At 48.1% G+C, this 136,638-nt stretch overlaps 3 protein-coding genes across 7 annotated transcripts; 2 read left to right on the plus strand and 1 right to left on the minus strand.

Annotated features, from left to right (window-relative positions):
• Positions 1-21,652: 21,652 nt before the first annotated feature.
• Positions 21,653-77,274, minus strand: MAP2K3 (mitogen-activated protein kinase kinase 3). 4 transcript variants are annotated; one of them, XM_053276586.1, is made up of 13 exons: positions 77,000-77,273; positions 38,290-38,319; positions 37,185-37,248; positions 36,162-36,210; positions 34,704-34,817; positions 34,007-34,126; positions 32,315-32,431; positions 31,606-31,657; positions 30,801-30,928; positions 29,678-29,755; positions 28,451-28,590; positions 26,124-26,169; positions 21,653-25,936 (listed from the first exon to the last, which is right to left on the minus strand). In XM_053276586.1, the coding sequence occupies exons 1-13, from the start codon at positions 77,142-77,144 to the stop codon at positions 25,853-25,855; spliced, it is 1,167 nt and encodes a 388-aa protein (XP_053132561.1). In that variant the 5' UTR covers positions 77,145-77,273; the 3' UTR covers positions 21,653-25,852. The 4 variants fall into 4 exon arrangements, with proteins under 4 accessions (XP_053132561.1, XP_053132563.1, XP_053132562.1 ...); XM_053276588.1 differs by lacking the exon at positions 77,000-77,273 and adding an exon at positions 53,368-53,809; XM_053276587.1 differs by lacking the exon at positions 38,290-38,319 and having other exon boundaries at positions 77,000-77,274.
• A 14,182-nt stretch (positions 77,275-91,456) lies between these two features.
• Positions 91,457-121,243, plus strand: NATD1 (N-acetyltransferase domain containing 1). 2 transcript variants are annotated; one of them, XM_053276359.1, is made up of 3 exons: positions 91,457-91,784; positions 108,606-108,724; positions 120,747-121,243. In XM_053276359.1, exons 1-3 carry the CDS (start codon positions 91,688-91,690, stop codon positions 120,816-120,818), a joined length of 288 nt encoding a protein of 95 aa, XP_053132334.1. In that variant the 5' UTR covers positions 91,457-91,687; the 3' UTR covers positions 120,819-121,243. The 2 variants fall into 2 exon arrangements, with proteins under 2 accessions (XP_053132334.1, XP_053132333.1); XM_053276358.1 differs by lacking the exon at positions 120,747-121,243 and adding an exon at positions 116,129-119,045 and having other exon boundaries at positions 91,473-91,784.
• A 2,522-nt stretch (positions 121,244-123,765) lies between these two features.
• Positions 123,766-136,534, plus strand: TMEM11 (transmembrane protein 11). Its single transcript, XM_053276355.1, has 2 exons — positions 123,766-124,273; positions 135,600-136,534. Exons 1-2 carry the CDS (start codon positions 124,209-124,211, stop codon positions 136,114-136,116), a joined length of 582 nt encoding a protein of 193 aa, XP_053132330.1. The 5' UTR covers positions 123,766-124,208; the 3' UTR covers positions 136,117-136,534.
• The last annotated feature ends 104 nt before the right edge of the window (positions 136,535-136,638 follow it).

Below are 136,638 nucleotides of genomic sequence, written 5' to 3' on the forward strand. Positions count from 1 at the left end.
ATTCACACAGATGCTTTTGACTGGTTTGTTTTCTCCAGACATTGAGTTCTTCCCAAGGACCTGGGATGGCTGAATTTTATTGTCAATATTGTTGTTGTAATTATAAATATCGTCACAAAATGTAAGCTGTTCCCATTAAAGTTGCTTTTTGTAATTGACTGATAGTAATTTCCGTGACCCCTATGGAATTGAGGTGTTCTTCAAGGTCTTTTGGAATTGCACCTAGGGCGCCAGTTACTACTGGGATTACTTTGGTCTTCTTCTGCCACAGCCTTTCAATTTCAGTTTGAAGATCTTTATATTTTGTTATTTTTTCTATTTCTTTTTCTTCTATTCTGCTGTCACCTGGTATTGCTATATTGATTATTTTGACTTGTTTTTCTTTCTTCTCGACTACACTTGTATCTGGTGTATTGTGTAGCAGATGCTTATTATTATTATTATTATTATTATTATTCATTGTTGTTGTTGTTGTTTATCCTTGTCCTGATCATAGGAACAGGAAGTTGCCTTCTACTGAGTCAGACCCTTGGTATTGTCAGTATTGTCTACACTGACTGGCAGCAGCTTCTTCCAGGAGGCAGGAGTCTCTCCCCACTGGGCGGCCAAAGCCGAGTAGATTTGCCCAAAAAGGAATCTCTTACAACAGGCAGGGCTCACATGTAGTCTTCCATCCAAATGCAAACCAGGAAAGACTTGCTTAGCAAAGGGGACAATTTGTACTTGCTACCACTGTGACATATGATATATGCCCTGATATATCTTACTGCATCCCATTCAAATGGTACCTTGTCCTGAGTTCTGCATGCACTCTCTCTCTTTGTTCTACGGACAGAACTGTGATTGTTCACAAAAAGACAACAGCTCCTTACTAACTTGAATCATGCAACTGGACAGCTGTAACACTTCCTGTATCACACAACCCTGAGCACTAAATCCTGCCAGCCTAGTAGGGAACAGCAATTGCATTCCTTTGGTGGATTATTAGTCTTTTCCCCCTCTCTCCTGTATATACTTAAGAAGATTATCCTACTGGAGAAAGGCACGGTTTAGGATTATCGCTTTTGTTCTTGAAATTTAATTCTGGCTACCATACACCTGGGGAGGTATACAAGAAGCATCAATCTTCCACTCTCTGGGGAACAGACCAGCCCTTCCAGGATGCAAATGGACTCTCAGGTTGGAAAGGTTTGAAAGTGATCTTTCAAACTGACCAGTACAGTATTTGGGTACTGCAAGCAGAATCAAACACAAAAGCGGATAGAGAGACAGGACTTGGATATTAATATGTGTGATGTGCCCCGCAGGGGATTCGAAACCAGGAGTTTGAAGTTTGAAGTTTCCCCCAAAAACCGATGCAAAAAGTGGAATTCTGGAGGAGAAGCCTGGTATGAAAAACTTCCAGGAGCAGCACCTTTAAAAAATATATATCCACATATCTGAGGTTCAGAGACGTTTGGTGAAGTATACAGATTTAATAACTGATTGCCGCCTAGTAAGACCGAAGTAAGGTCAAAACTGAGCCAATTTTGGAAGGGTGGTATAAAAATTGAACTAATACATAATAAATAATAATAAATAAAACGTATTTGGCACCAGGGCACCTTACATACTCCTTGGATTATCCATTTGTGAATCTGGACTGGATGTTATGAAGAAACCCTTTTGGATTTTGGGATGGTGAATCCAGAGACTTGGAATTTTTAAAGGAGAACTCCTGGATTGCAAGATTGTGGGGGCTTTCTACATAGTGTGATTATTTTTCCAAGTTCCTGTCTGGACAGACCACACAGGACACCTGATTGTCCTTCTAACTAACTCATTCTGTTTGATAGGCATATACATGCCTATTACTACCATAGATTTTACCTCATGAGTATTATTTATTTGTAATTACTTTCAGTTTAGTTATGTCATATATTAAATCTTGAGAGAAAGAGAGAGTGATTGTCTACTTTTTATACTTCATATTGTAGAAGATGACACCCTTTTCCATGTGTCAACGTTCTCTTATCGTATTATATTTCGGGTTGTTATATATCTTTTGTTCTTGTTTGCTCATATTGTACCAGCTGAGCAGCAGATGCCAGCTGGGAGAGGACCAGGAAACAAATTGACAGCCAATGTAGCTCTTTCAGAATGGGCATAATATACCACAATGGGCTACTCTGTCCTAGCTGCTGCATTTTGCACTAGCTGCAGTTTCCGAACATTCTGCAAGGGCAGCCCCACGCACAGCGCATTACAGTAATCCAGCCATGACGTGACTACGACGTAGGTAACACTGGCTATTTATGTATTTATCATATTTTTATACCTCCTGATTTGTACATCTCTAGGTGGTGTACAAAATTTAAAATATAAAAAAGTTTAAACAGATTAAAAATCCACAAAACACAATTAAAACAATCTCATAAAACAAGTTAAAAGTAATTATTAAGATTTGCTTTTTGACAAATGAATGCAAATACAAGGGGCATAGCTAGGGGAGATGGGCCCAATTTTGCCCCTCTCCCTGGTGGCCCCTCGGGAAAATTGAGAGGGGTGCAGATAGGGGCCTGGTTTCTTTGAACCTATCTGCCCAATTATACCTACGCCCCTGGCAGATATAGTATAATTTTTAAAAGACCCTCAAGACATACCTGTTTTCTCAGACTTGTAATTGATATTAATTTTAAATGGTTCAATTGTTTTTATTCTGTGGAATTGCTTTTATTCTATTTTATATCTGTCTTTGTCTTTGGATTATGTATACCACCTAGAGATACATCATGCCTCCATGGTGTGGAGAAAGTGGATAGAGAGAAATTCTTCTCCCTCTCACATCACACTAGAACCAGGGGTCATCCCAAGAAATTGATGGCCAGGAAATTTCGGACCAACAAACGGAAGTACTTTTTCACACAACGCTTAATCAACTTGTGGAATTCTCTGCCACAAGATGTGGTGACAGCCAACAACCCGGATGGCTTGAAGAGGGGTTTGGATAACTTCATGGTCTATCATTGGCTACTAGTCGGAGGGCTAAAGGCCACCTCCAGCCTCAGAGGCAAGATGCCTCTGAGTACCAGTTGCAGGGGAGTCACAGCAGGAGAGAGGACCTGCCCTCAACCAGTGGCATCTGGTGGGCCACTGTGTGAAACAGGATGCTGGACTAGATGGGCTTCCTTGGGCCTGATCCAGCAGGGCTGTTCTTCTGTCCTTATACATATATCAGGTGGTATATAAATATGATAAATCGCTGAATATATAACAACTGAATTGTCCAAATAGGGCTTTTACAAGTGTTGGACATAATGTGTGAACTGGGTTTGAGTCTGGGGTGTGTCCGTCTTTCGCCTGCAGCAAAAGAGGTTGGGTGAAATGACGACTCGATGTTGGCTCTGGGCACAGCACGTCTGGGCCATGTTTTGTGGACTGCGAAGAGGCCCGGGGAAATGAGTCAGATGTCAGCCAGCACAAAATGGAACAGGCAAGCCAGGACCCCCTTGTGACCCCCTCCAGAACAACAGAGGGACCAAAAACATCCCACAGATATCACACAGACAGCTGGGAGGGAGTTTCCCCCCAAAAGCACGTGTGCACACAAGTGCATCTAGCTCCATCTCCAGGCCAACCCACCTGCCACCCTCTGGCCCCAGTGTCTTGATTTAGGCATTTAATAAAGAGATTCAAAACAATGTGGCTCTCCTGAGGTCTCTGCATCCTCCCGGCAGAAGCCTGCCTTTCCCTGTCATACTGCTCTTATCAAAAGCACACAAGCAATTAATTCATAATTAGCCTCTATTGGCAAAAAAAAAAAAAAAAAGGCACCCGAGACCAAAGCAACATAACTGTGCTTAATGACTGCTCCGCAGCAACACTGTTGAAAATCAATCATTTTGCTCAATTAATTTCTCTCCTTTTGTCTGCAGCAGGGCAGGTGTGAAAAGTGATATTGGACGTAGATATGAGGTTGGTCTTACAGGAAGGTAAAGTGTGCCGTCGAGTCGGTGTCGACCTCTGGCAACCACGGAGCCCTGTGGTTTTCTTTTGGTAGAATACAGGAAGGGTTTACCATTGCCATCTCCCGCGCAGTGTGAGATGGTGCCTTTCAGAATCTTCCTATATCTCTGCTGCCCGATATAGGTGTTTGCCATAGTCTGGGAAAGATACCAGCGGGGATTCAAACGGCAACCAAGAGGCACCTTTTAAACTGGTGATTCTCTTCCATTTAGCAGGGGGAGAGCAATTAGCCCAATCCAGACCCAACACAGCAGTGCTTCTTGCTGGTGTCTGTGGTTATATTTCCATTTAAATTGTGAGCCCTTTGGGGAGAGAGAAACATCTTAGTTTATTTTCTTTTATTTACTAACTTACGTACCTAATTCTGTGCACTGCTTTAAGATCTATTGTTGAAAAGTGGTGTTATAAATAGTCATGTTCATAGCAGTAAAGCTAAAGGGTGCTGTCGATTCAGTGTCGATTCGGTGTCGACCACAGAGCCCTGTAGCAAGCTTGACTTGTCCCCTTAGCTAAGCAGGGTCCATCCTGGTTGCATATGAATGGGAGACTAGAAGTGTGAGCCCTGGAAGATATTCCCCTCAGGGGATGGAGCCGCTCTCGGAAGAGCATCTTGAAGGTCCCAAGTTCCCTCCCTGGCAGCATCTCCAAGGCAGGGCTGAGAGAGATTCCTGCCTGCAGCCTTGGAGAAGCCGCTGCTAGTCTGTTTAGACAGTACTGAGCTAGATAAACCAAGGGTCTGACTCAGTATATGGCAGCTTCCTATGTTCCAGCTATAGATTCAGGAACCTGGAGTTTGCAACCTGGGCTAGACAGAACCATGGGTGTGAACCAGAAATACTGCATTTATTATCTTCAAAAACTCCGCTAACCCACCTGATGGTACCCTCCTTAATCAAACAACATTTTCAAAGGAGCGACTTTGTCAGCTGTGCAGTGGATGAAAACATATCCTGAGATGAAAGGAAATTCTGGACTGATATTTCATCTTTCCTTTTATTTAGTCACTACCTTACAGACACACACACACACACACACATTTCCATTCACACCACCATCTCCCCAATCAGGAAGTTTTTGACGAGTTTTTCATTTAGCAGTGAGAACAAAGCCTCTCTCTGCGTGGCCGTTCTCTGTTTGCTGTGGCCAAAGACCTTGAGATGAATAAACAGCCAAATAAATTATGTCTCTCTGGGGTTAACTGAATAAAACATGCAGTTTGAGAAATAAAAACAAGTGGTGTGTTAAATATTTTAGTACATCTGGCCTCCTCCTTTCCCTGCGCCCCTCCGTGGGTACTAATGTACAAAATGTTTTGCATACTTCTTCAGACACGTGCGATTGACTTAAAAATAGCTATCCCCAAACACGGGAAACATCCCACTTTAACTGTGCATCAAGAGCTTTATGTGGAATCAATTACTCCCAAATTAAACCAGGCTAGATACGCCATACACCGCAAGAGGGTCCATTTATTAATCAATATTGAGGTTGAAAGTCGGGCTGCCTTTACTGGAGATATTTTTTATGACTCTGAAGGCAGCAGAATTTGCTTTTATTGTTGAAATCTAATCACAGAGAGTCACTGGGGGTTCTTTGCTTATTTGTCAGGCAGGCAAGATGCTTGACCTAAATTATTTATGCTTTATTTGTAGAGCACAAAGCAAAGGAGATCCTATTTTCATTCTTAATGAAAGGTTTTTTTCATTTAGGGCGGGGGGCGGGGAACACACTTCAAATGGTTGCGTTGACTGCATTTCATCTGGTAAGTGCTAAATATAACAAAGCACACGGCAATTTTTAGACACTTTCTACATATGACTTGCCCCTCATTTTTGCCTGACGAGCATCAAGACCGGATTAAAGTGGTGGGTGTCCATATCTAAATCTCAGGCATCTCCACTCCAGTTCAAGGTCTCTGCAGTCAGTAGCTTGAGCAGAAGGTTCAGGGATCTGAAGCCTAAAGGGCAGTAATTTAAAAGTCTTCCTCTGCTGGCCAGGCAAAGGTCAAACTTTTAATCTCTATACCAGCTCTGCAGGGCTGACTCAAACAACTACCCGTATTTTATGGACTATAAGACTCACTTTTTTCCTCGAAAAATATCCGCCAAAATTCAGGAGCATCTTATATGTTTTAACAGTTTAATATGTTAAAACTCTGAAAAAATGGATTAAAATTAAGGTGCGTCTTATAGTCCGTAGCGCCTTATAGTCCGTAAAATACGGTAGTTTGGGGGAGCAAAGAATGTCATTAGAGGAACGGTGCAGTTGCTGCTATGCATTAAATACTTGAAGGTAATTAATGTTGTTAGTTTATTTACCTAACGGACATTTTCAAACTTTTTCAAATATGGGCCAGATTCCTCTTAGAAAAGAACTGTCTTTTTGGATCAGGCCAAATGTTCCAATCTGCTTTCCAGCTAGTTTTCAGTTCCTGTTCAAGACTTTGTGGCAGGTGAAACTGGGGTGGGGAAAGAGGTCAGTAGCAGGCCAGATGAAATTTGCAGGGCAGATGACCCTGCACCCCACCAGCGCACAGGGTCTCACCCAGCTAGTTTTTTCTTCCTCTCCTTTTCCTTTTTCTGTTTTCTTTTTTGGTCTGTTATGATTTAATGGGTTATGTGTTTTAATCCTCTGTTGTGAGCCATCCAGAGAACAATTTGTTTGGGGTCAGCTAACAAAGTTTATAATTATTAATTATAAATTATAAAGTTTATAATTATTATTAATTATCATCATCATCAAAGACCATGTGGCAGAAAAGACTGGGATGGGAAGAGAGGTCACTACCAGGCCAGAAGACCCTACACACACACACACACACACACACCCCTGCCCTGCACACATGGTCCACCTTCGGACATGATGCCAAACTGGAGGCACTCATGCCAGAGTTTCAGATTTGTGGTCCTCTGAATGCAGTTCTGTCACAAAAGTGACCCGAGGTTTTCAACGCCGAAACCTCAATTGGAACTTTTGCTTCCACTTGTGTTTCGCCGCTGAAACCTCAGGTCAGAAAGCGGCACCGTATCATCTGAAAGCTGACGCTGTGTAAAACGGGAATTGAGGGTAGGAAGCACCTCCCCGCTCTTCCATTGGCTAGAAGGAAAACAGTTAGGCATGCCATGTGAACTTGTTTCAAAACAAAATCCAAGAGCAGAGGCGAAGGGCTGCTTCCCTCAATGCCGCGAGTATAATTCAAAGTGGCTTCGCTCGACATTTACCCCGAAGCATGCAGCCATGTGTGAATAACTCCGAGGAGGCTGAACCAGCATGGAGCTGTCCAGGACAGCAGGCTTTACCCACGCATTTACTGCAAGTTCAAAGTTGCCCTGCAAAATGACACAAACGATTTTTTTACCCCGGATATAAATCGGGCTGAGCTCTTAACGCACAATAAAAAAACCCCGAATTTTGGTTAAAGTGCTCCCTGAAAGATCGCAGGGACTTTGGGATTAATGAATAGCTTTATTACGATCATTGATCATTTATATATACAAACCTGTGATACTCCATTCAGATAAGAAGTAAATCATAGAGAATACACCAACACAGAAGCCTCATGTAACAGCATCTAAAAAGAAAGGCTGGAGATTAGCTGTTGACGGATCTTAGCAGCAGCTGCACAAAATTTTGCAACCTTATAACCTTCTTTCTTATCTAAAGAAAGGGCCAATATATAGCTAGCAGGTTCCTGGTTAAAGACAAGGACTTCGTGATAAATCTTGCCAATTTGCAGATGCATCCCACTCCGGAGGAGATGCGAGCTAAAGCCGGGTGTGAAAAACTCCCCGGTGATTACATAGGAACGTAGGAAGCTGCCATATACTGAGTCAGACCATTGGTCCATCTAGCTCGGTATTGTCTTCACAGACTGGCAGTGGCTTCTCCAAGGTTGCAGGTGGGAACCTCTCTCAGCTCTATCTTGGAGATGCCGCCAGGGAGGGAACTGGGAACCTTCTGCTCTTCCCAGAGCGGCTCCATCCCTTAAGGGGAATCTCTTCCAGTGCTCACACATCAAGTCTCCCTTTCATATGCAAGCAGGGTGGACCCCGCTTGGCTAAGGGGACAAGTCATGCTTGCTACCACAAGACCAGCTCTCCTCTGAGTCAAAAGGTGATTGCACCAATAACTTCCAAACACAAAAGATGGCAGCCTGTCATCGTCATGAGTGGCTCACTAACCAGGCTTTCAGTTTTCATGGACTAACACAGGGGTTTCATGGACTAACACAGGGGTTCTCAAATCTGGGTCCCCAGACGTGGTTGGACTACAACTCCCATCACCCTCAGCTGAAGGCCGTTATGGGATGAGGATAATGGGAGTTGTAGTCCAAAACATCCAGGGATTCAAATCTGAGAGTCCCCTGTACTAGGTGGCTAAAGAGGCCAAGGAACAAGTTTCTCTTCCTCTCGTGTATGTTGCTGAAAGGAAAGGGAGACAGCACCAAAACAGGATTGCTTCTTTCCATCAAGCTCACATCTCTCCCAACAGGATTCTAGAAAATCTGGCTGTCCCCTAAATGTTGCAAGCTCCCCCCCCCGACCTTCCCAATTATGAATATGGATGCAACTGCAGCTTCCTTGAATAGAAACTGCAGACCGCAAGAGTAAAAAGGTGAAACAATACATTTGCTGTCAGCCCGGTTTCATAGATTTTCATTAAAGAAGACATATTGACTCTGATAAAGTTAATGCCACGAGTCCCTCGTAATTGGGCCTGACGTTGCCCATGGCATAGAAATGATGGATCACTCCCGGAACTCAAGACTCTGCTGGCCAGAGAGTACAGAAAGTCACCTATTTCATTGATGCCTTGTGTGGGGGATGGAGAACCTTCCCGTGCAAGAGCCCAGTGCCAGGAAAATCCTTAACTTGATGAGGGAAGAACGCAATTCTCTGAGAATAAAACCATTTGTAGACTGAGAGCTGAATTCTTATCAACACTTCCCAGGCAGAAACTTAAGAAGAAGGGAATCAACTTTCCCACAGTCTCTCCATTCAATTCTCACTTCATTTTTTAAACCTCAGGTTCCAAATGATTGATTGATTGATTCAATGCTGTCAAGTCGGTGTTGACTCTTAGCAGCCACATAGAGAGATTCTCTCCAGGATTCTCTGTCTTCCACGGCCTTGAAGGTCTCTCAGTGGTGCATTCATTGCTGTCAATGAATGTGCCAAATGAATGCACATTTAAATTAGGATCCTATGGGGGTTTGAGGGAAAGGTTAAAAAAAATGTATAAAATCACTCATCTGCTCATTTCTTTTGTGGGCTGGGTGGTAGGTTGTACCCATCATGCCCTCCCACCCAACCCATTTTTGTGTCCCTAGGAGCTACCCATGGGGGACAATGGGGTGTTTTAAGTTTCCCCATTGTTCCCTATGGTCAAAACACTCAAAACGTTGAGTTGGTTTTATCGAAACAGCCAGGTTAGCAGCCCCTGCTAGCAGAGCAGACACCTTTTAAAGTGGTGATTCTCTTATATTTAGCAGGGGGAGAGCAACTGGCCCTATCCATCCCCAACACAGCATCCTTCCAGTGGCTGTTGCTGGTGTCTGCCTTATATTTCTTTTTTAGATTGTGAGCCCCTTGGGGAAAGGGGACCATTTCATTTACGTATTATTTATTTTTCTATGTAAACCGCCTTACAAAAGCAGTATATAAATATCCGTCGTTGTCGTAGTAGCCAGGCTTGACCGCTATTTCGAGGAAACGTTTCTGCCATTTCTGTTCTTAGCTCGAAACAGACTGCGAAAATGCTTTCGTGCACATCCCTCTTAGACCTGAGTATGTTTCCACAACCAGGTAATGGCTGAAATGATGTAAGTCTGTATTTCAACCCAGATATGTCTGAACCTATCAAAACACTAGTCTGTATCCAGAAGTGAAACCCATAAAAATAACCGAATAGCGCTGCAGCCAGTGGGGGGCTGCCTGACATCACCCCCCCACCCAATGCCTCCAGATAGAGCATACCTGCAGATGGCATTGACAATAGTACAAGGGATGCTATGGAAGAGAAAATATGGCCCCTTGCTAGAACAGGATCTCCCAAATGCAGGCCCCAGTTGGACTAAAACGCCCATCAACAACAGCCACACTGGCCTTCAGACAATGCCCTTTTAGCCTATACTCTGTAAAAAGGCCAACATATTCCATGGCTCTAGTCCAGAGGTTTCCAACATTATGTCCTCAGAGGCCACTGGACTACAACTCCCATCACTCCCAGCCTCGTTGGCTTTTGCCCAATGCCCTTTGGGCTCATTGATTCCTTGGCTCTAATTCAGGGGTCCCCAGACACTGTTGGACTATGACTCCCTTCATCCACATCCAAAGGCCAGTGTGGCTGGGGGTGATGGGAGTTGTAGTCCGACAACATCTAGGAAAGCAACGTTGCCGTCCGCTGAGCTAGAATAGAGTTGTTTCCACCGGCTGGCTGAGGATTTAAGGAGCCCACATCTGTTTTAAAGCTGAATGTAAGGAGCCTGCACTGGTTACTTGGTAGGCCCAGTTTCTCCCAATGCGTCAGGGCACCCTGGGTAGTGCCGACGCCAGCCCTGTTGAAAACCAGCCTTTTTCATCTTCATTCTGCTGCTCCACAGCCCCAGCTAAATTGACTTAACACGAAGCAACCACATGTTAAAGTCTAGTTAAAAATACAAGATAACTGGATTTCTATCGATGTTTTCTTTGGCACTGATGATGCAGAAAACACTGCCTGACTTCCAGGAGAGAAATGCGTTTTATACGTGAATGGGGCAGGTACATGAATAAAACACAAGCATCTGCCCTGACCTTTCTGGCTTAGCCTTGAGCAGGAGGAGGGCTGGTCTGGTGGTAGCAAGCATGACTGGACCCCTTTGCTAAGCAGGGTCCACCCTGATTTGCATTTGGATGGGAGACGATGTGTGAGCACTGTGAGGGGATGGGACCGCTCTGGGAGGAGCAGAAGGTTCCAAGTTCCCTCCCTGGCAGCATCTCCAAGATAGGGTTGTGAGAGACTCCTGCCTGCAACCTTGGAGAAGCCGCTGCCAGTCTGGGTAGACAATACTGTTTGTGCTTCTTATTTTAATACACAAAAGATCCTTCTTTTAGGAGTGCCTGTGACCAGGGAGTCAAATGGTACAACCTTAGTACTGATGCTCATGACTCGGCAAGCTGTATCCTACAAGTATGGACCCACCACACAATGTTGCCGTGTATCCCTGGTGGTGTGCATGTTTTGCCTGTGCTTGATTGTGAGCACAGAGAACGTTTTAGATGCAACCCTTTCTGGTGGGGGGGGGGGGCGCGGAAGGTGACCTTCTTTAGGGAGTATTTCTCAAGCTGAGAAATTTCCGCTCTTGTTCAAACCTTGCTTTTCCCCATTGTCACCACTGAGTTCCATTAGCTCCACCCACCTGGTTGTCTGTTACCTGCCCTGTGACCCACGAACATTCTGCTCCATTGAATTACACTGGAGAAATTGGGGGCAGGATTGTTAGCCCCCTTAGGTTTTTTCCCTTCCGTTTTTTTTAAATTCAACCAATCTGCAGGTAACCCCAATTCAGTAGCTCCCTCTCATCCACAGGTGTTCCAGTTATGCATTCCAGCTCTTTCAGAAATAGGTATAACATTAGTACCAGTGCTCACAACAGGGAAATCAGTATCTTATCCTTAGCAAAACACAGGACTCCCCTCACCGCCCCACCCCATTAGATGGTTTTTACTGTAAAGCCCTACTTCTTCTACTTCTCATGCATCAGACATCAAGAGACCCAAATTAGCTTCCCAAAATAAAAAAAAGACAACTCTCTCTCTCTCTAAAAAAAAAAAAAAAAAGGGAAATAAACTCAAAGGGAAGATCAACACTCAGTCAGGCTCCAGTCATAATTTATTTACTCATACAGTTGTCAGCAAGCAATAAAAGCAGCAACACACCCATTCTCATCTGCTATCAACAAAAATCTGTCTTTGGGGGAGGAAAAAGAGCCATTACAAAATTAGTGTTTTTATTGCTCTGTGATTCAACTGCCTAATTGGACTTGAATAGCTGCATACGAGCTTCTGAGGGAGGCCCGTGGATGTAAGAACTGAGTCAGATCATGGGTCCATCTTACAGCGCTCAGGTGTAGTCACCCATCCAAATGCAAACCAGGGAAGCCCCTGCTGAGCGAAGGGGACAATCCATGCTCGCTACCACAAGACCAGCCCTCCTCCTTAATGAAATCCATCCAGGTGATGTATGGCCTGGTTTTATTATTTAATTCTTTATTACGGTCGTAGGGGACATCTTCCCATGCCACTGGCTCCACAACAATCCATTGCTTGAGGTGACCGTCTCCCCTTGCCTCAGAAAGGGAGATGACGGGAAGAGATTTTCACTTTCTAAAACGGGGGTAAAACAGCCCTTTCGTAAGCAGGAGCCCCTCCGCTTTAGACCCGATCCAGGGAAAACAAAGGTAGTGGTCTCCTCTTACTTCACCCAGCTGACCTCTGAGCCTCTTGCTCACGTTTTCTACATTTTCATAGCCGATGACTAAAAATTGGGTCTACAGTCTGAATACTCTTTGGAACAAAGCCACACGATGGGGCCCAAACAGGCTGAAAACTCAACCTGAGGCAAAAGCATAGCCCTGCGAAACTTCAGCTGAAGATGAAGGTGGGAGGAGAGCTGGTCTTGTGGTAGTGAGTATGAATGGCCCCCCTTGCTCAGCACGGTCGGCCCTGGTTTGCATTTGGATGGGAGACCACATTTGTGAGCATAGCATGATATTCCCCTCAGGGGATGGAGCCGCTCTGGGAGGAGCAGAAGGTTCCAAGTTCCCTCCCTGGCAACACCTCCAAGACGGGGCTGAGAGAGACTCCTGCCTGCAGCCTTGAAGAAGCCGCTGCCAGCCTGTGTAGACAATACTGAGCTTGATGGACCAATGGCCTGACTCAGTATATCCCTGGATATACTGGATATATCCCTGGAGGGAGAACTTGGAACCTAGATGCTCTTCCCAGAGCGGCTCCATCCCCTAAGTGGAAGATCTTACAATGCTCCCACATCAAGTCTCCCATTCATATGCAACCAGGGCAGGCCCTGCTTAGCTCAGGGGACAAGGCATGCTTGCTGCCGCCAGACCAGCTCTCCTCTAGGAGACCTGGTCACACCTTGCTGAGTCTTCATGTGGCACAGGCAGGCACAGTCGCTCACGGAGGGCTCTTCTCAGTTCCAGCGGGGCAGCAGGTCCTGGAGAAGCGCTGCTCCAGATCTGGGTCCTGTTGCTGGGAGACCAAGAACTGGGCCAAAGAAGCCGCTCCAGCTCCTCCAGCTGCGCCTTGCCAGTGCCAGGGTTCAGCCCGGGCGGGATCAAGAGGGCTCCTGGTGAGGGGAAGCAGGCAGACCCCAAGGCCCAGGAGAGAGGGCCAGCAGGGGCTCGGGGAAGCTGGAGACAGACCAGCCAGGAGCTGGAAGAGGCCTGCTGAAAGACCTGTTGAAGCAGCAGCTGTTTTGAGAACCAGGGAGGCTTTATCAGAAGCCCTGCAGCCTCTGAACTATGGCAGCTGATCCTGGTTCTGTTGTTGCTGCTGCTGAGGAGACCCTTCTTCCTCGTGAGTAGCTCCTTCAGAGAAGAGACGGCTTGCTGTCTGTTGAGTGCTGAGGTTGGCCACACCCACACCCTGCACACTCCGCCCCCCAGGCTGCTTGGCCACACCCTCACGCATTATACTCCACGCCCCCAGGTTGCCTGACCACGCCCCCTACACATCCACAGGCATATCCCTACTTTCATGGGTGAATGCTGGAGAGTTTGGGAGCTGGAGAACCTGGGCTCCACAGAAGAAGGGCAGGATTTTCGGCGAACTCAGTCAATGCTGCCTCTCCTTTGCTCTTCCAGTGGCCAGATCCCCGGAGGGCCGTCTCGCCTGGGTGGATCGATGCCCACCCACAGCCTGTTTCCCCTGCAGCTGTCCTGCAGCCTGCCAGAGTGCTATTGATCCACCGCTGAGTGACAGTCAGTAGTCCTTCAGACTTACACAGCGGGAACTGCTCTGTGCGTGTGTGAGTGATCGTTACGTGCCCAACAAGGCGGAGGAGGAGGAGAGGCTCTGCCCGGGGAATTAGCCAGGACTCGGCATGATCCCAGGGTCAAGGTTTTGTTTCCTCCACCCAAAGATGGGGCAGCGCTCTTTAGGAAAGAGGCCAGAAACATCCCAGTTGCTCGGAATAAACAGACAGCACATTTGTACACCCCGGGAGCAAAACCCGGCCTGCTGAAAACCTGGGACTGTTAAAAGCCTTGAATGAGGTTGCGGGTCAAAGGTAGTCCGTGAGCTGAGCCCACACATTTGGGCCATCGGTACTACCACCTCAGGGGACGGAAGCGCATCGTGATTTTTGGCAACGTCCCACCCCCAGAGATGGGAAAGAGGCAATAGCATTGGTGCACTTGCAGCTTTTGGTATGCTGTCACCCCTATTCCCAAACGATGAGGGTAAAATTGCAGGCATGTTTGCACAGAGGAAAGGGTCAGGGTCAGGGCAAGGATGAAGGCAACACTGGACACTTTGCTGTGCTCTCTCCCTGGAGTGATCTCTGGAGAACGTTCCTGCCAGTTTCCACTTCCACTCCTCTGACGAGATCAATAAAACTTCATAGTAGCTTCTGTGTTTTTCAAACTTTCCTAAGCTTTTAACAACAACAACAATAACATTTATATGCCGCTTTTCAACAAAGGTTTCCAAAGTGGTTTCCATGGATGTAAATAATAAATAAATAAATAAATAAAGATGGATTAAAACACCTTTGCAAATTTGCCCGCTACGGGCCTGGTGGTCAGGACAATAAGAGTGGAAGTCGTGCAATGCGATCACCTCTTTTCTCCATTCCTAGGGTTGTAGACCTTATCACAAATCACAATGGGCATTCCTTCCCACAGATGGGACCAGCTGCCCCAGCTGGCTCGTGTCCATTCCACAGCAAAAGTGGCTTCAGACCCTTGTGGGCCCGGAATCTCCTTCCCCCTGCAAGAGAAAGGCAATGGAAGTTTTCTTTACAGGCCCTACAAAGCTTTACGGCAGGGATGCCCAACCTGTGGTACTCCAGATCTTGCCAGACTACAACTCCCATCACTGCCAGCTACAATTTGTTATGGCTGATGGGAGCTGTAGTCCATCAACATTTGGAGTACCACCTGTTGGGAACCCCTGCCTGAAGACATCCGGTGTTCCACGGCTTTGGGAAAAAGCCAGCATTCCTTGCTTATGCTTTCGCCCAGGCGCTTTCCAGATTAGACCCTGCAACGGGGTCACGACGAATCTCTGAAGTGTGCTTCCACACTTCCTGTGTTGTGACACCACAGTCCCTACACAGACAGCAGGCTGACTTTCATATTTCCAAGGCCTTGTTTCGAATTTAATCGCTGCAATATAGGTGCTATGACATTGTATATCTGGCATTTAAAAGTTGCTGGGTTTTGGGGGTTGTTAGTTTTCACAAGACTGCTCCCCCTGCTGTTTACGTTTTGAATGTGACTTGCCTGAACGGAAGCATTTTGCTGCAGTTGAGCGGCTAATCTGGAAAGCGTCCTAGTCCACGGCTGCCCTTAGGAAGGGATCAAATGACGTTCATTTCTGCTGTTTTCACTTGTTTGGTTCCTTCTTTGTATTCCCATAGAAGTTTTTCACACCTGGCTTTTAGTTCACATCTCCTTTGGAACAGAGGTGTGCACGCACATATCAGCCAAGTTTACCCCAAAGTCCCTGCGAGTTATCAGGGAGCCCTTCACACACAATTTGGCTTTTTCATTGCACGTTAGAGTGTAGCCTGATTTACTTCCAGGGTAAAAGAATCTACTTTTTGCATATTTGGGGGGGGGGGCAACTTCGAACTCACAGTAAAGCCTCGCAGAAAACCTGTGGTAAAACCTGCTATCTGAGAAAGCTCATGGAAAGGTTTATATGTTTATTGCTCTGTAGGAAACATTTGGTGTGTGCAAATGTGCGTATTCTTAGAATTCAGGTCTATTGGGCAGGAGAAATCCCGATTACATTAAGTTCTCGGCTTGGCACAGCAACTTTGCAATAATATGGCTAGCAGGGAACAGCAAATGCACAGAAGGCTCTTGCCAGGGTCTAAAATAAGAAAGGAGGAAAGGAGAGGGGGGGGGGAAACCCTTTGAGCTAATAAAGTAATTTTACAATGATGATGGATTTTTCCCCTTTCTGTTCCTCTCCTTCTTGGGGCTGATACATTTTTAATGTTCCTTGATGTAGCTATTAAGTTTGTAACTGAAGGGAAGGGAAATGAAGGCTGCTGAAAAATAACAGGCAGAGAGGTTTCAGCCTTCTCAGATTACTCAAATCTCCTTTGGTTTGTTTCAGACCGACTCTGGGTTTCTTTTCTTTTCTTTTTCCTACTCAGGAACAATAGAGCCTCTACATATTCTGGTCCCTTGGGATATGTTCTCACAAGCACTTAACCCGGGTTTATAACCCTTTATTTCCTTTGAACTGATTTTTGTTCTTTGCCCATAGAGGCATTAAGCAGAAACAAGCCATTCCCATTCAAACCATAAAGTTTTGCCAATTCATACATTACACATTTTAGGTACACTTAAGATTTTTCTCCAAGGGCTCCTCCAGACAGCAATAAAATACAGCATCTGCAAAGCTTTTGTGTGATTTTGCTCACTATACAGATGTCCCTGCAGACTTCTGCCCTCCTTCACAGCATGACCTTACCCTCTGTGCGCACACCAAGCAGGGACCTTGCACCATTTTCACAACACCGCCTGCTGGCCAGCTCATGCATTCCAAGAAGAACTGTAAGTTATGGATGTAGTTCAGTGGTAGTTATGGAATGTAGTTCAGTCACCGGTAAGGCATCTGCTTTACATACAGAAGGTCCCAGGTTCAGTCCCTGGCAGCATCTCCAGGTAGGGCTGGGAAAGGCTCCTGCCCGAAACCTTGGAGAGCTGCTGCCAGTAAGTGTAGATAATACTGATCAAGATAGACCAGTGCTCTGGGAAGGAATACGGAAACTTTCATGAACATCTTGCACGGTAAAATTGCACTCAGAACTTACACAAAAGCTTTGCAGATCCCACATTTTATTGCTGTCCAGAAGAGTTCTAAGTCACGCCTAAAAATGGAAGTATTATAAGAACAGTCCTGCTGGATCAGGCTCAAGGAGGCCCATCTAGTCCAGCATCCTGTTTCCCCACAATGGCCCACCAGATGCTTCTGAGTAGCCCACAGGCAAGAGGTGAGGTTATGCCCTCTCTCCTACTGTTGCTCCCCTGCAACTGGTATTGACAGGCATCCTGCCTCTGAGACTGGAGATGACCAATAGCCATCATGACTAGTAGCCACTGATAGACCTGTCCTATCAATGAGACATTGGGATAGAGGAAGCTGCTTTGCACTGCGTCAGACCCTTGGTCCATCTAGCTCAGTATTGTCTACCCAGGCTGGCAGTGGCTTCTCCAAGGTTGCAGGCAGGAGTCTCTCCCATCCCTATCTTGGAGATGCTGCCGGGGAGGGAACTTGAAACCTTCTGCATGCAAACATGCAGATGCTCTTCCCAGAGCCCCTTTGAGCACCCACATCTCATATATGGGTATTAGCCAGAAAGTCAGGATTGGTGCCATCTTCCTTCTAGGAGTAGGCTTGATCACAAACTTGGGCATGCTGTCCTAGAACTTGGGGGAGAAGAATAACCAGGAAGTTTTCCCCACCTGGCTACTAGTTCAGAATGGAGGTGTGCGTTCACATACCAGCCAAATTTACCCCAAGGTCCCCACGAGCTATGGGGGAGCACTTCACACACAATCGGGGTATTCATCATGTGTTAGTGTAGCCCAAGTTTCTATCCGGGTTTTTTAAAAATCCACTTTTTGCGTCGATTTTTTTTGTGGGGGGGCAACTTCAAACTCGCAGTAAGGCCTCGCAGAAAACCCGCTTCAAAGTCTGCTGTCTGGGAAAGCTCCTGGGAGATCCATCCCTACTCCTGCCCGTCCCACAAACGGAAATGCTGCTCCACACATTCCTGCATTTTAAGTGAACGCGGAAGCTGAGCAAAGCCCATCACATTCAACAAGGTGCCCTGCTTGCCTTCATCCTTTGGAAGTTCTCCCCTCTCCTTCAGTCATGCAGATGACGAGAAAGTGCTGCTGTAATTAGACAGTCCGGTGACTTTGGTTTTTCACGGGGCGGATGGCCGAGGAGGCAGGACCTCTGCTGCCAGGAGTTCCAGGGGCTCCAGTGACTGAGCACAATAGCGGATGTCTTCTTCACCCTTCCTCCCACCCACAAGACAGGACAACAGGCCACTTGTGCTCCCGCAAACAATATCTATTGTCGCTTCTCACGTGTGTCCTCCTCGGGGAGAGGAACAGTCGCTGGAAGCGAGTCAGAATGAAGGCCCTGGAACCGAGCCACTGTGGGGGTGGAGAGGCCGTGCTGGGGACCGACCAAAAGAGGCCACTCCTCCTGGCCAGGAAAAGAGGCACCTTGTGAAGTGGTGACTCTCGTACAGATTTTGCTAGAGAGAGACTGTCCCTTGCCTCCCTCCAGTGGCTTTTGATGGCGTCTCACTTGTGTCTCTTTTTAGACGGTGAACCCCACTGTGGACAGAAGAGCCATTTTGCGGTAGCGTGAACTGTTTCCTTTGCTAAGCAGTGTTTGCCTTGGTTTGCTTTTGGATGGGTGCAGGGATGTCACTTCCTGCTGCTTAACAGGGGGAGAGTAGACGTCCCTATTCAGTCCCGCAAAGGATCCTTCCCAGTGGCTGGTGCCTCCCTTGCATTTTCTTTTTAGAGCATGAGTCATTTCGGGACAGGAAGCCATCTTCAAGTCACCATCTTCAAGGCAAGCAGTTGGAGGAGAACCATCTTCAAGGCAAGCAGTTGGAGGAGAACCCCTGCTAACTGGGCCAGAGGCGTAGTGAAGGAAACGGGGACCCATCTTTGCCCCCCATCCCCAGTGGCTTTGCCAGGTGCATGCAGTGCTCCAGTGATGCCCCAGAGGGCCTGCACGAGGCCTCTGGAACTCATTCCCAGCCAGCATTTGCTGGCTGGCTGTGTGTATTTTCCTTTCTCTCCCTTGCAGAACAAAATGTACACCCAGCAACGAATGCAGCTGGCGCTCAGGGGGAGCCGAATCAGGCTTTCAGGAGCTGGGGGGGCCCAGGTTCTTTGAAGGCGTCTGCCCTGTTATAGCTCTGTCCAAGAACTGGGCAAAGAGGCCCCTACTCAAACCATCATAGCATTCCTCCCAGTGGTCTCTCCTTTAGGTGTCTCCTGAGACCCGTGGTTCCCAACCCAAGCAGATATTGCTGAACTACAACTCCCACCATCCCCAGCTCCAATGTATTGTGGCTGGGGATGATGGGAGTTGTAGTTCATCGACATCCGGAGGAACCCAGATGGGCAAGCACCACTTTAGACGGCCAGTCCCTAGAAGGCAGGGAATAATCGTCTCATACCTTTTGCTAGGCAAGCCACTTTGAGAACCGTCTGGTTGAAAAGCAGTATATGAATACTTGCAATCATAATTAATTGTCGCTTTTCTGATGCTACCTTGTGGGTTCACGGCAGAAGCAGAGGCCAGACAGATTCAACCTGGAAACTCCCCAATTTGAAGTTCTGACTCTCAGCTATTACGCTACGGATTTAAACGTATTTAGTGGTCTATCCTCTACCCCAGGAGTTTCCCAGCCTGTGGCACTCCAACAATAATAAATTGTCACGGGAGTTGTTGGGAACTGCTGGTCTACCCAGTGAGTCCTGGAAACTCTATAGTTCATTTTATGTATGTATTATTTATTTAATATGTTTGTATACTGCCCACTACCGAAGTCTCTAGGCGGTTTACAACAATAAAACAAAGCAAGAAGTTTTAAAACTAGTTCTGCTGAATTGGAGGTGAAAGGGATGAAAATGTGTGGGTGCACGCAGTTCTTCGGAAGTGAAGCCTCTCCCAAACCACTTTTGATTCTCTTTCTCAATAAATAGTTTGCCCTCCAAGCCCACGTGGTCTTGGGCCAGTCACTCTCATTCTCTGTCTAACCTGCCTTGCAGGGTTGTTGTGAGGCTCAGAGCTTCTTGGGGGAAGGGAGGCACATACTATGGCATAATAAGCCATGAAACCTGAGTGTAGCTTCAGTGTCAGATAAACTGCGTGGAAACAATACCACCTAGTGGCCATTTGAAGGCAAAGCGTTGGACGTTAAGAACAAGACAAGGGTTGCTGTGGCAGTTGCAATCGAGGAAATTTTGTTGAAATGCACGTACTGTACTCAGAGATGCTCTTATCCCTGGACTCTGGGGCCAAAGTCCAGGGCCTCCACACCCCCTGGGGCCCCTCAAATCCTCTTTAGTCTGTCCTGGATGGTGTGGTTTGTGCCCTTAAGAATCTACATGTTAAAAAATGATGCAAACGGAAAGTTGCAGCCATTTACAGATGCATGTACGTTCCATGTTTCATAGGCAGCTACCTTACACCAAGTCTTGTGTTCTTGTTCCCCCTAGCTCACTATTGCCTACACCAGGGATTCTCAGCGTTGGGTCCTCAGATGTTATTGGACTTCAGCTCCCATAATCCCCAGCCCCAGTGGCCTTTGGTTGGGGATTATGGCAGTTGAAGTCCAATTACATCTGGGGATCCAACGTTGAGAATCCCTGGCCTACACTGACTGGCAGCAACTCTCCATGGTTTCAGGCAAGTGTCTTTCCCAGGCCTACCAGGAGATGCTGTCAGGGATGGAATCTGGGACCGTCTGCAGGAAAAGCAGAGGTTTTTCCACTGAGCTATGGAACTTGCAGAGTCTATACACCAGTTGCAGAATTCAACTTTGTGGGAGGTGAATTTAGTTTTGCCTAAATGTTCTTCAATTTTTCTTAAATGAATTTAGTATACAGGCCTGCAGAGAGCTCACCAAACTCAACCCCAGCCTCAGAACTCCCAATTCTAGACCCACAAACCTTAATGTTCTTAGAAGTAGGGAAGAGTGTTGGGTTAACCACCTGTAAATTCTGTCAATAACTGGGGGTCAGAGATTCCACCTACATAAATACACCTGGCTGGATAGACTTTGGAGAAACCTGACTTCTTGTTTCCTGTAAATGACGCTTCCAGTCTTCTGTGTGTTTCACCAAAAAGTTTGAGCAGCTTTTATAAAGGCAAAACTAGCTTAAGCATTTTGGAGGCACAGGATGTAATAGAGCCCCAAACCAAAACTCACAAAGCGTTAGTCTACTATCTATTTTCAGAAACAGGTGAAGACTTTCTTGGGCTCTCTTGTTCCACCTGGCATTTGCGGACATGCAGGTCTGCGGTGTTTAATTTCTGCAGTCAAGCATGAAGATGCTCTTCCCAGAATGGCCCCATCCCACGGGAGGAGAACTGGTCTTGTGGTTGGAAGCATGACTTGTCCCCTTTGCTAAGCAGGGTCCACCCTGGTTGCATTTGAAGGGAAGACTCCATGCGTGAGCACTGTAAGCAAGTTCTCTTAGGGGATGGGGCCGCTCTGGGAAGAGCAGAAGGTTCTGAGTTCCCTCCCTGGCAGCATCTTCAAGTTTTCTCTCTGTCTGCATCCCCGAGGTTCTCTCATGTCACAGGAATTAGAACATTTCAACAACTCTTGAGGCAACAAAAAAAAATCTAAATAAGAACAAGAATCGATGAAAATTCATTTTTAATATCATATCTTCAAGAAGGATCACATTAGAAACTGGGCTTGGGGCATATGCAATTGAAGACAAATAGCCAAGTTATATAGACAGTCCACCAAATCCTTTTTAAAAAGAGAAACCATCTCCTATCTTCAGGAGGTCAGTTATAGCAGGGGTTGGTAACCTTGGGTCCCCAAGATCTTGGACTACAGCTCCCATAAACCCCAGGCTCCTGTGCTAGGGGTGACGGGAATTGCAGTCCAATCACATCTACAGGCTCAAGGATGGGAATCCCTGATTTACAAGGAAGGAAGAACAGAGCAGGTTAAGTCACACTCTGGGAATGAATATTAGCCCAGTATATCAAGGGTTCTCAAACTTGGGTTCTCAGATATTGGACTACAAATCCCATCGTCCCCAGTCATAGTGAATGAGGATTGTGATGGATGGGGCCTTTATTCAAGTTTCGATACAAGGATGATGAGCGCTGTAGTCCAAAACAGCTGTGGGCCCAAGTTTGAGGACCTCCTGAAGTATGTGAAGGCGGTCTCTGCTCTGAAAATACCTAGTTCATGCATCCCACGTCCAACACATCCATTTCTTTTGCAGTGTTCAGAATGGAGTCTTTTGCCTTGACAGGACCATGTTTTTATTGAAAGTGGGGTGAAAGAGGAGAAAACTGGGAAGAGAAGCTTAAAATCCAAAACCATGCAGCTAACAAAGAAAAACCATCGTCCACAAGCATCAAAGGAAACACATAAGAAATCCACTCCCCAAAGGCCGAGAACCACACGACTCAAAATAGATCAAGAACAAAAACGAGACAGAAAGGCACAGAGTCTGCAATTCAAAGCCTGTAGCGTCACGCCTGCAGTGCGTCTTGTGAGAAAGTGCAGTGGTCTGTCCGAGCGCAGAACAAGAGAGAGAAACATTCTGCAAGATTTTCTTTCTTGCTTCGAAGGCCTTGCGACAAGGGAGAGAAAGCCTGGGACAGATGAAAAAGTACTTCTTTAAACAATAAAGCATTCTTAATTCGTGGCAACAGGTCCCCACGTGTTGTTGGAACTCAACTCCCATCTTCCTTTAGCCATGGTGGCAGGGGATGATGGGAGTTGTAGTCTGGCACCTGGGATCCATGGCTGAGAACTCCCGATCTATGCAATTTGCTGGCACAAGGTGTGGTGATGGGATCTGTTAAGGCTGAGAACTTCTAACACTGCAGTGCAACGGAGAAAGAGAAGGAAGCTTATTTTCCTCTCCACTTACAGCAAAGGCCGTTTCTAAAGATCAGGGCACAGTTATAAGAAGACAGGGATTTTCTGCTTACCAAAGAGGTGGCTATTTACAGATATGCACCCCCCAACAGTCCTCAAAGCGTTCCTTAAAAAAAAGTTTATTGTTCTCCCAAAGACTCCTTATAAGTTGCTGAATCTATCTCCAAACATGGAAAACTGAGTTTCTAAAATATAATTTATATATACAAATATATTAAGGGGGGGAAGGGTTCCCCCCCCCCCCAGTGTTGCTTTCATGTGGGGTGGGGTGGATTTAGAGCAGGACTGAGCTTGTACAACCAGTTCTGCAGCACTCAGGTGGCAATAGTGCGAACCCTTCCAAGATCAGACCCAGGGTTCCCACGCACACACTCTAGCTATTTCTCCTGCAGGGCTCTCAGCTTTGGGCCTCCTGCAGATGTTGGCCTATAGCTCCCACAATCCCTGGCTATTGGCCACTGTGGCTGGGAATTATGGGAGCTGTAGCCCCAAAACAGCTGGGAGGGTCAACATGCAGTCCTGATCCAGAGGGAGCTTCTTCAACTGCATCAAGTCAGATTTTAATTCCTCTTTCTGTGCTTGGGGGGGGGGGATGGGAAGAGAAAGGTTTGAAAGAAGCACTTTGGTGAAAAGCCGAGCAGAAAAGGAGCAAACTCTCCGCGGCAGAACTTTATGGTCTTCACAGGATCCCCGAGAGGAACTCAAGTTCATTTCATTAGATTACAATCAAGGAGGAAGTCAAGGATTCCATCAGCAATCCGTGCAGATCTGCTGGCGTGCACCTTTGGGCAGATACAGACGAGTAACTGGAAGAGGGCTTCAGCACAGCGGCAGAGCACACAGGTTGCATGCAGAAGGTCCCAGGTTCAATCCCTGGCATCTCAAATCAGGAGCTCAACTAGGAAGAGATCTGCCCGAGACTTGCAGAAATCCACTGAGAGTCAGAGCAGATCACTCTACACCAGGGATTCTCAAACTTGGGTCCCCAGATGTTATTGGACTTCAATTCCCATAATCCCCCACCAAAGGCCACTGGGACTGGGGATTCTGGGAGCTGGAAGTCCAAAAACATCTGGGGACCCAACGTTGAGAACCCCTGCTCTACACTAGTCAGACTAGTCCAGGGGTTCTCAAAGGTTTTTTTTGGGGGGGGGGAGAGAAACCAGATGGTGGACTACAAATCCCATCACCCCCTACAACAAGCTTGTGGTAGGGGGTGATGGGTGCTGTAGTCCAACAGCACTTGGGGAGACAAGCTTGAGAATCCTGGATGAGTGGTCTGGCTCGGCATCTGCCAATCAAAGGAAGCAAAGATCACTCTGAGGGGGCCTGGAGGTGGGCTCACATTTATATATTCCACTGTGTGTCCAACCAATGAGGAATTTATCTTACTGCCAAGGCTGGCGGTAAGTTGATTGGAAAAGGGCAACGGTGTGCGATGAAGTTCCAACCGAGGGGGGACATGGCCAAGGACACGTAAGCCAAAAGGATGCTTAACCCTCTCCTACGGGCGTCTTCCTCCACAAAATGGCCCACAAGCTGCTTTTTCTGCTCACAGGGGCTCAGGTGCATGTTTAGGAGGATAGAAATGTCTGGAATCCCACAGGCAGGAGAAGCTGAGGGGAGGCAAGTTTGAGCAGGGGGGCACCCCGCTCTTTTCATGGCACTTAAACATTAAATCTCCTCATCTGCTTTTCATTTGAAAATTCATTTGGGCTAGGCTGTAATTTTTTTTTTGCATATCATTGTCATTCAAAACGATCGTTGGCTTTTTTTAAAGAGGTAAGACGAAATCCAGTGATCTGTGGTCTATAAATAGCTACATTGGCTGAATAGAGCCTCCATGGTCAGAGGCAGTAACAGCCTGGACATGAGGGACAAGAGGCGGCGGCCATTCCCTTCACAACCTGCTGGTGAAGATTGCAGAAACATTTGGCTGAGCCTCAGTCTGAGGCAGCATAGCAAACACTCTTAACTTGTGGAATTATACCTCAACTGCCTCCCAAACGCCTTTGGAAAGAGGCAAGCCACAAAGCTGCAATTTGGTGAATGGACAGAGCATTCATACAAACTGAGGCTCAGTGAAGTGGGGATGGGAAGATCACCCCATGAGGACCCTGCCAGCTCCAAGTGCAGATTCAACTATTTGAATCCATCCTCCGTGAAAGATTCGCCGTTTGCCATGAGGCGCTTCTAATGACACTTTTTCCAGACCAGATTTTGGCACCAAAAGGAGAGCTCCGAGACATGTTGAAGACTAGCGCCTCAAGGTTCTAATCCAGTCCTCTCCCTCTAGTGCTAGCTTTCTACATGCGGGGAGTTCTTTGCATGGAGAAGCTTTCAGAACAAACAAAAAAACACGCAATTCTCTGCCTGCAGCCTTGAAGTGGTACGGTCCAGGAAAGACTCAACCACAGAACTTGGCTGGATGTTTCTAACTGACCCATGACAGCTTGGAGGACATGCTTACAAGGCCACAAGCCCGCATTCTGGGAGCGTGGCCTGCTCTTGTGCATGCACAGCGCCGGCCTTTTGAAGCACTGATGACAGGTGACACGTGGAGAAAGCAGCACATGTCAGGGAAACGGCACTACAGAGTGCTTCTCAAACCCCAAACGGGAGGCGAGTTGGAATGCTCACAAGGCCAGGTCCGCTGCTGTCCCCAGCTCTCAGCAGAAGGTGCGCAGTTGCAGGCCGTAACCAACATGTCCTGGTGCAAGTGTGTAACTCACAGAGCCTCTCTTTTTTAAAACGGCAGGAGTCCAATGCGATAAGAGGAGAAAAAGCTGGTTTAGGGAGGGCGCGGCGAAGATTTTCAACTGGTTTGGGGCACACCAACGTTAATGCTAAAGTGTCCTAAGTTCCTTCTCTTCCTCAGCAGAGGCCCAGAGAGTGAAGCTGGCTCTTTGTTCAACGGTGCGGCGTGTCCTGTTTAAGAGTCTTCTCCAAGGATTTCTGTCACGAAGGAGGCCATATCAGTCACTTTGGCGTCATGCAAGGTGAAGAAAGGGTGGTCCTGCCAGGAGAACAAGGACTGATTAAACACCATCCAATTCTGCACCAAAGGTTGCAGGAGGTGGCTTTTCTTGACAGAATTCTCCCTCTCTCTTTTCGCTGCACAGAATGCAAAACCTTTGGCCCTAAGAAAGGCTCAGCAACACCACAGAACTCACACGGACCAAAAGGAGGAGAGAGAAACTCACCATGAGTTCCAGGTAGCTCATCCGTTCAGCTGGGTTCTTTCTCAAACTGGGGAAAGAAAAATATCTTCCTAAGCACATTCCATTTATTTTAACAGGGTGACCCTTGCCAAGAATCCCTTACCCATGTTCTGTAATTGTGGTTGGGATCCAGATAGTCAGCTTATTTATATATTTATTTATTAGAAACATTTAATTTACCGCCCACTCCGAACATTAAAAATTACATTCTAAATTAAAAACTAAAGTAACTAACAAACAAACAAACAAACAGATAAACTACAGGGCAAAAGCCTGGCAAAAAAGAAAAGTCTTCAACAGAGATTTAAAAATCAGTAATGAAGGGGCTAAACGAATCTGGAGGGGAAGAGAGTTCCAGAGAAGCGGGGCAGCAACCGAAAAGGCCCTTTCGCAGGGGGTAACAAAGGGGGGTGGCCTCTACTTTAAGTGGCCGCCATCTTGAAACAACACCGCGAACCGGCAAAAAATGCCCTCAGAATCCTCTAGGATTCCGGTTTGGATCAGACTGTATATGCAAAAGTTATCCGAGGACACAGGCACCACACAGTCAGACACAGTGATCCAGAAGGCATGCCGTGAGACTGACGGCCAAGAAATTTAGGACCAATGAATGAAAGCACTTTTTCACACCGCACAGTATCTGTGGAATTCTCTGCCACAGGATGGCTTTAAAAGGGGCTTCGACAAATTCATGAAGGACAAGTCTATCAATGGCTACTGGTCAGATGCCTATAGGCGACCTTCAACCTTAGAGCCAAAATGCCTCTCAATACCAGTTGCAGGAGAGCAACAGCAGGAGAGAGACATTGCTTGCCTTCGCGTTTCCCAAAGGCATCTGGTGGGCCACGATGGGAGACAGGATGCTGGACTTGATAAACCTTGGGCCTGATCCAGCAGGGCTGTTCTTAAGTTCTAAGCCTTCTCCCCTTCTAAAAGTATGCTAAGAAACCAAGAGTTCCTCATCACACTCTGGTTTAATTTGCTCTATAGCAGGGGTTGAGTCCCCAGATGTTGCTGGAATACAACTCCCATCATCCAGGTACCCACAGCTAGGGACACCACTGATCTACAGCAACCAACCATGCTTTGGTGCCACGTACCCACCCCGTTGGCTGACCCGCACCGTCTTTTCCTGGTTAGAGGCAAACCACAGGCATTGGGGCTGCGGCACAGATTCTGCCCCGAGTTTCAGAGGCCATGCAAGCTTTTGCTCCCTTGAAGCCAGGGGATAAGGAGCACCCATTTTTTGAGTAGAAAGTTCCAGACTTCCAATATTGCCCAAGTGTGTAAACTTACTGAGATGGGAAGGCTTAAAGATGACATACAGAAAGTAGACGACTTGGGGATAGGCTGATTGCAGGGGTTCTCAAACTGGGGTCCCCAGATGATGTCCAGCTACAACTCCCATCAAGTTGCCTTGCAAGCCGACTGAAAATAGTGAGGGGCTGGAACACACAGAAGGGGCTAACTCCACCCTCCCAGATGAGCTGCTGCTAAGCCCCATAGTCATCTGGGGACCCCGGTTTGAGAACAATGGCTTACAGAACTTTGGAACTGTAATATTTACAAATTACAACTAACATACTTAATAGACTTCTAGACCGGGTAGACTTTTTTTTGGTGGTTCCTTGTTGTGGAAAGGAACACACAGCACATTTCTTGTGTATTCAATGAGGCCCATCTAGTCGAGCATCCTGTTTCCCACAGTGGCCCACCAGATGCCTCTGGGAAACCCAAAGGCAAGAGAGGTGGACATGTCCTCTCTCCTGCTGTTGCTGCCCTGGCAAGAGAGCCAGTATAGCATAGTGGTTGGAGGGCTGGACTGGGAGCGGGAAGACCCGAGTTCAAATCCTCATTCAACTATGAAACTCACTGTGTGACTCTGGGCCAGTCATGTATGTCTCAGCCTAACCTACCTCACAGGGTTGTTGTGAGGATAAAACTAAGCCTGTACACCGCTCTGAGCTCCTCGGAGTAAAAGTGGGATATAAATGTAAAAAAATAATAAAAAATAAGTGAGTGAGTGGTATTCAGGGCATCTTTGCCTCTGAGGCTGGAGGTAGCCAGACTAGTAGCCACTGATAGACCTGTCCTCCATGAATTGGTCTATAAAGACAGATTGCGATTCCAAAATGGAAACAAAAATCATATCTCCTTCCAAGAACAAAGACACAAAAACCACAGCGTGCGTGTGTGTTCTACTGAAAGCTGAAGAGAACTTCCAGGGGGTTCTGAACCACGAAAGCCATGCCCTGGGTGAAGGGGGCAATTGGCACGGGAACAGGCCACGTGGAGAAAGAGGCACGTACCACTGTGCTGTGAAGTCCACGAAGTCCTTTGAGAACCGGTCGGCAGGGAGCTGAGGGGAAGGCTCTTCCACCACTTGCCGGAGCTGCTGAAAAGGGGTCCCCCAGGCCTCGTACGGGAAGCGGAGAATTGCCATCTCGATCTAAAGGGACACGCAGGCCCAGGGCATCGTCAGTGAACCAGCTGGTTGCCTGGTCTTTAGGTAACGTAACGTTTTTTTCCTCACAAGGTCCGGGAACTTAATGTATAAAGGTAGCTGTCTTATACCAAGTCAGACCCTTGGTCCATCTAGCTCAGTACTGTCTACACAGACTGGCAGCGGCCTATACAAGGTGGCAGGCAGGAATCTCTCTAAGCCTTATCTTGGAGATGCTGCCAGGGAGGGAACTTGGAACCTTCTGCTCTTCCCAGAGTGGCCCCATCCCATGGGAGGAGAGCTGGTCTTGTCCTCTTTGCTAATCAGGGTCTGCCCTGGTTGCATATGAATGGGAGACTAGACATGTGAGCATTGTAAGATATTCTCCTCAGGGGATGGGGCCGCTCTGGGAAGAGCAGATGCTTCCAAGTTCCCTCCCTTGCAGCATCTCCAAGATAAGGTTGAGAGAGATTCCTGCCTGCAGCCTTGGAGAAGCCGCTGTCAGTCTGGGTAGACAATGCTGAGCTAGATAGACCAAGGGTCTGACTCGGTATATGGCAGCTTCCTATGTCCCTAACCCCTAAGGGGAATATCTGACAGTGCTCACACAGGTAGTTTCCCATTCCAATGCTAACCAGGTCAGACCTTGCTTAGCCAAGGGGTCAATTCATGCTTTCTACCACAAGACCAGCTCTCCTCCCATATATTGGCACTCCCTTCAAAACACTTTTTTTAAAAAGGTAAATAAGTTTCCATTTTATTAATGTCAGTACAGGCTTGCTGGCTACTTCAGTAGTTATAGTAGTACCTGTTAAACAATGTCTGGCACATTTTTTCGCCCACTTCTAATTGACCTTCACTCCCGCCCCCGTCCCCCACAAATTTTGAAACAAATCCTGCATAGACTGAGCATAACATGCAATCAGGTCAGATCACGCATGCTGCAAGTTGGGTATTTTTAACTGTTCTAAATCTTTAATAACTGTTTTAATTCTGGCTCGATTGATTGTTTTTGTAAGCTGCCACGAGACGTTGGCATGAGGAATGAAATGGAAAACTAAGAGACAAAGGGAAGAAACATTTCGCTTCTTACCAAGGTGATCCCGAGACTCCAGACGTCCGACTTCACATTATACCCGTGCTGATTCTGTTCAGGGTTTATTCTCTCTGGCTGCAAAGGAAATGTCTCACACTGAAAGGACATATTAGAACTTGAGCACTGGCTGCACAGATTGGGACGGTGCAGACAGCGGCAGCCGCAATCTGAGACACACCCAACTCCAGCTCTCACTGACGGGGATGCGGTTAAAAGGAGAGGCAGTGAGGTGTAGTGGTTAGGGTTCCCAAGCGGCGGTACTCCAGATGTTGCTGAACTACAACTCCCATCATCCCCCCACCACAATAAATGGTAGCTGAGGCCGCTCAGGGAAGAGCCCCTACCTGCTTGCATGCAGAGGGTCCCAAGTTCTCTCCCTGGCAGCATCTCCAAGGTAGGGCTGAGACTCCAGCCTTGGAGAAGCCGCTGCCAGTCTGTGAAGACAATACTGAGCGAGATGGACCAATAAAATGTAGCAGGGGACGATGGGGATTCGGAGTTCAGCAACATCCTGGAGTACCACCGCTTGGGGACCTCTGGTGTGTTGGCCTAGTGGATACACTGCTGGGGAGGGGGAGGGGAGACTCCAACTGATGCCAAAGCAGCCACGGGAAATGATACGAATCAGGACTGGGGCGAGGCAAAAAAGGTTAAAAATCCATGCAACCCAATGCTTTTACATTAGAAAAATTGAGCGGGTATGCCCACCCAATATTTATGTATGTATTTATTTATTTTGATGATTATACGTATCTACAGACCACTTTTCAAGCAAAAAGTTCTCAAAGCGCTTTAACGTATATAAAGAAATAAACTGGATCACGCCCAACCTATTTAAGCTCAGCTCAATAAGGGCTACTAACCCCAATGCATTCCATTTCAGAACCGGACCCAGCGACACCACCATTCTTTTTTTTTAAAAAAAGAAAGAAATGGAGCGAGAGAAGAAAATCAAAGCCCTAGAATAGGGCTTCCCAACTTTGGGTCCCCACATCACCCATTGTGGCAGGGGGCGATGGGAGTTGTAGTCCAGTAACATCTGGGGTACCCAACAGCTGGACTAGGGCCACAAAATTCACTAGCCTTTAAGGTGCCCTTCTAGATGCCCCCCCCCACTCACTGCCATGTAAGGTTTGCAGCCTGCATCCAGGGTCTTTGCCACCGAATCCACCAAGTAACCACTGATTCCGAAGTCGCACATTTTGACATGTCCTTCTTTATTGATTAGGACATTGGACGGCTTCACATCTGTAAGGGAGAAGAGAGGCACACCAGAGACACATTAAGATCACCATCATACTTGGAGCTTTTCAAAAGTCTGCTGTCTTTTTCCCAGCCGCAAATCGGCAGTGTACCTACAAAGTCAAAGTATTTCCCCATACCATAGGAACATAGGAAGCTGCCTTATACCGATCCAGACCCTTGGTCCACCTAGCTCAGTACTGTCTACTCTGAATGGCAGCACCAATCCAAAGTTTCAGGCAGGAGTCTCTCCCGGCCCTACCTGGAGATGCTGCCAGGGACTCAACTTGGGATCTTCCACTGAGTTATGACCTCATCCCCTAAGGGGGAATATCTGACAGTGCTCACAAATGTAGTCTCCCATTCAAATGCAAACCAGGACAGACCCTGCTTAGCAAAGGGGGCAATTCAAACTCGCTACCACATGACGACCAGCTCTCCACTCCATCTCATAAGTCTCCACAACCTATAATGCTCAATCTCTCCCCTCCCAAATGTCCAGATTTTGCAAAAATCCCTTCCCAACGCAAATCAACATTATATAAAGTAGACAAAATCGTAATTATCTGGGCCCAGAGGGAACACATTGAGATGCTAGAGAAAATTATGGGTATGCTGTGACCTCTCCAACAGTTCTTAGGAGATCTGGCGATGCATAGAACTGGAATGTGTGCAATACTTACCTCTGTGAATCACCGACAGTTTGCTGTGCAGATGCTCCAGAGCTCGTACGATCTTGAGAGAGAGTGAGAAAGTATTTTTATTAATTATCAAGCTTATAATCAGAAAGCTGACAGCAAATGGGCCTAAAGGTCTAGAAAAATAAGGACAGCTAAAACATAAACACAGGTAACCTAATATATTCAAAGTTTTGAGTTGTACTAAATATTAATACAATTAAATGAAATCTGGACCAAACTTTTGGAAGTTGAGCTGACCTTCAGACACAGCGGAAGTGTGTACAATTTCCCTCTTACTTCACTTTCTCCAAGAGTCTCTGTATTCTACTGAACCTCAGCCTCCAGAGCCAGAGCAACAGCCCAAGTATGGTTTGTTGGTTCAGATGTAACCTCAAACCATGGCTTGCAACCCAGCTTCAAACCATGGTTTTAGATTCTGGTTTGGTGGCTCTGAGCAAACCATGGTTTGCGGGATGGTGTTGGTGTTAATAAATATGTACGTTTGCTCCTGTCTCTTGAGACGAAACAGCCCCTCTAACTATGGTTTTCCAACTGTGAATTCAGACAGAACACATAATCACGGTTTGCAAGCAAGCTTCAAAGTGCGATTCCAGATCCTGGTTTGGAGGCTATATGCAAACCACAGTTTACTATATATAATGTCTGAACTGTCTCGGAGATCTTATTTCACCAGAGCAAAAGGAGAACTCACCGACACAGTTATTTTTCCTAATATGTCTTCAGGGATCGTTTTCTTCTTCTCTAGAACCTTCTTATAGAATTGATCCAAAGACGTATCCATCAGTTCCATGCAGATCCAAACGTCACCCTGGGAAGGAGAGAGGAGGCAGGGAGAGAAAAGCTTATTTCATTTAAAACATTTTAGGACACTCTCCAAAGCTAAAAGATAGAACTAAGAGTAAAAAAATATCAGAACAAAATTACAGACCACAAAACTCAACAAGAATAAGCATCAACAGATTCTAGCAATCACCCAACGAAATTCCTAACCAGCTAGGCCAAAGAAAGATGCTTCACATCCCTTTCTGAAAGAGAGTAAAGTGTGCTGTTGAATCAGTGTCGACTCCTGAGGAGGCACCATTCTGCACCTCAGAGGCACTGTTTCCTCTAACAGAGATTCCCAGATGTGGTCGACTACAACTCCCAGCATCCCCAGCTGCAATGGCCTTTAGCTGGGGATTCTGGGAGTTGTAGTCAACCACATCTGGAAATCCCTGTTAAGAGGGAACACTGTTCAGAGGGGAAGATCATTCCTCAGTCTCAGGGCTAGAAATATCAAGGCCCTAATTTTGGATGGACTGCAAAGGAGAGCTTGACTGGACAGGTAGTTCGAGAGAGAGAAGCCCATTGCAGGCAGTGCGCCTTCTAATTTTCTTCACTTATGTGCAGTATCAAGGCAGTGCACACGCATGTGCATTCAGAACGGGGCCTTCCCGATTCAACCTAAGTGGGAACGAAAACTCCCCAGCAGACAGCAAAAAACGTGCGCGCACAGAGACGCCGTACTGGCGGGCCCAACATGGACGGTATGTTCATGAGCGCTCACTGGCAAGCCCCACCCCCTGCATGCGCTGTGGCTCCGCCTCCTCACTGGCTCATAGATTCTGTACCGGAACAACACCCAAACGGAGGTGGAAGCTCGCTTCAGATATAAGTGGGCGCCACCCACCGGGCTCACAGTTACAGCTTCCAAAGAAGGGAGGAAGTCCCGCCCAGAAGCTCCTCCAGCAAGGCACTCCTGGTTACGGCGGCATTTGTCTGGGGTGGGGAAGGGCCGTAACGGTGATGGCTGGTCCTTCCAGGAGCAGCAACCTGGACCGCCCGGGGCTGCTGCTCACAGACAGGCCGGCCATCACAGTAAGAGCCCTTCCCTCCCCTTCAGACTATTCAGAGAGTGGTGGTAACCACGAGGGCCCAGCTGGAGACAGGATGGTTCAGGGGTGGGACGTCCTCCCTGTTTGGGGAGCTGTAACCATGAGCGCCCAAGCGGGAGGGGGAAAAGGATGGCTCCTGGGCGGGACTTCCTGCCCAGCTAGAGGGGGAGGGGATAGTTTCAGGGCGGGACTTCCTGCCTGCTTTGGGAGCTGTAACCGTGAGCACCCAGCCAGAGCGGGGAAGGGAGGACTCCTGGGCGGGACTTCCTCCCCACTTTAGGAGCTGCAACTGCGAGCGCATCGGCACTCCCTAAAACTTCTGAAGAGGGCTAGGATCTCCGAGGCAGGCAGCGTTCACCACACCTGGGAACAACGCCCCGCCCCCGTGTGTCCCCCACCCCCCCAAGCGTGGTCCCTGAATGGCTGAGAACCCCGTTGCCCCTTTCAGCCACAGCCTGTGCAGTCAGGGAGCAGCCGCTGTGGGCCTGGGTCCCCTGGTGCTCACGTACCTCCCTGAAAAGGGCGCCGTAGAAAGTGACGGTGTAGAAGCAGTCGACCGTCCGCATGGAGATGTCCAAATCCATCAGCAGCCTCTTTTGCTCCTGAGTGTTCACAGTGGCGCGGATTCTCTGTGTCGGGGAGAGCAGACGAGGGAGCCACAAGACGCAACGTTAATGCTTTTCAGACCACCAGTGAGCGTACCAGGCACCCAAGAATCGTGTAGAGGGCCCCAGTTACTCATGCCTCTCCCTTTTCCAAATGGATATAAAGCTGCCAAACAGAGTCAGATCACGGGTCCATCTAGCTCAGTACTGTCTACTCTGACTGGCAGCAGCTCCCCAGATGGGTTTTCCCCAGCCCTACCTGGAGATGCTGCCAGGGATTGAACCTGGGACCTCCTGCATGTAAAACAGAAGCTCTTCCGTTGACCTATGGCCCCTCCACACACTTTAAATTAACATTCGGCACTGCCTTCCACCGAGTCAGACCCTTGGCCCATCTAGCTCAGTACTGTCTACTCTGACTGGCAGCAGCTCTCCAAGGTTTCAGGCAGGGGTCTTTCCCAACCCTACCTGGAGACGCTGCCAGGGATTGAAGCTGGGACCTTCTGCATGCAAAGCAGATACAGTACTTTCCCACTGGGCTGCAGCCCAAGGCTCTCTCACACTCCGTCAACAGAACTCAGTACTTTGGTGTGGCTGTTACCTTCACGGCCATGGTGGTTTTGCTTTTCTCGTGCCATACTTTCTCCACCACTCCGTAAGCACCTCTCCCCAACTCCAAAACGCTCACTAAATCGTCAGCTTCTACTTCAAAATTCTGTTGGGAGCGGGGGGAGGGGAGGAGACACACAAGAAAGCAAGAAATTAGACATCTGAAAGATTTGTGCTATGAGGCAGCAGACCAGATTGTGACCTGCATCCATACCCACCGACTCCGTGATTAAGGCCACCTCAGCATTCATTAACATCCAGCAAGAAAATGAGTTTACAATATCATCCAGAGGCAAAATAGCAAGAGATGACCATTACTTGCCAAGGGCAAGTGAGGGCCAGAGAGATGTGATGGCTTGTGCATTGGAAACTCATAGGAAGCCGCAATATACGGAGTCAGACCCTTGGTCCATCTAGCTCAGTATTGTCTACCCAGACCGGCAGCGTCTTCTCCAAGGTTACAGGCAAGAGTCTCTCTCAGCCCTATCTTGGAGATGCTGCCAGCGAGGGATCTTGGAACCTTCTCCATGCAAGCATGCAGATGCTCTTCCCAGAGCCAGAAGCCCCCTGCCCCGTTTCAGATTTAAATCCAATTATGAACCTTCTGGGGGGCCTTAATCAAGTCACTCATGCTGTCTCCCCAGTCCCAAAATGTGGGGTTTTAGGACGGCAACAAAATGGGTTCCTTATAAGAATAACTGAGACAATTACTACAAAGTTTGCTGGTAACCATTTTGGACCATTAGCAAGCATCTACAAATCCACCTGCCAGCTCGCCAGTGGTGAGCACCCCCAGCCCTCTGGCGAGCAGGACGCCCAACACCACAACGGTCTCCTTCCCAGGGGCCTCATCTCCGATGCCATTTTTGAGAATGCAAGAAGCAGCAGGAATCCTTTCTGAGCAGGAGGAGTGCAAAATGAGAAAAGATCCACTTCTCTTCTAAGCCAGAAAAGGATCCGAGAGAAGAGAGCTGACTGGTGGCAACCAGAAATCATAGCTGGCTAGTCAGCTAAGCCTAAATTTGTGGATCCCTCACCTATATCAAGATCCTATTCCAGGACCAGCCAGAGGCTCGGCCAGGGGCGTAACTACTATTAGGCAAGGGGAGGTGGCTGCCTGGGGGCCCCCACGCCTTGAGGGCCCCCCCAGAGGCAAGTCACATGTGAAGTGTGTGTGTGTATCAGCGAGGGGCCCATTTTAAAATTTTGCCTCTGGGCCCACTCCAGCCTTGTTACGCCCCTGGGCTCGGCAGCTGTTGGCAGACTACAATTCGCATCATCTCCTGCCACAACGGTCGAGTCAAAGGAAGGTCCGGAACTGAGGGGAGATGAGGAACAATCCCTAGGTAAGAATCCGTATCATGTGCATAGCCTATCCAGGTACCGATGGAGCGTGGGCGATTTTTGAAAAGCACTTGAAGCAAACTATAGAATAAGAAGTACAACCTACTTTATCTCCAACGGTTATAAACGTCCTGGAATCTAGGTTTCTGGGAGGTCTGCAAGGGAAACAGAAACGGAGCATCAACTTGCAGGCCAATCAAATATGGTTAAGAACATCCCTGCTGGATGGGGCCCACCTTTCCCAAAGTGGCCCACCAGACGGCGTTGAGAAGCCCACAGGCAAGAGGTGAGGGCCTGCCCTCCCTCCTGCTGCTGCTCCCCTACAACTGGTATTCAGAGGCATCCTGCCTCTGAGCCTGGAGATAGCCGACAGCTGTCACAATCAGTAGCCACTGATAGCCCTGTCCTCCATGAATTTGTGCAAGCCCCATTTAAAGCCATCCAAGCTCATGGCCATCAGCAGGTCTTGTGGCAGAGAGTTTCATAGGTTATAATTAAAAAGTACTTCCTTTGGTCAGTTCTAAACTCCCTGGGAATCAGTTTCATGAAGTTTCATAGAACCCCTGGTTCTAGTGCTGTGAGAGAGCTTGAAGATTTTCTCTTCACCCACCCTCTGCACACCATGCAAGATTTTACAGACTTCTGCCATGTCTTACCCCGAGTTGCCTTCTCAACTAAAAAGCCACAGATGTTGCCTCTAAAGGAAGGTACTCCAGGCCCTGGCTCGTCTCGGATCAGACGATCCGCACCGACATCGTTTGCTGGGTCGGGAACGCGAGCCAAAAGAAGAGCCAAGCCTAGTCACTCTCTCCTGCCTTTCACCTCATGCGCAAAAGAATCCTGGCTGGTTGGTTTGTGTGTGTCATCCAGATGTGGGAGCCGTGGTGTAACCCTGGCTTGCAAACCAGGATATGGAACCAGGATTTAACCACAATGACTTGAAAATCGATGTTTGCATCACTATGGTTAGTTATGTTTGCTTGCTTGCTTGGGGGGTTTCTCCGTTTATAAGTTTGTTTGGCCAAGAAAGATCTACACAACCTGTCGATTTCTTTCTTGCCTGTGTTAGATTACAGATCTGTTGTGTGTTTTTTTAAAACACACACATCAAGAAGGGAGCAGGCCTTACGTTGGGGGGGCCGGCTGTGGCCTGTGGACGAAGGGCTCTAAGCCGGGCGGCCTCCTCCTTCGCCCTGGGGTGGGGAAAAAGGAGAGAATGCATGTGTTAAAAAGGAACAAAACAAAACAACAACTGAGAGGAGAAAAGGGGGAAAGGTTTGGGGAGTGATCCCAAAAGTCCCAAGAACTTATGGTGGAATGTTCCAAGGCCCTAAAGATGGAAAGGGGTGGTGCCAGAGGAACTCCATGCCTCAGTATTATTGGGCAATAAGGCTTCATGTCTAATTTGCAGGCATGCTTACAAATCTCTCCTATTTAAGAAGAAAATGCTTTGAGACCAACCAGGGTTTCAGAGTTATTTTAATGGCCATGGTCTGAGTGGGATCAGGAGCACAAGCACGAAATCCTTGTCCATGATCTGGGTGCCACAAAACACATTCTGGACAAGGCGGGTCCGTGCTAAGGAATTCATTAGGCCACGAGACCAAATGACAAGGAACATGCATAGGGAGAGCGGGCTTTGTGGGAGCAAGCATGAATGGTCCCCTTTACTAAGCAGGGTCTGCCCTGATTGACACTTGGATGGGAGACGACACAGGAGCATCGTAAGATCGTAAGTATCCCTTACGATAAGTCGTAAGTATCCCTGAGGGGACGGAGCCATCGCTCAGTGGAAGGCTAGCTTGCTTTACATGCAGAGAGTCCCACGTTCATTCCCTGGCAGCATCTCCAGGTAGGGCTGAGAAAGGCTCCTGCCTGAAACCACAGGGAGCTGCTGCCAGTCAGTGTAGACAATACTGAGCTAGATGGCCCAAGGCTGTGACTCATCCAGATGTGGGAGCTTCCTATGGTGGTATTGAAGCACCCGAGGCAAAGCACCAAAATGGTACCCTGTCCCACACCCCTAGAAGTGACCTAAGAAGCCCAGAGGACTTCTGGAGGAAGGTTCCAAAGCCCTGAAGGTGGAAAAGGGCACTGACAGAGGAACTCCGTGCCTCTGTATTATTGAGCAAAACGGCTTCAATGCCTAACTTCAGGCGTGCTTGCAAATAATTCCCATTTCAGAAGGAAATGCTTTGAGAGGGGGGAAAAAACCAGAACAAGCAATCTCTTACTTTTGTGTTTTTCCAAGGATCCTTTTGGATCTTCAAGAGAAGAGGGAAGGGGGGGGGAGAGAGAGAAAGAAAAAGACACACACAGTTTGTATGACTGTAATAAAAAGCAGGCAGGACTTAATTTAGTTCTGGTTATGTTTTCCTCCTCCCACTGAGCAACCCAGCTATTGGCATCATTAACAGAATTCTGAAACTCAGCAACCAGGAAAGGGTCTCACATGTAACCGAGTTTAATGCCTTCAGCAGAAGAATCTCCCCTAGGACCCACATGCTAGGAAGGTGCCATTTTAAAACGGATTAAATTCAGACTTGTGAAATACCCACTCACCAGCACTACCTCCAACAGCACATGCTGAGGTGGTCTCTGGCAATGTGATTAGAGAATATTTCTCCCCCTGTGCAACTCCCACCCTGGGGTCATAGTTGTATATATCCCCAAGAGCAGAAATCTGGATGGGGTGCAGAATCCATCATTCCAAGAATATCTAATCTGCAAGAGCAAGTTTCTAGTCCTCAAGTCTTGCAGAGATGGCCTCCAGCTCCCCAAAATGCATAGGTGCAGACTGTAAGGTACTAGTGGGCAGAATCTCAAGTTGGCCCATCTCCGGAGCCACATGCCAGACACACCAAGGAAAGCCCACAGAGCATGCCCTCTAGACTTCAAGGCCGGCTGCATGTATAAAAATATGGTACATAAAATAAAAATAAAATAAAATAAATGTTAGCTGCCTCGATGCAGACAGCTGGAGCCTTCGGTTCCAAGAGAGCTCACAAAAATCTCCCCTCCAGAGAGTCGTTTTAAATCTGATTTTCATTGGGTCCCCTGGCTCTATGCTGCTGCTTTTAGGCAGTGAGCCCTTTTGGGACAGGGGACCAAAAAGAATATTTTTTTAAATCTCTCAAGTGGCTTTGAGAACTTTTTGTTGAAAAGCGGTATATAGATCGTTGTCATGGCTTTTAAATTTTTGTCCCTATTGTCCTACACAGGTGGTGTTTCCTGTCCTATTTTATTGTTGTTGCCTTTACCAAAAGCTGGTGGGGTATAAATTTTTTAAATTAGCTAACTCCGGAGTCCTCAAACTTGGGTCCCCAGAATCCGACTCTTTATTATTATGGCCGGTGATCAGATGGCAGAAGTACAGACAAACGTCGTGAATAACTTTTTAAACACACAACCACCAGCACCTTTGATGTCAATATCCCCTTAACACAATAAACCCCCAAAGATCCATTTCTAATAGTAATAACTTAAAATAAACTTATGTGAAAAGTAACCAAATGCACAGCTTTAATCCACTCTTGTCTGATGTTTGCAGCCACGGCACAAAATGTAGCTCTCTTAAAGGCAATTCCTAAATTCTGTCCGGGAAGCAAATACTATATTTAAGCAAACAGTAGAGGACTCTGAATTTAAAACAACTCCCTTTAAAATATGGGTTAGATACTGTATAGTTCATATTGTTTGCCCACAAGGAAGAGGACCCGAACCTGGGGGGGGGGGACACCTCATCTTGGATTCAGGTAAATACAGCAAGTAGCATAAAACATTTCAGAGCATCCTAGAAGAGGTGGCAATAAAATAGTAAAAATACTGCAAATATGACCATTTTTAAAAATGTCGTTTACAAGAACACGGTCTACAGTTTCCACAACAGCAGATTCTCAGGAACAAGCTCTTTCTCAGAACTTCCCAAGTACTACCACTGAAGGCATTACAACGTGCCAAGGTAAAAGCCCTTCTATATGTAGGGCGGGTCCCCAGATTTGTGGGACTACCACTCCCATCAGCCTCAACCATTGTTGGGGGCGGTGGGAGTTGTAGTCCAACCTCTTGTCGGGACCTTCCTCTGGTCCTCCATCCACAACCACAGCAACTTGTTCGTCGGGACATGAGCCAGGACAATTGCATGCCAAAATCTATGCAGGCCTAAACATTTTACAGTCATAGGAAGAGAGGAAGCAGCCATATCCTGAGTCAGACCATTGGTCCAACTAGTTCAGTATTGTCTACACAGACTGGCAGCGGTTTCTCCAAGGTTGCAGGCGGGAATCTCTCTCAGGCCTATCTTGGAGATGCTGCCAAGGAGGGAACTTGGAACCTCCTAGATGCTCTTCCCAGAGCAGCTCCATCCCCTGAGGGGGAATCTCTTCCAGTGCTCACACTTCTAGTCTCCCCTTCACACGCAACCAGGGCAGACCCTGCTTAGCTAAGGGGACAAGTCATGCTTGCTACCACAAGACCAGCTCTCCTCCCATGTCCTCTAGACACAAGAGCCAGGGACTTGCTTCCATGCTTACGGTGGGGGGGAACTGGAGCCTTTGAATATGCACCACACTGGTCACACCTGAATGTGTCCTTTTGCTTTCCATTTTCACCTGCGAGCAAGCCGCGCGGGACCGGACCACTTCTGCCCTTAACCACTAGAGGTCACTACATCCCTAGCAAGACAGAAGAGAGAGGCCAGGCAGACTCAGTCTGGGGAATAATGCCCCCGCCCCCCCGCCCCAGGTTGTGCAAATGCAGACAGCGTTGTGCCCCTTCCGTGTTTCCGGAGGCTGGTTCCAACAGGCAGCAGCTTGCATTAACAGGCAGCCAGTGCTACCAGCGGGAATCGGTGCCCAGGGTGTGAGTCGGCGATGAGAAATCCTCGTCGGGCCCAAGAGGAACTTTGGTCTCGGGCGTTCCGAGGCTGCTCTGTTGACCTAGTGCTCTGCAGGAGATTCCAGTGGAAGACTCTTCCGCATTTCCATGCAGAAGCACGAGGGATAAATGGCCCCGTTGGTTTTTATTTTGGCTGGACATTCTCGCTCTCTCTTAACACCAATACACGCACGCACGGCTGCAAAGCAGATTAGAAGAGTGCCTGTGCACGTATCAGGCATATATAAATATGATAAATAAGTTACAAATGAATGGGCAACTTTAAAGTTGGGATTCGTTATACGTTTAGCCCATCTTCTAAAGTCGTCGGTGTGCAAAGGCATTTCAGATCTGGGAAGTACCCATATTTACCCAGATACGAGAGGACTCCGAATTTAAGACGAACCTCTTAAAATACAGGCTATACCTATACTTACCCAAAAGGAAGAGGACTTTGAATTTAAGATGACCCCCAGATTTCGAACATCAAAAAAGTGGGGGGGGGATAGTATTGGATTCAGGTAAATACAGCAAGTTAGACCCTCTTCAGACTTTCTAAAACTAGCAAGGATGCCGTACTCACACACAGCATCCCAACAGCACATCCTGAAATCCCACTTCTGTGCAGATGCCCTCAGAAGCCTGTGACTGGAATGCAGAGGTGTTTAGTCACAGACCAATGGGGCAACCCAGCCCCACAACCATGGAGAGAATCTGTTCATGGCTATGGCATTTGTCTCTGCAGCGCATCCATGGGTGGGGGGCAGGGCTCTGGGGTATGCTCTTGGGGCACTACAACCTGCCTGCATCCCACAGCACATGCACAGTAGCACACTCCCTCCCAGCATTCCACAACGCATGCACAGTAGCACACTCCCTCCTTGCATCTCGTAACACATGCACAGTAGCACACTCCCTCCCTGCATCTTGCAACGCATGTGCAGTAGCACACTCCCTCCCTGCATCCCACATGAGGAGTAGCACACTCCCTCCCTGCATCCTGCAATGCATGCGCAGTAGCACACTCCCTCCCTGCACCCCACAACGCATGCGCAGTACAGTGTTGCTCTTTTTTTGTAATGTCCGGACAGGGCTATGGAGTGACTGGCCCACAGTCACCCAGGGAGCTTTAGGGCTATTCGCACGTTACACTGTATACATGTACAGCTATCTGTATGCATGCATATGCTTGTGTGTGGATGACTCTATTTGCACTCATTTTAAAATTCAACATGGGCCCCCTCGAAAAAGTAGCATGCAGACTGCATGGACCTACTGTATGCACATTGGATGTAACATGTGAATGCCGTATTTACCTGAATCCAGACTAGGCTTTTCCCAGGATATTTGATGTTATAAATCTTAAAGTAAAGTTGTGTCGTCAGGTTGGTGTCGACTCCTGGCGACCACAGAGCCCTTTGGTTGTCTTTGGTAGAATACAGGAGGGGTTGACCATTGCCTCCTCCCATGCAGAATGAGATGATGCCTTTCTGCACCTTCCTATATTGCTGCTGCCCGATATAGTACCAATGGGGATTCAAACCGGCAACCTTCTGCTTGTTCGTCAAGCATTTCCCAGCTGTGCCACTTAAATCTTGGGGTCGTCTAAAATTCAGAGTCCACTTTCATTCGGGTAAATATAGATATAATCTGCACTTTACCTGTATTCTTAAGGGGATCGTCTTAAATTCAGAATCATCTTCTATTTGCATAAATACAGAAGCTGTAAATGCATAGAAATCCACAAGCGTGGGTGGATACACATGTTGGGGATGATGTGTGAACAGGGCTTCTATGGCTAAGCAAGGACTCGAACCCAGGTCTCCCGGCTGGGAGTCCAACCACTCCACACCACTGGATGTCCAATGAAGTCTCTAAAGCTAGAAAGTTAAGATTTGCAATATGCTGGGCATGCCATGGAGTTCCTTGGCCCTCCCAGAACTACCATCCCATTGCAGAACATGCTTCCTTGGGTGAAAAAGCAGCTTATATGTTATAGTGCAGTTTTACTTTTCCAACAGGGCAAATTTATTCTGCTAAATTTGGCAAAAAGTTCCAAATCCTGAAGATCAGAGCCAACAAATAAAAGGCTAACATAGCTGTGCATTTCTCTAAAGGAAGTCGGCCTAAAGTCAGAGGACGAAACAGGACTTGCTTGCCCTTGGAATACCGGAGTGCAAAACGTACAACCTCAGCTATGAAAAGATTTACGGGGCACGATACTAGACAGACCAGCCGCGTGGTTCATCATGCAGGGTGACTCACGGGCGACTCATACGGCAAATACAGTCCCCAGCCAAGCCAAACCCATGCAGGCTTCCAGCCTCGTCAGCCGTGGGGTGGGAGGTGGCTTGGTACCCCACATCTAACCTACATTTAACCCACCTATACTTGTAAGAAGCACCTTGCTACACCGATGACCAGCACATAACAAGCTATTATTCTAGCTGCTCTCTTCTGAATGAACTGAAGCCACTGTACAGTCTTCAAGGACAGCCCTGTGCACTATGCAGCGAAGTAATCTAGCCTGCACGTCAGAAGCAAGGCTCTTTCTGTCTGGGTAGCAGCGGGTGCACTGCACAGACCAGATCCAACAGCATTCCCACGCCGCACAGCTGCACTTTAAGAGTGAATGCAACCCCGTCCAGGTAGGCAGAATATCACTGACAGGCCTTGGCAGAGAAAGACTGCAGTGTGGTGGAGGGCAAGAGGCATGAGCCTTATTCAGTAGTAGTAGTCGTCGTCACACATTTCGGTCAGCGTACATGCTGTGTCTACAGTAGGCATGCACATATGTGCATGCATATATGCAGGTGTATGCAATTATTCATACATTACATTTAACGCATGCGAAGTAACACACTTCCTCCCTGCATCGTGCAACACATGCACAGTAGCCCCCTGCATCCTGCAACACATGCACAGCAAGACACATTCTCCCTGCATCCTGCAACACATGCACAGTAGCACATTCCCTATCTGAGGGGGCTCTGTACCTAGGTTTGCTTTTGAAATGAATGCATATGATCACACACACACACACACACACACACACACACACACACACACACACACATACACACACACACCTGGACACAGTCAACTGCATGCACACCTGCCCAAGGCCTGTATGAAGAAGTGCACATGCATTCATTTAGAACGTGAATCTGGATATAGGCCCCCCTCAAAGGCAAGGTGCATACAGCATACTACCACATGCATGTTCGAGGGAATGTGTACATGTGGACAGCTCATGTGAAAGCGCTATAGTTGAAGCCAGGCAGGTGAATCTTCTGGATGCAGGTTTTTGTTTTGTTTTTTAGGGCCAAATGCATCCTCATTGCATTTATTTATCATTATATTTTTATACCGCCTTGCATTAAAACAATCCCAAATACAAAACATTTAAATCACAATATAAGACGATAAAAGCTACACAAGAAAAATATTAAATTGGAATATAAAAATACAAATCTAGTTTAAAAATGTACACACACACACAATAGGGCCACAGAACAGAGCAACAGCAACAAAAACAACACTCACATAACCCTAGGTAAAAAGCCAAGATTTCACTTGTTTTCTAAAAAGTGTTACGGAGACCAAGGAACAGATGCCCACTGGGAGAGAATTCCAAAGTTTGGGGGCAGCAACTGAGAAGGCCCTGCCCCACATGCATGACAGCTGGGCCTCCCTCATTGTCAGCACGCAGAGCAGAGCCCTGCAGCCCCCCACCCCGCGCCAGACAACCTCCTCGAGCGGGCAGCAACCCTTGGGAGCAAGCCGTCCCTCAGGTACCCAGGGCCTGAACCATTAAGCGCTTTAAAAGTCGAAATCAATTCCTTGAACTGGACCCGGAACCAAATTGGCAGCCAACATAGCGCTTTCAAAACGGGTGTAATATGATCCCATTGGGCAGCTCCGGATAAAATCCTAGCAGCCGCATTTTGCACAAGCTGCAGTTTCCGAACATTCTTCAAGGGCAGCCCCACGTAGAGCACATTACAGTAATCCAGCCGTGACGTGAATAAGGCGTGGGTAAAAGTGGCCAGATCTGCCCAACTGGCCCAAGAGGTCAACTGACAGCGTCTAGCCCTGGAGGAACCTCTTGCTCCAAGGAGCCTTTCTCTGGCTGGAAATCCTGGTTTGGGATTCATCCCCACAGCCCCTTAACACCCAAGCTACAGCAACTCTGCGTGGCGTTCCAGTGTCTGAGCCTTCCTCCGGAGCTCTTTGGCTGGGTGTGCTCCAGGCACATGCAAACTAAATATTATAATGCTGCACCCAGGCCTTCTAAGTTCTGCGCCACATTCTGGAACCTGCAAACCATGCTCATTTTCCTTGCCACTGATTCTGCAACATTTACTCCTCTGCGGAACTCATTCAACACTGCCGGCCATGGGAAGGCGTAAAGGCACAAAGAGGGTGTGGAAACACTCCCCACCCCCACCAACCCCATTGCCAAATTTTGTTCCGCCACTGCTCCGGCTTCAGCGTTTCCAGCAGGCAATTCCTACGTGCTTTCAAACACTGTCTTCAGAGCCCTGCGGGCTAAGAACTTGAGTGGTTGTTGGTTTTTTGCACCTGTATTCGGCAGCTCTGCAAAATTTCAGTGCATGGCCACATGCATAGGGAGCAAACCATTGCTGCCCAGCCCAGCAAACACTGGAGGCACCCATTCTTTCACTGCCTTCTGAATCTCTGGACACATACTCTGCAGCCTTTTAATCCGCAGTCATAAGGACTAGTGCCTTGCTTTAAGCAAAATGTGATTCCTCTGGGTTGCAGAACCTGGGCCGGAATCCGTATTCCACCGCTTGCAAAGCACAGGCCCTCACCTCAAGCAGCTTCTCGTTTGCAGCTCTGAGACAGGAACTCACCCCCCTTTTACTAAGCAGGGGCCACCCCGGTTTGCATTTGGATGGGATACTACACGTGAGCACTGTAAGATATTCCCCTTAGGGCAGGGCTGTACAATCTTTGGCCCTCCAGCTGTTTTTGGACTACAATTCCCATCACCCCCCAGTCACAGGTAGGGTGGCAGGCAGTGTTCCCTCGAACAGTGATTCCCAGATGTCGTTGACTACAAATCCCAGAATCCCCAACCAAAGGTGACGGCACTTGGGGGTGCTGGGAGTTGTAGTGAACAACATCTGGGAATCCCTGTTAGAGGGAGCAGTGGTGGCAGGTAGTCAGGAATTATGGGGGGTGTAGCCCAACATCTGGAGGAGGGCCAAACATCTGTGCAGCCCCGCCTTAGATGGGGCCGCTCTGGGAAGAGGACCTGGCTGCTTGCGTGCAGAAGGTTCCGAGTTCCCTCCCTGGCTGCATCGCCAGATCGGGCCGAGAGCGATTGCTGCCAGCCTGGGGAGACAGTTCTGCGCTAGACGGACCAAGGGTCTGACTCCGTAGAAGGCCGCTTCCTATGAGGAAGCATGCATCTCTTCTCGGCCCTTGTGACGACAGGCCCAGATGAAAGGGCAGGCTGGAATGACTGTGGAATGGCAATCTCCACCCTCTTGCCCCCAAAAGCATCCCAAGCAAAAAGCAGGCGGCATGCATGGAAAGATGCACGCTTGGTGACCTCCTCCTAACCCAACGGGTTGAGCTGGTAAGTCCACCTTCCGCCTGGCGGCTCCAAGATTCGGGTGGCTTCCCCAGCCTGCGGCTTCCCTGCTTCTGCTGTACCACCACGCTGGCTGGAGACCGGCTGGAGTGAAAGGACGCTACAAAAATAGCACCAGCAGATTTACACTCAGCTGACACGTCTCCGAATACTAGCAGAGGGTGACCCACAGAAAGGGGGAGCCGCAGTGGGGGGGGGGGAGGAGATTCCAGCCAGTCTAAAATTCCCCTTCCAGGGGGAACTGCACATTCACCAGATGCCCAGAAGAATAAAAGGAAATCAACAGATTCCGATGGGAACCAGGGAGCAGAGGCTGGGCAAATGCCGAGAAGGATTTCCAAGCCTTAGAAACACAGACCTTCTGCACTGACAAAGGACCCACTTGAGACCAGCCTTGCTGGATCAGAACCAAGGTCTATGTAGGCCAGTTTCCCACAGTGGCCCACCAGATGCCTTGAGAAGCCACACAACCAGGAGATGAAGGCATGGCCCTTCTCCTGACGCTGCTCCCCTACAACTGCAGCCTATAGCTATCAGGACTAGTAGCCATTGGCAGACCTGTCTCCAATGAATTTATCTAAGCCCCTTTTAAAGTCAACCAAGCTGGTGGCCATCGTTGCATCCAGTGGCAGGGAATCCCACAGATTAATTATGCGCTTTGTGAAAAAGTACTTGCTTTTGTCCAACCTAAAGTTCCTGGCAACCAGTCTCATGGGGTGACCCCTGGATTTAGTGTTGTGAGAGACGGAGAAGAATCTCTCTCTCTCCCTCCACACCATTCATAATTGTATAAACCTCTACAACAAGGGTGGCCAAAACCTCTACAAGGGTGGCCAAACTTAGCCCTCCAGCTGTTTTTCGACTACAACTCCCAGCATCCCTGGAGGACCAAATTTGCCCACCCCAGCTCTATAATCTCTCCCCTCCGTCACCTTTTTTCTAAACCAGAAGGCCCCAGATGTTGTGGCTTTACCTTGCAAGGAAGGTGCTCTGAGTGACCCGAATGTTATGCAGCCTTGCACAGAATTCCTGGAAAAAATTACTACCTCTTAAAGAATGTTTTCTAGCCCAAAATGTTAATCATTTGTAGCCTAACAAACAAACAAAAACAAGCTCACTCCTAAAAGTTTCCCTACTTGCTTGTCCGGAGGCAATTCCAGCCAGCCACGGACCACCAGACCATCGGCTGTTTACAAACTTTGGGATGATGCCACCTATTTATAGATTCTTTCTATAGGTTATTTAAGGGTTATTTAAGGGTTGCAGCCTTTACGTCAGAGAGGCAGGACTTCGGCCCTGCTGCAAGATGTCGGGCTACAGTTGTACTCCCAAAACAGCTGCAGGGCCAGAGTTGTTCGTTCCTCATAAACCCCGACTCAGACCTTAAGGTCTTCTTTGGAGGCCAATCGAGGTAAGGCGGGTGGCTACCAGGGAGAGGGCCTTTTCGGTGGTGGCACCCCGTTTGTGGAACAGCCTCCCCAGTGAGGTTCGCCTGGCGCTGTCACTTTGTTCTTTCAGACGCCAGCCTTTCTGTTTGCTTCGGCTTTTAAAATTTGACTTTAAAAAACAAGTTTTAAAATTGTTTTGAACTGTATATTTTGTATTCTTTTGTTGGTGTGTTGTGATTTGATGCCTTTTGTGTGTTTTTATCGGATGTTTTAAATGTGTTGCCAGCCGCCCAGAGAAAAAAATTGTTATGGGGTGGCTAACAAATAACATTTATAATAATAATAATGATTAATAAAAATATTAATTATTATTTTTATTATAAGTTGTGTAAAGGGATTAATCAGTTTTTTATAGCTTTTTTACTAAACATCAGTGTCTCCCTGGGGACCCACTAAGACACTTGGTTTTTAAGAAGTTAATTATTTTGACCGCAGCTACAAAGGTTGCAGACAAGGAATATATTAGGCATCCCTCCTCTGCTTTCACACAGGCTGGAATGCATCTTTAAAACTGCTGCCTGCTAACTGCAGTTTTTTAAAACTACTTAATTTTAGAAATAAATGTTTTTAAAAGTATGCCTGCGTGCACACAGCCCATCTAAAAAGAAGGAAAGCATGCTTTCATTAAAAGCCAGATACAAATGCTGATTAACGTTTATTTAATTACTCCAGGAGTTCTCAAACTTGGATCCCCCGATGATGTTGGACTACAAGGCTCATCGCTGCAGCCATACTGGCTTTTGGCCGCTTGGAACAGACTGTGAAAGAATACAAGCTTTGCACGCCGAAGAGAGATTCCTGCCTGCAACCTTGGAGAAGCCGCTACCAGTCTGTGTAGACAATACTGAGCTCGACAAAGCAATGGTCTGACTCAGTATATAGCAGCTTCAGGTTCAGCACCCAGAACCTCCAGGCAGGGCTGGGAAATACCCACCTGAAGCCTTGGAGAAGCCGCTGCCAGTCTGGGTAGACAATACTGAACTAGATGGACCAAGGGTCTGACTCGGTAGAAGGCAGCTGTCTACATCATCATCTCATACTGTGCGGGAGATGGCCGTGGTCAACCCCTCTTGTATTCTACCAAAGAAAACCACAGGGCTCTGTGGTTGCCAGGAGTTAACACCCGACTGATGGCAAAACTTTACTATGTAACCTGAGAACCCCGGGATTAATCAAAGGTTTCTTTGACTAGGAGAGAGTCCTAGTTTGTTTGCTTCTCGAGATAAACCTTCTGCAAGGAAGAGCACATCTGTGCTCAGTATATGCACAATGAAGCTAGGAAATCTGCAGCAACTAATGTATGTGATGTATAGTTTTGTGTGTGGTTTTGTTGTATTGAGAGGCCGTTGGCTGTAATAATAAATAAAGTAAAGTAAAGCAGCAACTAATCAAGAATAACTACCTATTTCTCTTTCTGTACCCACAATCACTCCTGGGTCTGAGAATCTCCATTTCAGCCCCAAGAAAGCACAGAGGAAGTGAGAAAGGAAAAGATGCACGCACACACACACACACGCATGCACAAACCCACCTTTTTACCAGCCCTGTTTGAAAATAATCAGTCAAGTCATAGCGATCAGGACTCGCCCTGCTCTTCTGTCTAAAGGTTCGCCAGAGCGGCAAATGACGAAACAGATTAAAACCGAGATGGACTGGAGAGTCAGGGTGCTGTAACAATAGCAATAGCAATAGCACTTACATTTATATACCGCTCTATAGCCGGAGCTCTCTAAGCGGTTTACAATGATTTAGCATATTGCCCCCCAACATTCTGGGTACTCATTTTACCGACCTCGGAAGGATGGAAGGCTGAGTCAACCTTGAGCCCCTGGTCAGGATCGAACTTGTAACCTTCTGGTTACAGGGCGGCAGTTTTACTACTGCGCCACCAGGGGCTCCTGTAGTGGTTAGGGAGTCCAGAGTTCAACTCCCCCTTCAGCCATGAGACTTGCTGGGTGACTCTGGGCCAGTCACTTCTCTCTCAGCCTAACCTACCTCACAGGGTTCTTGTGAGGTTCAACACAGCCCATGTGCACCATTTTGGGGGGCTCCTCAGAGGAAGAGCGGGATATACATGGAAAAATAAAATAAAGCAGGGGTCCCCAACCTGTGGTACTTCAGATATTGCTGAACTACAACTCTCATCATCCGCAGCCACAATTTACTGCCGCTGGGGAAGATGGGAGTTGTAGTTCAGCAACAACTGGAGTACCACAGGTTGGAGAACCCCTGAAATAAAGGAAAACAGCCCAAAGGTCCAAGACATAGAAGTTTTGGCCAGTGCTTGAAAGGATGGAGCCAGGGAGGCCTTTCTTTCTTTCTTTCTTTCTTTCTTTCCTTCCAAATCTCCAGGGCCACAGCAGAAAAGGCCCTGCCTCTTGTGTCCAGTGGCTGCACCTCCAATCTCCAGCATCCTTCTTAGGGTTCGACAAGTTCATAGCGGTTTGTAAGGTGATCTCTAGTGGAAGCGAGTCTGAACCAAGAAAGGCTGGCTGAGAGTGGAGGGTTCCAGGAACCTAGGAAACACAGGAAGCGGCCTTATACAGAGTCAGGCCCTTGGTCCACCGAGCTCTCTATCATCTACACTGACGGGCAGCAGCGCTCCACAATTTCAGGGAAAGGTCTTTCCCTGACCTACTTGGACCTACCGGCAGCAAGTGCACCTGAAACTGTCTCCATGCAGGCGTGCAGATGCTCTTTCGCTGAGCTGCGTCCATGTCCCCCTCAGGGGAATATCTCGGCACTCACATGTAGTCTCCCATCCAGATGCAAACCAAGGCGGCCTCTGCTTAGCAAAGGGGACAATTCATGCTGGAGACCGCAAGACACGCTCTCCTTGAGAGAGCCAGGAGCCCCACCCCTTCCTGGGGCTTTGCTGGATCCAGGGGGGCTTTTGTCAGGACTGGGGGTCTCTTGGCTGAGACATGCTCCTCCTGCAAGAGGATACCGGAACATAAGGAGGCTAGCATCTAGCTCAGGACTCTCTACACTGACTGGCAGCAGCTCTTCGAGGTTTCAGGCCGGAGTCTCTCCCAGCCCTACCTGGAGATGCTGCCAGGGAGTGAACCTGGGACCTTCTGCATGCAAGTATGTGGATGCTCTTCCACTAAACTACAGCCCTAACCACTATTATGCAAGACCTTTGCAATGTAAAAATGCCCCCCCCCCGCCACAGCTCTCCAGCTGTTGTGGAACTACCATCATCCATAGCAGCTGAGGATGATGGGAGTTGTATTCCCACAACAGCTGGTAAGCCTCAGGTTGACCACCCTGGCCTAGGCCTCCTGCTCCAATGGAACAAGGTTAAAGTGATCTCTACATTATTTTCTGGTGACTCAAAACACAGCAAACAAGCTTTCTAAACATTTGCCCAGATGATGGGGTCAAACTGACCAGGAGCAGGAAAATAAAACTGATAAAGCTTTGATTTCAATCTTCTACAGCTCCATATTCCAGGTATTCACCAAACTTCATGAGGTCAATTGCCCTGGGATTTTTCATCCCCCATACCAATATCCTTTTGTAAATTGCAGCGCATACTCCAGTGGTGTTGGGGTCATTTTCACCCCAGCAGCATTGAATGGGACACTGAAACTGGCCAATACCACCTGTGCAGGGTCATTTCTTTATTTATGAAAATGCCACTACTATTTTCTCCACTATATTTCCTTCTGTTCTATTCCTGTAATCTCAATTCATAGGTTGCGCTTCGGGATGCTATAATCTCTCAGCCTGTCCATCACAATATGGAGGTAAAAACACTGGCCTACCTCAAAGGGGTGTTTGTAGTAATGTGAAGTGCTCTGAAGGCCTAGAGAGTCACTAAGACAGCAGGTCAGCTGGGGACTGGGAACAACTGCAGTGCTATCACCTCAGCATGAGATGGTTTTCAACATGATGAGCATCGCATGCACATCTGGAGTACACATCTCCCCCCAACCAACCAACCAACCAAACAACCACAACGGACCCAAATCCCTCTGTTTTGGCCACCAGTTACTCTTACTGTCAGGTCAAAGATTCAACCAGACACTCCGTACACATTTGCACACCTTTCCTTTCAACTGCACAACTGTTCTCCATAATCATGAAGGCTGGAAACGCAACTTCTGCACAAATATGGCCCTCCGGCTGTTTAGGACAACTCCTCCCATCAGTCCCACCTACAGCACCCAAAAGCCAGGGATGATGGGAGTTGTAGTCCAAAATCTGCAGCAGGGCCCAAGCTTCTTCTAACAAACAGCCCTCCTAACAAATGCACACCTTAACACTCAATTACGCAGCACCACAGACATTTGGAGACCCTCAATCCCGCCGGGTCTAATCGCAAGAGTACCTTCAAACATGCACAGAGTGCATCTGCTCCACCAATGAGAAAACCATCACTGGTCCACAGAGAGGGCTTACAGCAGAAGTCCTCACCCTGCCCCCCCCGCCCGATGTGTTTGGACTACAACTCCCATCACCCCCAAACACTATGGTCTTCAGAGCCTGTGGCTGATGGGAGCCGTAGTCTGACCACATGGGTGGGGGCGGGCGAGGGTGAGGACCCCCGCTTACAGGAAAAGGTTTTGATTTCCTTGCCGAAATTAAGTTGCCCTAATTTACTGCAAGGCCTAATTGTTCGCAAGAGTTCAACCACTGGGTGAAGGGGGGGGGGAGGTTAGAAACTGCCATCTGTCCCCCAGTGCTATTCCTCAAAACAATTCTCTTTTGTTTGCAGAAGTTGGGGGGGGAGGGAGAGAAAGCAAGCAAGGAGAGAAGAAAGCAAAGAGACTGATCAAAAGCCCCCTAAAAATAAAATAAAAATGCAACAGCTGCAAACTTCGCTTCTCTTCTGCAAAGCGAAATGCAGAACTTTTAGCCCTCCTGCAAAGTAAGAAAGTAGCGGGCCGCGGGGTGGGGTGGGGGGCGAGGCTTGGTTGGGTCAAGGCAGCATGCTAATAAGGCGCTGGAAAGAGCTTATGCAACAAGGACGAGGGAGGGGAGGGGAGGGGGGGAGACAGGCCCAGGAGTGCACACACCACCCCGAATCTCCCTGCTGCAGAACTTTTGGCACGCTCGAGGGTTGCACCCCGCTAGGCTTGCAAACCCCAACGCCGGCCGCCCCCCCAGCTCCCCCCAAAAGCATGCATCCTCCCCCCCCCACACGCATTTCTTTTAACAGCCCAAACAGATCTCCTTGCAAAAAATATAAATAAATAAAGGTTCGCAATTATTGCACAGTGCATTCGAAATCTTGGGGGAAGAGAGAAAAGATCTGCGGCATTGCAACTGATCTCTGCCCGCACCATGTGGTTTTGCAGGTCTTAAAAGCAAGCGGGGGGGGGGGGCGGGGGAGAAGCGCCTTGCAACAGAGGTACCTTGCTTTCTGTCCATGGTGGTTTCCCAGAAGCGAAAGAACAGCAAGCGGCACGCCTCAGGAGCAGCAGCAGGAGGAGGAGGAGGGGAGGGGGGTGTCTTGCAAGGCACCCGCCTCTCAAAGCGGCGGCGGCGGCTACTCCACGGGAGGCGAATGCATGCTCCAAAATACGTAGGGACTAGCGCCTTTATCGCTAACTAAAAGCTCCTGCAGCTTTTTCTCGCCCGCCCCCCGCTCCACTCCTCTTGGAGAGCTGGGCGTGCAGGAACTCGCAGCAAAAGTCAGAGCATTCCGGTTTGGGGGCTTCCCCCCCTCCTCTCGGGAGGGAGGAGAAAGGAGAAGGAATATTAAAAAAAAAAAAAAATTAAGTGCACGGTGCGAAAGCGCAGCGTGTCCCTTCCAGGCGGCAGCTGAGGTTGCCCCGTCCCTGGCTGCTGCTCGGGTTACACTCGAAACGCTGCACAGTTGTAGGGAAAAGCGGGGGGGGGGGAGGAGGAGGTTGGGAGCAGCCAGCCAGCACAGCGCCGGTGACGTCCAGCAGGAAACAACTGGGCGGCCGCCAGAAGGGGAGGCTGAGCGCAAGGCGGCCACCAGAGGGCGTCGGTGGGCTGGGGGCCGCCGCAAAGCACCCGCCGCGGCAAGCTGGGGAGATGGGGGTCGCCCTGGTGGGCGGTGGGCGTTTTAGTCGCAGGGTTTCCTTTTCTGTGTGTGTGAGAGAGAGAGAGAGAGAGAGAGTCCTCTCTCTCCTTTGCTAACGGGGCAAAAGAGGCCCCTTTTAAAAGTGGTGATTCTCTTACTTTGAGCAGGGGGAGAGCAACTGGCCCTATCCGTCCCCAGCACAGCAGCTTCGCTCCAGGGGCTGTAACTGGGGTCTGCCTTATGTTTCAAAGGACTGTGAGCCCTTTAGGGAGCAGGGAGTCGTTTTATTTATTTATTTTGTAGCTATGGAAGCTGCTTTGGGACCTTGGGTGGGAAAGCGGTCCATCGGTTTTGGGTGGTGGTGTCTTCTGAGGGTCATCAGACGATTTGCTGTGCTATGGACTGGCTGTGGATCCTCTCGTGTATCGGCTATGCTCTGTGTCGTCTTGGGAGATGCATATGTTTTGAAGTGCGCATGATGCCTTTTAGAGAGACAGTCTTCTCCTTTTGGAAGAAAGAAATGTGTGTGTGTAATGGAGGGAGGTTGTCCAAAAACAAACAAACAAACCCCAAACACTGGGTTTATTTTTATGAAAATATTTTAAAAAACCATGTCTCTGTTGTTGGACTGCAACTCCCATCATCCCCAGCAGCTGGGGATGATGGGTTTTGTAGTCTAACGGCCGCTGGAGAGTCTTGGGGGCCTTCCATCCAATATACCATCCCACACAAGACATTTTTCTTTTTTTCGAAAGCAAGGGAAAAGACCTTTTTGGTGGTGACCATTGACTGACGGGTTACATTTAAACCTGGTTGCAATGGACAGCCCAGACATTTCTGCTCAGGACGGATCTACGAAGAGTTGGCCCACAGGAGGAAGAGTGAGTGAGGACAGGCCTTCAAGCACGAGGCTGGAATGACAAGGAGGTGGGTTTAACCTAGAGCAGGGGTTCTCCACCTGTGACCCCCCCCCCCCGATGGTGAACTACAACTCCCATCATCCCCGGCCCCAACAAACAGTAGCTGGGGTTGATGGGAGCGGAAGTCCAGAAACATCTGGAGGGCCACACGTAGGGAACCACCGAGCTCGACATCAGGAGGCGGCGCCGTCTGCCTCGCGAAGGAGTGGTTGTAGCAGTTCCCTCCACTGAGGCAGGGGTCAGACTAGAAGACCTCTAGGGTGCCTTCCAACCCTGACGTGCTGAGAAAAAGGAGCAGACGCCAGAAAATGAGCCAGAGCCCCTCCCGAATCCCACAGCATTTATTATTAAGCATAACGCAGCCAGCAGGAGGCTGTGTTTGTGTTCAGCGGTTGTTAGGGCCCTTCTAGAGGAGGGGGGGCGCGGGGAGGCCTCCCTCCTGGCGACAGAGGGCCACCCCAGCCTGCCTTTCCCGAACCTGCGTCAGAACGCTGGAAGAGGGACAGAGCAGCTGCCCACCAGGGAGGGGGTGGAATGGTAACTCTACGCCAGCAGGCGCACATTTGTGGGGCTGGGCGGGGGGGCGGAGAAAGGCCAGAGGCTTCTTTGAAGTGGGAAAGTTCGACACAGGAGGACCCCACCATAGGAACCGAGGAAGCTACCGAGTCCGACCCTGGGTCCCTCGAGCTCAGGATTGCCAACCAAGACTGGCAGTGGCTTCTCCGAGGCTGTCCCGGAGGCGTCGGCGCAGATCGCCACCGCTTTCGCCACAGCAAACACTCAGAAGCCGCTCTGGTTGGACGGCAGTGCAAATAAAGAGGACACCCCCCGCCCCCTCCAGGGCCCTTTCAGAATGATGACAGGCCAGGCCAGTGCCTCGCACGGCCGCCGACAAAGAGGAAAGGGTAACAGAAGTGTAGACCCACAAGAAAAATGTTGCAGTATATCCCTGGTGCGCAGATGCTACCTGAGCCTGTGCCTGAACTTGGAGAAAGGTTTAGGCACCTTCCACCACCCCACGCCCCAGAAGTAGACTCTCTTGAGGGAGTATTCTTCAAGCCGAGAAATTTCCCACTCTCTTTGTTTAAGCCTTGTCATTGAGTTCCATTAGCTCTGCCCACCTAGTTGCCTCTTAAGTGCCCTCTGAGTCTGTGAACATTCTGCTCCATTGAGTTACTTTAAGGCCATGGGGGTGGGGGTTGCTTGCTTGCTTGCTGGCCCCCTTTAGAGAGGGTGTGTGTGTGTGCGCGCGCGCATGCACGCTATGGCCCCATCCAGTGTTCTAATTTTAACATTGGCCCCATCCAGTGTTCTAATCTCTAGGCAGAATGAATTTTGTTCTGGGCAGCAGTATCAAAGCAGTGTGTGAGTACCTGCATTCAGAGTGGGGCCTGAGTGAGATCTAAATTGAACTGAGCTGACATCAAAAAGTGTGTCAGCGCACACAAGCACACGCCTTAGAGGGAACGCTGGCCCCATCCTGAGCAGGACTGTAGCTCTGCTCTGAATGCAGAAAGGTTCCCAGTTCCCTCCCTGGCAGCATCTCCCAGCTAGGGCTGAGAGAGACTCCTGCCTACAACCTTGGGATGCTGCTGCCAGTCTGTGCAGACAGAGCGAGATGGACCATATGAGGCAGCTTCCTAAGTTGCTATCAAAGCGAAATCCACATTGTAGTGTGGCTGCAGAAGCTTGCTATTTTAAAAAAACAACACCCCCCCTCCACCATGCCCAAATGAGGCCATTTAGGGAATAATAGGGCTTTTTGTTTTATCTTCACAAAAGGAGAGAAACTGAACTCACCGCCCAAATATGCCCCAACTACGTTATGTGAAGCTAAACCATGTATGTTGGGTCTCCAAGAAGGCTAAAGCAGCCGCAGAATTCTTGCATCATAAAGCCGTCCTACTGAGCCCCTCCGTAATGGGTCCCAGATGGGAGACAATTCCATACACAGTTGCACTGAGGTTTACCGAAGTGGCGATCAGAAAATCCCCCCAAGGCTCGTTCCGTCAGCGTTTCTGCTGATCTGGGTTTTTTGGGAGGGTGATCTCAGAAAACCTGGAAAAAATGTTTCCAGCTCAGCAGAAGTTTCCACCTCCTGCGAGATGCAGAAGGCTGGCTGGCAGGACGCTCACAATAAATTCCATTGCAAGCTTACTCAGATGCAGGAGGAAGGAGGAGGAGGGATACAGGAACACAGGAAGCTGCCTTGTACTGAGTCAGACCATCTAGCTCAGTCTTGTCTACACGGACTGGCAGCGGCTTCTCCAAGGTTGCAGGCAGGAGTCTCTCGCAGCCCTGTCTTGGAGATGCTGCCAGGGAGGGAACTGGGAACCTTCTGCTCTTCCCAGAGCGGCTTCATCCCCTAAGAGGAAGATCTTCCAGTGCTCACACATGTAGTCCCCCATTCAAATGCAAACCAGGGAAGACCCTGCTTAGCAAGGGGACGACTCATGCTGGCTACCACAAGACCCGCTCTCGACTCCTTGCATGTAGAAAGTTAGCACATGAGGACAAGCCGGATGTGAATTGAGACTGTGTCGGTTTCTTTCCTCCAATTTTACTGTATCCAAAAAGTGGCAGCCAAAAATAGAAAAGGAAGGTTGTGTGTGCGAGGGTTGCTTAACCCTTTCCTTTCTGCTCAAACTTCACTAAGCTGCTTTTTTTCCTCTCTGCAGAAACCATATTCTGTGCAGCCCAAATTCCGAGACTGCCTCAGTAAATGCGAAGGAAATGACCTCACTGGGCCCTGCTAAGTGGGCAAAGACTCCTGCCTGCAACCTGGGAGAAGCCGCTGCCAGTCTGGGTAAACAATACTGAGCTAGATAGACCAATGGTCTGACTCAGTATATGGCAGCTTCCTATGTTCCTTTACTCTGTGTGTGTGTGTGTGTGTGTGTTTGTGCGCGCACATACGTGTAATGTTTCAGAATGCAATTCTTCCTCCTGCTGTCCAAAGTGGTACAGTCCTGGGCGGACTATAGCGTTTGCTTCTCAGCATGCATCTGGGGAGTGTCCCACCCCTGCCCTTTCCCAGGCAGCCGGTCCCTTGGGCTCTCCTCAGCACCCCCTCCTGCAGGAAGTGGCCCGCACACTCACGATTCCTGAAAGGGAGGGGGTTCTCAGAAGTAGGAGCCCCCCACCGCCACCGGAGGGCAGGCAGGAGTGAGTCAGTGCCGTCCTACGCAGCCGGTGTGCAGCCAGAGGTCAGAGGAGTCGGGAGCTTTTCCCGGCCCTAATTCACATGTAGAGAGGAGAGAACGCTCTTCTTGGGTTGGACTGGAAAGGCTGAGGCTGGATGTGGGGAGGGAAGCCAAGGTTTCTTGGCCCGTTCAGCAAACTGCACACCCCAGTGCTGGAGAGCAGAGCAGGGGACAAGCACACAAGATGCACAGCAAGGTACAAAGAGAAAGGGCGTGAAACAGGCACAACGGAAATCTTCCACAAAAAGAGAGGAAAATAAATCCATACTTAGGAACACAGGAAAGCTGCCTCATACTGAGTCAGACCCTTGGTCCTTCTAGCTGAGGATCATCTGCACTGACTGGCAGCAGCTCTCCAAGTTTTCAGGCAGGAGTCTTTCCCAGGCCTACCTGGAGAAGCTGCCAGGGATTGAGCCTGAGGTCTCCTGCATGAAAGCAGATGCTCTTCCACTGAGCTAAATGGCCCCATCCCCTAAATTAGAAACACAGGAAGCTGCCTTATACTGAGTCAGACCATCGGTCTATCTAGCTAAGCATTGTCAACACTGGCTGGCAGCGGCTTCTCCAAGGTTGCAGGCAGGAGTCTCTCTCAGCCCTATCTTGCAGACGCTGCCAGGAAGCGAACGTGGAACCTTCCGCGTGCAAGCAGACGGGTGCTCTTCCCAGAGCGGCCCCATCCCCTCAGATTATATGGGGAATATTTTGCAGGGCTCACATGTAGTCTTCCATCCAAATGCAAAGCAGGATGGATTTTGCTAAGCCAAGGGGACCATGGATACTCCCTGCCACAAGACCAGCTCTCCTCTTGATTGCAATTTGATTGCACTCGCTTGCTTGACACAAGGCTGCCCCCAGAACACGTTCAAGAAGCGTTAGCTGGTGGCTTGTGTAAAAAAGCTTCCACTCATTCAGGCCTTGACCAATTTTCTTTGGATCTAGGAGCCATCCTGGAAATGTAAGAGCCAGACAAAGGACACTTGGGGGAACTACCAGACTCCGTGACGGACACTGTGGAGGGGGAGCAGAGAAGGGCTTCTCCTTGTCCTCTTTACAAGTAACATGCTCAGAACAGAAACAGGGCAGCCTGGGTCCAAGAAAGATGTTTCCCCAATAATTCTACCTCTGGATATCCCAGTATAGGTGCCACAGTCAAATTTCTAGGCACCATGGCTCCCTGGCATCTGGGAACGATCCAGTCTTGCACTCCACTTGAGTCGGATCCCGCGTATCGCTCTCCTATCCTAAATCCTCCACACTGGCTGTCAGCTTGCTGTAGAGCCCAATTCAAGAGACTTGCTGCTGCAGACCCCTCCCCCCAAAAAAAAGATGGGGGAGAAAAAGATGGGGGAGATCATCTAAGGAGTGACCTCTGGCTGTGCTTTGGGGTGCTGACTCCCCAACTGTATTGGAGGCAGCCACAGGATTCTACTCCCCCACTTAGGAGGAGGAGTTCTCATCGGCTCCTGAGTCCATTGTTGTTATTATTATTTTACATTTTATATCCCGCTCTTCCTCCAAGGAGCCCAGAGCGATGTACTCCATACTTAGGTTTCTCTTCACAACAACCCTGTGAAGTAGGTTAGGCTGAGAGAGAAGTGACTGGCCCAGAGTCACCCAGCAAGTCTCATGAGGCTGAATGGGGATTTGAACTCGGGTCACCCCGGTCCTAGTCCAGCACTCTAACCACTACACCACGCTGGCTCTCTTTCATGCCTTCCAGTAAGAAAAACAACAAGAAGAGGATAGAGAGAGGTGTTTTTTTGATTTTTGTTTTTAAGTTCTCTTTTCCAAAGAATGAATTCTAGCCGCTCGGGGAATTTCCCAGAGCTGTGTGGAAATCTAGCTTTGCAGGAATTCCCACTCCTCCCACTGCAACACACACACACACACACACACACACACACACACACACACACACACTCACCCCTAAGCAAAAATAATTCTATTGTATGGAAATGTGGGGAAAATTCCCCTAATTAACTGAGATCCCACCCATCAGGCTTATCCCATCCCAGCTGGGTGCTAAGGAGATGCAGGGGCCAGAAACCACCCAAGGTGTCCCTGCGACATTTGACCTCTAAGTGCGACATTTGACCTTGAGGACACAATCTCCCCCCACCCCACCCCAGTTTGGACCTCCTGGTCTCTAAAGTAGGGCTGCACAACCTCCTCGGTTGTTAGACTACAACTCCCATCACCCAGTGCTGGCACTAGAAAAAAAATCCTCCTCTGTTGCCAGATGACAATTCCCATCATGCAGTGCTGGCACCAGAAAAAATAACGGGGGGGGAGCAAAGCGGCAAACTGTGTTCCATATGAATGGGGGGCACCTGGAGGGTAATTACTTTTTTGGGGGGGGGCCTTGCCTCCCTTGTCCCCTCTGGAGCCAAAATCATGATCAAGGGTGTGGGGCCGTAAACACAGTGTTGAAGCATCTGCTTGTCAGAGAAAAGGTCCCAGGTTCAATCCCTGGCAGCATCACCCGGTAGGGCTGAGAAAGACTCCTGCCTGAAACCTTGGAGAGCTGCTGCCAGTCAGTGCAGACAATACTGAGCTAGATGGGCCAATGCTCTGACTCAACATGAAGCAGCTTCAAGCGGTGAAGTCATAGCTCTGCAGTACAGCACCTGATTTGCACACAGCAGGTCCCCGGTTCATTCCCTGGCAGCATCTCCAGGTAGGGCTGGGAGAGACTCCTACCTGAAACCTGGGAGAGCCGCTGCCAGTCTGGGTTAGTGAGTTAGACGCACCCAGGGTCTGACTCAGTTGGAAACGGTCTTCAGCTCTATGGCAGAGTCCATGATTTCCAGGCACGGGTTCCCTGGTGCAACCCCCAGCCTCTCCAGCAAGCACAGCCAGAATGTCTTAATTTTGATTGATTGATTTCCCTATTTACCCGAAGAGAATACAACTCTGAATTTAAGACAGCCACCTTAAATAACAGCGCTTAAAGTTAAAAGTTGTGCCGTCGAGTGGGTGTCGACTCCTGGCACCCACAGAGCCCTGCGGTTGTCTTTGGTAGAATGCAGGAGGGGTTGACCATGGCCACCTCCCATGCAAAGTAGGAGATGATGCCTTTCAGCACCTTCCTATATCACTGTTGCCCAATAGAGGTGTCTGGGAAACACACCAGCGGGGATTCGAAACAGCAACCTCTTGCTCCCTAGGCAAATTATTTCCCCATGGTGCCATTAGGTTATACTGGTATTTACCCAAAAAGAAGACAACTCTGAATTTAAGATGACCCCCACTGATTTCTAACATCAAAGAACTTGGAAAACCCTTAGTCTTGGATTCAGATAAATATGGTATATCCTGTTCTTCCTCCAAAATCACAAATCTTGGAGTGTTCCCGCCTATCACTGTAGATAATACTGAACGAGACGGACCAGGGGTTCCCAAGATCGCCCCCTCGCTGCCAGACTACAACTCCCATCACCCCCAGTCACAACGGCAGGGGATGATGGGGTTTGTAGTCCAAGCTCTGATGGTGGGGCGAGGTTGGGGACTCCTGTGTTCACACGCAGTCCAAGGCAGCTTTGCATGTTCGATGGTGCAGTGAGGGTAAAAGTTGTGGGCGAGTACATTCAGATAACCTTGTTGTGCAAGTAAACATACACAGATTTTACTGCCCACAAGAGCAGCTCAGCTTCAGGTCTGAGAAAGCTGGAGGAGGAGGAGGGAATCGCAATGCCAGATAAGAGAGGACCTCGGCTCAGACTTCATTCACAAGGAGCCACCCACACCAAGAGCAATTTTTATACTGCTGCTTTATTTGGTGTGCCTTGTCAGCCAATGGAAGAGGGCCGGGCGTCAACAGGAACTGACTGGGTTTGAATTAAATGAGCAATGCCTGGACAGGAAAACAGAAAGGAGGAGGGGCGTGGGTTCCCCCCACCCCCAGGAAAGAAGAAGCCGGAGCAATCACAAGTCTGCTGATGGGTTTTTGAACAGTTTTAAAAATAGATCTGGTGTGGCGTCACTAAGGGAATTGTTTTACACACTGTTAAAAGCCAGGATTGCTGCATCCATCTCCTCCCAAGAACACTGCACGGGTGTCATGCCCAAAGCTTTCCAGGAATTCCTCACTCGAGGAAGGCATTGCCTTGAGATTAAGTCAGTGTTTCCCATGCTTTTCGACCACGGTCCCCAGCCCCTTTCTAAACTTGCAATGGCCCTCTTCAGGCCTTCAGTTCCACACATGCACAGTCTGTGTAAAACATACACAGGGGATACAGTTATTCACATGTTATGCCCAACACATGCGCAGGGAGTACACTTTCTGCCTGTGCCCTACAGTCAAGGGGCCTGGTTCACTTTCAAAATGAACGCGTGTTCAGTCACATCCTAGCCACACGTTACATTCAAGGCACGTGCAACCTATGTACAATATACATAGATACAGTTATTCATACGTCATTTGGGGACAGGGAGCCATTTCATTTCATTATATATCTGGAAACTGCTCTGGAAACTTTTGTTGAAACATGGTATATAAATATTTGTCATATTCTTCATGTTCAACACATGCACACTCGTATACTTCCTAGCTGTATCTTACATTTGAAGGGGTCTGCACTTTCAAAATGAACAATCAGGTCCTATTCACATGTCACATCCAACACATATACAACCTGTGTACAATATACAAAGGTTCAGTTATTCACACGTTCTGTTCAACACATGCACAGTAATACACTTCCTACCTGTACCTTGCATTCAAAGGGGTCTGAAACTCAGGTTCACTTTCAAAACGTACACATATACAGTCAAGTCGTATTCACACATCATTTTCAATGCATGCGCAGTAGTGCACTTCCTAAATGAACCTTGCATTTGAGGGTTCCCAGGTTCACTTTCAAAATGAACGCATGTGCAGTAGAGTCCTATGCATATGTTATTTTCAGTGCACAAACAATTTGTGCACAGTATACACACGTTCAGACCTGTATACATGTGCAAATTATTCACACATTACATTCAACGCATGCACAGTACTGCCTGTACTGCCTGGTATCCTGCCTTTGAGGATCCGCTTTTAAAAGGATTCACTTATTTCTCTGTGTAAACTCCCCTGAGCCATTTTTGGAAGGGTGGTATAGAAATTGAATGAATGAATGAATGAATAAAGAAATAAAGAAATAAATAAAACGTACACACAGTCATTCACATAAAAACATGTATATGCATAGCTCCGTATGCATGTACAATGTAATGCCCAAATAGAGGCGCCAGGGAATATAGTCTCATCCCAGGAGGGAACAGAAAAAGCAGTCTATCACAGCCACTCCTGGAGCAGAGATGTCTTCTGTCTGTCCTTTTAGGATCATCACTGCTGAGGAGGAGAATTGCCAATGGTTTATGATATTTCATTATACAGTTAATATTTGTAAACTGCCTTGGGTTCCAGTATATCTATACCAGAAAGGCAGTATACATATGAAATTGAGAAATAAAGTTTGAACGCCTGCATATTGTCAATATACATAACATATGTGCACAGAGCTTTCTCCATGAAATTTCAAGCCCTGGGAAAGCAAGTTTTCCAATCACAGGGAGAGAAACCTGCACACATAAAACTGTACATGCATTGACTCCAGATGTTCAAGTAAACTTGCATAGATCTCCCTCTGTATGCATCCGTTCACCCTAGATATTCTGAGAGGCTAAGCATAACATTGTAAGCATGGCGGAAGTGGTCTGAAGGCACATTTGCTGTTGCAAAGACACATATATTGCACATTTTGGAGTGGGGAAAGACCACTTCTGATATTAAAGTGTGATGTGGTGGTATTGGCTAGCACCTGTAACATCACCAACATCTCCACTCCTTTCCCTAAATGATTTAGTATCAGTTCACAAGTTGGATATAGGATGAAGAATGAACATATTGACAAATGCATGATTTCGTGCTGCTTTGTTTTATCTTATTTATTACTTTAAGAGGCAGTCAGTCCCTTTGCAACACTTGGGGAAGGGGAAGCACTTGTCTAGAATTTGACTTGCAAGGTTGGCCCAGGGACCATCCGGCGGCTGACCTCCCAAGTCACCGACTCTGGGAGAGCTCGCTCGGCACGGAGGGAGGAGCGAGAGCAGTTCCAAATGCAGCGCGACTTCTGTATTAATTGTAAGCAAAGGGGAAGGAAGAGCCGGTGGTGAGCAGAGAGTGCGCTTTATGTGCTTTGGCACCTGATGTTTCTTCTTAGTTCCTTCCTTCCTGCCTTGCTGGAAAAACTCAAGCCACAAGGCAATCTATTTCGGCGATCTTCAGCCAGCAGCAGAAAGGATCTTGCCCCATTTCCAGTACGGCTCCTCCCAGATGTTGTGCTCTGGTTTCCTGCCCACACGCCAAGACGGTACGTTCACTTCCCCAGAGATAACGCCGCCCCCGCAGGTCCCACTTCTTACTCATCACATTCTATTAATAGCCATCGGCTCCTCCTTACTTGTCCTCCAGAACTCCAGTTACCCAGTAGAGTGCTAAATTTGGGAGTCCTGTAGCAAAGAAGTGGGTTTCCACACTGGGTACGGATTTCCAGCTTGGGGCCCTGAACATGGCTGCGGAACTCCAGTTGCTACTGGACTACAGTTCCCATCATCCCCAGCCACAGTGGCCAACAGCCAAGGATTATGGGAGTTGCAGGCCAACATCTTCAGGAGGGCCGAAGTTGAGCAGGCCTGGAGTGAAGTAGAGGCATAAGATCAAGCCAGTCAAATACAGGCCAGCCAATGCTTGGGATAAAAGGAAGGATGGGGCCCTCGCTCAGTGGCAGAGCATCTGCTTTGCATGCCAAAGGTCCCAGGTGCAATCCCTGACATCTCCAGGCAGGGCTGATAAAAGCTGCTGCCAGTCAGAGCAGGCAATCCTGTGCTCGATGGAGAAATGGTCTGATTCAGCATGCAGCAGCTTCCTTATAGGCCTTAAATCCAATTTCCTAATAAATGCTGTGCATGGAATGTGTGCTACTAGTTATGGCCTCTATAAATGTTGATCCACTGAGTAGAGGAGCATCATGGAAACTGGGATTAAAATTCATTGCAGAATTAAAATTCATCACAGGTTGCAAAATGTGACAGTTGACGGCGGAGAGGATAGAACAGAACTAATGCTGCCAGTTGCACGTTCCTGAAGAGCTGAGCAGCTTTTTGGGCGGCTGCTCCACACCCTAATCAAATTACAGTGTAAGGAGTTGGAAAACAACAGGCACAAGGAAGTCAGAGATCCCTCGGAGCCTTCCGGGGATCTCCTCTAGTGACATCATCCCCCTGAAATTCCATCCATCCCCTGGGTTGGAATAGGCAGATTGCAAAAAGACAGTTCTCAACATGCTCAAACATGGGAAAAGAGGAAGCTGCCGCCTACTGAGTCAGACCCTTGGCCCATCTAGCTTAGGATTGTCTACACTGACTGGCAGCCGCTCTCCAAGGTTATAGGCGGGCGTCTCTCCCAGCCCTACCTGAAGATGCTGCCAAGGAGTGGACCTTTTGCATGCAAAACAGATGCTCTACCCGCCAGCTAGAGGCTCTTCCCTTAACCAAGCCACTCAGCAGGAAAGGGAAACTGTCTTGGTCCAGGGATAACACTGGGACGGTCTGAATTTCTTACGTGCTTTTCCCCGGTGCAGCGGGGAAGTAACTTGCCTAGGGAGCAAGAGGTTGCTGGTTGCTGGTCCCCTCCCCACTGGTATGTTCCCCATACTATGTTTCCCATACTATGGGAAACACCTATTTCAGGCAGCAGCGATACAAGAAGATGCTGAAAGGCATCGTCTCATACTGCGTGGGAGATGGCAATGGTCAACCCCTCCTGTATTCTACCCAAGGAAACCACAGGGCTCCGTGGGCGCCAGGAGTCGAAATAGACTCGACAGCACAACTTTACCTTTACTTTCCTCCGGCTCAGCCAAGATTTTGAAACTCAGATTTAATAACCCAGAAATGTGGGGAAGAGCGATGCTTATTGTTCATGGCATGTTTTCTGGACGGCCAGTACCTTTCGCTACAGTTCTCAAGGAAAGGTCAGCCTCCTCTTGGGGCTCGGCTCTGCTTTCTAGCTTGCACATCCTCGCTTTTCTCTTGTTCTCTACCCACACTCCAGGAATGGCCCCTCGGCTTTTTGACGCCCGAGCTGAAGTCTGATTTTGGCGCCCGCAGCAGCCAAGAAGTGTGGAGCTGCAGCTTTAATCGGAGCCACAGAGGTTGCTCATTCACGAAGCCGAAAGGCCAGCCCATGAGGATGCCCAGCAAACAGTCAGCCCATGCTGGTTTGGGGATTCCATGGGAGAGAGGTCCCAGTTTTTTATGGGGGCAAAACTGTAACCTTTCAGAGATGAAAAGATGCTGCAATTCATTTGGAAATCCGGCCTGAGACAGAGGCCCATTCACACATGATGCTGAACACTCGTACAACAAGTGCAGTGTCCACAGGTACAGATCCATACCCAGGTACAGTCATTCACGTTATGCTGGACGCAGGTACAGAAGCACACGTTCCATATGTACCCCGCAGTTGGAGGGCCTGTATCCAGGTTCAATGAACACAGGTACAGCCATTCACACAAACACGTGCACATGTGTACAGGCCTCTGCATATTGGTAATATCTGAATCGGGCTCATTTCTTTTTGGACATGAATGCTGAGGCAGGGAATCCATGTCCAAGAGAGGGAATGCAGCTTCTAGCTGTTCATTGGGGCTGAGGTGCAACGAGCCAAGAAGGCTGTGTCATATGGGGGGCAGGCCCTTTGGGGGAGCAGCGGGCAGGATTACATCTTATATCCTTACACCACTGAGTACTTATTTATTTATTTACTTACATTTTATATCCCGCTCTTCCTCCAAGGAGCCCAGAGCGGTGTACTACATACTTAAGTTTCTCTTTCACAACAACCCTGTGAGGTAGGTTAGGCTGAGAGAGAAGTGACTGGCCCAGAGTCACCCAGGGAGTCTCATGACTGAATCAGGATTTGAACTCGGGTCTCCCCGGTCCCAGTCCAGCACTCTAACCACTACACCATGCTGGCTGTGTAGGGGGAGAAAGAATAATTGGCAGAGGGGGAGAAAGAATAATTGGCAGAGCTATATTCTGGCATTCTTCTTGCACCCACCCCCACCAGGGACTGGTGACCGCCTAGGTCTGCCTAGTGGACTGCCGGGGCCTACATCACCTCACTTTGGGCCGGGAAGCCTGTCTCAGCCTGCATACTTTGGCCGGTGAATCAGCCTCCCCATTCAGAAACATGAGGTTGATTCATAACAGGCTTACACACCAGCAGGAAATGCAAATCTGACTTGTGTGTGTGTGTGTGGGGGGGGGACACACAGACACAGAACAAGGTGACGGCTTAGCTGAACCCAACTCATGTGTTTATGTGTCGGGAGGTCGCTCACAAGAACCCTTCCCTGCTTCCCATGCGCCACTTTGCTGCAAGAACTTCTCAAGACTATTTCAAAAAATCTACAAAGCGTGGCCTTTTGGGTTGTGGCCCCTCAACTCTGGAACTCCCTCCCAGAAAAGCTACGCCACGCTCCCTCCCGCACGGTCTTTAAGACATTGTTGCAGATCAATCTTTTTAGAGTGGCACGTTAACTATACCTGGGTTTTTTAAAAAAACACAAAACTTTTAATGTTTTTAACGTGTAATTTTAAATGTTGGTTTTATTTGAGGCTTGTTTGTCGTTTGTTTCTGTTTTATTCATTTTGTGTGAGTTTTCTGTAGTGTATTGGTTTTACTGATTCTGTTAGCCACCCAGTTAGTATGTGTGGAGTTAATACTGCAGGTTATAAATATTTTAAAATAACACATACCTACATACATTTATATACCACTTTTCAACAAAAGCGCTCAAAGCAGTTTATACAGAAAAATAAATAAGATGGTTCCCTGTCCTAAAAGGGCTCACAATCTATAATGAAATGCAAGGAAGGCACCAGCAACAGCCACTGGAGGGATGTTGTGTTGGGGCTGGATAGAGCCAGTTGCTCTCCCCCTGCTAAATATAAACAGAATCATCACTTGAAAAGTGCCTCATTGTTCGGTTAGCAGGAAAAAGTACCCAAGCGAAGATGGATCCCAACTGGGAGGAACAACAGCTCAGCAGAAGAGCAAAGATTGTGCAGGCAGATAGTCCTGGCCCTGAGTTCAATCTCCCAGAACAGTCACTGCAGCCAAGCAGACAATATTGTGCTAGATCAGGGCTGGCCACCCAGCTGCAGTTGGACTACAACTCCCATCATCCCCCGCTGCAAAAACTGGGGCAGGGGGTGATGGGAGCTGTATTCCAGCAGCAGCTGGAGAGCCTCAGGTGGGCTACGCAGGCCAAGTCGTTTAACTCACCGTAAAGCCCTTAAAACTTATCTGTTTGGCCTGGCCTTCCGGGGATTTTAAACTGTTTTAATTGCTAACTTGTTCGGCCGGGTGCAGAGCAACTGCACCTCTAGTTCTCACCCCACCACCGCCCTCACCATTTTCACTGCCTGCCCACCCGCCCCATCCTGCCTCCACCACGGTTTTCTTTGCTCGCCCATGACCATTTTCTCCCCACCCCCACCGCTGCTTTCTTCCCCGCCTGCCCGCCCAGCAGCTGGCCGCCGCCGCCGCTTTCTTCCCCCACTCATCCGCAAGCCTGTCCACGAGTGCTACTGCTTTCCTCTCCCCCTGCTGGCAGCTCGCTCACGAACTCTCGCGAGAGCTGCCACGCATGGGATTGGCGATGGGTACGCCTTAGAGAAATATATAGAGAGAGATGGTTTTATACTGTTTTTAAATTGTTTTGTAGTGATTGTTTTTAAAGGACTGATTTGCGAGTTTTGTTTTTGCTGCTGTGCACCGCCTGGAGCCATTTGGATGGGGCGGGACATACATGTAAATAAATAGATAGATAAATAAATAATAAAGCAGCTTCCTGTGTTGACAGCACAGCTGAAACGCAGGCAACATCACTCACAGGGATTAGGTTTCGCTCTCTTACCAGACCTAAATGGCCACAGAATCCTTTCTGTGTCGGAAGAACAAGCACACACACACACCCCCGTGATACTTGCAGAGAGCCAAGGGTTCTTTGACAGGCTTCTTTCCTCAAATCTCCAATTAATTAATAAAATAATAAAACTGCATTCACTACTACTACTACACCACTTTTCAACAAAGGTTCTCAAAGCAGTTGCATGGGAAAATAAATAAACTTATAAGATGCCCCCCCTGTTCCCAAAAGGCTCACAATCTAAAAAGAAACTTAAAGGCAGTCACAAGCAACAGCCACTGCAGGGATGCTGTGCTGTGGCTGGATAGGAGCGGTTGCTCTCCCCCTGATAAAGATAAGGAGATCCCCCATTGTAAGAGGTGCCTCTTTGTTCGGCCAGCAGGCATTCCCCAAGGCCCCTCACTTAACTCAGTGAAACCACAAATTCCCCTTCCCCTCGTAAGGAAGAGAAGAGTGAGAAATCTGCCTTCACACAATAAATCCCCACCAGAGCCACCCTTTAAAGTTCAGGTTCTCGCTGGCATAGCTGAGCTGCTTCATTTAGATATGTAAGTCCCACGGGAGCAAGGTGGCCACACTCATGTGTAAAAGCACCTGACAAAATCAACACCTCCAAGCCAGCATCCCTTTCACTCATATGCACCCTTGGCAGCCTCATGTGCAAAGGGTGGTAGAGAAAAATGCGGCCAAAAGCTCAGGTGTGTTCATATTAAGAGAGCCGGCATAAGCCAGCATGTGTGCCAGAGTGTGGGAGGCATTAAAACAAGCCCATCGCTAGCCTACAAGTTGGGGGAGGGTGCCAAGAAAGAGTAGTAGTTTATCTAGTCCCCATGAGTCCCAAGTGCAAGCAACATTCAGGCCCTCAGAAATTTAGACTGGACCATCTCCTGAGGGCCATAACTGCAATTAGACACAGAAATGTGCTCCCAACAGCAACTGACATATGGCTTTTGCCAGAAATGCTCTATTAGCTGATGGAATATGATAACCTTCATTAACATGACTTAAAAAACAAAAAACCTCACAGAAGGGCAGTTGACTCCTTTGTGCCTGTCCAATAGCATAATTGCTCTGTGCCTTCCAAGATCCGGATGCTTGAAAGACAATTCCTAGGTATCAATACATCTTAACTTGCTGTACATTGTTCCCATCTATCGTGTGTTGAATCTGCCTCTTTGAAAAGACAAATGCTTTAGTCTTTTGATAGTTAATGTTCAGGTGTTAATTGCAGCCACAGGATGCAATAGTGCATAACATTCTCCCCAAACCAACTAGTATTTGAGAAATAAGCACCGCCAACGTCTGTATAGTAATATAGCCAAAGATATATTTGCGTACCTTGGTGGATGAAAATCAAACCAATGAGTGTATATCAAAATTAATTCTCCCATAGCCTATCTCTTGAGATCACATCAATTAATGATTTAAAATCAACAAAGAATGCATAAAGGGCTTCTTTAATATTTGCAGAATATTGGGCAGCAGCGATATAGGAAGATGCTGAAAGGCACCGTCTCATTCTGCGTGGGAGGAGGCAATGGTCAACCCCTCCTGTATTCTACCCAAGACAACCACGGGGCTCTGTGGTCAACACCGAATTGACACCGACTCGACGGCACACTTTACCTTTACCTGAAGATGCTGCCCAGGGATTGAACCTGAGACCTTCTGCATGCAAGCAGATGCTCTACCACTGAGCTACAGAAAGAAACTCAGTGGTCGCTGTACCTTAAGAATGACATTGTAGAACTGGAAAAGGTGCAGAAAAGGGCAACCAAGATGATCAGGAGCCTGGAGCACCTTCCTTATGAGACAAAGCAGGCTGCAGCATCTGGGGCTCTTTAGTTTGAAAAAGAGGCAATTATGGGGAGTTATGATCGAGATGTATAAAATTATGCATGGAGTAGAGAGAGTGGACAGAGAGAAATTCTTCTCCCTCTCTCACTACACTAGAACAAGAGGTCATCCCATGAAACTGAAGATTGGGAAATTTAGGACCGACAAAAGGAAGTACACAGCACATAATTAATCTATGGAATTCTCTGCCATGGGATGTGGTGATGGCCACTAGCTTGGATGGGTTTAAAAGGGTCATGGACAAATTCATGGATGACAGGTCTATCAAAGGCTACTAGTCTGGTTGCTATGGGCCACCTCCAGCCTCAGAGTCATGATGCCTCTCAATACCAGTTGGAGGGGAGCAACAGCAGGAGAGAAGGCATGCCCTCACCTCTTGCCTGTGGGCTCCCCAGAGGCATCTGGTGGGCCACTGTGCGAAATACATAGGAACATAGGGAACTGCCATATACTAAGTCAGACTATTGGTCTATCTAGCTCAGTATTGTCTTCACAGACTGGCAGCGGCTTCTCCAAGGTTGCAGGCAGGAATCTCTCTCAGCCCTATCTTGGAGATGCTGCCAGGGAGGGAACTTGGAACCTTCTGCTCTTCCCAGAGCGGCTTCATCCCCTGAGGGGAATCTCTTCTAGTGCTCACACATCAAGTCTCCCATTCAGATGCAACCAGGGCAGACTCTGCTTAGCTATGGGGACAAGTCATGCTTGCTACCACAAGACCAGCTCTCCTCTAATAGGATGCTGGACTAGATGGGCCTTGGGCTTGATCCAGTAGGGTTCTTCTTATATACAGCCCCATCACCAAATGCAGCAGCAAACCTGGAAACTGGCATTTGTATCAAGAAGTCGGCGATACCAGTGGAGTTAGATGGCAAAACTGATCCAGTCCCTCTCCTTGGCTAATTAATCTTAAAACCACAGAACCTGGTTTTTTAAAAGTGGACAAAAGTCATGATTTCTAGCAACTTGCAAAGTTGTGATCAGACACTACTGCCCGACCAGATTTCTAGAAATGTATCTGAACACAAGTGGGTGGTGACAGGCAACCAAGTGTGCATCAGAAGTGACTGTGGCCCAACTGCACAACATAACCTCTTAGGAACATAGAAAACAGCTGCCATGTTCTGAGTCAGACCATTGGTCGATCTAGCTCAGTATTGTCTTCACAGACTGGCAGCGGTTTTTCCAAGGTTGCAGGCAGGAGTCTCTCTCAGCCCTTTCTTGGAGATGCAGCCAGGGAGGGAACTTGGAACCTTCTGTTCTTCCCAGAGCAGCTCCATCCCCTAAGAGGGTTATCTTACAAGTCTCCCCATTCATATGCAACCAGGGCAGACCCAGCTTAGCTAAGGGAACAAGTCATGCTTGCTACCACAAGACCAGCTCTCCTCTTGCTCTTATCAGAGCAAGATTTTCAAATTTCAAATGCTTCTGGAACTCTCTAGCCAAATTTCATTCACCAACATCTGGTGGGACTTCTGCAGGCTCAAGGCAGCCAAAATATGTTAGGTTTTTGTTCTGATCTCGTTCACTGAAAAAAACTTCTCTGGGCTGGTTTTGGGGTCTGGGTTCAGATTTAAATGTACAAACAATGTTACCAATTTGATCAATCAAACCATGCTGTCTATTGAGTGCCCAGAAAAAAAAATTCAGGGACTTATTTTCAAGATGCAAATCTAGGAGTTTCACATGGCATAATCTATACATTAAGTGTTGCTGGCACCTATACATTAAGTGTCGCTAACCCTAACCCTAACCCTTTCAGTGGTTGATATCCAAACTCAGTTACTCACTTTTACCACCCAAGAGTTACCGGTACTCAAAGTGACTCCTTAATTTCAGTCAGAATACTAGGAACAATTTAATTTGGATGTCACCCTTTGCATCCCTTTTCAGACGGCGAGTCTGTCAGAGAAAGGGAACCACCGCCTCATTGCTTTTGCTACATAAAGTACTTCACAATCTTAATTTCATCGACCTTCTTATTAAAGACTATTTTGGAGCCAGGCATTTAGTGTTTAAAGGGAAAGGACCCACAATAAACCTGCCCATCCGTAATTGTTAGCTGTAAACCAGCCATTAAGAAGTTAAAGGTAAAGTGTGCCGTCAAGTCGGTTTCGACTCCTGGTGCCCACAGAGCCCTGTGGTTTTCTTTGGTAGTATACAGGAGGGGTGTACCATTGCCTCCTCCCGTGCAATATGAGATGATGCCTTCCAGCATCTTCCTGTACTGCTGCTGCCGGATACAGTACCAGCAGGAATTTGAACCGGCAACCTTCTGCTTGTTAGTCAAGCATTTAACTGCTGCACCACTTAAGGTGACTTATTAAAAGATTACTAGTCCATAAAAATAAAAAGATTACAAGTCTACCCACCCACACATACCCATGTTAGTCACTGTGGCATGTTGATAGCCTAAATGAAAACAAGTGCCCTCCTCCAAGTTACAACACTTTGCCAGCTTGGTCAGCTGGAGGAGATTCTCACTCACCGCAGGCGACCAGGCAAGTGACTATTTGCAAGCCTGCTGCCAAATGGGAAACCGAAACACGAGGAAGCTGTCAGTATCGAGTGTCCTATCTTTTTTTGAGTTACATAAGTAGTAATTACTCTGTTATGTCCAAGTATGCAAACCATGTGCAGTTTGTATCTCAGTAGTCATTAACCGAGCCCTTAAAAGGGTTTCCCAGTCTTTGATGTGGGGAATTAAAGAGCCCTGTAACATACTTGTTCAGACGCTAATCTCAAGCAAGAGACATTCCTTTCAAGCAAGAGAAACGTTTTACAAATGCAATCCAAACCTCTTGCTAGGTCAAGAGTTTGCAAAAGGCAGATTTGGAGGTTTCATCTCTGTGTTGATAGAGACACCTTTTGCTCCAGGACATTTGGGAAACGTGTTTCCAGAACTCACTCTGCACAGAAGCTAATGTGTTTCAAATTAAACAATTTGAAACCCTGGAAATTTTAACTCTGTGTAGAGGCCAGGGTCCGGGGTCTATAAAAAAGAATTTTCAGCATCCACACAAAACTACAATTGGGTTTTTTGGGCAGTGGAAGGGCCAGATTGTTCAAACTGTTTGACATTTGTATTGTAGATATGCCTTAAGTGGGTCCTTGTACAAGTTGCACTGCAAATCTACCTGGCACTGTAGTCCTATTGATATGTTATATTCAACACCCATTCAGTCTCTAGGCCCATTCACATGTTATGTTCAAAACTTGTACCAGTGTACAGTGTACACAGGTACAGATCTGTACACAGGTACAGTCGTTCACATGTTATGTTGAACTCTGGAACAGAAGCACACATCCTCTCTGACTCATGCATTTGCAGGGCCTCTATCCAGATTCTCTTTTAAAATGAAACCAGGTACAGTCATTCACACAAATGTGTATGCGTGTACAGACATCTGTACACTTGAACAGCAGACTGTCTGAACCAAGTTTTTGAATGCTGGTACAAATCCATATGCAGGTACAGTAATTCACATTATGTTGAACGCAAGGTAAATCGGGAACATGTTCACTCTGGCCCTATTCAGACATTATGTTACAGCTGCTTCCAGATGTTTGTAGATGTGTACATATTTTTGAGTGCATAACTGTAGTGAACCTAGGTCCAGGAGGGCTCCTTCAAGTGCAGGGCACAGATAGGAAACATACTGCTGTACCTGCGTTCAATGCAAAGTAATGTGTGAATAACTGCACCAGCATACAGATTTGTAACTGTGTCCACTTTGTGCCTGGATGGTATGGATGTTGCATAATGTGTGGATACAGATGTCTGCAGCCTGCATTTCAGGAGGCCTGTACCCAGGTTCATTTTTAAAATGAACTCAGGTACAGTCTTTCACACGAAACATGTACATGTGTACAGATGTCTGACTGGAAGAACAATATAATGTCTGAACATGGCTTGTAAAACTGCTAGGTCTGGAGTCCTGTGCGTGTGAAGGCAGGGCACCCTAGCGAAGCAAAAGTAGTATTTATGGAGCAGCAAACCTCTTGACATACTACCCAGGTCAGTTTAAATGTACATGTTGGTGGGCTTTTTTCTCTGCACAGAGGACCTTCTGCAGACAAGCTAATGCAACCGTGGGCTGCATTAACAAAAGCATTGTGCTTCGTTGAAGGCTGCACAGCGTTAAACTAACAAAAGAACCAAGTGCAAAAATGAGCACATGGGAGGGGGATGCTTTAACTTGGAGTTCTCAACCTTGGGTGCCCCGATGTGGTTGGGCTACAACTTCCATCATCCCCTGCCATTGTGGCAGGGGATAATGGGAATTGTAGTCCAACCTCATCTGGTCACCCAAGGCCGAGGAATCCTGCTTTGACTTGTTCAGCTGCCTGACACTCTCTTTGTTTACAGCCATATTCTGCAAGCCAGCGGCAACACTGACTTTGCCAACACCAAGCAAGATATAGTTTTACACAGACACACATACACACACACACACACACACCTTTCGCTCTTCCCAACTCCGGAGCATATCCAGAGCAGCACTTCCCACTTCCACCCTGTTGCACAGCAAGATCAACTGGTGGCCACATATGGGTGGGCCTTCTCGGTTGCTGCCCCGAGATTGTGGAATGTGCTCCCTACGGAGATACAATCCTCCCCATCTCTGGCAATTTTCAAAAAGCAATTGTAAACGCACCTCTTCACCCAAGCTTTTTCAGCTCTTTAAAGTTTTAAGGTTTCATCTGTGGTTGATTTTTAAATTGTTAAATTGTTTTAAGTTTGGTATATGTTTTTAACTTGTTTTATGCTGCTGTTAACCGCCCAGAGATGAAAGTTCGGGGTGGTGTACAAATTTGATAAATAAATAAATAAGAAAGAGAGATGTGAAGACAGACAAGCCAGCTGGGAGAAGATTATCCACCTCTGGCAACTCCGGGACCCTGAAGATGCACAGGGGAGAAGCAGCGAGCCCACAAGCAAGCCTCTGATGTTCTCGCCCAGCCGTGGACAAGCGTCCCAAACCCAGCACCAGGCAACATTTCCCTCCCACAGAGGGAGACATAAACATCAAGCTCAGAGCGACCAGGCAACCCAGCGTCCCGCAAGCGGCGAGAAGAAGAGTGACAGCCCAGAGCAGGCATCCCAATCATGTGTTTACATCTCCATCCCGCTCTTCCTCCGCAGAGCGCAGGGCTGTGTTTCACCCTCCCAGTCACAACCATCCTGTGAGGTGGGTTAGGCCGAGCGATACGCGACTGGCCCAGGGGGGCCCCTTGCGGGGTCTGAACCCGGTCCTAGCACAACACACTCTAACCCCAACACCCCACTGGCTCTCCTTCTTGCTCAGCAATGGGCGAGACGGTCCCTTCTGCCCAGCCCGGATTACCTGATCTGGAGTAAAAGGAGCACCCCCACCCCGCTCTGTGGATCACTTCCTCTCCCCTATGAGCCCCCCTCTCACCAAGACCCCCCCTTTCTGTTACTGACATCTAATGCGTGGGGGACAGCTCGCCCACCCACACCAACACGTCGCCCCTTCTGCGCCCACCCCCCCCTGCGCCCCCGTGCCCCATTTCTATTTTCCCGGAGGCCCCCCCCCGCCGGACTACACGGAGGACTACACACACCCTGGACTACACTACTCTTTGGGCTTCCTACAAAGAGGAAGTGAGTCGCGCTCCCTCCGGATCCCCAAACTCCTGCAAGCCGCCGCCGTCCGGGCTGCTTGGATGGTTTCAGCCCCCCCCCCCCAGTATCTCCAAAGCGCCTTTGCGCAAGGCGGCGCACAGAGCAGAGCGAGAGATGGGTCCAGACCCGGGTGGGTGGGAAGGAGGAATCCTATCCACGCAACGTCCACACGCAGGGAAGCCCCAGCAGTAGTGGGGGTCACCCCCCACCCCCTAGGCGGGTTGGCTCCGAGTCAGTCCCCCGCTGCTGCTGGCACTCACCCAGCGCCCTGCTGCTGCAGCCCGCGGCAGTGCTGCTCGCCAGAGGTCCCCTTTCCACCCTCCCGAGCCCAGGCGGGACCCAGCTTGGAGAGATCTCTCTCCCGGGCCCAACCTCTCCCTCTTACCTCTGGAAAGGGAGCCGGACATGGCTGGCTGGCTTTCCCGCCCGCTTTCGTCCCGGATCGAGCGTTTCTGGCTGCTCAGATCCGGCCAGAGGCGCAGGTGAGGAGGAGGAGGCGGCGGCAGGAGACGAGAGGGCGCGCAGCGCATCCGCAGCCGGGCATGTCCGGGCTCTTCTTGACGCACCAGCCTCCAGAGCCAACAGGTGCGCCACCGCCGGCCGGTGCCCGCCCGAGGCTGCAGAGAGAGGCCGTAGTCCCCGCCCAGGCCAACTGGCTCTCCGCCCCCATTGGCCGCTTCCTCCAAAAAGGCGGGGTCTTGGGGAGGGCTGGCCACGCCCCTTGCCCTCTCCCGCCCGCCCCGCCACCCCCTCGGATTCTTTCTCAGGTGGCGCGAAAGGAAATGCCGCCTGCCAACCTGTGCTGCGGCCCGTGGCGTGCACGCTGAGGCCGTCGTGACTCATCGACAACAATCTGCTCGCCCTCCGGGTGTCACAAGAGTCAACGGTTGTTTTCACCTGCCACTAAGGGTTTGGTGCACGTTTCGTTGCAGGGGTTGCGCTATCGCAGGGGGCAGGAGTAGTGTCAATGAGGCCCCCGATCAGAGACACTCCCGATCAGATCATAACCTCTGGATATTGTGGCTGGGCATGATGGGAGTTGTAGTCCAACAAAATGCAGGGAGGCAAGGCTGGAAACACACACACACACACCCTTAGCAGATTCCTGCTCGGAGCGGTGTCCAAGGCCTGGGGTAGAAGACTCCTAAAGTATCCCTCCATTTATGACATTCTGTGAAATATTATATTGATTCATGAAGTGCCATCAAGTGGGTGCTGACTCTTAGCCCCCACATAGATAGATTCTCTCCAGGATGGTCTCTCTTCAGCTTGGCCTTTAAGGTGAATGCAGTGGTGCATTCATTGCTGTCATCATCGAGTCCATCCACCTTGCTGCTGGTCGTCCTCTTCTCTTGCCTTCAACTTTTCCCAGCATTTTGGACTTCTCAAGGGAGCTGGGTCTTTGCATAATGTGTCCCAGGTATGATAGTTTGAGCCTGGTCATTTGTGCCTCGAGTGAAAATTCTGGATGGATTTTTTCTATGATCCGCTTGTTTGTTTTCCTGGCTGTCCATGGTCACCTCGAAAGTCTTCTCCAGCACCAAAGACTCATGTATTCGCAAGTCAGGGATGGGCGGAAATCACCTCTGAGGTCATTTCTACCCACCATTTTGAGCACAGGAGCCATTTTGTGGCTCATTTTTGTGCAGAAGAAAAACACGGTTTTTCACAGGAAAAACCCACAATTTTGGACTTGGGAGGGCATTGCTGGACAGTCAGGGGGACACACAGCACAGTAGAACACACACACCCATTTCCCCAGTTTCAGTCCATTTTTAGCTGCCTGAGGAACCCAACTTCCCAATTCCCATTGCCCTAAAAGGTAAAGGTGTGCTGTCAAGTCGGTGTCGACTCCTGGCGCCCACAGAGCCCTGTGGTTTTTCTCTGGTAGAATACAGGAGGGGTTGACCATTGCCTCCTCCCACTCACTATGAGATGATGCCTTTCAGCATCTTCCTATATATAGGTGTTTCCATAGTCTGAAAAACACATCATTGGGGATTTGAACCAGCAACCTCTTGCTCCCTAGGCAAGTTACTTCCCCGCTGCACCATTGGGTGGCTAATTCCCCACTATCCACGGTTTTTCTATCCCCCTCCCCGTGCCGTGGAATGGAACCCCTGCAGATAACAGGGTTCTCCTGAATTTGAAAAGAAGAAAAAGAACAAACCAACTCACTAGAAGCATGTGAGGGCAGACATTTGCATGTGCGCGTGTCATTTTATCTGTGAAAATGGTTGCCAGCCTTGGGTGCTCAGACGTTGATGAGGGGACTACAGTTCCCATCATCCACAGCCACAATAGCCTTGGGTGATTCCTACAGGCTCGGACTGGCTCACCGAGCAGCAAGGCGTTTTCCTGGTGCACCCTCCTGCGCTCGCTGGGCTCTCCCCGCGCCAGCTGCCCGGCTCCCCTTTCCCCCCTCCCTGTCCGGAGAGCCCCACCCCCTCTCCTTCCGATTGGTCGTGAGAAGTAGGCTCGGACTGCCCTGCAGGGCAACGGGGCATATTCCCGGGGTGCCCCACCTGCCCCACCCTACCTGCTGCACCCCACCCCACCCCACCTGGTTTGCCCCGCCCCACCCCTGCGCCCCAACTCCCACCCTTAATTACCCATTCTGCTTAAAACCTGCCCCTCCCCACATATATTCCACCACCCTCTCAGTGCCCCCAGTCCGGCCCTGGATTCCTACATGCCAGCTGGTAAATGGCTGGCCCAAGGGGTCCCAGCCTTGGGTGCTCAGAGGCTGTTGGACTACAACTCCCATCATGCCCAGTCACAATGTCCCGAGGCTCTGATCTGGGGCCTCATTGCTTAGGAGTCTGTTCCCGCCACCCCCACACTCCCACTTCCCATCCCTCCCACCCCTTCCACACTGATGCCATTTGGTTTGTTCCCAAATCTGTCAAGAATGGTACAGGTCAAATGGCACTTCCCTTTCTGTGTAAGGGGGTCTGTACGGCCTTTGGATGTTCGGGTTTTATGGTGGGGAAGCCCCCACAAGGTACGAAACCTCAATCTCTCCTTCAGGAAGGAGAGCTGGCCTTGTGGTAGCCAGCAGGAATTGTCCCCGTTGCTAAGCAGGGTCTGCCTTGGTGTGCATTTGGATGAGCGACCACATGTGTGAGCCCTGGTAGATATTAGGGGATGGGACCATGGCTCCATGGTAGAGCATCTGCTTTGCATGCAGAAGGCCCCAGGTTCAGCATCCCTCACATCTCCAGGTAGGGCTGGGAGAGACTCTTGCCTGAAATTTTGGAGAATCTGCTGCTGCCAGTCAGGGTAGACCAAGCTGAGCTAGATGGACCTATAGTCTGATGGTAGACCATAGCTTAGTGGCAGAGCTTCTGCTTTCTATACAGAAAGCCCCAGGTTCACGGCCCGGTATCTCCAGGTAGGTCTGGGAAAGATTCCAGCCTGAATCCTTGGAGAGACGCTGCCAGTCAGAGCAGACAGTGCCGAGCTAGGTGGACCAGGAGTCTGACTCGGTAGACATCTGGTCCGCTTCCTCCGTTCCTAAAATACTTGCTTCCACTGCAGTGGCTTCCATAGAACTTCACACTGATGAATGACAAGATGATTCTGTGCTAGAGGAATGTGTCTGTGTTGCCTTCAAATACATCTGTGTTGTATCACAACGTGGCAAAGCAATATCTGTGCATTTCCCAGCACATTTCTGCAAATATTTCTGCAAATATTCACTGCCCTGATTATGCCTCTCTTTCCTCATCAGAAGGGTGATGATCTGTGCTCTTTTGAAATGCTGTTTCCTTGCATCAGGCAGCTCAGCATTGCAGAAATCCCTGCTGCAACCATTCTGGGCCCAGTCACCTGAGAGTTAAGTTACTTCTGAGGCAGCACGGTGCATAGCACAGGGCTGTTTGTGTGTGTGTGTGTGTGTGTGTGTTTGTTTTGCAAGGGCTCAGGGCCCAGAGGAGTTGTCTCAGCACTGGGGTCTGCAGTAAGCCAGTTTATGGTGCCTGGAGACCTCCTCCTCAGCCAGAATGCTGATTCCACAACCAGCCAGGCAGATTCGACTCAGTGGCCAAGGGCGCCCTCTAGGATGCACTACTGGCCTGAACGCTGTCAGCTGACCCCACAGCCTGAATATGGCCATATGGGTCACACAAGTTAATTGGGTCACTCACAGACACCAGGCCTTGCAAAATGCTTGCATCCAAATCCTGGGTCTGAGCAGATGTGTCGTGCTAAGAAGCCAAACCCACAAGAAGCCACAAGATCCCCACTATATAACGAAGAATGCACAACATTGTGGATGTGGGCAGTGTGGCACTCTTACCCCTGGACTTCGGGGCCAAAGTCCAGGGCCTTCACACCCCCTGGGGGCCCCCCAAATCCTCTCTAGACCATCCTGGGTGGTGTGGTCGCTGCCGTCTTGCACTTGATCATGATCTGTGCTGGGTGCTTTAGAGATGGAGGGGGGAGAGGGGAAAGAAATTTGTGGGTTGGGAATAAGTTGCATGTTGAAATGTTTCTGTTACTGAAACAGTAGATGGAAAGTGGGGGCGGGAACAGACTTCTAAGCAATGAGGCCCCAGATTTGCATAAATATACCCCACGTGTTAAAAAAAAATACTGTGTTTGTCACGGTGTGTGTGTGTGTGTGTGTGTGTGTGTATAGGGGGATGATGCTTAACTTCATCCCAGTGGGAGGGGGGGCCTCCAAAGGTCTTTAGGACCAGGCTGCAAAATTACCTAAGTGCAGCTCTGGATGTGGGTGTCCTTTATGCTGACTTAAGAAATTATATAAATCTTAAGATCAAGATAAATCTAAAGATCAAGATTCAACCCAAGATAAAGTGTATCTTCATAAAGATACACTTGTGAGGATGATACAGCCCGTTAGATAAAAGTCAATACAGGTACAACCTATATTTTTGCTTGCTTGCTTGCTTATTTATTTATTTGTAATATTTCTATACTGCCCCAAACTTGCGTCTCTGGGCAGTATACAGTTAAAATAATTTAAAACATCAAATCAATTAACAATGGAAACCATTAAAAACATTTAAAACCCAGTATTAAAAATTTACAAAGAATAAATCTAATTAAAAGCCTGTGTGAATACATGTGTCTTCAATGCCTTTTTAAAAGTTGCCAGAGATGGGAGCACATTCCAAAGTCCAGGGGCAGCAATGGAGAAGGCCCGTTCCCAAGTAGCTGCCCAACGAATCGGCGCCAACCATAGATGATATATCGTACTACAAATCCACAACAGTGACCCAGTGACCTCCATTTCATTGTTAAACTTCATCAAGTGGTCAAAGTTTCTGCATGATATTTAAAAAACGGGGTTCTGGAATATCCCTTACACATAAACTGGCCAATTGAATATCTTTTTTTGGATCATCATCATCTTAAAAAATATATACAGGTGAAACTCGAAAAATTAGAATATCGTGCAAAAGTTCATTAATTTCAGTAATGCAAATTAAAAGGTGAAACTGATATATGAGATAGACGCATTACATGCAAAGCGAGATAAGTCAAGCCTTAATTTGTTATAATTGTGATGATCATGGCGTACAGCTCATGAGAACCCCAAATCCACAATCCCAGAAAATTAGAATATTACATGAAACCAGTAAAACAAGGATTGTAAATAGAACAATATCGGACCTCTGAAAAGTATAAGCATGCATATGTATTCAGTACTTGGTTTGGGCCCCTTTTGCAGCAATTACAGCCTCAATGCGGCGTGGCATGGATGCTATCAGCCTGTGGCACTGATGAGGTGTTATGGAAGACCAGGATGCTTCAATAGGGGCCTTCAGCTCTTCTGCATTGTTTGGTCTCATGTCTCTCATCCTTCTCTTGGCAATGCCCCATAGATTCTCTATGGGGTTCAGGTCAGGCGAGTTTGCTGGCCAATCAAGCACAGTAATCCCATGGTCATTGAACCAGGTTTTGGTACTTTTGGCAGTGTGGGCAGGTGCCAAGTCCTGTTGGAAAATGAAGTCAGCATCCCCATACAGCTCGTCTGCGGAAGGAAGCATGAAGTGCTCCAAAATCTCCTGATAGACGGCTGCGTTGACCCTGGACTTAATGAAGCACAGTGGACCAACACCAGCAGATGACATGGCTCCCCAAATCAACAGAGACTGTGGAAACTTCACACTGGACTTCAAGCATCTTGCATTGTGTGCCTCTCCATTCTTCCTCCAGACTCTGGGTCCTTGGTTTCCAAATGAGATGCAAAAGTTGCTCTCATCAGAAAAGAGGACTTTGGACCACTGAGCAACAGACCAGTTCTTTTTTTCTTGAGCCCAGGTAAGACGCTTCTGACGTTGTTTGTTGTTCAGGAGCAGCTTGACAAGAGGAATACGACATTTGAAGCCCATGTCCAGGATCCGTCTGTGTGTGGTGGCTCTTGATGCACTAACTCCAGCCTCAGTCCACTCCTTGTGAAAGTCCCCAACACTTTTGAATGGCCTTTTCCTGACAATCCTCTCCAGGCTGCGGTCATCCCTGCTGCTTGTGCACCTTTTTCTTCCACACTTTCCCCTTCCACATAACTTTCTATTGATGTGCTTTGATACAGCACTTTGGGAACATCCAACTTCTTTTGCAATGACCTTTTGAGGCTTTCCCTCCTTATGGAGGGTGTCAATGATGGTTTTCTGCACAACTGTCAAGTCAGCAGTCTTTCCCATGATTGTGATTCCTAATGAACCAGACTGAGAGACCATTTAAAGGCTCAGGAACCCTTTGCAGGTGTTATGGATTGATTAGCTGATTGGAGTGGGAGTCGGACACCTGGAGCCTAGACTGTTGAACCTTTTCACAATATTCTAATTTTCTGGGATTGTGGATTTGGGGTTCTCATGAGCTGTACGCTATGATCATCACAATTACAACAAATTAAGGCTTGACTTATCTCACTTTGCATGTAATGCGTCTATCTCATATATTAGTTTCACCTTTTAATTTGCATTACTGAAATTAATGAACTTTTGCATGATATTCTAATTGTTCGAGTTTCACCTGTATATCCAAAAAAAGATATTCAATTCATCATAAAGAATTATGGTACAGGAAGCTGTGACTTTAGGTTACAGGAAAAGAGGAGAGCTGGTCTTCTGGTAGCAGGCATGAATTGTCCCCTTTGCTAAGCAGGGGCCACTTTGGTTTGCATTTGAATGGGAGACTACATGTGAACACTGTAAGATATTCCCCTTAGAGAACAATTTCATCATTGTACAATCTGATTGTTCTATACTTTCATTTACTGATTGGATCAATTCCATTGACTCACATATATGTTTTCGTTGACACATTAATGACCATCCTATTTCATTCTTAGATGCCACCGTGTACAAGGAGGCTAATAACATTTTGGTTAAGGGATATCGTAAACCTACCGACAGGTTTTATATCCTTCATTATAAGAGTATCCACCCTAGACACATCAAAGATAATATCCTTTTTGCACAATTTTTAAGATTAAAAAGAAACTGTACCAACAGCCATATCTTTCACCAAGAAAGGGACGTATATTCCCAGGGATAAAGACAGGGGTTTCCTCCCACGTACTATCGAGAGTGCTGCAAAATGTACAGATGGAATAGCCAGACATAGGTTATTTGATCTAAATTGTTTTGATCCGTGGAATCCAGTCCCTTAGCAAGTTCCATTAAAATAATTATAGAGAGACATTGCCATATTGTTCAAGATCTTCCAGACTGTGATACACCAACAAGTATGGGTTACCAAAGGATGTTTGGATCGATTAGTACACTCAGATATTAATCACACTATGATGAGTTCAAATACCACCAGAGTCACTGGGCATTTTAGGTGTGGCCATTGCTCTTGCTGTTTTCAGTCTTTGCAGATTAAGCAATCTGTCAGTCCCAACAATGGTTATTCAATAACATTAAGATCTTTTACGAATTGTCTTATGTCTCATGTCATAGGAACATAGGAAACTGCCATATACTGAGTCAGGCCCTTGGTCCATCTAGCTCAGTATTGTCTACACACAGACTGGCAGCGGCTTCTCCAAGCTTGCAGGCAGGAATCTCTCTCAGCCCTATCTTGGAGATGCTGCCAGGGAGGGAACTTGGGACCTTCTGCTCTTCCCAGAGTGGCTTCATCCCCTGAGGGGAATATCTTGCAGTGCTCACACATCAAGTCTCCCATTCATATGCAACCAGGGCAGACCCTGCTTAGCTAAGGGGATAAGTCATGCTTGTGACCACAAGACCAGCTCTCCTCTCCTTATATTTGTTATTTACCCCATTCACTTCTTTATGTGGGTCAAACTAGTAGATAATAAAAAACTCATAATTGAGCACAAAAACAAAATTAGGATTGGTAACCTAGAGTTGATGGCACATTTTCTGGAGCGTAACCACAGTGTAGATGATTTAAAGTTCTTTGCTATTGAAAAGGTTTTTGCATCTGGCAAGGAAGGAATGGATCCGATAATGAAGTTATTCCAATGTGAAGCATTCTGGATTTTCAGTTTGAACACCTTAGTACCTCAATTAAAAATTGGATTTCTCATCCTTTTAATAACAACAACAACAACAAAGCAAAAGTTGAAAAATCCACAACAAACAGCAAGTGCTGCCTTTGTAAAGAAGCAGATGAAACAGTGGACCACCTAATCAGCTGTTGTTAAAAGATCGCACAGACTGACTACAAACAAAGGCATGACAAGGTAGCAGGGATGATACACTGGAACATCTGCAAAAAAATACAAGCTACCTGTAGCCAAGAATTGGTGGGACCATACAATTGAAAAAGTTGTAGAAAATGAAGATGCAGAAATATTATGGGACTTCCGACTACAAACAGACAAACATCTGCCACACAATACACCAGATATAACTGTAGTCGAGAAGAAAGAAAAACAAGTCAAAATAATCGACATAGCAATACCAGGAGATAGCAGAATAGAAGAAAAAGAAATAGAAAAACCAACAAAATACAAAGATCTACAAATTGAAATTGAAAGGCTGTGGCAGAAAAAGACCCAAATAATCCCAGTGGTAATTGGCGCCCTGGGTGCAGTTCCAAAAGACCTTGAAGAGCACCTCAACACCATAGGGGCCACAGAAATCACCATCACCAATGACAAAAAACAGCTTTACTGGGAACAGCCTATATTCTGCAACGATATCTATAGCAACAACAACGACGATAATAAAATTCAGCCATCCCAGGTCCTTGGGAAGGACTCGATGTCTGGATAAAACAAACCAGTCAATAACACCTGTCTGACTATGTAAACAAGAGATAATAATAATAAATAAAAATTAAACTACTTTGTTAGCTGCCGCATAACAAATACTGTAGTTCTCTGGGCAGCTTACATTAAAACATGAGATAAAAACACACAATGCATTAAATCATAACAGACCAAAAAAGGGGGGGTGGGGAGAGAAACTACAAAATACAATACAAAACAATTTAAAAGACATTTTGAAAAATCAGTTAAAATCAGATCAAAATTTAAAAGGCTTTTTTGTACAAAATTATCCGTGTTTCTGGCATATGTCTATCAAATACACATATTGTAAGTTTTCAGAATGAGTATCTATCACTGGGTAGTATACTTTTATATAATCAGTTACAGAATTACAGTTGACTTCCAGCTACTGACCCCTGCTAAAATTGACCCCTGCTTTTAGTGTTGATTCTCTTATATTTAGCATGGGGAGAGCAACCGGCCCTATCCAGCCCCAGCACAGCATCCCTCCAGTGGCTGTGGCTGGTATCTGCCTTATGTTCCTTTCTAGATGGTGAGCCCTTTTAGGACAGGCAACCATCTTACTTATGTGTGAACTATTTTTCTATGTAAACCGCTTTGAGAACTTTGGTTGAAGAGTGGTATATAAATATTCGTAGTAGTAGTTGTAGTAGTTGGTTTATAAATTGTGTCCATGCAAGATGGGTCTTGCACAGTTTTCTGCCTTGCTGGAATGGTATAGCAAGCTGGTAGTTTAGCATATCTCCTTGAAGAAATAGAGGTGATTCTATGTATTGTGAGTTTTATACAAGCCTTTTGCTGAATGTTGACTTATTTTACAATATGTTACTTGATATAAGTTTTTTAGGGGTTGATATAAGTTTATATATAAGTTTATATTATAAGTTTATAAGTTTATATTTATAAGTTTATATTTATATATTTATATTATTTTATAAGTTTATAAGTTTATATTTATAAGTTTATATTATACCCTAACCCTAACCCTTGATATAAGTTTTTTAGGGGTTTTTCATATAAAGCACTTATTAAAGGTTTGTAGAAGATGTTGCTTGAATAATTTTCTATCTTATTGGCATGTTATAGTAAGTGGGCTGTTTCAAGATATCTTTTAATTATAGATGGTTCTGTGAATTGTGTCTTCTATACAAGCTTTTTGCTTCACATTCCTGTAATGAAGCAAGGTATATATTGTGAATTTTCTGAGATATAATGCACTTATAAGCATATGATTATGAACTATAATATAATTGAGTTGTATTATTTCTTTGAAGAGTGGAGTCTGGAACATATGGACCAATATCACCAGGGTTATCAAGTTTATGGGATTTCTTCTAAGACTGTTGCTAGCTGGTTGTTTTAGTATATCATCTTGAAGCAATGGAGATGATTCTACACATCAGTGGAACATGTGGATGAATACCACCAGTGCTATCAAGCTGCACTGAAGCTTTCTAATTTCTCTATGATTATTCTCCATTTGACGAAGTTTAACAATGAAACGGAGGTCACTGGATTAGTGTTGTGGATCTGTAGAATGATGTAGATCATATGGACTTTTATACTATGGATTGTATTATCCTCATAAGTGTATCTTGATGAAGTATTATCTCAGGTTAATCTGAGGGAGATTAATTGTCTCAGAGAGAGGAGAGCTGGTCTTGTGGTAGCAAGCATGACTTGTCCCCTTAGCTAAGCAGGGTCTGCCCTGGTTGCATCTGAATACAACCCTGAGTGTCTGCACACACAGATCTATGTAATGTCTAGTTGCTCACACAGTATCTTCAGTTCACAGACAGTAGAGTACTTCTTATCGGGAGCCTCCTCTTGAGGAGACCTGTGCTCAGGTTCACTTTTAAAATGAACGTATGTGCAGTCATAGGAACATAGGAAGCTGCCATATACTGAGACAGACCATTGGTCCATCTAGCTCAGTACTGTCTACACGGACTGGCAGTGGTTTCTCCAAGGCTGCAAGCCAGAGTCTCTCTCTCAGCCCTGTCTTGGAGATGCTGCCAGGGAGGGAACTTGGAGCCTTCTGCTCTTCCCAGAGCGGCCCCATCCCCTGAGGAGAATATCTTACAGTGCCCACACATCTAGTCTCCCATGCAAATACAAACCAGGGTTGGCCCTGCTTAACAAAGGGGACAATTCATGTTTCCTAGCACAAGACCAGCTGTCCTCATTCACACAAAAACGTGTATTTGGTGTGCAGACCTCTGTATGCATGCCTGCCATGTCTGAAGAGGGCTACTCTGAGATTCAGCTGAAAGATGTTTCTCTTGTTGTTGGGTCTTAGCAGGAACTACAGAGATGGGCAAATGTCCTTGTAGGGAAAGGACTCAGGCATGAGCTCACTGCAGGAGCAAAACAGCAGCAGACACATACTGGGGAGTTTTCATCTTTCCCACCCACCTCAGTTCCATACATTCTTCTCCTTCCAGGATCCCCTACATACCATGGGCCATGGGAAGGAAGGTTCCTGCTGAGAGCACTCCTGGGGAGGGGGTGGCAATTAAACACCCAACTGGACCTTAAATCTCAGTCTGGGGACCCAAGGCTTAAGTGCAGCAGGATCGAGTCAGGAGCTTGTTTTCACTTTTAAAGAGCACCCGCATGCAGGGGTCTGACTTGAGCTTTTACTCCCTTGCAGTCCATTCCCCGCCCCAAACTTAAGTTACCCCCAAACAGCTCTCCAACCCCAGCACAGCATCCCTCTTCCTGTGGCTCTTGCTGGCGTCCACCTTATATTTCTTTTTTTGATTGGAAGCCCTTTGGGGACAGGGAACCATCTGTTTTGTATCATGACTTTTTCTGTGTCGACCACTTTGAGAACTTTTGCTGAACTTGCAGGCCCATCGCCAACCTAAAAGTTCAGGGTGGGCCACACACAAGAGGAGGAGGAGACACCTTTTGGCCTGGGACACTTATTTGAAAATGGGGGGGGGCAGAGAAAAAATTGAGGGGGCCAGGCACATCCTAGGCCCCCCTGCTATGGGTCTGTATTGAAGGGCAGTATATAAGCATGTATGCGGCTAGTAGTAGTAGCAGTAGCAGTCTTCAACCTCAAAAGGTGCATTGTGTGTTGCCAGAACCTAAGGGGTATACTCGTGAGTCAAAAGGGCTGTAAGCCAAACCTGCCCACCCACCCCCGCCCAATGCTGGGCCTGGACCATTGTGGTACACATACATACAATGTGGATTACACTTGAAGGAATACTTCCACATTCTTGGAGTGTTTTACTATATTATTATTATTATTATTACTTACTTAATTAATATTGTTATATAATGCAGTGGTTCAGTTTCATCAGTGACAGAACTAGGGTAAAGAAGAGAACTCTTAGCTCCATCAAGATCAACTGAAACGTTAGGAAAAAAACCCATTTCAGATGGGTGTGTTAATGTGGAATCTTTTTCATAAATCGAACATGTGGGACAAACATGGGGGGCGTCCCGGCCCCCCACAAGTTCACAAGAGCTACTTGCTAATCAGTTGCCAGCCACCGAATGGTGCAGCGGGAAAACGACTTGGTTAGCAAGCCAGAGGTTGCGGGTTCAAATCCCCACTGGTATGTTCCCCAGACTATGGGAAACACCTCTATTGGCTCTGTGGTCGCCAGGAGTCGACACCAACTCGATGGCACACTTTACTTTACCTAATCAGTTGCCACAACGACTCACCTTTCCAGGATTTGCATGTCATTCGGTTTGATCCTTGCAGAAAACCATACAAGAAGGCAAATTTAGGGGAAGTTTCCTGGTGTGTAAAACTGCTCACTCTGTGGACTGGTTGCTAATCAGATTAGCCCCAGTGGGAGTCAGATCCTTGGTGTCCCCCCCCCCGCCCGCCAGCCACCTAGCAGTGTTTGCCCTGGGCAAAGCGGCACCTTTTTAAAGTGGTGATTCTCTTTATTTAGCAGGGGGAGAGCAACTGGCCTTCTCCAGCCCCAGCACAGAATCCCTCCAGTGGCTGTTGCTGGTGTCTCTCTTAGGTTTCTTTTTAGATTGCCAGCCCTTTGGGGACAGGGAGCCATCCTTATTTATTTATTATTTCTTTGTGTAAACTGCTTTGGGAACTTTTGTTGAAAAGTGGTATGTAAATATTTGTAGTAGTAGTGTCTACACAGACAGGCAGCAGCTTCTCCAAGGCTTCAGGCAGGAGTCTTTCCCAGCCCTACCGGGAGATGCTGAGACAGGGATTGAACCCGGTGTTAGATATGTTTGAATTATTATTATTACTATTATTTTTACATTTATATCCCGCTCTTCCTCCAAGGAGCCCAGAGCGGTGTACTACATACTTGAGTTTCTCTTTCACAACAACCCTGTGAAGTAATAATAATAATAATAATCTCTCTATATATTTCTCCTGGGTGTGCCCAGGAAAAATGCGTCCTGGCAGCCCAGCTGATTGGCTGGGCTGCGGGGGCGCCTGATTGGTCCTGGCGCACCCAGGAGAATTGCCTGGCTGGGCGGCTGCGGAGGCAAGGCGGTGGGCCCGGCCGCGGCAGCGGACCCGGCGGTGGCGGGCCAGGCAGCGGCGGCGGGCCAGCTAGAGGCACAGATGCTCCACGGCCGGGGTCCGCCGCCTTGCCTCCGCAGCCGCCCAGCCAGGCAATTCTCCTGGGTGCGCCAGGACCAATCAGGCGCCCCCGCAGCCCAGCACACCCAGGAGAAATATAGATAGATAGATAGATAGATATAATAATAATAATAATAAGTAGGTTAGGCTGAGAGAGAAGTGACTGGCCCAGAGTCACCCAGCTAGTTTCAAGGCTGAATGGGAATTTGAACTCGGGTCTCCCCGGTCCTAGTCCAGCACTACCCCACGCTGGAATTGTGTAGTGCATCTGCAGATAGGTTGCACTCTAGTGGAATACTCCGAATCTGCTAAGCTGTTGTATCTGCTATCTATACTTAGTGTGTTTGTTGCTCAATGAATGTGCTTTGTTTAAGCTCTTCTGTGTCCACCTGGAGTTATTCTTGTGTAAATACTGGACAGGTTACACCAGGGACCTTATATGCTTGCAAAGCAGATGCTCTACTACTGAGCTATGGCGCTGTCCCTGACGATTTATTATAGGAACATAGGAAGCTGCTGTCTACTGAGTCAGACCGTTGATCCATCTAGCTCAGTATTATCTGCTCTGACTAGCAGCAGAGTTTTTGCAGGCAGGAGTGAGGACTCTTTCCCAGCCCTACTGGAAATGCCAGGCATTGAACATGGGACCTTCTGCATGCAAAACAGACGAGCCCCCGCCCCGCCAGCTGCTACAGCCCCATCCCCAAGGAACAACACCCAAATAACCCCACCCCACATGGCTACATGGATTGGAATTCAGCCACTTCAGGCAGAGAGGGTGGCTCAGGATTAGTCTGGTTTTTCTGCCCTCTTCCAGATAACCTCATTCCACACAACAGGCCAGGGAAGCTCACACCTTAAACACACCCCAGGGAGAGGGAAAGCGGCGAGGTGTGGGGCTGGGGAGGCTCAGCCCAAGAGGGCGCGTGTGCCTTTAAGAATCGAACGGAATGTATCAAAACAAAAAAGCCGGGCCGCCATTGGCTGGGCGGCTGGCACGTGAGTTCACAGCTGATTTTTCTGGCTTTTTTGTCGCGGCTGCTGCTGCTCTGTGTCAGTCCGTTTCAGCAGGAGATTAGGATGGCTCTCCGTGGCCGCTGCTGGCCCGCGCTCTTCCCCCGCGGAAGTTAATCTGGGGCGGAGGCGGGAGGAGAGGGGAACCCCCTCGGGCTTGCAGCGAGGTGGGGAGCCTCGGCGGCGGGCGCGCAAAAAGAGCCCAGGCAGGGGCGAGCCCGTGTGGCTGGCTCATCATGGCCCAGCCCGCCCAGCTGAACCTCCTGGAGCCTGGCTGCCCCATCGAGGTGGAGCACGATCGGAAGAGGAGGCAGTTCACCGTCAGGCTGAATGGTGAGCAGGGAAGGGGGCAGAATCCTGCGGCGGCGGGCGGGGGGGGGCGCATGTGTGGGGTGGCTCTCCGCCTGCCTGCCTCCCTCTCTCTCTTTTTCTCTCTCTCCCTTGCGGTCTTGCACCTCCCCTGCGTGCGATCTTTTGTTTGCAAGTAATCCCAGGGAGTGTGGGAAGCCTGGTGCCTGCTGACTTCACACACAACACACGGGCTGCTGTTCTTCCTCTGGGGGAATCCTCGGGGCGTCTTGCAAGGAAGTGGCTGTTTCGGGGTCTTATCCATGGGCCTCCGGAGGGAGGAAGCGAAGGATCCCTCCCACCCCCACCCCCGGATCGAGCCAGTCCCCTTGAACTCAGTGGGGCTTACTCCCAGGTGCAGGATAATAACTTGCAGCCTTTGTGCCCTCTCCGGGGGGTGGGGGGAAGCTCCTGTGGGTGCTCATGTGTGTTTCCTCATTTTGCTCCCTTCTCCTCCCAAATTCCGTTTCTGCTCCTGCTGCAGTGAGAGGCTGGTTATGCAACAGATTAGCTGTGGTGTCAGCCCCTTAGCAACTGGATACCAGGAGACGGTGGGGAGGGGGAGGTGGGTAGAGATGAGGCGCGAGCAGGGGATTTCATTCTGGCCTCCCCCCCACCCCCCAATAGGCGAGCTGTTCTCTGGCTTCCTTTCTGCCCCTTTTTCTTGCTGTGTTGGTTACTTCCTCTGGCTGGTAGGGGAACGAACACCTGTCTTTGCAGGATCTATTTTTACTAACGAAGTTGGTGAGATCCACACTGGAACCCGTGTTCTCCTCCCCCACCTTCTGGGGTCCAAACCTGCTTAATTCAAACTTGACTCCCCATTTCTCTCTCTCTCTCAACTGCTGAGTGGAATAATTCTGCAAAGAACTGATTACTTTTAAATCTGCTCCTCCTATTTTATTTTGCAGAGGGCTTAAACTTTAGCTTTGGCCTCGCACATGTATGGCATGCAGCTTGATCCTGCAGATGCTTACTCAGAAGTAAGCCTCACTGAGTTTCAGTGGGGCTTGCTTTCAAGAAAGCGTGCAGATATTCTGCCACAGAGGTGGCAGGCCTGTTTGGCTATGGGGCACTAGTTAAAGAAGTACCCCAGAGCATGTGCAGAGTGTGGTCCCTTACACCAGGCAACCGCAACCAGTTTCTCTTCTTATAAGACAAGGCTTCTCACACTTTTGTGGCCACTGTGGCTGGTGGGAGTTGTAGTCAAACAGCATCTGCGGACCTGAATTCTAGAACTCCTGCTGGAAGACTCACACTGTACATCTGCACACTCAGTGCTTGCTGTCCCAAGATTATCTCAGGTAGCAAGGCGAGAAATTAACTAGTCTGAGATCTTGTAGGGCTGCTACCTGTCACTCCGGGGCTGGAGGGACTAATTATTTGACTATAAGGGTGCTCGGATGTAAACATTGAAGGGAACGGACTCCGGCTGGCATTCTCTGAGTCGGGACGTCCATGGATTCCCTTTTATTTTCCTTTCTTCCACCATGAATTTTAAGGCTCAGGCCTCTGGGTTCCCAGGTGATCGCCCATCCAGGCAATGACCATACCTAGGAACATAGGGAACTGCCGTATACTGAGTCAGACCAATGGTCTGTCTATCTCGGTATTGTCTACCCAGACTGGCAGCGGCTTCTTCAAGGTTTCAGGCAGGAGTCTCTCTCGGCTCTATCTTGGAGATGCTGCCAGGGAGGGGACTTGGAACCTTCTGCTCTTCCCAGAGCGGCCCCATCCACGGAGGGAAAGATCTTGCAGGGCTCACACATCTAGTCTCCCATTCAAATGCAAACCAGAGCAGAGGCTGCTTGGCAAAGGGGACAACTCATGCTTGCATCCTCTCATACTGCGTGGGAGGAGGCAATGGCCAACCCCTCCTGTATTCTACCAAAGATAACCACAGGGCTCTGTGGGCGCCACGAGTCGGCACACTTTACCTTTACCACAAGACCAGCTCTCGTAGACCTGCTGAGCTTCAGCAAGATCGTTGTATCCGATGCCCCCTTGATCATACCTGGGGATTCTGATATTTCCCTATCTCACATGTCCTGTTTATGTTTAGTGCACATACAGTTTGTCTACAGTGTACACATGTACAGATTCCCTCAATAGCAGGAGACGGATAAGAAGTGTATTACTGTGCATGGGTTGAACATTGTGAGAATAGCTGCGTGTTTACAGAACTGTAGATGTGTCCACGGAACGCAGATTGGATGTAGATTGGACATAAGGGCTTCTGTGTACAGTGTGTCCGCGTACAGATCTGTAGGCACGTACTGGCATTCTCGCATTGCACTCTGCACATGTATACGAGTACCCTTCCTTTCTAAACCCTGTGTTTGAGAGGGCCAAGTTCACATTGCAGTCGCCTGGACAGAAGTACCATGTAATGTTTGAATCAGGCTACTAATTACAACAGTGGTGTGGCTTGGGACCTTTTGGTGAACCATTGCTCTGTTTCTGGTGGATCAGCCATACCTGTTGGTTGCTGGGATTCTTACAAAGAATGCTAGATTGGGGGGATCTTAGTTTGACCCCGGAAGGCCCCTTCTTAAGCAGAGTACACACGTGGGATCACTTTGCAGGGACAAATTAATGCCTTAAGTCTTGAGAGGTCCTGAGAACGTGCTTGTGCTTCTTAAATTTAAAAGATGTGGTTGGGGAGTCTAGTTCAAAGAAAAGAGATGTGGCCCCATGAAGATGTAAGTCTGCCTACCCCGATCTACAGTTGGAATCCTACCAACTGGAACTTGCAGGAGTGAACTGGTGCCCCAGAGGAAAATAATTAATTTATTCATGGTAGTGTCGGAGTTGGAATCAACCAGAGCTTGTGTGTGATTCTCTACAAATTTAACCTCTGTGGCTTTTAGACTTTTGATCCAAACGAGATCGAGAAACGGTAATTGACTTCTGCAAAAATGGAAGGCCGCCTCTGCATCTGAAACACCTCGTAAGGCAAATGCAAGCCACGAGCACATCTTGTTAGTAGCAAGTCTACAGAGTTGAGTTCATAGACTGAAGAACAGCTCAGGGGTAGGAACACGGTGCCTTCTACTGAGTCAGACCCTTGGTCCATCTCACTCAGTATTGTCTTACCCAGACTGGCAGTGGCTTCTCCAAGGTTGCGGACAGGAGTCTCTCTCAGCTTTATCTTGGAGATGCTGCCAGGGAGGGAACCCGGGACCTTCTGCATGCAAGTAGGCAGATGCTTGAGAGGAGAGCTGGTTGGTCTGTTTGTTTGTTTGTTTGTTTAACATATTTTTATACCACCCAAAACTTATGTCTCTGGGTGGTCTTGTGGTAGCAAGCACGAATTGTGCCTTTGCTAAGCAGAGTCCACTCTGGTTTGTATTTGAATGGGGGACTCCATGTGTGAACACTATAAGCTATTCCCCTTAGGGGATAGGGACATAGGAAGCTGCCATCTACTGAGTCAGACCATTGGTCCATCTAGTTCAGTACTGTCTACCCAGACTGGCAGTGGCTTCTCCAAGGTTGCAGGCAAGAATCTCTCTCAGCTCTATCTTGGAGATGCTGCCAGGGAGGGAACTTGGAGCCTTCTGCTCTTCCCAGAGTGGCTTCATCCCCTGAGGGCAATATCTTGCAGTGCTCACACTTCCAGTCTCCCATTCATATGCAACCAGGGCAGACCCTGCTTAGCTAAGGGGACAAGTCATGCTTACTACCACAAGACCAGCTCTCTTTCTCTGGGGCCATTCTGGGGGAAGAGCCCCTGCTTGCTTGCATTCAGAAGTTTCCAAGTCCCCTCCCTGGCAGCATCTCCAGGATAGAGCTGAGAGAGATTCCTTCCTGTAGCCTTGGAGAAGCTGCTGCCAGTCTGTGCAGACAATATTGAGCTAGGTGGACCAAGGGTCTGGTTCAGTAGAAGGCGAAAAAGAAGAGCTGAAAGAAAAGGGTGAGGACCTCTGTCTTCTCACTGTTGCAAAGGCAGATTAGCCAGGCTGTAGGTGCCATAGCCCAGCCTGGCGAAAGCATAGAAATGATGAGATTCCCTCTTGCACTGCCTCTGCAAGACCAGTGCAGAGTGCCAGGACAACCCCTCCCTCCTTCCTCTGAGTTCTTAGCAAATCCGCAGCAAAAACCGGAGTGAAGGTTGCCGTTGGGAGCCTGGTGAGTGAATTGGTGGCACCTGCAGATTTTATTTATTCATTTATTGTTAATTTTATTTAACAGATGGCTTCAGGGGCAGAAGCCTTAGCAGGATTGAGGGCCTGGTTCCACAACTGATCCCTCTTTGAGTATTTGGAAGTTAAACAAAACAAAGAGTCTATGTGTTCATGCAGTGGGTTGTAAAGTTCATGCTGGGATTCAAAAAAGACTTCTGAAGTAGGTGTGGGCAGGAGGTAGATTGCTTGCAGTTTTTGCATCCTAATTGCTTTATCAGTAAAACTGCAAAATAACGCGCACACACACACACACCCTGGCTGGCATTGTGCAAACTGCTGATTTGTCTGTCTCAGTGGCCCACTCCTGTAAACTCCGAGTCTTAATTGGTTACCTTTGATCTGGCCTTTGTGCAAAGTCTGCTTTGCTTTAGCATCCTTCATCTATTAGTCAGATGCAAATTAGTAAGCATAGAAAAAAAAGTTCTAATACTGAGTTGGACCATTGGTCCATTGAGCTCAACACTGACTGGCAGCCTGCAAAGTTTCAGGCAGGAGTCTTTCCCAGCCTTACCTGGAGATGATGATGATGATGATTACATTTATATCCCGCTCTTCCTCCAAGGAGCCCAGAGCGGTGTACTACATACTTAAGTTTCTCTTTCACAACAACCCTGTGAAGTAGGTTAGGCTGAAAGAAAAGTGACTGGCCCAGAGTCACCCAGCTAGTATCATGGCTGAATGGGGATTTCAACTCGGGTCTCCCCAGTCCTAGTCCAGCACTCTAACCACTACCCCACACTGGCTCTTTGGAGATGCTGCCAGAGATTGAGCCGGGGGACCTTCTGCATGCCGAGCAGGTGCTCTTCCCATGTGCCATGACCCCATCCCCCTTGCTGTGCTTGGTTTTAAAAACTTAAAACCGTTTTTAAAAGAAGCTTTTAAAGACTAGCTGTGACTGTCATCTAGTTCTAATCCTGGCTACTGCTCTACTTCTCTTATATTATTTGCTCTGTCTTTAGGATGACTTGTATTTTATTGTCTCTTGTTTTCCTATAAATTGATATGTCGGCGATGCAATGCACATATTAACTCCAACTCTCGACAAAAATACTTTTTATTGTGCAAAAGAGAAAAGAAACTAAAAGCTGGTAAACAGAAGACATTTGGGCGTAACACACCATCCTCGGTTAATAAACAAATCAGCCCAGATGAAAACCTCCGTTCCCCAGCTGTTAAATTCCTTAGCCATTAGTTTTCATGCTTTTGCTGTAAGTTGCCCCAGGCCACTGTGTACTGGAGGGGTGTAAATATTTTAAATAAATATGGCCCCATGTGCTTGTAAGGTCAAGTGTGCCGTTGAGTTGATTTCGACTCCTGGCGCCCACAGAGCTCTGTGGTTGTCTTGGGTAGAAGACAGGAGGGATTGACCATGGCCGCCTCCTGCGCAGTGTGAGATGATGCCTTTCAGCATCTTCCTATATCAATGCTGAGGATTTGAACTGGCAACCTTCCTTGTGATAGTGTGAATGCAGCCATCTTCTCATTGTATGGATAACTTTTTTCTTCAGGTGACATGTTCATTGCCTGTTCTAAATATAGCAAGATCCCTTTCCATTTGTCTTCTCTGCTTTATTTTTAAGCCAAGAACCATTTTTGGTTTGTGTTAAAAACCAAACCCGTTATATTTACACAAATTGCAGGGTATATGAAAATGCATAAACAACTTTAAAGCTATATACCCAGCAGGAGACAATGTTCATAAACTGCTAAGAATAGTACAGTACAGATTTTATATCCACCCCCCCCCCCCCGCGTCCACAAACCACTAAGTATTACATACTATTTTTCAGGCTTAACAATGAGGGAGAATAAACAGCAAATGAATCTTGTAGGACGTCTGATGGGCTACAGAGAAAACAGTCAAGCCAAACAGTCTCTTTAAATAGCATAAGGTTAAAATAGTTTCATAGTGATGGATTCCCATAGGAAAGCTGCTGAGCTGTAAATCAGTTTCATTGTGTTTTTAAAGAAACAAAACCTTTTGTGCAAGTGAAAAGGTATTGTAAGGGGAGGCTATCATTTCTTGAGTTAAGAAAAGCGACTGTGAAAGGGTCTGGGGGGGATGTGATAGAGAAATATTTATATAAGAGAGAATAGTTTGGAAAAATGACCAGGGAACAGATGTTAATATCCATTCTTTAAAATAAAGCTAGATGTACAAGGAACACAGTGGGAGTAACATGCAGCTGGTTTCAACCATCCTTTGTGGAAAGCACAGATTGAACTGTGGAACTCAGTGCTCCATGGTAGTCACTGTTGGCTTCCCAAAAAGGGTTAATTGAGTTCAGAGAGAATTGGAGCAGATGTTGTTCTTTGCTAAGAAGGTGAGGTGATGCATTTTTTTTAAAAAAATGGGTAGTATGCTGAGAATTCTGGCAGGGTGGTAATTAAAAAAACTACTGTGGACCCGCAATAAACTGTTGCTGTATACTCCTAGTGTGCATGTGTTGCCTGAGCGTGCTGAAAGTTTTAAGCACTCTCCCCCCGCCCCCGGAAGCAGACGGGGTTGTGATTGTCTTCAGGGAGTATTCTTCAAAGTGAGAAATCTCTCACTCTTCTTGTTTAAGCCCTCCTTGCCATTGAGTTCACTTAGCTCTGCCCACCTGGTTGTCTGTTAACTGTCCTCTGAGTCTGCAAACATTCTGCTCCATTGATTTACATTGGGACAGTGTTGGAGGCTCAATGTGCATGGCCATCTAGGTTTTTTACTTCAGATTTTTATGAAACTGACATATCTGTAGGTCACACCCCAAGTCTTCTGGTATCCCACAGGTGCTCTGGTTCTCCACCCGTAACAATCATAACTTTCCCAGCTGTTTCAGAAATAGTGTATAAATCGTAATACAACTAATAAAAAGGTGTGTGACTTGCAGAGTTGGGTGACCACTTTGGACGGGGAAAGTCAGCGGAGGAAACAAACTTCTGAATCGAACAGAAACTGCGGAGGTGGAAAGCAGTTAAGCTAGTTGTAGACAGGCAGATTGAAAAGAATGAAGTTTGCCAAGGTCAGATATTAGGCCATCAAGGTCAGTGAAAGTCTCTCAGTTGGGAGATGTATTTCTCACCAGCTGTCCAGATCAAGTGCCTAGAAACATATCCCTGGGCTCTTGTGAAAACTGGGGATTTATCACCAGCCTACGCCTTGTGTGCTGGTGAGTTAAGGTGCCTCTTCTAAGTGGAGAAGGGAGGAGAGCTGGTCTTGTGGTAGCAAGCATGCATTGTCCCATTTGCTAAGCAGGGTCTGTCCTGGTTTGCATTTGGATGGGAGAATACATGTGAGCACTGTAAGATATTCCCCTTAGGGGATGGGGCCATAGCTCAGTGGAAGAGCATCTATATGCAGAAGGTTCCAAGTTCCCTCCCTGGCAACATCTCCAGGTAGGACTGGGGAAGACCCCTGAGCCTGCAACCTCAGAGAAGCTGCTGCCAGTCTGGGCAGGCAATACTGAGCTAGATGGACCAAGGGTCTGACTTGGTAGAAGGCGGCTTCTGATGCTCTGAAGGACAAACTTCAAAGCTAATGGGCTTGAATTGCCTGTGCTGAATGGTGTTATGGGCAGTGCTTCTCATCGTAAGACCCCAGGGCCCAGCAGCAGCTACTTAATTTTGACAGAACTACTCAGGAGTAACTTAGCTTGGATGTCAGCCTTTGATTCTGTGATTTTTTTTCCAGGTGAAAATAAGGACCTATCCATGTATTAGAGGCCACTGTTTGAGCAATCCAAACAGTGCGACCCATAGCAATTTGTCCTAAGAAACCGTAGCATGTTGGGTCATGAATGTGGCCTCTTGCCAGCTAAGCTGACTGACTCCCTCCTTCCAGCGTTGCCTGTAACATGGGATCCCAGATGTTGTTGACTACAACTCCCAGCATCCTTGGCTGCAGTGGTCTTTGGCTGAGGATGCTGGGAGTTGTAGTCAGCAACATCTGGGACCCCGTGTAACAGGGAACACTACCTCCTTCCTCCCCTTCCTGCCCTTAGCTCCTTGGTTTGGAAATTGGCTTGCAAACTGGGCCCTCCAGCCGTTGGTGAACTACAACTCCCATCATCCCTAGTCACAATTTATTGTGGTTGGGGAAGTTAGGAGTTGTAGGTCAACAACTGCGGGAGAGACCAGTTGGCCCACCCCTGCCATAGTTGCACCTGTCAGCCGACCCCAGGAGCTGTGGTTGATAAGCCATAACAATTCACGGGAATTAAGTCACGGCTTCCTTGGGTGGCTTGCTAACCACAACTGGTTAAGCCACGTTTCCTGTGTTCACACGATACATGGGGCAGTGCTCGAAGAAAACTAGGGGTGTGTGTGGTTTGCATTTCTGTGATGCCCTTCGTCCCGAGACGCCAGAGTGGTAAAACCACAGTAAGATTTCAATGAAAAGCACAGTCAAAATAAAATGGATGAAGCAACGGTGATCTGCAAGGGAACGGACCAAAGGTCTGGATAAAAAGGGCAACCGAATCTCCTCCAGAAGTTTGTGGGGTGAGGGGGCCCCACACGGATCTGGGATTTGAAAGCAAGTTCTGCAGCCTGGAGGCAACCACTGAGAAGGCCCTGTCCTGCACGCTTGACCAGCAAGCTTCAGGTGGTGTTGGCATGCAGAGCGGAGCCCTCCGAGCTGACCTAGGCAGGTGGGTGCATTCAGCTGGGATCAGGCCTTAAGGTTCCTGGGGCCCAAGTTAAAAACATAAGAACAGCCTTGCTGGATCAGGCCGAAAGCCTATCTAGTGCAGCACCCCGTTTTCCACAGTGGCCCACCAGATGCTGAGGGCCTTGAAGGTAATTGCTAGCACCTAGAATTGTACCAGTTGAGGGTACTGCTCCATGACCAAACTGAGGAGGAAGGGACATAGGAAGCTGCCACATACTGAGACCCTTGGTCCATCTAGCTCATTATTGTCTACCCAGGCTGGCAGCAGCTTCTCCAAAGTTGCAGGCAAGAATCTCTCTCAGCCCTATCTTGGAGATGCTGCCAAGGAGGGAACTTGGAACCTAAATGCTCTTCCCAGAGCGGCCTCATCCCTGGAGGGGAAGATCTTCCAGTGCCCGCAACATGTAGACTTCCATTCAAATGCAAACCAGAGCAGACCCTGCTTAGCAGAGGGGACAAGTCATGCTTGCTACCACAAGACCAGCTTGCCTCTCCCACTCAAGGGGGCATGCCCACTCAACAGGCTTTGATTGCATCCACAACCCAACAAACCACCCCACTTAATTAGTCTGTTGCTAATGGCGCGGCTTGGCTGTACGGACATTGATTTGATCTATCTATAAATGTTCCTTTAGTCCTTATAGTTAAAAATAAAACTGTTCCCAATTGCACTCAGTAATGGTAATTACAAATCCCATTCTGACAAAAAAAATAGAGGATTACCGATGCAAATGTATTTATTAGTTGGCAATATAAATGAACTGCACATATTTATGATATGATATGATATTTATGCACATATTTATGATTTTGTGAATGGCTGAATACACAGCGCATGGTTCACTTGCACGTTGAACACCGCTGCGTATGAGTGTTAATATCTGAGGTAGTGTTTTTAATAAAAGACATCTCAGGGGTGAGCTGTGTGTGGATTCCAGTATTCGATTTCTTGTGCTTAATGGAATAAATCACGGTGGTGAGCTCTACATTCATTCAGGCTGTTGGTGTATCCTGGGGTGGCTTGAGGAGCCGGGTGTATTAGTAAATGGGTTGCCACTCTCTAAGGTCAGGCTTCGGAACGTTTCTAATAGAATGAATGCTTGTCGCCTGATCTCCTGTGTGCTTACTCAAAACTGTGCTTGGCCCTTGATGGAACGGAAGGTGTTCCACCTCTTTCATTTCAGTATGAATCATCACAGCAGCAGACAGAGGTCGTCAGTTGCAGCAGAAACCTGTGTGTGTGTGTGTGTGTGTGTGTGTGTGTGTGTCACCTTAAACACTAACACACTGATTGCAGCAAAAGCTTTCCAGGATTAAAGTTTATGCAGCAGTGCTACTTGTTAATCTTGGTCCCTCGAGCACTCAGTACTGTCTGCACGGACTGGCAGCAACTCTCCAGAGTTTGGGGTAGATAGTTCCCAGCTGCCACCTCCACCCCCCCCCCCCGCTTGAGATGCTCCCAGGATTTGAACCTGGGACCTTCTGCATGCAAAGCAGGTGCTCTTCCCCTGAACTATGGCCCCTGTGCCACTGCCTGTTCCTGGGAATCGAGCCAGCTCGTATCTCCATGGTTCCACCATGTTCTTTGGACATCTAGTGTGTGACAGAATATTTAGAACTGGGTGTGTGTGTGTGTGTGTGTCTTTTTTTTTTAAAGCTATAGATTTATTGGCTCCTTTTGCACCTGAAAAGAGAGATGGTCTTGTGGTAGTGAGCATGGATTGTCCTCTTGGCTAAGCAGGGTCCACCTTGGTTAGCATTTGGATGGGTGACTACATGTTGCAGACACTGGAAGATCTTCCCCTCCGGGGATGGGGCTGCTCTGGGAAGAGCATCTAGGTTCCAAGTTCCCTCTCTGGCAGCATCTCCAAGATAGGACTGAGAGAGATTCCTGTCTGCAATTTGGAGAAGCCGCTGCCAGTCTGTGAAGACAATACTGAGCTAGATAGACCAATGGTCTGACTCAGTAGATGGCAGCTTCCTATGTTGCTTGCTCCTCTGCATGGTCACGGAACAGTACCCTCAATTGGTACAATTCTAGGTGCTAGCAATTACCTTCGCTACTGTGTCGACAATACTGAGATGGACCAGGGGTCTGATTCGGTATAATTCAGCTTCCTATGTTGCCCTTAGAGCACTGGTTCCCAACCTGGGTTCCTCCAGTTTTTGCTGAACTGCAACTTCTATCACCAACAGCTACAATTTATTGTGGCTGGGAATGATGGGAGTTGTAGTCTAGCAACATCGGGGAAACCTCTAGGGCCTTAGAAAAGGCCTGCTCAACTTTGGCCCCCCCAGCTGTGTTTGGACTACAACTCCCATAAGCCCCAGCCACAGTGGCCAATAGCCAGGGATTATGGGAGTTGTAGGCCAATATCTGCAGGAGGGCCAAAGTTGAGCACCCCGGCCTTAGAGGATGGGGCCGGAGAAGAGCATGCAGAAGGTCCCAAGTTCCCTTCCTGGCAGCATCTCCAAGATAGGGCTGAGAGAGACTCCTGCCTGCAACCTTGGAGAAGCTGCTGCCAGTCTGGGTAGACAATGCAGAGCTAGATGGACCAAGCCCCTGACTCAATATAAGGCAGTTCCCCTACGTTCCTGTCTGTGCACTTCTGAATGCCGGTTGCTGATGTGTCTCCGCTCCGTATTTAATTCCAAAACGTCTTGGCAAATGTGTCCTGCTCTTGGCTGGCCCCATCCTCTCCGTCTCCGTGCCGATTTACATGCGGCCAGGTGTTCTTTTGAGCCTGCTGGCTCGGATTTGTTCCAGCTGCAGTTGGCAGGCGGGCTGGCACACTTCCCATATCACGTTGCAGGCTTTGGCTTGCGGACTCGGCAGGCTTGCCTCTTGCAAAAGCCTCTGGTTGCAGGCACGGCTCGGGTGTGTCTCCACTACCAACTTGAACCCCAGGTCGAATCGTCATTCTGTCGCCCCTGGGAAGCCCGGGAGCTGTAGTTCTCGGGTTGGGGGCAGGAGTATGGGTCTCTTAGCCTAGAGGTTCCACACTCTGGGTCCCCAGGTGGTGTCGGCTACAGCTCCCAAGGGTCTTTGGGTGTCGTGACAGTGGATGATGGGAGTTGTAGTCCGGGATTCTGTTCTGGCCTTTCCCTGGGATACTACTGTAGGATTTTTCTTCCTCTGGCAGATATTCCATGGTGACAACTCTCATTGTGGAAATACAGGTTGATTCAGCTGCAGCTTCCCCGCAATCTCCGCACTTCAGTTTTTGGGTTGCCCTCAAGTAGGGTTGCCATGTTCTGTAAGATCTTCCCCTCAGGGGATGGAGCTGCTCTGGGAAGAGCATCTCGGTTCCACGTTCCCTCCCTGGCAGCATCTCCAAGACAGGGCTGAGAGAGACTCCTGCCTGCAACCTTGGAGAAGCTTCTGCCAGTCTGTGAAGACAATACTGAGCTAGATAGACCAAGGGTCTGACTCAGTATATGGCAGCTTCCTATGTTCTGGCTTCCCAAATCTGGGTGCCTAATCTGCATATTATGTAAATAGGCTTGAAAATAATTTCTGAGCAGAATAGTGACTGCACGTCTTGCTCCATAACTCCGCTTCTACAAGGACTAGAGCTTAGCTTTTTTTCAAAAAATGAAAGCTGAAATCTGGGCGAATCTGAGTGGGCTACGCAATCTGGGTGAGATGCTTAACATCTAGGTGAAACCCGAAATTCCGGTGGGCATGGCAACTCTATCCCCAAGACTTAAAGTGTACATAATCACATTTTAGGTTATGTGCAGTGCTGTTTTTTTTTTTTTTTAAACTGGCACACTCTGTTGCCTCCTCTGACTCTAATCCCAAGGTGAACTTTAAAAGAAGCAGCTTCTTTGCATTGTAAAACACGAGCCTGTTTGTGTCCTGCCAAGCAAGTGTCCTGGCACGCCTGTGAAACTGGCGTAAGCCCTCGGTGGTGCAGTCTGTTTGTTTCCCCCTCTCTCTAGTAACATGCCGGTTGCTGGGATCACTCCGGAGAGCAAAAGCTGCCCTCTAAGCTGGGTTTGTCCTGAATTTCACGGCAGGCAGGCAACAGCCTCTCGGTACAAACTGTTCCTCTTCCGTCTGCAGCCTGCTCCGGTGGGCACCGAGTCCAGTGGGGTAACGGCAGTTTCCTGTCACCTGATCAGGAGGCCGATCCGGCACGATCCGAAGTCTCGTCTCGTCTCTGTGGGGCAAAAGCTGAAGAGACTGAGATGGGCAAGGAAATGAAACCTAACTTGGCATGTCACGGGGTGATCGTTGCCTACCGCAAGGCCGACCGGAGCAGCCTGGCCAGGACAGCTCCAGAACAACGGATTTGGGGGTGCAAAGGGGTGGCACAGGAAGTCATTAGGGCAGTGAGGATTTTGCTGTCCCTCAAATGCTAACAGAGCTAAGGTAACTGATGTTAGGCTGTTTACTTTATTAAGGAAACTTGCGTGGCATTTTCAAACTTATTCAGAAAATGGGCGAGATTTCTTGTAGGAAAATGTTGCCTTTCTGGATTCGGCCAAACCTTCCCGTTGGCTTGCCAGGCTAATTCCCGTTTCCTGTCCAAGGCCATGTGGCAGGTGAGACTGGTCTGGGGAGAGGAGTCCGTGGCAGGCCAGCTGAGATCTGCAGTGGGGACAGCCCTGCTGCACCCCTCTGCAGACAGGGCCTCCCCAGCCTGGTTCCTGGCCAGGAAGGGAGCGAAGGGGTCAGCCTGTTTCCTGGGAGACTGGAGGGGTCTCCTCCCTGCCTGGCTGCACTGGTGTCCGCTGCTTATTCCGGGGGACAGGAGTGAGTGAGTGAGGCTTCTTTAAACAATGGAAGTCTGTGGAAATAATTGACTCCAAATTATAAGGGCCTAATACTGTGTTTCCCCAAAAATAAGACAGTGTCTTACATTAATTTTAGCCCCCAAAAATGCACTAGGGCAATTAACGGTACATCAGAAATTACTGCTAGGTCTTACTTTCGGGGAAACAGGGTATAGGCCACCTTAAGTGGTGCGATGGGGAAATAATGTGCCTAGCAAGCCAGAGGTTGCTGGTTTGAATCCCCACTGGTGTGTTTCCCAGACTATGGGAAACACCTGTATCAGGCAGCAGCGATCTAGGAAGCTGCTGGAAGGCCTCATCTCACACTGCACGGGAGGAGGCTATGGTCAACCCCTCCTGTATTCTGCCAAAAGACAACCACAGGGCTCTGTAGGTGCCAGGATCCGACACCGACTCGACAGCACACTTTACCTTTAATTATACTATGATTGTACTGTCTGGCACTTTGCTGTAATGTTCCAGTCTTATGGATGGGGGAGCAGGAAATATTTTGCGGGGGGAGCATTGACTACCTCTTGGAGTTACCTCTGAGCCTAGCTGTGGGACTTGTCTTTTGTGCATAGCTTTCAACATTTCACAGTCATCTTCTGAACACCTGATTCTGTCAATGACAAAAACTAACTCTTTGTTTTGTTCCCCCCACCCCACATCCTTCTTTCAAGGAACTCAGGATGTGGCATGTATAGCATGCCTCATGTTGTTCTCACAACAACCCTGTAAGGTAGATCAAGCTGAGAGAAGGTGGATAGTCCCATACCAGCAACTCAGATGTTGATTTGATCCTCTGTCTTGCACTTTTCTTCATACTTCAGGCAGGCTGTCCTCCTTTAAAAACAAAACAAATACAAATACAATATGTAACATATGTTCATCCTCCCCTTAAATTGCAACCATTTTGAAAAGCAGAAACATTGCTTGGGGCATTTGGAGGGGAGGTGTTTCTGAAGGGACAGTCACTAGCCAATATACTCCCACCACAGTTGGCTTTTCCCACACTGAAAACGAACAGCCACTTCCACCACTCCGACCCCAAGGCTGGCCCCAGTACAGACAATCTTACGTTCTGAGGGCAGCAAAGATGTTCTCATCTTACACTGCTTCCAGCCCCTTACGTCTGTCTTATGTATTACACTAGGAACATTTGATCACATACACTTAGATTGGCAAGGGTTAAGCAACTCACATAAATTATCCTGGGAGTGCTCTCTGCGCACGCCTGCTCCCACAGTTATTACTACCAACATGACCATTGTTTCCATCCATGACACTGTGCTGAATTGTGTGTCTAGCACACTTGGGACGTTTCAGCTTCAAGAAGGCCAAGTAACTGTTGTGGGGGTCGTACCAGCCTCCTCCACCTCCAGGAATCCCCTCCTCCTCCCCAGCACCCTTCAGGACTGAATCGACAGAGCCACAAGTGTGCCTGGGTGACACCCAGTAAACTGGAGGCTTTTTATCCTGCCTTGGATAATTAATAGATGTATGCACACATATATGCGCTTCCACCCCCGCCATCTCCCTCTGTTCTCCCCCCACCCACCCCACGTGCCATGCCTACAAGCTTCTGAGCCAATGCATGCCTTTTTATTAAAGTTCAGCCGGTCAGTTCAGTTTATTACAATCTCTGATCAAATATACAGATTTCAGCTCGGACCCAGATGAAAAGAACCTTAAGGCTGAATATTGATACAGATATATCTTAAATTAGGGTTTCTTAACCTTGGGCCCCCAGATGATGATGGACTAGGAAACTGCCATATACTGAGTCAGACCATTGGTCCATCTAGCTCAGTATTGTCTTCACAGACTGGCAGCGGCTTCTCCAAGGTTGCAGGCAGGAATCTCTCTCAGCCCTATCTTGGAGATGCTGCCAAGGAGGGAACTTGGAATCTTCTTGCTTTTCCCAGAGCGGCCCCATTCCCAAAGGGGAATATCTTACAGTGCTCACACAAGTAGTCTCCCATTCAGATGCAACCAGGGCAGACCCTGCTTAGCTATGGGGACAAGTCATGCTTGCTACCACAAGACCAGCTCTCCTCTCCTACAACTCCCATCATCCCCAGATATGGCCTTTGTGGCTGAGGATGATGGGAGTTGTAGTCCAGAAACTTCTGGGGGCCCAAGGTTAAGAAACCTGGTCTTAAATACATATAGAAGCCATTACACAAAAGTAAAATAAGATGAAACAACCAAAATTGGCCATTTGGGTCCTTGCTTGGGTTGCCAGCTCCGACTGGAGCTATTTCCGGAAACAATTTTCCAATATTCTCCCCACCCCGTCCTGCAAAATTTTCTCCCCCCATCCTTTGGTTGACATTTCCAGGATTGTTTTCAGTGGTCACCTGCAGTTTTCCCTCTAACAGGGATTCCCTGCTATTGCTGACTACAACTCCCATAATTCCCAAGCAATGTGGGGCTATTCCTGGATAACTCAGCACCCCGCCCCCAAATCTTTCCTAGGCATTTGCCTGAGTGTTTGTGCGCACTCCAACACCAGTGTGGTGTGCTTAGCATTTCAGATTAGCACCAGGGAGACCCCGATTCAAAGAGGTTCTAAATCCCCACCGCGAATGAAGCTCACTGGATAACCTTGGGCCGACAAACTACCTTGCAGGGTGGTTGTGCGAAGTGGGAAGCCTTCTATGCTCCTGTGAGCTGTTGAGAGGGATTTCTAGAATGGAGTAGAAATGTGACTAAGTAGTGAGAGGAAAGGATGTCAGTCCTGCGGTGAAGGCTGGAGCTTGTTGGCAGAGCATCTGCTTGGCATGCAGAAGGTCCCAGTTTCACTCCCTGGCAGCATCTCCAAGTAGGACTGGGAGAGACTCCTGCCCGAAACCCCTGGAAACTCTTGCCAGGCAGTGTAGACAATACTGAGCTAGATGGACCAAGGGTGCTGGAAGTGGCCGTAGAGCACCTAATTTCTATCCCAAAGGTCCCACATTCAATCCCTGGTAGCATCTCCTGGTAGACCTGGGGAGGACTCCTGCCTGGAACCCTGGATTGCTGCTGCCAGTCAGTGTAGACAGTACTGAGCTAGATGGACCAAGGGTCAGACTCTGCAGAAGGCAGCTTCCTATGTAAAATCAAGAACTACAGTCTCTTGGAGCTGTGTGTGTGTGTGTGTGTGTGTGTGTGACCCTAAGACCCTTCTCTTGCATCCCACAGGTTGTCACGACAAAGCAGTCCTGCTGTATGAGTATGTGGGGAAGAGGATAGTGGACTTACAGCACACAGAAGTACCTGATGCCTACAGAGGAAGAGGAATAGCCAAGCACTTGGCAAAGGTATGGATTTGGGGGAATATTTCCGAATATTTCCAATAAGGCTGTTGGTGTTTTTCTGCTTGGGTTGTGTGTGTATGTGATTGTGTGATTGTTTCAAATTCCAAAAACTACCAGAGCAGGGTTTCTAGACCCAGGGTTTTTCATGGCCTTTGTGGCTCTGGGTGATGGGATTTGTAGTCCAGCCAAATCTGGGGACCCAAGGTTAAGAAACCTGGAACTAGAGGTTCCGTAGGCAGCATCTGGTAGGCTGTCCGGGGGGGGGGGGAGAAGGGCTGAGAGGAAAATCCCTGACAGCAGTGCCACATCTGGGGACTCCAGCTGGAGGGAGAGAATGCATGGGCCACAAATTTTGGCCGTTGGTACAACTTCGGGGGGCCCAATGCTCATGGTGGCTTTTGGCACCATCTTCCGCTCTAGAGGTGGGACATGTGGCAAGGTTGCTTTCTGCATTGTGGGACTTCCAGCTTTCCGCGAGTCGCCCCCCCCTCCTTCGTCCCTATCCCCAAACGATAAGCTGCTGTCACTTTTGCACGGAGCAAAGGGTTCGGGGGGTTAATGAACAAATGGTCTCTCCATGGAATAACCTTTTGGAGGACCTCCCTGCTGATTCGTCACTCCTGTTCCTCTGACAACATCGATAAAACTTTGCCGTAGTTCTTGTGTGTCTAAAACTTCTTAAACCCCGTTGCAAAATGGGCCGCTACAGGCCGAGGGTCAGGACCATAAAAGCAGCAGAGGAGGCTGAAAGTTTGGCAGTGCTCTCGCCGATTTCCTCCTCCGGCCCCCAATCTCTAGGGGTGTCGAACTGGCCAAAATCGGAGTGAGCATCCGTCCTCCCAGATGTTCCTGGCCACTGCAGCCGGCCACTCTATGCAACCGTAAGGAAAGCTGCGAGAAGGGTGGGGGGCGAAGGGCAGAAGGTTTCGGGTGGGGGCGAAGGGCAAGAGAAGGCCATCTGCATGGCCAATTTCAGCCTGCTGTAATAAACCCTGATGAGTGACTGCATTCCTTCTCCGCTGCAGCTGCCTCCTCCGTGTGTGCCTCTTCCATGGCTGCTGCTCTGGACGTCTGCCTACTATTTTTAGCCTCCCCGTTTGGAAGATGTGGCCAGGTTGCTTTGGGACTCACACCGGGTTGGGAAGCTTATCGTGGGGCAGAAGGCTGCAGCAGCTGATCTGCATATCTGATTGCACGCAATTAACATTTCCAGGAAACTGGGCTGGTGGCGAGGTTTTGAGGAGCAGATTACGAGATGCACCATGGGGTTGCCTTTTTTTTTTTTGGCCTTCGAACTGTCTTGAATGGCAGCTTGGCAGGCAGAAGTCCAGCAGGTCAAGCTTTTGCTGGCATGGGGATAATGTGAACCTCATTTGGACAACAGTGCATATAGTTAGTTCATGAACGGCAGAAGGCAGCAGGGCCCACTTTGTGCTGCATGCGCAAACACCCATCACGTATGCTTGCATGTTGTGGAATCATAGAATATTTAGCTTTAAAAGGAGCGTAGACAAATTCACGGAGGGCAGGGCTATCAATGGCTACTAGTCTGGAGGCTATAGGCCCCCTCCAGCCTCAGAGGCAGGATGCCTCTCAATCCCGGTTGCAGGGGAGCAACAGCAAGAGAGTGGGCATGCACAGACCTCTTGCCTGTGAGCTCCCCAGAGGCATCTAGTGGGCCACTGTGTGAAACAGGATGCTGGACTAGATAGGCCTTCTTGGGCCTGTTCCAGCAAGGCCGTTATGTTTTTATGTTCTAGAACTGGGAGGCACTGGGAGGTCATCTAGCCTGACCCTCTGCTCTGTGCTACAGCACCCCTGGCAGATGACTGCCCAGCCTCTGTCCTGGAAATCTCCAGCCACACAGAGTCTACCACTGCACGTGGCAGTCTGTTCCACTGCCAAACAACTTTTGCAATTAAATTTTTCCTCGTGTCGAGCCTAAGAGGAGAACTGGTCTTGTGGTAGCCAAGCATGAATTGTCCTCTTGATAAGCAGGATCCACCATGGATTCCATTTGAATGGGAGACTCCTGCTAACTGGGCAAAGAAGCACCTTTTACCGTGATGATTCTCGTTATTTAACAGGGGGAGAGTAACTAGCCCTATCCACCCCCAGCACAGGACCTCCAGTGACTGTTGCTGGAGTCTTATGTTTCTTATTTTTCTATGTAAACTGCTTTGGAAACTTTTGTTGAACAGCAGTATATAAATACTTGTTGTTGAGAGTGGATGTGTGAGCACTGTCAGATACTTGCTGTAGGGGAGGGGGCTGCTCTGGGAAGAGCAGCTGCCTGCTTGCATGCAAAGGTTCCAGTTCCCAGTTCCCTCCCTGGCAGCATCTCCAAGAGAGGGCTGAGAGAGCTTCCTGCTTGCAACCTTGGAGAAACTGCTGCCAGTCTGTGAAGACAATACTGAGCTAGATAGACCAAGGATCTGACTCGGTATATGGCAGCTTCCGATGTTCCTATCTTCAGCCCAGAACTAGACACCGTATTCCATGCGAGGTCTGACCAGTGCAGAATAGAGTGAAACGATGGACTTCTCGTGATCGGGACATGGCGCTCCTGTCTGTGCAGCCTAAGACGACACTCGCTTGGCAGATGTGCCTTCTGAGCATGCATAGGGCTGCCTCCTGCCATGCCTCGGCTTGTGAGCCCTTTTTCCAACATGGCTGTGGGGCGAAAAGCTTCACCCTTCGGATTGCTGCCTGTCAGGCTGCTGTTGGAACCATAGGGCAGGGCTAGTGAAGAAAAACGGACAACTTTCTTTGGAGACTATCATCGGATTGCAGATGGTGTGTATGCACACACACACACACACACACACACACACACACACACACACACACACACAGAGCTTCTCTTTCTGCCTGGAATCTTGCCGTCTCCCTCCCCTCCCACCAGACAGAGGGGAGATGAGGACAATTTATAGCTTGCTTTGTCTGCACGCGAGGCCTCTCGATCAAGGGGCACAGTCCATGCCAGGAGGGATCGCTTCCGCTTTTTAAAGGGGCAGCAGCCAATCTCAGTTTTTAGATGTGCCACTTTCAGAATTTATTTATTTATTGCATTTATATACTGCCCAATATTGAAGTCTCTAGGCGGTGTACAGAATTGAAGCGGGATATAAAATATAAAACACTTAAAATTCATGAAAAGATAAAAATCATAATAGATAAAAACATTACAGTTTAAAATTTTCTTATCCGTTGAAGGCCTGGGGAAATAGGTACATCTTCAGAGTCCTCCTAAAAACAAACAGAGAAGAAGATGCTCTTATTTCAGCAGGGAGCACATTCCAAAGCCACAGGGCAGCCACAGAGAAGGCCCGGTCCTGAGTTGCCACCAAACGAGTTGGCAGAAACCGTAACTGGACCTCTCCAGATGATCTTAATAGGCGACAGGGTTCACGACGGAGAAGGTGCTCTCAAGTACCCTGGGCCTAAACCGTTAAGGGCTGTATAGGTAATAACCAGCGCTTTGTATTTCATTCGGAAACATATTGGCAGTGTCACCTTAGCTAAGCAGGGTCCACCCTGGTTGCATATGAATGGGAGGCTAGAAGTTTGAACACTGTAAGATCTTCCCCTCAGGGGATGGAGCCACTCTTGGAAGAGCAGAAGGTTTCAAGTTCCCTCCCTGGCAGCATCTCCAAGAGAGGGCTGAGAGAGATGCCTGCCTTCAACCTCGGAGAAGCCGCTGCCAGTCTGTGCAGACGATACTGAGCTAGATGTATCTATGGTCTGCTTCAGTATATGGCAGCTTCCTATGTTCCAGGGCAGTTCTTTTAGAATCTGTATTATGTGGTCCTTTTGTGTTGTCCCAGAGACCAATCTGGCTGCCGTATTCTGAACCAATTGATGTTTACAGCCTACATACAAAGGCAGCCCCACGTAGAGTCCATTACAGTAGTCAAGCCTAGAGCTTACCAGCCTGTGTACCACCGTTTTTAAGGCCATTTGTCTCCAGAAATGGCCATATCTGGTGTACTGGTGTGTCAGGCTTTGGCTTTTCCCGAGCAGCCTTCTGACCCGAGCTGTTCCTATCTGTTTGTTTTGTTAGTGTGATCATAATCTTTTAACACTTGAGAAGGGGAGAAAAAAACAGGTGCATCTCTTCCAAGTGCTCAAGAGGTTCATAATGTGCTCTCCCTTTTTGGCAAGGCAAGTCTCATTCCCTTGAGCAGTGGGGTCATTGCCCTCTCAGAGGGCATTCTGAAATAGCAGCTGCACGCCTCATCTGAAGCTCTCTTTTGCTGAGTCAGACGTTTGGTTAGCCTAGCTCCGTATTGTCTACCCTGACTGGCAGCCGCTCTCCAGAGTTTCGGATGAGAGCCTTTTGCAGCAGGCTTCCTGAAAGGAAAAATCAGATCTGCACCTTCGTATAGGAGTGCAATTCTCGCACGTAGCAATACAGCACACAGCTCTGTGTGTTCCTCATCTGGGCACACATCTCTTGTTGCCTAGAATTGCGTGACCTTTAGAAGCCTCCACTTCTCTCCACAGAGTGGAAGAAAATCCTCAGAACTGGGAATTAGTCAGCACTATTGCAGAAGAGTGTCGTATTCACTGGGGAATAAATATGACACTGTTCATAGCATTGAAGTCTGGAGGGAACCATCTTTGGCAGGAGGAGAAGGTTCTGGGTTCTAGAGGAGCCTATGCCCAGGTGCTAGGTTCTAGAGGCGCTTGTGTTGGGGTTCTAGAGGAACCTGGACCTCTCACTTCATTTTTCTCATTATCTGCCACTTTTGACACTAACGCAAGGCAGTTTTGCGTGGCTTGAATTTTTGGTTTGCACAAGTGTGTGTTGGGTTTTTTTTAGAACTGCACATTTATTTTTGAAAACACTTGTTTTGTGTCTAGTTGCACTTCTTTTAAAGGCTTATTTTCCAGCTTTACCTGGAGATGCCAGGAATCGAACCTTTGAGGGGCCTCTCATATCTTCCAGCATTTTACAGATGAAAATAGGACGTGTCCATATGGCACCAGTATTGTCATTTATTGTTAAATTATTATACTTTATACTTTCATTGAAACAATCCCAATTGATTTAAACAATTGATTTAATGAAGTACCTCAAGGATTGTACTGTCTGAGCCACCACTTCCTAATACACTGTATGTATGCATTACATATGGCAGGGGGAATTGGCGAAGCAGGCATGATTTACCTTTTGTTCTCTTTAGTCTCTCTTCGGCTGATTTAGAGCCCAAGAGGATACTTCTTCTAGTTCTTATAGTTCTCAGTTTTTAGCTTTTAAAATAACTTTTAATATGGAACTTCTAAAAAATAATGAAACTTTAAATGTGGTGTTAGCCTGGTTTTAAATTAAATGTTGGTTAATTTTATTAGTCTTATTTTACATTGTATCTTTTTATGAATGTTGTGAGCCTTCCCGAGCAGTAGTGTGCTGGAGGGGCAGGGGATAAATATTCTAAATAAATAAATAATAGTCATAGAAGAAGATCAGAGGTTGAAAAGAGACTCTTGCAAAATGCCACGCCTCATTTCCTTGGTGTTCATGTTTGTGCATCTTGATGCATGCATGTTATAAGGACAAGATGCCGCCTCGCATCAGAGTTCCTTTGTAGAAAAGGAAATGGGCATTGCAGCTTGGAGAATGGTGGCCCCAGTGAGTCACTGTTTTCACCAGGCGTTCCCAAAAGGAAAGAAACTGGGACCAGGCACGTAACAATGATAGGGCAAGGGGAGACAGTTGTCTGGGGGCCCCACTGCCTGGAGGGGCACCCCAGAGGCACCTCACGTGACTCCCCATTGCCCCCTGCCCAGCCCCATAGCCTCTCAGCCACTTGCCCTCTTCGCCGTCTCTCCTGCTTGTTCTGCTGGCCCGCAATCGAAGCAGCAGCCCAGCTGCCAAGAGCTCCTTTTCTCCTGGGCGCCTCTCAGCTGATCGGCGGGTGGGCAATGGGGCTTCCACGGAGGCCTCCGTGTAGGCCGCAGTGAAGCCTGAACTCGAGTAGGGCCCAAGCCAGCCAGGAAGGAGGAGGCAGCCAGAGTGTTCTCTGCAGCAGAAGAGCCCTTGCTGCCCTGCTTAACCCAGACCAGCATTTGCCAGGTAGAGTGTGAACTCCTTTTTGTGGTTACCTTTCCCGCCCCCCCCCCCCCATATATAGGGATCTGCTTGCCATAGGGCTTGGATATGGGGGGGGGGGGGGGAGGGACCGAGAAGTCTCTGAAAATTTATTTTGAAACAGCTTGGAAAATTTGCTGACTTAAAAAAACTATCTAAAAAGTCCTATAAGTGGCTTGTTTCATGGCAGAAAATTGCAAAAACTTCTGGAACAGTATTTTATTAATTTTATTTATTCATTCATTCATTTATAAATGCACTTATGTTCAAGTTGTTTTGCAACCCAGAAGGTCTGAGTGAGAACTGTGAAGCATGTGTGGTGCTTTTATTTTATTTTTCTTGTGTGTGAACTGCTCCCCAATAACTTGCAGGGACTTCAGGGTCAATCTGGCCAACATGTGAATGCAGCACCTCCATTCCAGAGGAGATGTGCCTTAAAGGGCTTTAAAAGCCTCCTGTGAAAAACCTCCTGCAATCAAACTTGACTGAATTTGTTCAAAATTCTGGGAAAACAAACATAGGCTCACCCTGCATGGTTGAAAGTCTCCTTTGCTAATCTGCAGCGAGGGGCCCATTTTAATAATTCATCTTTCTAGTGTGTTCTAGGCATTAAAAGTAATGCAAATGTATAGTACTCAATGTATATCACTATATATTGTGATGTGTGTGTGTGTGTGTGTATTCAGTGAAATGTATTTGCAGGCAGCATACTTATTTTGGAATATCAGACTTAAATCCTTGGGGGCCTGGGGTGTGCGGAGGCCCTGGACTTTGAGGCGCTGGGGGCCCATTTTAAAATCTTGTCTCTGGGCCCACTCCAACCTTGCTACGCCCCTGACTGGGACCAAAGAGGAACCAGTGAAAAGGCATGGAAAATGGCGGTTGTCTCTGATCTAAAGGGACACTTGGTGCCTGTGTTCCCTGTAACAGGGATTCCCAGGTGGGGCTGACTACAGCTTCCATCATCCCCAGCTGCAGTGGCTTTTGGCTGGGGATGATGGGAGTTGTAGTCAACACCACCTGGGAATCCCTGGTACAGGGAACACTGCTTGACGCCTGTGTATCTCCCGCTGAGCTATATTCTCTCTCCATTGATGGTCTGGATGGAGCAGACTGTCGTGATCTAACCCTGCATTTTCTTTCCAGCCAGATAATGTTAACCCTTCTGAAAACCTTTTGTCAAAAAGCAATATCTCCCTATTTTGTAGTTGTTTCCTTTTCCTAAGCAACTGCCTTTCCTCGGGTCTTGGTTGCATTTTTAGAGGCAAACTCTGCCAGGCGTTAACAGCTGCTGTTTCCTTTTGTCTTTCCAGGCAGCTTTGGATTTTGTGGTCGAAGAGGACTTGAAAGCTCACCTGACATGTTGGTACATTCAGAAATACGTCAAGGAGAACCCTCTGCCTCAGTACCTGGAGCGTTTGCAGTCTTAATGCAGGAAAAACTGTGCACACCTGCCTGCCTGCCTGGACACTAGGAAGCCCTCTCCTGACTGTCCAGCACCTACCTTTGCTCCTGTGCTCTTTGGGGAAGCCCAAACTGCACAAGACGTGCTCAGAATTCTTATTTTTATAACCACAAATGTGGGACTCCTCCACAATGCTTCCATCTGCCCTTGGGGCCCTTCCAACAGCTTGGCTGACCTGGGATCCATTGTTTACCTTGGCCTTCTTCTCTTGGAAGGAACCCATCGGGTGTAAAACGAGGTTTTCTGTTGGCTTTGTTGGCTCATGTCAATACCAAGGGGGAGAGGCGGTCTCCTTCGACAGAGTACTACCTGACAGGGCCCTCTCTTTCTTCCCAGGGAATAAGCAGTCAGTGAAACCATCTTGAGAACATGCCACCAGCCTGCTTGCCATCCCCAAGCGGAGTTGAAAAAGCTGGAAAACTACAATCCTGAGGTAGCAGGGAGTAGTTGAGATGGTCTTTGGAAGCACATTTCAGCATGGGGAGAGGAACTGAACAATGCAGAATAAACCATGGCCATTGCATGGGCTGGAAACCCATGGGAGGGATTTCCAGGTACAAATGCAGTAAATGTTGCTTCAGAGGCAAGAAGACAGTATCTCCTGCAGAAAAAGTCACTGAGTGAGAAATTTTGAACAGGTGTCCGGCCCACACACAGGCATGATCTCGGTTCATTGCAGCTACTGTGCAAAGCTGGAAGAGCAACCCGGTGATCTATTGGTCTGGGATGGAAGTCTGCCGCAGATTTGAGGAGGGAAGGGTCTGTTCGTTTGTGTTTCGTAATGTGGGCTCTCCAAGTGGAGGACATTTCCTGTCGAGTGGGAGAAGCAATAACGCATCTGGGAATTTGGGGTGGGGAGAGGAAGGAAGGAAATGGTGAGGTGGAGGGAGCTGGTGAGGTCAACGGATCTTGGGCATTTAGCAATAGGGAAAGTCCACCACTCTCCTCCACCAGTTCTCTGGTTCCTGATGGACAGAAGATTTGCTGCCTTCTATGTCTTATGCCCATACACTTTCCTCTTTGTAGCTAATAGCGGTGTGTGTGTGTGGGGGGGGTGGAATTTAAGCAGAATGAATAGACACTTTTCCTGCACCCACAGCTTCAACTCCAATGCTCTCCCTTGGTCCAGTGCAACTACTCTGTTTGGAGAAAGGAGAAACAGGCTGCATTCCAGTTGTGGAATTCCCATATTACATCTGGCCTACCCCTGACATAACCAGGTGAATGCTCTCAAAGGAAGACTTAACTGATTCCTTGGCTTGCACTACAGACACAATGGAGGTGTGTCTGTCGGGATATTTTTTGTGTGCTTTGAATTCTAACCTGGGCGGGGGCTGTTGATGCCATGTGGTGACATGGCATAACGATAGCAGAGTCTAGACCCTCTTCTGGGCCTTCCGACTTCTGGGCACCACCCTCTATTTCTCATAACGTTCCCGCAATCGGGCCTGATAAGTGTATAGCTGGGGATCTTGGCAGAGATACGCAGGAGTAAATCCTAGGTCAAGATAAACTGTCTGAAGGTTGTGTCCAGGCTGCTCAACCATGTACTACCTTGTGGCCGAAAATAAGGTTGAGTGGTGCTTCTCGGCAATATGACCGGACCGTCTCTTGGAAAGAGTGTGAAGCTGGTTTGAGCATTTGTGAGGGAAATCCTCTTTGGATGCCACTCCCAGATAGCTCGCACGCACGCACGCACCCCTCTTGCCCTTCGGGGATGATAAATATGCTGTCTTCCAAGCCCGCTTTTATGGCGTCTGGATGGACCGTTGCCGAATGCTGACTTCTCATTGTGCCCCTGGAAAAACAGACACAGCCAGTGCTTGTTATTCTCCGACCACCAGTCGCCTTGACGACCACCACCTTATGCTAACTCAACACGACTGCAATTTGCAATGGAGGTGGCTTGCTGAAGTGGCAAGGCCATGAGCGTGATCCTGGTCCCCTTCCATTTCTGTACACCTGGTACGTGCTTGTGGGTGTGCTTGCCAGAAATACTGCTTTCCACCTCCCTGCTGAGGCCTTCCAGGTGGTCTCTTTTCATCCAAGCCGTGTCGCTACCTGGGATGAATGCTCTGGGGGTCCATCCTTCTGATTTCAACGGGGAGTTTGGCAAGACGAAGACCAGCCAACCCTGCCTTAAAACGGGCGCAGTGTTTTGGTAGTGCTGCAGCTTCACAACAAGGTGCTACAACCATCGTTTCCGACTTGCTCTCTGATCTGACTGAGATGGGTTTTGATGAATATTTTCTTATGTCCACAGGTTTACTGCTGTGTCTGCCCTCTCTCCATTTTCTGTGTGTTCTGTTTTACGTTCAGTAGCAGTGCTTGCCAATTGAGGCCATGGCCGTAGGAAATCATCCCTTGATGTAGCTCTTATCTGTGACAGGCGTCTTTTCTGCAGCCTGCAGAGATTCAGTCCACTCTGAGACTTACTGCTGGAAAAGCAGACCATCTCTCTTCCTGGCGTATTCAAGGCACAAGGTCTACTTGAGCATAAAAGCTAGGTGGGCAGATGCAGATAATCGTACAACTTCCAAGTCTCGACTTGGTCTTTTTCCACTCCAATGTGGACTTATGCTTTTTTGCCCTCCTTTTGGATTTGATTGAAGTGGAAATAATGTGCCTTTCCTGCTCAGGACCTGTTTTTAAAAATGACCTTTCTGTTGTTTGTGTCTTTAACATTATGCTTCCCTGTTCTGTCTTATGATTAATTCATCCCGACCCTATTGCATGGAATACAATAAAAGTTGTGGCTAAACCAATTGGCGCTGGCTGCTGCTATTTGACAGCGAGGACCACGTAGCTGGTGTTAGCTGGTTTCATTGGTTGGTTTCAGTTCTTGACTTCAGAAAGGGTTGCATACTTCTAGGAACACTTCAAAACCTGGAGGGCAGATCTGCCCCATACACTGGGGATTCTCGCCTTTGAGTCCCCAGATCTTGTTGGACTACAACTCCCATCATCCCCAGCTGCCATTTATGGTGGCTGGGGATGATGGGAGTTCTTGTTGAACATTTGATGACCCATGGGGGCATAGGCCGGCAGTGAATTGCTCAAAGAGCCCCCAATCATGTTGGTTGCCTCCATGCCTTCTATTTGTTGTGTTTTTAAATTGTGTGCACTGCTGACAGAGACAGACAGACAGACAGACACACACACCAGGAGGTATATAAATAGGATAAATCAATCAATGACCTCTTTCAGAAAAGAAGTGCACCTACATGGAGCACAGGGAGAACTCCTAGCCTCACCTAGCTTCTGGCTGTTTCCACCTCCATCGGTACGGTATTATAATACTAGAGACTGTCTTAAACACACACACACACACACACACACACACACACACACACACACACACACACACACGTGTGATTATTCATGGGGCTGGCTGGCTATGATTGCGTTTAATTCTCAAAAGCAGGGATCTTTTTAAGCATGTAGCAACTCCTGCATGGAGATAAACCCTGGAGGTCAGGGGCTGTCCAGCTCATTTTACTGTCTTGCGGGGAAGACAACTGGCCATGCCCCATCAATGAACAGTGAATCCCAGCAGGGCGAGGAAGGGTTGGCACAGATGGTGGGTGGTACCCATGTTGGCAGAGGCCCTCCTAGCACTGCCTCATGGAAGGGTCGCCCTTGCTTGAGTTACACTCCTATTTTCAGAATAAGGGGATCAGAAGATCATGGCTTCTCCCTGGCTTACTGTGTGTCCATTGCTTGTAGCTTATGCTATAGAAAACAGAATGTTTGTCTGTTTCTACAGAAATTGCATCACTTGCTCTGTCAGGACTGACAGATGGAAGCCGGAGAGCACGTGGACGGGGTTGCCTTTACCTGAGTTACACTCATTTTTTCAATCAATCAATCTTTTATTACGAGGCCAGCATAAAATTGATACAGGTTAAAAATTACTTGTTATGTGATGTTATGATGATATGATGGTACATAACTTGACAAATCTAAAATGATTTCAAGTTAAAATGCATATTAGTAAATAACATCAAGAGGCTAAAACTAAGGATGATTGCAGATTAAGAAGTAAAATAGATAGAATATACTTGTTAAAACTAAATAAGCTAAAAACCTAAAATTACTAAAGCTAAAAGAGAGAAAATAATAATATAATGATACAGTTTCTATTATAGAAATGCCCAGAAAAAAATAAAGGGGGGAGTATAAAATGGTAAAAGTCCAGATTTAAAATTATAAAAAGCAATAAGATGATGGGGGGTGGGGGAGAAAAATAATGAAATGTAGCAAAATGCAGTACAGTGCAATGAAACAATAGATATGGAGGCATGGGTAAGTGCGAGGTCAATCCAGAGTCGGATGAAGGGGGCTCACAGCCCACTCATTTTTTCAGAATAAGGGGATCAGAGGATCATGGCTTCTCTCTAGCTTACTGTGTGCCCATTGCTTGTAGCTTATGCTATAGAAAACGGAATGTCTGTCTATTTTTACAGAAACTGAATCACTTGCTCTGTAAAGACCGAGGGGTGGAAGCCGGAGAGCACGTGGACGGGAGGAGCAAATGAGAACTTAATTAGAGTGTTTGCTCTGCAGGCCCTTTCAGCAAACCCTATAATTTATTGCAAACATTCTCCGCTGGAAGCTGCCACCAGGACGTCTGCCTAGGTACCTCTGAGGCGGTGCTGTTGAGGGAGGGTGGTTGTGGTCTGGTAGCCAGAGCCAGGACCCCGTTAATGAATATACATTTCTCCTCTTGCAAGTGCCTCTCTAGGAGAATGTGGGAACTCTTCCCAGCAAGATGTCAAAACAGAGATTCTTGAAAGGCTCCCTTTGATGGAGCACAGCCTCCGTGGCTCAGCCCATTGTGTGTGGCTTAATTTTTTTGTTTGACTTGAAAATATTTTAGAGCATCTAAGCTGTGCCAAAATTGTGAGTTCTTTCAGACTGAAAGATTAATGTAAAATAAAGTTGTGTCGACTCCTGGCGCCCACAGAGAGTCCTGTGGTTGTCTTTGGTAGAAGACAGGAGGGGTTGTGACCATGGCCTCCTCCCACGCAGTTTGAGATTATGCCTCTCAGCATCTTCCTATATCACTGCTTGCCAATATAGGCATTTCCCATAATCTGGGAGACATACCAGCGGGGATTTTAACCGGCAAACTCTTGCTGCCTAGGCAAGTTACTTCCCCACTACGCCCTACAGGGGAGTAAATTCCATGGGCCACAGGACTGACTTCCGAGTAAAAAGGTTTAGGATTGCTCTATAAGAGAGATTCATGGGGAAAGTATGGGTTCTCAACCTTGGTTCCCTAGATGATGCTGGACTACAGATCCCATCATCCATAACCACAATGCATGGGGATGATAGGAGCTGTAGTAAAACTGGGGAACCAAGGACACATCTGAAGCTGCCTCAGTAATGTTCTTTCTGATGTGATGGGAACCATGAAGCATTGGTACTATAAAACTGGCATGTAATGTACAGGGCACAGAGGTTAAAGAAGACAAAATCAAAGGAGCCGTTCTTCCTCTTCCTGAAACAAATTGGTCACGGTTCCTGACAAAAGCACCAGGAAAGAAAGTACCATAGCAATTTTGACAGTTAATTCCAGAGAAAGTGGGAGGGGTGCAGATTCCCTATCTCCCACCCCCATCTCCATCATTAAGATAGCAACACAGCTCCAGGTTTTTTGTTTTTTGTTTTTTTTAAATCTGGGCAGGGCCCTTTTGATTTCAGATGCACAAATATCCAAAACAGCATTTATAGCATGGGATATCCCATGAATGTTGGCAAAGTCAAAGTATGAAAGTGGTGATGCAAATAAAAAATACTGGTTGACATGAAGAAAATTACTCAAATGAGTGACAGAATTTAAAAGAACAAGTTAGGCATTTAATCTCAATTGTACTACTTGGAGTAAATGTCCTCATTTACCCAGGCACTGAGGTGCTTCACATGATTTTGTGAAGCGCCTTGATGAGGTCTGTGGGAAATGAGAACATCCAGTATCACACCAGCCATGATTTATTGTGGCCCAATAAAGTGACTGGCCCAGTGAGCTTCATCACGGAGTGGGGATTTAAACCCAAATCTCTCCAGACCTGCTCTGACCACCATGGGATGCTGGCAGTTCCTTTTGCTAAGGGCATGCTCGTAAATAATAACAAGCAGCAGGAGTTTGCACAGTTTTTCAGCTTGCTCGGTATTATGGAAAGTTAGACACAAGCAGATGAATGATTTGTAGGCAGGAGGTCCCAGGTTTTGAATCCCTGGTGGCATTTCCATATAAGGCTAAGAATGACTCCAGTTTGGCACTTGGAAGAAGCCTCTGCCTGTCAGTGTAGGGAACACGGAGCTAGATTGACTCAGTAAAAGACAACTTCCTGTGTTGTATATCTACCCATGGCACTGGCCCTCTGTACACACCATAAAGGGAAGCTTTATTTATTTGTCAAATTTGTATGCCACCTCAAACTTCCATCTCTGGGGTAGCTCACAATGACAAAGAAAGTTCAAACACAGAAATAAAAACCTTACAACAATTTAAAACCACAATCAAACTAAAAAGCTTAGGTGAAAAGGTAGCTCTTTAAAGATGTTTTTAAAAGTTTTCAGACTCCCTGTCTGATCTTGGCAGGGAGGGGAATCCAGAGCCTTGGGGGAGCAACAGAGAAGGCCCACTCCCACCAGACCAAGCTGGTTGCAGGAGCACCTCTCTGGGATGATCGCAATGGGATTCCACAGAGATAACTGCTGCTGAGTCCCACATATCCAGAATTAGTCTGCAAAGCTGCAGTCTTCTGAGTAGGTTTGCCAAGTCTCCAGCAATCAACACCAATCTCCAGATTGCTATTTGACAGTAATTCTGGAGGAGAGCTGGCCTTGCGGAAGCAAGCACGAATGGTCCTTTTTGCTAAGCAGGGTCTGCCCTGGTTTGCACTTGAATGGGATACTATATATACACGTGAGCACTGCCAGATATTCCCCTCAGGGGATGGGGCTGCTTCTTGCATGCAGAAGGTTCCAAGTTCCCTCCCTGGCAGCATCTCCAGTCAGGGCTGGAAAGAGACTCCTGCCTGCAACCTCGGAGAAGCCGCTGCCAGTCTGTGTCGACAGTACTAAGCTAGATGGGCCAAGGGTCGGACTCGGTATAAAGGCTGCAGCTGCTTCCTATGTTCCTAAATGGTTTGAGATTGGCTTGGGGGCGGGGGCCATTTCCAGGAAATGCTTCAATTAGGATTTGCAGCCCTAAGCCTAAACAGCCTTTGCCTCATTAGGAAATCCCAGCCCTGTGCATTCTTTAACTCAGAAGCAAGCCCCGCCGCCTGCTTCCTGCCAGGAAGTGAGTTTCCCCATACAGTAACCCCGCTCAGCGTGCTTCCATGTATATACTAGGGCAGCCCTGCGCACGCGCGCTCCAAAGGAAGCCCTTCCTTGCCGCTTGGCAGAGCGTTCTCAAAGGCGCAGGCTGTGATTGGCCAGACCCTGCGTGGGTGGGGCGGAAGAGCGAGGGGAGCAGGAGCAAATGCCTGGCTGAGCACTGCTTTCCTGTCTCCCTCCCTGTTCCCGCGTATGTGGCCTACACTTCCCAGCACACTCCGCGTGCGAGGGAGGGGAGAAGCCTCCCTGCGCCTTTCCTTCACCCCCCCGCTTCCTCCCCCCCATGACTACATTTCCCATGAGAAGCCGCGCGGGGGGCCCTCTCCGCGCACACCCAAGGGCGTCCTGCGGAGGCAAGGGGCGCTCTGGGACCTGTAGTCCGGGCGCTGCGGAGGCGGGAACGGTTCCCGCGCTTTTTTTTTTTGTAATTATTTGAAGCGGCGCCGCTCCCCAGGACTACGTTTCCCGTCAGGCCTCGGGAGCTCTCCGCTTCCCGGCTCCTTCCTCCCCTCTCGTTGCCCCCCCGCCCCTTTCCCAGTTTTGGCGGAGACATTTGCGAAGCGAGTCTCTCCAAGATGGCGGCGTGGGGAAGGAGGCGCGCGGGCCCCGGCAGCTCCAGCGGCGGCACCGCCAGGGAGAGGTGAGCGAGCCAGGCCTCCCCACGCGGGTCTGGTGGGGGCCCCAGGCGGCCCGGCCCCGGCGCGCCCTCCCTCTCTTCCTCCCCGTCCCTCAGGAGGGCACAAGCCAAGCAGCCCCGCCGGGTCAGCCAGGCCCCCCCAGCAGGCCCGCCCCGCCTCCGGCCTCCCCAACCGCGGCCCCTCAGGGAGCCCACAGGCCGGAGGGGAAGGGCCTGCAGGCTGGGGGTAGTCCCCCTAGGCCAGTAGCCCCCCGTAGACCTGCCCTCCCTGATTTGCTCCGAGCCCCCTTTTAAAGCCGTCCAAGCTGGTGGCCATCCCCGCACCCCGTGGCAGAGAGTTCCATAGACCCACTGTGCACTGGGTGGAGGAGCCGCTGCCAGTCTGTGAAGACAACGCTGAGCTGGGTGGACCCATGGCCTGGCTTGGGCCGCTTCCTCCTAGGTTCCCTAAATTAACCCCACCCCCAGTTTCGTGGGGGATGAGCCTTGGCTGCCAGTGTGGCCAGAGGCGGAGAAAGATTTCTGCCCATGCTCTCTACTCCGTGCATGATTTCATAGACCTCTACCATGTCTCCCCCTCAGTCGCCTCTTTTCTAAACTAAATAGCCCCAGGTGTTGTAGCCTTGCCTGGTAAGGAAGGTGCTCCAGGCCCCTGGTCGTCTTCGTTGCCCTCTTCTGCACTTTCCCCAGTTCTGCAATGTCCTTTTTGAGGTACAGTGACCGAAGCTGTACACAGTACTCTAGATGTGGCCGCACTGTAGATTTGTATAAGGGCATGATAATGTTAGCATTTTTATTTTCAATCCCTCACTTAGTGATTCCTAGCATGGAATTAGCTTTTTTTCACAGCTGCCGCACATTGGACACTTTCAACAAGCTGTCCACCACGACCCCAAGATCCCTGTCCTGGTCAGTCACCAACAGCTCAGACCTCATCAGCGTATATGTGAAGTTGGTGTCCCCCCACCCCATGTGCATCACTTTACACTTGCTTACATTGAACCACACTTGCCATTTTGTCACCCACTCCCCCAGTTTGGAAAGATCTTTTTGGAGCTCCTCACAATCCCTGGTGGATTTGGCTACCCTAAATAGTTTAGTGCCATCTGCAAATTTGGCCACTTCACTGGTCACTCCAACTTCTAGATCATTTATATACAAGTTAAAGAGCACTGGTTCCAGCACAGATCCCTGGGGGAATCCACTTCATACTTCACTCCATTGTGAAAACTGTCCATTTATTCCTACCCTCTGTTTCCTGTCCTTCAACCAGTTACCGATCCACACATGAACTTGTCCCCTTATCCCATGACTGCTAAGTTTACTCAAGAGCCTTTGGTGGGGAACTTTGTCAAAAGCTTTTTGGAAGTCCAAGTAAACTATGTCAACCGGATCACCTTTATCCACATGCCTGTTGACACTCTCAAAAGAACTCCAAAAGGTTAGTGAGGCCAGACTTGCCTTTGCAGAAGCCATGCTTGTTCTCCTTCAGCAAGGCCTGTTCTTCTTTCTATATGTTTAACAATTTTGTCCTTAAGAATGCTTTCCATCAATTTACCTAGCACAGAAGTAAAGTTAACCGGCCTATAGTTTCCCAGATCCCCCTGGATCCCTTTTTGAAAGTTGGAGTTATTCCAGTCCTCTGGTACAGAGCCTGATTGTAGGGACAAGTTACATGTTTTTGCTAAGAGATCAGCAATTTCACATTTGAGTTCCTTCAGAACTCTTGGGTGGTTGCCATCTGTCTTTGTGATCTGTTAATTTTTAGCTTTTCAAGACAGTTTAGAACATCCTCTCTCATCTCAGTTTGGCTAAGTACTTCAGCCTCCAAGCCTGAGAAGCTCAGTTCCAGATGGGTATATGGTCAGTATCCTCCTCCGTGAAGACAGATGCAAAGAACTCATTCAGTTTCTCTGCAGTCTCCTTATCCTTCTTATTTAATAATCTGTTTCACACTCTCATCATCTAAGGGTCCAACCGCCTCCCTGGCAGGTTTTCTGCTTCTGAGATACTTAAAGAAAATTTTGTCATTCCCCTTGACATTTGTAGCTATATGCTCCTCCAACTCTCTTTTTGCACCCCTTATTGTCTCCTTGCATTTCTTTTGCCAGAGTTTATGACCCTGTTCTCTTCTTTTGGGCAGGATTTCCATTTCCAGAAGGGAAGTCTTCTTCCCTTTTATAGTTCCCATGACTCTAATTGTTAGCCATTCTGGCATTGTCCTGAACTTGGTGGTACCTTTCTTCCTTCTCTTTCCTCCCCATTAAGCCTCAGAGGGGGGTGAGGCGCTGGAGGGATGGGTGGGAAGAAGGGCAAGGGGGTGGGGGGCATGTGGTGGAATGGAGGGAGGGGGCAATGGGGGTAGTTTTGGGGGTACAACTTGTGGGGTGGCAAAGCTTTGGGGATGCAACTTGTGGGGAGCAGGGCTAGCATGGAAGATGTGGAAGGTGGCAAGGGAGGATTGCTATAGGGATAAAACCAGTGGCTTAGGGGCACAATGGAGGGGGATTATTGTAGGGGTTGGGATGGTGATCTTTTGAATTGGGAGAGAGTTTGGGGAATTGAAGGAAATATGTGATCTGCTGATGTTTCAGGGTAGGAGGAGATTGGGGGCTCAAGAAAGCAAGGTCTGAGGTCAGGGTGGGAAGTCATGGGGTGTTGGGGGGCAGAGGCTCAGAGATAAGGTCTGGGTTGCAGGTCACTTGGTGGAGAGGTTGTGGGTGCAGGAAAGAGAGGCCAAGCCATCCGGCCGTGGGGAGGTCAAGTTGGGGGCTGTCAAGGCATCGGGAGCAGCTTGTGCCTGCTCAGGGTTGCAGGGCAGAGTCCAGCAGCATCGCAGACCTGGGTGAGGAGGTGATGGCATGGGGGCTGGGGGACAGCCTTCCCCTGTGGGGGTAGAAAAGTAGGTTAAGCAGGCCTGGGGCAAAGGAAGGCCACTCCCAAGCGGCCCTTGACCTAAAGGGGGCTTCCTTCAGCGCTGCTCTTAAAATCTATTTTAGAAGGCTGCAAATGCTCCCTCCCATAGTCCTCTGAAAGTGACCTCTTTGTGCACAGCTGCTAGTGCTGGCTGAGTGATTTGTGTGTTTTAGGGCGTTGAGGCATTGTCCTGGATTTGGAAGGTGCTGGCTGAGAGCTGCCATTGAGTGAGCCCCATGGCCATCGGCTGTGGCAGGCCAGCTCTGGCCATCCGCACTTGTGAATGGGACAAGTTAGCTCTCTGTGGAGGTCATTTACCTGCTCGTCAGGTCCTAAAACTCTGGATTAAGTTCTGAAGTTTGGGAATCTGAAATCTCCTGCTGTCTGTTAGAGCTAACTTCTGAAAGACCAGTCATTGCAAAGCAGCCGTCTTACCTGGAAGTTGCCATTTATGTTAGCTTATATTCTGCTGCCCAGTTCCAATGATTCTGGCAAGCTTCCCATGCATAATTTTTGTTTATTGCGTTTCCCCATGATCGCAGAACGAGGACTTCTGACAAATTTTTACTGCTTTTTAGGTAAGGCTTCAGAGAGTGGAGAAAAGTAATGTTCTCTTGAAACACCAGTGGAAAAAAAGTTTGATAGTATTTATGTAAAACTAATTGAAACCAAGAAGGAACAGATGAAATGAACGCTTCCCTTTAAAGCTTCCAAGCTAGAGGTCAGTGTAACAACATTACTTATAGTAAGTGGAGTGTCTGAACATGTACCAGTGGCCTGTTGAGGCAGATGAAGGGCAGGCTCTGGAGGAAGGACCGTGAAAGTCAGCACAGTTGTTTGCTTCTCTAAGAGTTCGTGGGTTGGGAAGCTGATGTGTGTAGCTCATGGACGAAGTAGCTCCAAAATTCTGTGTAGACACAACAGATGGCATACAAGTTGGCTGCAAACCAGAATGTGAAACTGTAGTTTGAAATGGGTTTGTAGACCTTGGTTTGCATTAACGATTATATCCACACCAAGCAAACCATGGTTAAGGCACTTCCCCCACTTCTCCAGCCCTCTCTGTGCTTGAAACGTTACAAGCCGGTCTTGCTGGTGTCTCTGTAAACACACTCTTCGGAGGCGGTTTCACTGTGTGTTTGGGATCTTAACAAATGAGGATGCAACAAACCATGGTTAGTACAAACCATGGTTAGCACTAATCATGATTGATATTGTGACTACACTGGGCATAAGTTTTGGAAAGCAGTGTATAGTATCTGATAATATGACCTGTGTAAGTATTAGCTCTGTTTTCTTATACATGGGAGTAAGAGTAGCAGCTACTTTATCACTACTTATATGCAGCTAACACAGAATTCTTAGTCCAAACCATCCGGTGTGCTCAGATCTCTTGTTTTCTGGTTGAAATCATCTTAGCGACATTGTGCTGTGGCTTCTCTCCCTTGGGGAGTTGGAAATGCCCCTGTAGGGCTCTGCCAGTCGTCATCTAGGATCCTTCTTAACTGTGTCTTTGACTGTCACTGATGCAATTTGGATACCAAGCAGATCTGAGATTCATCCACAAACCACAGAGTTTGTGCACTTGGCATGGTAGCTGTACTTCTTTAATTTGTGATACCAAATTTCTGTTACATGAAGCCACATTTCTTATCAGAAGTGTGGGTTTTGTGGCATTTTTGTTTGTTTTTTAGTTACTGTCACTGTGTTCTGTTAGGCAAGTGGTCTAAAGAGAGGCTTGTTGACATGAGAGAGTGTCAGAAGGATAATGAATAAAATGTGTTCTGACATGATGACATGATGGTATCTGGTCATATTCAGTAATATATATGACCAAGAGAGAAGAGCTGGTCTGGTGGCAGCAAGCATGACTTGTCCCCTTAGCTAAGCAGGGTCCGCCCTGGTTGCATACAAATGGGAGACTAGAAGTGTGAGCACCACAAGATATTCCCCTCAGGGGATGGAGCCGCTCTGGGAAGAGCATCAAGGTTCCCTCCTTGGCAGCATCTCCAGATAGGGCTGAGAGAGACTCCTACCTGCAACCTTGGAGAAGCTGCTGCCAGTCTGTTTAGTCAATATTGAGCTAGATGGACCAAGGGTCTGACTCAGTATATGGCAGCTTCCTAACTTGGGAAGCGTCATTTTGAGTTGGGCTGCCACTGGCTGTTCAGACTGCTTTTTATGTAATGGCATTGGACTCTGGTTGAATATTCCACAAAGCCAAAGATACCCTCATGAAAATAGTGGCCTGCCTTTAAAAAATAACAACAACTACAATTGTGTCATGTACTCTCCTCTGAGGCAGGCTCTTGCCCACAGCCTTGCAGGAGTTGGGGTCTGGGCTCTCTTCCCTTTTGTGTCAGAAGCAGGCAGTAGAAGTGGCAATTTTTGTTTTTACTAACCCTTTTTGCTCTTTTGCTCTGTAGCTTTTTGTTTACATTTCACCTTAAAGTTCCAGACAAGCTGAGCAAAACATTTTGATCTCTGAAATGCTAATACTTTTGCCTGTCTGTATTGTGAGCTGGAAATAATGAGCTTTTCACAGCATTTGTCGGTGGAGAGCCAGTGTTGGGGTAGCAAGCATGGATTGTCCTCTTTGCTAAGCAGGGTCAGCCCTGGACTGCATTTGGATGGATGATTACGCATGAGCGCTGTATGATATTCCCTCTGGGGGATGGCTCCTCAGTAGAGCATCTGCTTGCCTGCTGAAGGTCCCAGGTTTGAATCCTGCCATCTCTATGTAGGGCTGGGGAAGACCTTTGCCTGAAATCTGGGACAGCCACTGCCAGTTGACGTCCCTGGTTCCCTCCCTGGCAGCATCTCGAGGAGGGCTCGGAGAGACTCCTGCCTGCAACCTTGGAGAAGCTGCTGCCAGTCTATGTAGACGATACTGAGTGAGAGGGACCAAGGGTCTGACTCGGTAGAAGGCAGCTTTTGCAGAGGAGCTGTAGCTCAGTGGCACCGTAGAGCCTCTGCTTTGCATACAGAAGGTCCCAGGTTCACTCCCTGTCAACATCTCCAGGTAGGTCTGTGAAACATTCCTGCCTGCAACCTTGGAGAGCCATCTCCAGTCAGTGTATATAGACAGAACTGAGTTGGATGGACCAGGGTTCTGACTTGATGCAAGGCAGCTTCCTATGTGACTTGGGGGGGGGGGGTTTGGTAAGCAGCGTAGGCCTCTTTCCTGTTTTGCTTCAATTCTGTTAAATTAGTGCTTCATTTGAAGATCTCTGAGTGCTTGAAAAGTGTGACGTAAATGCTTAGTTTTATGGCATGACCATTCTTTGACCAAACATTGTAACCAGACACGGCCTGGTTTCTCTTGCCAGAAGAGCGGATCAGTGCGTGGAAGGTCTTCGAGCCTTATCTGCACAATGAAGAAATTGGCATATTTGACCTTAATGAGAATTTCAGTGAGCTAATGAAGATCCATCCATCTGTTTGCATGCCCTTGTCCTTTTCAAGACTCCTGCTGAAGCGGATGTAGCAAATGGCTGCTCTCTTCATCAAACCACCTTACACCAAAGAGCACAAGTTGGATGCACGTTCTTGTGTTCACTTCTGTCGTGTGGCCCTGAGCTTCTAGAACAGAATTGCATCTCTTCCTGCAGGGCATGTTGCAGCTAATGGGGGACAGAACAGGAACAGACCAGTGCAACAAGACAGAATTATTCCAGTAATATCTGCAAGTTTTCTAGGCAGCTTTAAGGGTTTGCCTGTCACCACCGATAGGCTGATTCTTCATTAAACTAAAAATGCTTTTTCTTGTCCAATGTTTGAGAGCTATTGTAGTGCAGTGGCCAAGAAACGGAGTCATTAAGCAGAAGGGCAATTCCAAAGGTAACGGAATCAGACATGTTACCTCTTTTTCAGTGATTGTAGCCTTAAGGAAGTTTTCAGGTTGATATTACATATGCCCACTGGCAAGATAACATCTCCTACTACTATGAAGCTATATTTTACAAAACCCTTAAGTATTATAGGTCGTGACTGAAATGTGCAAGATATGTTGGTAATGGAATTGGAAGCAATGTCCAAAAATTATGATTCCATTACTGACATATTTTGCATGTTTCAGACACTACAATATTTGTTCTGTAAAAATATGGTCTTAGAGTAGGAGATGTTTTCTTGCCAGTGGGTTATATAGAATATCAATTTGAAAATTTGCTTTTGTCTATGGTCAATGGAAAAAGTGGTAAAGGGCCTGATTCTGTTGCATGACCTCCTGGGCAATTCCAAGGGTAACTGAAGGGCTTTCAATGCTCAGAAGTGCTAAGTATTACTTCTGTCATCTTATTTCTGTTCTCATTTCAGCTTCCACTCTTTTTTTTTCTTATTCTTAATCCAAAAGAAGTACCCTCACCTGTTCTTGAAATAGCTCCTGGGATCCTAGTTGTATTCCTACCCTCTCTTTAAAGTGAATATGCCCTTCTGTCTGGTCAGATATGCTGAAGCATGCTGTTTGGTTTTGTAAAAGCAGTGGCAAGGTTAGGGCTTGAATATAATGTCGACTGTGAATAACAACAAAGATATCGCAGCTCTACCCTTTGTGAAACACCATTCACACCATCAGTCCTGGGAATCTCTGCTTGGCAAACTGTAGAAGGGGTGAAGCTATTTCTATTCAGCTCTGAATCTGCAGCCTTTCATGCTGCATGAAAATCTGCTGTGCCTGTTCACATTTATTGCGCTCTTCTTTATTCTGATTTCCCCCACTCGCTCTGAGTATGGCTTTGTCCTGAACGGCAGTGTGTGGATTGCTGCTTTGAGGCTCCCCTCCTCAACTCTGATCTGCAGTTCCTACCTATTCTTGCAGCTCTCTCCCCCCTGCCCCCGACGATCTTAACAAGCTATGTACTGGTTTGGTGACAGTGATGCCACACTGTTCAGCCACAGTTGAATCTTTGCAGCACATAACAGTGTCTGAGCCTAGATCTGTTGGTACAAAGAGGCTGGTCTGCAATAGATCTGGTTAAATTTGGCTGTGTCAAATGGCAACAGCCCTAACAAGCAGATATTAAATTATATAAAGATTTCCTGATCATTCTAATGCAGCTGGTTTTGTTGCTGTTGATGGGCTTTTGTTGCCATAGTGATTTGTGCTATCTTTGTGTAAGCCGCCTTGAGTGTAAAGTGGGATGCATACCTACATGTCTTTTTATTAGGGCTCTCTTAGCTTATATCAATGTATTTCAATTAGTCTTTGACCTGATGATTGTTTTGCATTTGATCAATTGCAGACCAACACTTCAGTATCGGTGCCTTTTGGAAATTTTGAAAGAGGTGTAAGAAGTTATTGCTTTGCAGTTTATTCAGAAATTACCACTCATTGTGAGGGTGAAAGGGCTATCTTTAATATTCTCTCCTTTTCATTCCCTGTGACATAGTGAAAAAACCTGAGAGAATAATCATTATGCCCTTAAAATGCAGCCTCCCATCAGCTCAGAAAAGCTTTAGTTCAGCAGTTACCAGCCACAGGTTCTCCAGTTGCTGGACTACAAATGTTATTACCAGCTGCCATTTATTGATTAACTGAGTCAAGACTGTGAAGAGACTGTAGAAGTCCCATAGACCAACACTCTGTCCCATTTCTGGTTGCAGCTGAGCTGCACTCTTATTTGCTTTGTTTTCCTTTATTACGATAAACTTCATATCTCAGGACTTGACAATTCCCAGACGCCAGGGAGCCATGGCACCTAGAAATTTCATTGTGATACTTAGACAAGGCTATCCAGAGGTAGAGTTATTTAATAGAATCTTTATTTGTCCCTTTTTCTGTTCCAAGTCTGATTTGTAAAGGGGACAAAGAGGAACCCACTTATCTGCCTCTTCCGCAGTGTCTATCACTAAGCCCAGTACTTTTCTTGAGTGTTCATTGTCTGGCTTCTAAATTTTTGGGCTGGCTCCTAGATCCAAAGAAAGTATGTCAAGGTCTGTCATATCCTGAGTTTCGATTCTTAGTTGTAAAAATGCTCAGTTTCCAGACGTATCTGGTAGTCAGGGTGTCTTGTGCTCAGCTTCAGCGGGGGGGTGCCCTAACTGGTGAATAAGTTTAATTGCTGATGAGACTGTGCCATGGAGGTGAAGAGCCTCTGTGGATTCCTCTCTGCGTGCCTCTTGGGCTGCTGAACCTTTCTCCTGTTCAGAGGGAGGGTTTTTCTGGCCACACCACCACATTCACACTCTCCCTCCCAGCGAGGCAAACATCATTCCAGACAGGCACTAAATAAACTCCGTGCCACACAAAGCTTCTCTTTGTGTTGTGCGAGAGGGTCTAGAGAGTGGACGCGGGGCATGCACAGCTGCTCTAAAGCTTTGTCCCACCCTCTGGAACAAAGGTGGCCTTTGGCTGGGTGGTATCTCTCGGGATCTGGAAAATGCTCTCCCCTGACACGGTGGCTTTAAAATGTGCTGCTATTATCGGCGCTCTGTGTCCCCAACACAGTTGCTAGGAGGGCTTCAGTCCCTGGCTGTTCCAGCGAGAGCAGGACAGGAACACAGGAAGTTGCCTTATACTGCGTCATCACATTGATCTCTGGGTCGTTTACACCAGGGATGCATAACTTCGGCCCAGGTCCTCTCCCTGGCAGCATCTCCAGGTAGGGCTGAGAAAGACTCCTGCCTGGTACCTTGGAGAGCTGCTGCCAGTCAGTGTAGACCGGGACTGCACAACTTGGGCCCTCCAGCTGTCGTTAGATTGCAGTTCCCATCATCTTCTGCCCAAAAGGCAGGGATTATGGGAGTTGTAGTCCGACATCTGCCGGTGAGCTGAGGATGTGTAGCTCTGGTCTATACTGACTTGCAGCGGCGTCTCTCTAAGGTTGCAGGCAGGAGTCTCTCCCAGCCCTACCTGGAGAAGCTGCCTGGGGCCTTCAGCGGGCAAAGCAGATGCTCTGCCACTGAGCTATGATAGTTTCAAAGCACCTACTGATGCGGCTCCAATCGTTGCTAAATTTCCCCAGCCTTCCACCGAGACTCAATTTTTAAAATTTTAATGTGTTGTTAATGTGTTTTTATCTATTATGAATTTTAAATGTGTTATGTTTTATGTTTTTAATTCTGTACGCCGCCTAGAGATTTTTATGCTAAGCGGTATATAAATTCTAATAATAATAATAATAATTCAATAAAAGATCCTCTATAGGGCTGAAGAGTGGGAGGAGTCAATTTTGTTGCTTTGAGCTGGAGCCCTCTTTTTAAAAAAGTGTGTGTACATGTTCTCTCTCTCTCTCTCACACACACACACTCTCTCTCTCTCTCTCTCTCTCTCTCTCTCTCTCTCTCCTGGTTCCAGAGTCAAATATTGCTCTTTAGGTCCTGCAAGACCTTCTGCATGCAAAGCAGATTCTCTTCCATTGAGCTACAGCCCCACACTGCACCCCCTTTTAAAGTGTTCTTCATGATGTACGCGTGTGTGTGTTCTCAAACTGGTTTCTAAATATATAGGTATGGAGTTCAACTCATCACTAGTTACCTGTATCCCTCCCTCTGCTGTCTTCTGTGTCTAGACTGTAAGCCCCTCAGGGCAGGGAACTGGCTTCTCATTCTTTGTACAGCTTCTTGCATGCGGATGGTGCAATAATTAATAATAAATCTGGAATGATATTTCTGTCCTTCCATTCACAGGTCCTTGCCAAATTGTCTACAGCTTTTTAAAGCCATCTGAAAGCACTGATCTATTGGCAATATTGCCATTCCCTTAGTAGCTTTGTGAGAGGTCCTTGAAGTGCAGTAACAGATCTCGTCTCTGAGCAATCTCTAGATCTTTTCTGAAATCTTAACTACTACCCCAGAGCAAGCCTAGATATACCAAACTAGCCTCTGTTAAGAAAGCACAGCAGGATCCTGTCTTGTGTATTTCCCTATGCAAGTCATGCAAAATGTTGATTTTTGGGGAATCGAAAAAAAGGTCATATGGTTAAGGAAGGAGATTTGAAAATGTGTGGCCAGTGTCTGCTGGTCAGACACCAGCAGAGAACGCTGTACAAAGGAGAACGCTGTACAGTTGTTTCAGAGGTTGTGGTTTCTGTGTTCCCGGCCCTGCTTCTTCTGCCTCAGTTAGGCGTGTCCGTGGCCTCCTCTAGAACGTCACGGGTTGTGTCGAAACATGAGACCTGAAATACTGCTGCTCAACGAATGAGCATTATTTAAAATCATCCAAAGCACAAGACTTTGGTTTCCTCAGTGCAACACTTGGAAGTTTTGCAAAAGGCGCGTGCAGAAGGCCCCAGGTTCAGTCTCGGGAATGACTCCTGCTTGAAAACCTGGAGAGCCGTTGCCAGTCAGCGTAGGCAGTCCTGAGCCGGATGGACCGCTGGCCTGACTCGGCTGAAGGTGGCTCCCCATGTTCTGCTAAGGAGGTTAGCCGTCGGCAGCCTGCTGAGCCTAACTCTGTCTTTCCTTCCCTCAGGGTCACCTTGTCTGCCACGGACTGCTACATTGTCCACGAAATCTACAACGGGGAGAATGCTCAGGACCAGTTTGAGTACGAGCTGGAGCAGGCCCTGGAGGCCCAGTACAAATACATTGTGATCGAGCCCACGCGCATCGGGGACGAGACGGCCCGCTGGATCACCGTCGGGAACTGCCTGCACAAGACGGCGGTGCTGGCCGGCACTGCCTGCCTCTTCACCCCGCTGGCCCTTCCTGCAGATTATTCCCACTACATCTCCTTGCCAGCCGGCGTGCTGAGCATAGCCTGCTGTACCCTCTACGGGATCTCCTGGCAGTTTGACCCCTGCTGCAAGTACCAGGTGGAGTATAACGCCTATAAACTGTCCCGCCTGCCCCTGCATACGCTCACCTCCTCCACTCCTGTGGTGCTGGTGAGGAAGGACGACCTGCACAGAAAGAGACTGCACAACACGATAGCACTGGCTGCCCTGGTGTTCTGCGTCAAGAAGATCTACGAACTCTACGCTGTATGATTGCGGTCGGGGAAGGAGAAACCCACAAAGACAGACACACACACACACACACACGGCGTATTAAAGACTCCCGCAGTAACATTCAACTTTTTCCTCCAGAAGTGGTGGTGCCTGGGAAGCAGTCTGGTTTATCCGGTTTTGTTGTTTCTCCCCCAAAGCAAGCGGCATGTCACTGGTGCAGCAAGGGGATGTTTGGTTCTTCCTTACGCCTCAGACACGCAGCTGCAGTGCGAACAGAACACGCTGGGAGTCCAAGTCAATAATGGAATGTCCATGAAAGGAAACGATTCGCGGGAGGGGGTGTGAGCCTTTTTTTTTTTTTTTTTTGAGAAACCTTTAAGTATATTGTTTAATTGTATTCTACAGAACCAGCTCAAAAGTGATCACTGACCATTCATTAAAGGATGAGAATTTCAAAGGGTCTTGCTTTCTTTTTGGTGCGGAAGGTGCCGCTGGAGAAATGGCTTTTCAGGGAGGCTTGAGTCATTCTAGCAGCCATCGTACAGAGGGACATCTTGATGC

The sequence above is a fragment of the Hemicordylus capensis genome, chromosome 13 (genome assembly GCF_027244095.1).
Source record: "Hemicordylus capensis ecotype Gifberg chromosome 13, rHemCap1.1.pri, whole genome shotgun sequence".
NCBI classification, from domain to species: domain Eukaryota; kingdom Metazoa; phylum Chordata; class Lepidosauria; order Squamata; family Cordylidae; genus Hemicordylus; species Hemicordylus capensis.

Coding starts and splice junctions, on each gene's coding strand:
- MAP2K3 (XM_053276586.1), bottom strand. CDS start 77,144: ATGCGCTGCGCGCCCTCTCGTCTCCTGCCGCCGCCTCCTCCTCCTCAC. Junction 34,127..34,703: donor AAACCACCATGGCCGTGAAG/GTAACAGCCACA, acceptor TCCCCGACACAG/AGAATCCGCGCCACTGTGAA. Junction 30,929..31,605: donor ACTGTCGGTGATTCACAGAG/GTAAGTATTGCA, acceptor TCTCCCTTACAG/ATGTGAAGCCGTCCAATGTC.
- NATD1 (XM_053276358.1), top strand. CDS start 91,688: ATGGCCCAGCCCGCCCAGCTGAACCTCCTGGAGCCTGGCTGCCCCATC. Junction 91,785..108,605: donor GTTCACCGTCAGGCTGAATG/GTGAGCAGGGAA, acceptor TGCATCCCACAG/GTTGTCACGACAAAGCAGTC. Junction 108,725..116,128: donor TAGCCAAGCACTTGGCAAAG/GTATGGATTTGG, acceptor TTGTCTTTCCAG/GCAGCTTTGGATTTTGTGGT.
- TMEM11 (XM_053276355.1), top strand. CDS start 124,209: ATGGCGGCGTGGGGAAGGAGGCGCGCGGGCCCCGGCAGCTCCAGCGGC. Junction 124,274..135,599: donor GGCGGCACCGCCAGGGAGAG/GTGAGCGAGCCA, acceptor TCCTTCCCTCAG/GGTCACCTTGTCTGCCACGG.